The following is a 144,179-nucleotide window of genomic DNA, read 5'->3' as shown; positions in this document are numbered from 1 at the left end:
CAAAGACGGAATTTAGAACATTGGAACTTAATTTCAGCTGTCTGCAAAATTACCTCCCCCTCCCTATAAATCTTCAAAGCAGCAAGTGGGAAGAAAGATCCACCAGTCCTTTGACTTGAAAGAAGATAAAATAAACTGTTCAAAATTTCTGTAGGACATGTCCTTTGTCAGCTGTCCTCTTGCTCTTTATAATATGGGAGGTTGTTTTTAAAATCTCGAATGCATAACAAATTCAATAAACAGTGAAAATTCAAAAATATTCAAGTATCCAGTTTTCTCTTCTTCCTTAGTATACACTGCCATTTAAATTTTTTCCTAGAAAAAAATTTTAAAAACATATTATTGCTATCAAATGACCTTAATTCTGGTCCTTGGCCAAAAACTAAACAAAACAAAAAAGGCTTTGCTAAGTGTATACATTGAAAGAATTATCAATCATAATTTTTTTACTTTCCCTGAATGACTAGTTCTAGCTCCCTAGACATGATATGCACATTGCAGCGAGAAAAATAAAATTGTGTCTCCATTTTAAACAAATTTTCTGCAAAAGTGTTAATTATTATTTCTCTATAGCTGTGTGATTTTTAATCATTATGAGTATTCATCAAGCACCACTTATACATCTTTCTTTGTGCAGTATGATAGTTTCAGTTCCTATCCTCTAGGAGTTTACAATATGATATGTCAGAAATAGAAGCATGCAAGCTAAATTTAAGCTGGGTATGGTAGAGACCTTTTATATAAGCATGTCATTGGAAGTTCTCCTAATACCACCATTACAGGCTACCAGTGTTATAATAAGCTTTTTTCATCATAGTAAAAATGAGAGTCAATAAAGTGAGGTTTATACAACTAAAGTTTAAAGCTACTCAGACCAAGGTTCACATCCCATACTATTATAGAACAGGATATCTTGCTTCTTTGAGATCAGTTCTCATCTACTGTGGGGGTAAAAATAAAAGGCTCCAGTTATTGAATTATAGCAGGAATTAAATAAAATAAGCTTAACATAGTTTACCACAAATAGTAAGTGCTGAATAAGTAATAGCTATTGTTATGTTTAGGTTGATATAATTAAACAAGACAGTAGATACATGTATCTGAAATAGTAAATCATGTTAAAACAAATCAGTTGTATTTTTATCATGTTCAAACATATTTGGGCCTAGATTATGTGGACTTATAACTTTTCATAAATGTGTCAGTAGCCTTATACATATATGTTTAGCATATGTGTTTTTCTATCATTCATCCATCTGCTGTAGTGTGCAGCTATTTTATGCCACTTTAAGGATTGATTCAGCAATAATCTGGCTACCACCATCAAACTCTGTTAGGGAGAATGATTTCTACAAAAATTTTACTTCATAGGCTATCATTTTAAATAGAGGGAGGTGCAGCAAAAAGATGGTTTATCATAAATTTTGTAATAACCCTACATAGTTTTCCCAAGTCAATTTTAATCTGTTTGGGGTGTGTAGTTTATCGGTTATATTTCAGTTTCCATGTCAACAGATGCAATCATTGCATACACATTCTGCAGCTGGGTAGACAGGCAGTCTCCTCTGAGACTTCAACTTGCAAATAAAGCAGTGTGTGAGTAAGAGACAAGCATTCTTCTCCAGGGACTTAGCACTGCACTCTTAGGATACCAGTCTCAGGTGATAGCCAAAGCAAGGCTTCCAAATCCAGCTCTTTCTCCAGGTTTCTCATGGAACAATTGAGACATCTTTAACCAGGGCATAAAGACACTTCCACTTCTGCTTTTAGAATTTGGTACTTAGGTTAAATAAAACACAATGAGAAACCATACACTCAGTACCTGGTTCTCATCCATCTCTTAGGATTTCCTGTGTTTCTGAAGTGGAAATTTACAAAAACACAGTTGAGCTGTTCTGAAAATAAAACTTGGATGATGAAAAATAAAGTCATAGAAATCACCACAAAAAAGTAGGAATCAAAGAAACTTCTGTAACAAAAATTACCTAAGATTCTTTCATGATACTGTGAAACTGAGATTCTGCATTCATTTGAGCCACTTCTAAACACAGTGAAATATTTTATATGTAATTGAAGCAGTTAAAAGAAAAATAATTTAACTTTTTGTTATGGAAAATTTTCAAACATACACAAAATTAAAGAGAATAATGAAATGAGCCTTTATGTACCCACCTCCCAATTCCTCAATTATCAATATTTTGGCACTTGTTTTATCTATATACCCTGCACAAATTTTTTACCAGATTTTATTAAAGTAAATCATGTAATTTCACTCATAAATATCTACATCTCCAACTGATAAAGATATTTTTTAAAAAGTAACAGTTATGCTGTCATCTATAATAGCTAGAAAATGAACAATACCTAAATATTTAAAAATTCTAAGTTAATAATATAAAAGAGATTGATGTTGACAGTTGTATATATTTTAAAATCGTAAATAAATTACTTCCATAAAAATTTGTAAATTATTTATTTTTCCCACGGAGAACAAAATACTTTGTAAACATTGTTTGTTGTCCTGGGTTTTTCTCACTCTTTTTCTGGAGGAGGGATATATAAACTTCTAGTTAGTTCCTGTCATTTTACAATAACAAGGATACTCATTAAAGAAGCTAATCTTTGTTAACTGACATAACATCAGGGATTCTATGATTCTGTCTTCAGTTCCTCTTCAGTCGGCCCAGAAGTAAGTACCAAGAAGTTATCATTTCCATGTCTGTCATTGATTGAAACTAGCTAGTATGAGCAGGACAGTGGCCATGGAAGTCGAAATCCGCTAAGGAGTGTCAAACAACAAACCTGACGAATCAACTAGAAGAGAAAAAGAAAATAAAAAACAAACAAACAAAACAGGCTAGTATGTTCATGAACTCTATCTGTTTCATTAAAGGCCATTGACCAAGCTATTTCTCCATGAACACCTTTCTCTTAGAACGACTCGTGTTCCATTTGTGGAGTACCAGTCTGCCTTTGCCTTTCCACTTACCAACTTTTGTAGGGGGTCTTTCTGATGCTTCCCTTGCCAATCTGTTTGTGGTTTCTCTGCCTCTTTCTCTAGCTTAGGGGATATCTTTATCTGCCTCATTTTTCTTTCTCCCCATTTCATCTTTTGTTTCCTCTCTAATCTCTGCCTCTCCTTCATAGTTGTTAAATTTATTGAATATAAGGTGATATTTCCTATTCTTAATCTTCAGAATAGATGACAGAGGGTAACAGACCTAAATGTAAAATGCAAAACTACCAAACTCCTAGAAAATCAAATCGGAAAAAACTTAGATGACTTGGGGTATGACAATGAGTTTTTAAATACAACACCTAAGGCACAATCCATGAAAGAAATAATTGATAAGACAGATTTCAGTAAAATTCAAAACTTCTGCTCTGTGGAAGACCATGTCAAGAACATGAGAAGACAAGTCACTGAATGGAAGAAAATATTTGTAAAAGATACATCTGATAAAGGACTGTTACCCAAAATGCACAAAGAACTCTTGAAATTCAACAATAAGAAAATAAACAACCTGATTTTAAAATGGACCAAAGACCTTAACAAACACATCATCAAAGAAGCCATACAGATAACAAGTAAGCATATGAAAAGATGCTCCACATTACATGTCATTAGGGAAATGGAAACTTAAGAATGAGGTAACACTACACATCTATTGATATGGCCAAAATCCAGAATACCAATGACACCAAATATTGGCCAGTGGAGGAACAGGAATTCTCATTTATTGCTGGTGGGAATGCAAAATGGTGGAGCCACTTTGGAAGAAAATTTGATGGTTTCTTACTAAGCAAACTTTACCATATGAGCTAATGATCACAATCCTTGGTATTTACCCAAAGGAGTTGAAAAGTTATGCCCACACAAGAATCTTTACACAGATATTTATAGCAGATTTATTCATAATTGCCAAAACACAGAAACAACCAAGATGTCCTTCAGTAGGTGATTAGATAAGTAATCAGTAATCTATGGTACATCCAGACAACAGACTAGTATTCAGCACTGAAAAGAAATGAACTATCAAACCATGAAAAGACTGAAGGAAACTGAAACGCATGTTACTAAGTGAAAGAAGCCAAGCTGAAAAGGTTGCATACTGTATGATTCCAACTACATGACCTTTTGAAAAAGGCAAAACTATGAAGACAGTAAAAAGATCAGTGGTGCCAGAGTTTGGAAGAGGCGGGAGGGATGACTAGGTGGAGCACAGAGTATTTTTAGAGCAGTGAAGATACTCTGTGGGATACTATAACGATGGATACATATCATTAGACATTTTTCCATAGAATGTATGAGAGTGAATCCTGGGACTTTGGGTGATTGTGGTGTGTCAATGTAGGTTCATCAATTGTGACAAATGTGCCAGCCTGGTGTGGGATGATGATAATGTGGGATATGGTGCTTAAGTGGAGGCAGGGAAGTAGGGGAATTTATATAGGAGATCTCTGTATCTTCCTCTTCATTTTGTTGTGAACGTACAACTGCTCTGTAAAAGACTCTTTAAAAATAAGAAATAGATAAAACAAAGTCCTTTAAAAAATTAATTTCATAATAGATGAGATAAACATTTGGGGCTTCTCCAAAAGAAAATAAAATTGTTTTTCACTTAATTTTTTTTCTTCTTTCAGACTGGTAGCTCTCTTACCATGTTTTGTTAGAATACATATTTAAGCATTCTAATAGTTAGCTAGCTATACATTGTATGTTCACTGAAGATTATTTCCAAAGAGCTCTAAGCAGTTTTGTAACTGGGAATTTTACTCATTCTCATGGCATGTGTGCTCATAGGATAAAATATATTGTATGATGCTCTGATATTTGGGAAGGGTAATACAGTTTAGAGAGCTTCAAAACATCACTCAGCAGATGAGTGCAGTCCCCTTGCTAGTGCTCAGTGTTTTACCTAGAAAATTTATGGTTATTCCAATTGGATTATGTCATTAAATACAGATTTTTATCAGCCTTGTTAAAACCCTTACATCTAGAAGACGTCTTAGAGACTAACCTAAAATTCTTTCATTTTATTCATTGGGAAGTTAAGACTAAGGGAGGCCAAGGATTGCCTAATAAGTTAGAAATGGAGTTAGTACTAGAACTTCAGTTTCCTGACTACCAGTCCAGTACTTTCTAGAACTTTCCCTATAATTTTGGGAAATAAGGAATAGGTTGCATGGTGTGAGAGGGCGGTGCTTGCTCTCATCAGTATAACATGCTTTGTGACTTGTTTTCCCAGGGTCCCTGATCCTCCCACACGCTTTAAGTCAATGGGGTCTAGAACAAAGGATTACATTAGGACAGTGGCTGGAGCAAGAGTATGATGGAAGAAGGTTTAGTTGGCTTTTGTTAGCATCATGCTGGAATGCAGCTAAGGGTAATGTGTTAATATGTCAGGATACCCTTTCAAGGCAATTTCAAAATAGAAAAATCTCTCAGTGGAGCAGAAAATATTGAAATAACTTATAAAACAGCATTCAAGTTTACATCTGTGAGAGGGAAAAGATGTCCATTCTTTCCTCCACCTTTAATGATTCACTGTATTTGTTGGCCTAATGCAGTTGTCATTTTTATTCTCTTGCATTAGTAAGTTCCCAAAGAGCATGTCACTAGATTTGATTATATGATGACATATAAATGAGAAAACACACCACATTCTTTTTTGTGTGAATAAAGTGTCTTGCTAATAACAATGGGGAAAATAATAATATGCAGGCCCTAAATACTTGTGGAAGTGTTTTAATACCAGTGCCTTTTGCTGTCCAAAAGCAACCTCAGGACATACGTTTTGGTTTTCAACCCTCAAAATGGATAAGCTCTATTTTAAGGCACTATTAGCATTATTTATTATTAGCTCTTTCTCTCATGTATTTTCAAAATTATTTGCTTTATATTTATGTTTAAAAGAACTCCCTTTAATAATATCATTTCAGAAATAAATAAATAATAGTAAATGGCATCGTTTCATTGAGAGAGTAGTCAACAATTCATTGTGGGTTTTAAATAGGTTAGAATTAGAATTACTGCTGAAAAATCACTGTTCTTCATTCTGTGTTTCCAATGAGAAAAATAAATCAATATTAGAAAATGTCACTTTGGTGAGGTTATTAACAACCTTAAATTACAGGGAGGTTCCTCTAAAGAGGAAAAAAGGATGATAAAACACGTCTACTTGAAATGGCTTCATAGTTTAAGCAAACAGCATAGCCAAAAAATGTCCCACCCAGCAGGAAATGGTAACATCCTTAAAATATTCCAGAGAAATAGACTGTTTCAACAAAAAGGAAAAAAAAATCAACTCACGACATCAATTGAATTTTGACTGAGATTGTCGAAGACTTGGGCTGGAAAAACATAATACTAGGGAATCTAAAACTCTTAAACAACATTGGAAAATGCAGACCCTTGGGGGAAAAAAAATGTAGGATAATGCATAAAAATAAGGTATGGATACTGATCATATGTTGTAATTCAGTGTTTTTCTCCCACATTAAGCTTTGAGTATAAAACTGAACAATGTCACAATATAGCTACTTTATTCAATCTAAGTAAAATACACTCACTAGAAGATATACTTCCAGATCTTTATACTTTACATCTAACTTATGCTGTGAACTACTAAAGTTATCTTTACAAAAATATCCCCTGACACCCTAAAAATTGTTTGTAAATTGTAGTAGCTCCCCCCTCCCATTATAATATCAAATAATCAAGAAATATAAATAGTATGTAGTCACAGAAGTTTATATAATTGAAAGAACTGAGAACTTCAAAGTTGGTTTAAATGTTTATATCCTAGTTACTAGTCCATGGGCTTGGATAAGTTATTTAGTTTCTCTGAGCCTCAGTTTTCCTTATCTATTAGGTGGGATTAAGAATATTTACCCTATTGGGTCTCCTTTACCACTTAAGCAAGATTACAAATATCTTAGTGCATGGTAGATGCTCAGTTAATGTTTGTTTCTTCCATTTTTCTGATTAGGATGCAACTTGAATTAAAACCTAGAAAAAAAAAATTTTTTTTTGGGACGGGGTCTCACTCTGTTGCCCAGGCTGGAGTGCAGTGGCATGATCTTGGCTCACTGTGACCTCTGCCTCCTGAGTTCAAGTGATTCTTCCACCTCAGACTCCCCAGTTGCTGGGACCACAGGCAGTGCCACCACACCTGGCTAATTTTTGTATTTTTTAGTAGAGATGGGATTTCACCATGTTGCCTAGGCTCGTCTGTAACTCCTTAGCTCAAACCATCTGCTGGCCTCAGCCTCCCAAAGTGTTGGGATTACAGATGTGAGCCACCGCACCCAGCCTAAAACTTGGACATCTTAAAAAGGAGACCAGGCTGGGCACGGTGGCTCAGGCCTGTAATCACAGCACTTTGGGAGGCCGAGGCAGGTGGATCACAAGGTCAGGAGTTCAAGACCAGCCTGGCCAATATGGTGAAACACCATCTCTACTAAAAATACAAAAATTAGCCGGGCGTGATGGCAGGCACCTGTAGTCCCAGCTACTCAGGAGCCTGAGGCAGGAGAATCACTTGAACCCAGGAGGCGGAGGTTGCAGTAAGCCGAGATCGCGCCACTGCACTCCAGCCTTGGCGACAGAGGGAGACTCCATTTCAAGAAAAATAACAAAAACAAAAACAAAGCAAAAAAAGAAACAGGCCAGTGCTTTTTCCCCACAGATTACACAGACTGTTGTGATAAGCTGGAGGGCCACCCTGGGAAGAAGCCTGGGGAATAAAGATTTGTCTAAAGAAGAAGCCCTAATAAATTTTAGACTGTTCAGATGGATAGTGTGATAAGCAAGAAGAAGGCTGTGTATGTATTAAGCGTGGAAATGATGTGGTACGCCCTGTCTCTCTGACATCTGGTGTATCATAGGAATCTTGGTGGGTAGACAAGTACTCTAACACACTGGGCTGGGTTGTGTTCTGTATTGCATTTTAATCTTTTCTTGCAAATCTCAATTTTTCTCAATGAAGCCTGGTAAAGCTTTTTTTTTTTTTTTTTTTTTTTTTTTTTTTTTTTTTTGTGGGGTGGGGCTGTCTTTAGCAATTTAATTCTCAATGTATGCTATTGTGATATTTGTTTTACAAAACATACAGGTAACAGTTAAGGGACTAGTTAGCATTTGTATAGAATACCGCCACCTTTTGGTTAGATTTCAATGAGAAAGGCAGATGCTTTAAATGAGCTATCTAAAAATACATTTTTACAAAACTGATCAGGCAAGAGCTATCTCAAATATATTTACTTTTATTTAACAATCCTATTAGTGATTGGGTATACTATTGTCTGGTCAAGATAAGAGTGTTCCCTCTTATTTTCTACATACTCAGTTTCTGAAAGTGCTCTGGGAATGCCATTCTTTCGGCAACAACTGGATAAGCCTAAATTCATAGTTGTTGTCCTATGATATGGAAGGTTAAAGTCACTGCGGATGGCCATTCCTACTTAAGAGATGATGTTTTGAGAAAACTAATATATCTTAATCAGCTAACTGAAGCTTCACCATTCTTACTGCGTGCCATCACTCAGACATTGCCATGTGAGGTTTGTATTTTTTTATTTTTATTTCTGGGCCTATCTTTAAGAACTTGCTTTACTTTTATCACCAGCTTTTTACAGATGGGAAAATTTCAACTTAGGTTAAACACAGGAAAAGTCACAGCTTGAGTGGGGGCAGAGGTGTCCTGGAAACTCTTTTTTTTTTTTTTTAGTAGAGATGGGGTTTCACCGTGTTAGCCTGGATGACAGTGAGAGTCTGATGACTCCAGAAACCATTCTCAGAAGACCCACGTTGTATTCCTGAAAGAGTCATAATTCATTTTCCCTGATGTCAACTCATCTTCTAAAGTAGAAAACAAGAATTGCCATGGCAAATCAGCGGGAGGCTGACCCTGTCTTCCATTCTTTCTTCACCTGCCCACTCTTGGAAATTCTATTTGGTCCAATGACTTCAATCTACCCACTTATTTATCCTGCAACACCTACCTTAGCCTCTCTTTCTCTCTCTCTCTCTTTTTTTTTTTTTTTTTTTTTTGAGACAGAGTCTCTCTCTGTCACCTAGGCTGGAGGGCAGTGGCACCATCTCAGCTCACTGCAACCTCCGCCTCCCGGGTTCACGCCATTCTCCTGCCTCAGCCTCCAGTGTAGCTGGGACTACAGACACCCACCACCACGCCCTGCTAATTTTTTTTTTTTTTTTTTTTTTTTTTTGGAGTTTTAGTAGAGATGGGGTTTCACCGTGTTAGCCAGGATGGTCTCGATCTCCTGACCTCGTGATCCACTCGTCTCGGCCTCCCAAAGTGCTGGGATTACAGGCATGAGCCACTGCGCCTGGCTTCTTTTTTTTTTTTTTTTTGAGACAGACTCTCACTGTCGTCCAGGCTGGAGTGCAATGGCATGATCTCGGCTCACTGCAACCTCTGCCTCCTGAGTTCAAGCGATTCTCATGCTTCAGCTTCTCGAGTAGCACGCCATCATGCCGGCTAATTTTTGTATTTTTAGTAGAGACATGGTTTCACCATGTTGGCCAGGCTGGTCTCAGACTCCCAACCTCAAGTGATCTGCTCGCCTCAGCCTCTCAAAGTGCTGGGATTACAGGCCTGAGCCACCGTGTCCAGCCCCTTAACCTCTCCCTTAAATTCAAATTCCAAACCCACATCGGTAACTTCTGGCTAGAATATTTCACCATTACAGAGATTAAACTTGACTAAAGTGGATGCTCCTTTTTCTGAAATAATTTTCCCTTCCTAACCCTCCCTAAATCACTCCTGATTTTTCCTTCTTCCTCTTCCCCCACATCATGTCAGTTACATAATCCAATTAGTTGGTTAATTGATTTAGTTCTTAAATATTTACTGGATGCTCATTGTGTCCCCAAGCACAGGGCTGGGAGCTAAGAATCTATCAACATAAATCCCTGCCCTTGAATGGATTTCAGATTCTTACTTAATATCTTTCACATTCAATACTTTCTTTCCATTCCCACTGGCAATGTTTTAATCTAACTCATGTCTTGTCAGGCCTGGTCCCTTGCAGGAGTTTCCTAGCTGGTGGTTTATCTGCTTCTATTCTCCCTGCTTGTCCCCAGGCTCACCCCCATCCTTAGATAGTATCTAACCTTTCTATTTGTTACCAACAGGAAACTCTTTCTGAACCCTACTTGGCAATGTTCTTCTTGGCTCATATGCTGTTAATTGTTGTTACTGCTGGCAGAATTATGTTCGAACCTATTACTGTGTTTTAAGGATCTTTACAATCTGCTCCTCCATTTTCAGCCCTACTTCTTACCATAGGAATAGTTATTAAAGCATGGTCTTAGATTCCTTCAATCAGAATCACATAGGTATCTTATTAGAGATACAGATTTCTTGTCTGCCAGTGAATCACTATCTTGCGCTATGTCTGAGAAATTGGAAAGTAGTCTCTGACATCCAGGAGCTGGCTGGGCTTCGTAGTGAGGCCATGATGTACTTCTGTTAAACACAAGTAATTTCACAGAATGCCAACTTTAGACAAGGTTGTTTGGTGATCATGATGACCAATCTGTAATCAAGAAGAAACACAGACAAAAACAAGAACATTGTGCAAACCAGAAGAACAGACAAATATCCCCCATCCTGGCGTGTGTGACTGCCTGTTGCTTCTTTGCCAACTACAGTTTTAGCATTCTTTGGTTTGTCCCACCTTCTAGATAAAAATTATTAAGATACTCAATCATTGAAGTGCCTCTGCTTCGTGACAGCACCTAATCCAGAGCAAAAGCCTGCTTCCTTGGACTCTCCTCAAGTTCACCTAGCACAATTCCAAATCCTTTTTAATACCTTTTTACGGAGACACTCCATGGGTTATCCACGGTGTATAATCTTTCTCTTTGTAATTAATCCTTCAACTACAGATACGTTCCTGGTGGGCTTTGGCTGGAGGGCATTTGACAGATCACATGAATTTTCATTTTACTGAGCTCCTAAAGTAATTCTGAAGTTAAGATTGAGAACCACGGCTACAACCAAGCTGTTGTCTATGTTTTTCTGTAAACAAGTCATATACATTCTTACTTATCTAATCCTTCTAGTCTTCAAAGATAACTTATTTTTTGTTTTGTTTTGTTTTGAGACAGGGTCTCACTCTGTTACCCAGGGTGGAGTGCAGCGGCACAATCATGGCTCACTGCAACCTTTCACGTCCCAGGCTCAAGCCATCCTCTACCTCAGTCTCCCAAGTAGCTGGGACTACAGGTCTGTGCCATCAAAGCTGGCTAAATTTTTAATTTTTTCTTTTTTTGTAGAGACAGGGTTTTCCCATGTTCCCAGGCTAGTCTACAACTCCTGGGCTCAAGCATTCCTCCCACCTCGGCCTCCCAAAATGCTGTGATTAAAGGTCTGAGCCACTGCCCTGTGCCCATGATAACTTATGTCTTCCTTCATCACTGAGGGTCCCTGAGCTGCCATCCCACATCATCTCCCTTCACTGAACTCATACCAGTGACACCCACTTGGAACCAAGTACAGACATTGTATTGCTCCTCACCCTTTAACATTCAGTTCACAGCCTTCCTCTGAAAAACTATGGCTGTTCAACAACAGACCATCAGAGAAAAAGCAATTCCAATCACTGTCAGCAGAAGAATCTTCCTGAACCCTGCTTCACAAGTCACTTTTTGGCTCATACATCTTTTGTGATTGCTATTGCTGGCAGAATAAAGTTCAAACATTTCAGCCTGTTATGAATGAACAAGCTGGGCTTGTTTAATATCAGACTCTTCAGAGCAAAAGATAAGAAAGGGAGTGAGTTCTAGAAATACTGTCTCTCTGCCAGGGTCAAACCTAGAGAGAGTCCCCAAGGAAGGTTCCAGAGGACAAACAGGAGAGGAAAAATCTGGCTTTGATGAATATGAAGGAGAAAGGTAATAAATGAAGAAATGAATGAAAAAGAATGAATGAATGCTTGTGCTCCTAGTGAATTATTTATCATCAGACAAGCTCGAATAGCCCTACGTGCAGATTTCATTTCTTTCAGGTGTTTTATCATTTTAAAGAAATCGTGTATGTAATAACTGGGCTGGTGGTTGTTATAATTGTTTGATAACCCCTTTTTACCTCCATTTACTTACTCCTTCATTCATTCCACAAATATTTTTAGGCGACTTTTCATGTGTGAGGCACTGTGGTAGGAATTGGCAGTACACATTTAATCAAGAAACGTCACTGCTGTCATTGAAAGCCCAGAATTTATTGGTGGAAATAGATAATTAATTATGGCATTACTCTAAATTGTGTATAAAAAACAACTATTCAGCTGCAAGGGAGGGACTGCTGGAAGAAATTACTTTAAATGGACACCTAATGAATTAGAAAGAGTAATTTTACAAAATTGTGGTGAATCATATTTAAGATATGTATTAAGGTCTTTTTAAAATATGCTTTATATATCCACTTGTTCAAATGAAAAATTTTAAAGACCAAAGTTTTAGAAGTTATTTTCTAAGGTCTTACCTCCCTTCAATATACTGTGACAACTGCTATCTGCCTGTTTTTAAGATATTGCATTTCTGTCTCTCCAGCATTTTTGTGCTTTGAATCCTTTTATGTGAGTGCATTTTTCTATTTTGAAAACCGTTCTGTATAAGAAAGTCCTATGGAATCTTCTTTAGTAAGGAATATTACCTACTGCATAGTGTCAGATAAAAAAATAGATCCTCCATCGGGCAATATCATGACACGTCACTGATAGTACCTTCGAACAATCCCGGAAGATGCCACAGCTTAAGCGTACTATTGTTCAATTACCTTTTTTCCTAGAACTGTATAGACTATGTGAGTAGAAAATAACCAGAATGCAGAATCCATGTCTGTCTGTTCCATGGCAGCACGTCTTTCCAACACCTAGTACCATTACTTGCACCACATGGTAATATTCACAGCATTAAGAAAATGACAATACATCTCCACAAGAACTGGAGAGAACATAGCTAATAGTCTAGAGAGGCAGAAGAGGGTAGAAGCAAATAATCCAGACTATCCTGAATCTCACTAGGGATAAGACAGTGGCGACTTGAAATGATTCGTGCATGGTGATCCAAAATTCTTGTGGCTTCAGAGAAGGTATACAGAAATAAGTCCATATAGACTCACATTTCAAATAAGAATAACTTGTGGTTGGAGGAGATTATTGAAGGAGACATGATCCTTTCCTTAAGTAGCCTACAGTCTAGCTAGGAGACAAGACTAAAGAATGAGAAACAACCTGGTAGCAATTAATGGCTAGACATGATGTGTTGAGAGCTCAAACTAAGATGGTGGCAGAGAGAATGATGAGGAAGAAGAGAAACATACTTCTAGAATCTGGAGTTACATCCGTTTATATGCTGGCCTTTGTCAATTTATCCATTTAAAAATATTTCTAGAGGGTGACGATGCATATTTAACTGATTGAATGCTGATAACTGTAACAACTTCCACATTGACTGTCTTATGGAGTCTTCCAATTTGTAAGGTAATTTTAGCTTCTCTCTAGTTTAGTCTCTCTTCTCCATGCAGCCTTTAAGATTAAATACTTAGGTATCTTCTAAAGTGTGCCAATTTTACTGGCTCTCCGATCATGCAGGCTTGACATGCTGCTATTAAGACTGACTTTAAGTGATCTACTTAAACATAGTATGTTTCTATTTAGTCCTCTCACTGAAGTGAATCCCTGGCTCTCCTTTCCAGGATGGGCTGGCATGTTGTGACTCCTGCCCTTTTGTTTTAGTTACCTATTGCTGTACAACAAATTAATCCCCAAATTTAGTGGCTTAAAACAGCAAATATTTTTCTTACACAATTTCCCAGGATCAGAAATCTGGGAACAGCTTAGTTGTGTGGATCTGGTTCAGTCTGTCATGAGTCTATAGTCAAACTGTCAATTGGGACTGCAGTCATCCAAAGGCTTGAATGGGCCTGGAGGATCCACTTCTGAGATCACTCATATGGCTGTTGGGCAAGAGGCCTCAGTTTCTAAATTCATGGGCCTCTGCATAGGATTGCTTATGACCAGGCAGCTGGCTTCCCCCAGAGTAAATGATCTTAGAGACAAAAAGAGAGTGAGAGAAAGAGAGAGAGACAGGGAAGGAGAGAGAGAGAAAGAATATACTTCCTTTTATGACACACACCATTAGTTCTACCTTATTTTATTCATTCAAAGAAAGTAAGTCTAACCCACACTCCATAGAAGGGGATTACACAAGAATGAGAATACCAAGAGTCAGGAACCACTAGGGACTGTTCTGGAGGCTGCATACAAAACACCCCTTTATAAAGTGACTGTTCAATTATTTATTTGAAGTTGTTATCTTCATTTTCACCTGTATTTATTAACTCCCTCATGAAGTTAGTGTGAATGCTAATCTGTCTGCATGTGAAGCTATACGAAGTTAATATTTTATACTTTAACCTCAAAGTGAGAGTTCCTCTTCCTCCTACTGACAGATTTTACCCTTTTGAGAATGAAAATATACTTGTCTTTTCCCCCACTTATTATCTTCCACTGAAAGCTGTAGGTTACCATTTCTTTCTTATTTTGATTTGTAAGGTTGTCAGGATAACAGCACAAAGCATTCCTTATACTCACAATGTCAAAAAGAAAATAGAGAATTCTTTCTCCTCCTTACTGCCAACTGAAAATATTCACATCCAAATCCTTCGCCACTCAGTCAACAAGCCAAACCCTATTCACTGTCGAAGTGAGCAACTGCCAGCAGTTTCTACATTTACTTGTATCAAATAAATAAAAAACTGTACTAACCTGAGCATTGGTTTATTTTTTAAATAATTGAAACAATTTGGTGCTTGAGTCTTCAGTGTGTAAAGGAAGCAAAAATTCACCAACTGAAACATAATATGTTACATATTACCATGGCTTGACTCTGAGCATGATTTTTTTGAAGCCAGAAATAAATTGGATATGGGAAGTCAAGGTCATGGCCTCTGGCACTCAGGAGTTTATAGTCAGGGAACATATTAGAGCTTGGGTCCTGAAACCGTAACTATTGTCAGTAAGAAAGCAACGACTGTTGCTTGATACTTTATTATGAAGAAAAAAAAGCAAGCAAGAAAGCAAAGACTGATCTGATAACACTCTTCATGCCTTTAAGGGAGCTGTGTAGATTTTGTCCTTTCTTAAATGCATGTCTACTTCGACAGCACTGAAATTGTCTGATGAAGAAATAATGCTTTTTAAAATGCCCATTATGGGATTCTCAGACAGATCTCTCCTGCCTTTGTACATTTTAGGAAGATTCAAGTATATGAACAGATTGAAGACAGAACTGTATTCCATTCTCCCTTCCATCACAGATGTGCTAACTTTGGCAACATCTCTGAGCTTACTTTCCTCAAAAGTGAAATAAGAATAATAAATATCTACACTTGCAGATATATTTTGATGATTGAAGTATATTAAAATACTACTAATAGGGCTCTCACATAGTAGATAGTCAAAAAACGTTGCTTCTTCTTCCTTTTGTGTCTTATCAAAATATGCTGGATATAATTTTGCAAGAGTGATTTTCACATAGTTGTTGCTTCATTTTCTGGCTCTGCTGCAGAATATGGGTATGGAGGGGAGCTTTTCTACCTTCTACATGCAGGACATTACATTGTTAACTGTATTCTGAAGTTTAAAAGAGAATTGGGCTGAATATTTAAGTACTCCCCAAAGTCAATGCAAGATATAGGAAATTATGCATATTAGAATGTTATGCTGCAACATGATACATTAAGTCCCAGTGAAGCTGTGGTTCCTAATTCAGACTGTATTAAGTTTCTCTGCTTAAATTTTATTATAGTGTAGATCATCGATATCAAGTGAATCAAGCCAACTATGAAAGCATCGGTAATAAGAGAAAAACATTTTAATGTATTAAGAAACCACTCTATGAAATTTTACACAAAACACACCACTTACTTCAGAGACATTCGCTGGAAAGTTGCTAATGTTGAGTTTTATATTAATTTATGTTTACCAAATGCTTTGCAATCACCTGTATTACTCATCTTCAAAGACTTTTGGTAATGAATCAAACCAAACCACCAACCTGGAGAAGTGACTTTGCTAAAGTAGAAGGCATCATTACCCCACATAACAATTGAAAATTTAGGATAACTTGGTCTGCAATCTTTCGTAGAGCCCTTTTCACTGTCAAAATAACCAAGCATAGTCTTGAACCTTTTCACAAACATTCTATCTCCCTTTAATTGAAAGCCACACTATCTCCTAAACTCCTTCTCTTTGCCCACAGAGCCAGGAAGAAGAGTCAGCACACTCTACGCTTTCTGCTCCTTCCAAGCTATTTGTTGTTCCACTAGAAACTTTCACTATATCCTTTTCCTACCAGAACTTAATGTAACCCTCTTCTTGTCATACCATCTTGGTTTCTTTGTTACAGCCATGCTTGATATATTTTTAAGCAATAACCCCAACTCTGCTCAGTCGTCTTTATCTCACACTACTCAAATTCGCAAAGGACCAGTATATAAACCGTGGTCCAACTTTAAAAATTAACAATAATACATATGACCATAAAGAAAATAATTACACATTGTAAAAATTAGGACATTTAGTCCATGCACACAAATTTATAAGGAAGCCTCAGTAGAATCACAAGGCTGTTTGGTGAACAGGAAGCATAGTAGGTAAAGTTAGTTAGATGATATTTCTAGTTTATGTATTTCAGCTATAATTGTCTGGCACCCCTCTTCACTAAGGGTCATGCTGTTAAATAGACTGGATATTTGACCAGTTTATCAGGAAGTGATGTTTTGTAACTATACTGAAGGTACACAAGCTTCTATAGTACTTTTGCCTCCCTCTTACTAGACCCCATATGCATGATTGAAAACATGGGATATATTCTTTAGCTATACCTTTTCTTTCTCCTTCCTTCCTTCCTTCCTTCCTTCCTTCCTTCCTTCCTTCCTTCCTTCCTTCCTTCCTTCCTTCCTTCCTTTCTTTCTTTCTTTCGACATGTTCTGGCTCGGCCGCCCACACTGGAGTGCAATGGTGCAGTCCAGGTTCACTCCAACCTCCGTTCTTTGAATTTTTACAGTTGAACCATGGTTTATATACTGGTCCTTGCTGAATTTGAGTAGTGTGAGATGAAGAACAGTGAGCAGAGTTGGGGTTATTGCTTAAAACTTGGCTCACTGCAACCTCCGCCTCCCAGGTTCAAGCGATTCTCCTGCCTCAGCCTCCCGAGTAGCTGGGATTACAGGCGCCTGCCACCAGTCCTGGCTAATTTTTGTATTTTTAGTAGAGACAGGATTTTACCATGTTGGCCAGAATGGTCTCAAACCCGTGACCTCAGGTGATTCGCACTTCAGCCCCCCAAAGTGCTGGGATTACAGGGGTGAGCCACCACACCTGGCCAATGTCTATATTATATAATGATTTACTTTCTTAGGCTGGCTACCCAGTAGTAGGATGGCTGGGTTGAATGGTAGTTCTATTTTTAGTTCTTTGAGAAATCTCCACAGTTTTCCATAGAGGTTGAACTAATTTATATTCCCACCAGCAGTGTACAGTATAGCTTGTCTTTTCTTTAATCAATCAACATTTGATTGGAATTAGGCATTCTTACTTACAGTCACCTTGACAAATCTTGCATGGTCCTGTGTCACCTTAACTATTCATTTACAGGTAACTACATCTATTGATGGTTATGCCATATTATTTTTTAAAAATTCGCCATGTGAGGGTGTTGAGACACCTCTTGTGCCCTACCTCACATCCTGTTAATGTACTTCTAGCCCAGCTGTTGCTATGACAACCAGTTGTGCATAGTATGATGTGACAGCACCTTGTCTCCACTGTAGTGAAAATTTCTTGTTTTCTACATCAGGGAATTTTTGTTGTAGTGCCTGTGGGAAACTGTTTAGCTATTTTGACTCACACGCAAACCTGAAAGTGAGAACGAGTTAACACAATGAGGGACAAGAGCCCCCGCTCATCCATCCCTTGAGTGGATAATGCTGAGGCCAGCTGCACAGAACTCCTCAAACTGACCCCATATGATACAACCATATTGGTTGATTGCTATACTTCTTAAGATGAGTGTATTTTTTTCCTCGATTGAAAAATGTAGGATTTACAGATTTCGTTTTGTTTTGTTTTGTTTTTTGAGACAGAGTCTTGCTCTGTCGCCCAGACTGGAGTGCAGCGGCGGGATCTCGGCTCACTGCAAGCTCCGCCTCTCAGGTTCAGGCCATTCTCCTGCCTCAGCCTCCCGAGTAGCTGGGACTACAAGCGCTGGCCACCACGCCTGGATAATTTTTTTGTATTTTTAGTAGAGACGGGGTTTCACCATGTTAGCCAAGATGGTTTGGATCTTGTGACCTTGTGATCCGCCCGCCTCGGCTTCCCAAAGTGCTGGGATTACAGACGTAAACCACCGTGCCTGGCCAAAGATATTTTTATGTCCAATTTCACATTGGCAAGACATGCCATCATGACTTTTAGAAGTGTTGTATCAGTTTTCAAATCAATATGAATATTTTTCAAAATGTTTAGGCCAATATAAAATATTTGGGCAATTTAAAACATAAACACAGCATGAGAAAAATTTTACTGAGAAAAATAAGTGAATTAAATGTTAAATTATCTGCATGATTCTGTTCAATGTTTTCACATAAAAAGTGAAAAACTGGGAGATTTGCCTTAGAAATTAGATATTTTTCTCCTTTTAATTTATAGAAACATGTTATGGAAACTAGTCACAAAATAAAATTACTACATTATAAATATAAAACATATAAAAGCCCTAGTACATGACATGGTCTTTGAATTTGTTTCAAGATGATTTTCTATTTAATACTTTCCCTTAAATATTGATAGAAAATAAAAGGTCAGCCAAACATCTTGGCAATGCTAAGAAATTATATTTTAAATGCAGTATGTAAACCCTCATTTTCATTTTCTAATCTTAATTCAGAGAAGATGGAAAATACAAGTATTTTAGTCCCCAAAGAAATATTAACTCCTCAAACTGGACTGCTTTGGAATAAAAGTCCTGATGTGCACCCTGTGAACTCAGTTAATATCACTATGAGTACTGTAATTTTTGCATTTCCTGATTTGTACTAAAATTGCAAGTATATTAGTTTAATATTTTATAGGGGTTTTGGAAGACTACTCTTGAAATTTTCAAGGTACAGGGTTGTCATTTCTCTGGAAGGAAAATTCCAGCATCTGACAATAATTCTCTGTAATCTTTCACTTGGCCGAAGGCTCTGATTGGTTATAGCCGTGGCTTTTCCTCACACACAAATTGAACAATTTCACCACAGGTTCACTTTTTTCTCTTTTGCTCAAAATAACAAAACTATTTCCCATGCTATGCCTTTGTCTTTGTCCTAGGTTCACTAAACTAATAGGTCTAATCCCAGGCATCTTGATTAGTAACCCAGTCAGCACAGTTACTTTTAAACAGGGAGAGTTTTTATCTGAAGACTGAACTTGGGCTTCATGCTCTGCAACAGTTCCACTGACCTTATTCTTTGGTCTGTATGTTGTGGTTGTTTGTATTTTTATTTCTTTGACTTGGTGGCCCTACACATCCACAGGGCATTCTAGTATTGACTATTGACAAAAGTCTAGTCAAATAATAAACCTTATCATACTTCTGAAGTATTTGTATGGGAGGGGTGGAGGATAACAGGTTTTTATTCAGTTATGAACTGGCTTACATAACCCCTTCCCTCCAGAACAATGTACGTAACTTTATTTTCACATGGTCATAAGAGACAGTAAACTTTCCTGTTTCTTATTTTTCACAGCAACATTCATAGACATTTGAAATTTGAAGCATATTGAAAACATACTTGGAAACTTGATAGAAATAAAAAAAATCAATAAGGTAAGGGGCAGGTAATTTTATAATGATCAAGGTCTGATTTTAAAAGTGGCATAAAATAATCAGAGTAAATAGCATTTACTGAGAACTTCTTGTTAGACACCTGTGACAAAAAAAAAAAGAATCAGATGGCTTTAGTCATTTCCTCTCCACTGGGTTATTTCCATCATAACTCCTGTAATAGCTCCCACCTTAAAAAGGAATCCTTTGTGCCTTTTCCTGTAAGGTACCTTCTTTACCTCTCCATCCTATCTATAGAAAAACATCTTAAAAGCATCCATACTCACCATCTTCACTTTCTTTCCTTCTATTTTAGTCTTTCATCATCTCCACTCCACTGAAAATACATTCTTCAAGGCCATCAATTCTTTTTTTTTTTTTTTTAAATAGAGACAGGGCCTAGCTATGTTGCCCAGGCTAGTCTTGAACTCCTGGGTTCAAACAACCCTCCCTCCTCCTCTGAGAGTGGTGGGATTACAGGCATGAGCACTGTGCCTGGGCATAATTTCTTCAGCTGGAGTTCAGTGGCACAATCATAGCTCACTGCAACCTCCAACTCCTGGGCTCAAGAAATCCTCCTACCTCAGCCTTCCAAGTAGCGGGGACTACGGGTACACACCACCATACTTGGATAATTAATTTTTTTTTTTTTTGTAGAGGTGGGGGTCTCACTGTGTTGGCCAGGCTGGTCTTGAATTCCAGGCCTCAAGTCTTCTTCCTGCCTCAGCTTCCCAAAGTGCTAGGATTATAGATGTGAGCAACTGTACCCAGCCAAGTTAATTAATCCTTATTGAATCTAGTAGTCTATTCTCAGTCCTTAACTTATTGTACCTCTCCTGGAGCAGCATTTGATAATAATTGATCAAATTCTATTTCTTGAAATTTTTTTTCTTTTGGCTTCAGCAACATTACACACTTTTTTTCCCTCCTCATAACTGACCACTTCCTTTTTGGTCTCCTTTTCTAACCTTTTCATCTCTTCTTGGCTGCTAATTGTTTAAATGCCCTAAAGATTGATCTTCACTGAAATGTAAGGTTCCTTTATTATTGTAGCATAGATCTTTGAGTTCTGTGGATCTAGAGATTCTGCTTTCCAAAGGAGAACATTTCCACTGGGGTGCATCAAGAGTCCAGTTGAACCATGAGCCAAAATAAACCACTTTTCTTTATAAATCACCTAGTCTCAGGTATTCTTTTCTAACATCCCAAAAACATACTAACACATATGACATTTCATGTGGTCAACAATCAATCTATATCTATATAAATGTTTGTTTGTTTGTTTGTTTGTTTTTTAAGAGACAGGGTCTCCCTCTGTTGTCTAGGCTGGAGTGCAGTGGTACAATAATTATAGCTCACTGCAGCCTCCAACTCCTGGGCTCAAGGGTTTATCCTACTTCAGCCTCCCAAGTAGCTGGGATTACAGGTGTGAACCACTGCATCTGAATTAATATATGTATTAAAAATGAATGAGTGACACAGAAACAGGCTTCTGATGTCACAGTAAAATATGTATGTGGCATGGATTTGAAAATAGGGATTTTGGAGTTAGACTGTTCTGGAATAGAGACTTATTTCTATTTTTAACAAGAGCTTTATGAGATGATGTTGGGTAACTTTCTTAACCACTCCAAGCTTCGTTTTCTTTAGTTATAAAATGGTAAAGATAATAACACCAACTTCATAAGATTGCTATAATAATTAAAATACTCATAATGGACATGTTATCATTAAATATTGGTCTCATTTGCTGCAACCTACCAGGCAGCAGACAGAATGCTGAAGACTTTTACCTGTAATTCTCATTCAGTCCTCCAAATAAATCTGATAAGTTGATGGCAATTCCATGAAGATTAAACAACAGGAACAACAAACTTAGACTCACAGAATTTATTTAATCCATGTGATGATACAGTGTGTTAGTCTGGATAGGTTATGCCAAGCTGCAGTAACGAACCAACCCTAAAATTTCAGTGGATTAACTTACAAAGGATTGTTTCCAACACACAGAAAGTATGCTGTACGTCCCATAGTTCTTCTGAGTACCTTCAATCCAACTTTTCTTCAGGGATCCAAGGCTGCTGTGTCTTGCATCTAGAACATCTTGAACACATGGTTCTAGTTCACTGCAACAGGGAATGAGTGACCTGGAGAATTGTGTTTGGCTTTTAAGTGCATTAGTCAACTGACACACAGCACTTCTACAACCATAGCACTGGCCAGAACTAGTCATATGGCTCTACCTAATTTTAAGGAAGCTGCAAAATGTGGGGGAACCTAAAACTGTTTAGTGAATAGTAAATACTTCTGTCACATCTGGCTGGTAGACTGGATTCAAAATGGCAGTATATATGCTTCATATCCTCCAAAGCTATGTTTGCCAAGTAAAATACATGATACCCAGTTACATTTTAATTTCAAATAAATGATGAAGAGTTTGAGTATGAGTATATCGCATGCAACATTTGGAGCACACTCAGAGTGAAAAATTAAGTGTTATCAGAAATTCAAACTTTAATTTGCTAAACCTAACAACTTAACCCAAGGGCCGTATGTTTCAGACATGACTAAAACCTGTTGCTAATATGAAGTGAAGAATTATTCCCCCTACCTAAAGGCATTTACAATTGTATTTTTAAATTTTCAGCTAATAGAAGCACATCTGCAGATTGAACTTTGCTAGCCACTTGCCAATTCAGCTCACTATATTATAGGGTTTTTTTTTTTTTAAGCCCTAAAATTAAAAAAAAAAAAAAAAAAAAAAGACTTGGATCTCCCTAACCTCCATCACCAACTGAGAATATAACTAGCCTTCTGTAACTTACTTAGGTTGCCTAAGTTGCCTCTTTCTTTATTTGTAAAATTTGACTTGAAAAACATCAAGTGTAGCTTGTCCCTCATAAAATCTATTTTCCTATGACTCTATTGTGTTACATCATAGTATTGTGTCAGAATATTAATAAAAACATACCACAAATAACACTTCTCAGTATTCTCTCTCTCAAAGTAACCTCCCCAGGGGAGGTTATTCTGATGATAATGTAGCTTAAATTATTTTTAGAAAATGTAGCAGTATATTCTTTTGAGAATCCTCCTCTGGTGGCAAATTATTTTTCCATAAAGGTAGACTTGATTTTTGGAACCAAACAGAAGTTATTCAAAGTCAAGTCAATGAATGATCAAATTGAAAAACAAATGTACATTATAGAATAAAACCGAGATGAATTTATCAAATAAATGAAACTGATTTATTTTTGAGACTTTTTAAAGCTCCATTTAAAAGCAGTTAGTTTTAAAGCAGAAGTTTAAAAATTAGTTATGAGCAATGATCATATTGCTGGAATAAGTGCATTGCTTCCACCTTTAAAGGACTCACACTCATCGGGTAATGAACTCTGTAAGTTGATTACAAAAAGTAACCCTCTATCAAGAAACCAGTGATTGATTGCTGTTCATGATAAAGTATTGAAATACAATTCCACATGATTTATTACCTAAATCCTCTTGAAAATGACTTTTATCCTGGGACAAAGCTCCTTTTTGGTGAACTTTTCAACTATGCTTAAGAAAAGAAATACTCCATAGTGGTGGTTTTCTACCTCCCAACAAAATACATACATACATACGCATGTATAAAGCTTTTCTGATCTTATTCATGAAATGATTTTTTAAAAGTTCAAAAATCCATACATCAAAGATTATGTGACAAATGAAGAAACCTGAATAAAAAGGTTTTTTTCGTGGAAATGTTAATGGGTCAAAATTGAAGATTGACTTTTTATACCAAAAGGCAAAGATTTGAAAAATGAAACATATTTCTAGAGAGAAACAAGACAGACATAAGCAAATAGATCAAAACACAAGTTTGGCCATTTTTCTGGACACAGACCAATAAAGTATGTTTTATTGAAACAGCCACTGATAGTACTTAAGATTATCAGGGACACCTCTGAGTGGTCCCTACCATTGTTTTTCTCATTTCTCCCTAACTCCAACTTTCTCTTTGCTTTCCTTTTTTTTATTTTCTGAGGTGCACCTATGTTATTGCAGGGTATCTATGTATGCACACACAACACACAAATACGTTATTGCATGGTGTCTATGCATGCAGACACAACACACACATATGTTTAAGAACATTAAAAATTCAATTCAAAGTCATTTTGGAGCACGATTCTGAAATATTTATCTCAAGATGTTTAAATTTTACATACCATGAACTAACCATTCTAAGTTTAGGAATTTATCTTCATAAAACTGTAGTGGACTGAATTGTGTTCCCCTAAAAGACATGTCCATGTTCCAACCCCAGGAATTTGTGAATGTTACTTTATAAGGAACAAGAGTCTTTGACGAAGATAAATTAAGGATCTTGGGATGATGAGATCATCTTTGATTATCTGGGTGGGTCCTAAACCCAATGACAAGTGTCCTTATAAGACAGAGGTAGTGGGAGATCACACAGAGAAATGAGGAGGAAGCAATGTGAACAGGGAGGAAATGCATCCACAATCAAGGAATGCCAACAGCCATCAGCAGCTTGAAAATCCAAGGAACATTATCTTTGCTTAAGTCCCTGGATTAGTGTGGCCCTCCTAGATTTCAGACTTTTAGCCTCCAGAGCTGTGAGAAAATAAATTTCTGTTGTTTCTACCCAACAAATTTGTGGTACTTTGTTACAACAGCCTCAGGAAGCTAATACAGAAATTATCCATAAAATTAATAAATATAATCAGTATAATTTTATTTATAATAGCAAAAGTAAAAGTGTCTACAATAGAGAGAACATTAAAAAGTATACTACAGATATGACAGAATATAAATCCTATAGCAAAATAATATAAAATAATATATTCAATATATATAAAATGAAAAAAATAGTTTGCAAAACAGCCTGCAAAGTATAATTCCATTTGTTTAAAAAGATATATTGGAAGGGTTAATGTCCAGAATACATAAAGAACTTCTACAACTCAACAACAACAACAACAACAAAATAGCCTGGTTAAAAAATGCGCAAAGGACTTGGACAGACATTTCTCCAAAGATGATATGCAGTGCTCACTTTGGCAGCACATATACCAAAGATGATATAAAAATGACCAACAAGCATGTGAAAAGATGCTCAATATCACTAATCATCAGAGAAACACCAATTAAAACCACAATAAGACATCACCTCACACCCATTTGGATGTCTACCATCCAAAAAAAAAAAAAACCCAGAAAATAATAAGTGTTGACAAGGATGTGAATAAATTGGAATCTCTGTGCACTGTCTGTAATAATGTAAGATGGTATGGTCACCATGGAAACAATATGGCAGTTCCTCAAAAAATTAAAAATAAAATTACAATATAATCCAATGATTTCATTTTTTGATATATTTCCAAAAGAATTCAAAGCTGGATCTGAAAGAGATAGTTGCACACCCATGTTCATTGCAGCATTATTCGCAACAGCCAAGAGATGTAAGAAACACATTGTTCATTGATAGATGAATGGATAAGCAAATTGTGGTATACACACAATGGAATATTATTCAGCCTTAAAAAAGGGAAGGAGGTTCTGACACATACTGCAACATGGATGAGCTTGGGGACATTCTGCTAAATGAAATAAGCTAGTAACAAAATCACAAATACTCTATGATTCCACTATCTAAAATGGTCAATTCATAGAAACAGAAAGTAAACTGGTGGTTGCCAGAGGCTGAGGGGAGGGAGAAATGGATTGTTACTGTCTAATGTGTAGAGTTTCAGTTCTGCAAGATGAAAAGTTCTGAATATGTATTACACAGCAATATGAATATATTGAAAACTATTGGAATGTACACTTAAAAATAGTTTTTGAAACTTACTAAATTGTATATTTTAAATATGTGCAGTTTATTATATCAATTACACCTCAATAAAGCTGTTTAAAAATATGTTGGTGGCTGGGCACAGTTGCTCATGCCTATAATCCCAGCATTTTAGCATGCCATGGCAGGAGGATTACTTGAGCTCAGGAGTTCAAGATCAGCCTGGGCAACATAGTGGGACCCCATCTCTACAAAAATATTTTTTAAAAACTTAGCCAGGCATGGTGGTGCACACCTGTAGTCCCAGCTTTTTGGGGGGCTGAGGTAGGAGAATGACTCGAGCCCAGGAGGTTGAGGCTGCAGTGAGCCAAAACTGTCACTGTACTCTAGCTTGGGCAACAGAGCGAGACCCTGTCTCAAAAAATATATATGTACACATATATATGTAACTGTAAACCTAGCAATTGATTAAGAATAAAAACTTCAAAGTCAGACTGCCTGGCCTCAAATTCTAGCTCTACCATCTACTAGTGGTATGATCTTGGACACATTATTTAACTTTGTTTCTTGGCTTTCTCCTCTGTAAAAATAGTGTTTATAACAGTAATACCCAGATGAGCTAGTATTCATAAAGCAAGGTCTGGTCATAGTTTGTGATAAATAAATGCAATGACCTATCACTCTCAATCTTGACATATCTCTACAAATACAGATGGTCCCTGACTTACAATGATTCAATTTTTGACTTTACAATGGGTTTATTGGGATATTATTTGCATTTTTGATTTATGATATTTTTGACTTAAGATGGCTTTATCAGAACATACCTCTATTGTAAGTTGGTATTAGTGATTATCTCTAAGTGGCTGTTCCACCAGAGACTTTAATTATGATCTTTTCAGCTTATCTTTTTATTACATGCATGTGTGATTTTTATAATAAAAGCTAAGCAAGCTTTTTATACATACAAAGTAAGTCAGATGATCTATCTAGCACAGAGGTTTGTCTCTCTTGGTGATACTAATGAAATGCTATTTGAGCAAACATGGGCCATTTATTATATTTCAGAAGTCCTTCTAATATTATTGGTACTATTATTGAAAAACAGAAAGATATTACATTTATATGAGGAAAGCAGAGTTTATAAAACCAGCCTGCAACTGTTGTTATGGTTATTAATCTCCTGAAAATTATGGTTGATAATTTCCTGAAATTTTATAATAATGTCATTAACTATTAGTCTCACTAACTATGTGTAAACAATAGATTGGGTGATGGAAGAAGTATTTCATATAGATGCCTTATTGATCCACTATTTTTGTAACACTGGAAAGAGCCATGGTAAATTTGGTGTTGATCCTGTTTTTCCCTCCAGACAGGGCCAGCTCTGGCCTGCTCTATCTCTCATTACTGTGATGACGGCTATATCCAGATGCTAAACACTCCAGGGACACTCCAATGCAGTGTTAAAGACTCTGAACACTTCATCCCCAAAGAATGTAGCATTCCAAGAGAAAACAGGCCTCTTTCTGACGCTAGTAAAACTGTGAAGGTGTGTAATAAATCAGGGATCAAAATGAGAGGACACAAATTCTCTGCCCCTTACAGTGAATCCTGTTCTTCTCTTCTCAATAGAGTAACAGTCATATTTAAAAATAATAATAATAAAGCTTGTACAGACACACTAATGGAAACAACGACAAAATATATTCAAACATAGTGTGTTACAACAGCTAGAGGCTGCTCTAGATGGGAATCAAAGAATAAATAGCTGGAGATGTAACTAAGGATAAAAACATACGAAATGTCTTGGGCTATTTGAGGGGATTAGTTTTGAGAGGGTAGGCTGGAATAGTTTGTCCTTGGAGCAATGGTTGCTTCCATTTGCTTTCCTTTCGTTTTTCCTCATTTTTCTTCCTTCTTTTCTCCCTCCCTTTCTCCTTCCAGCTCCCACCCTTTCTTCCTTCTTTCCTCTCTTCTTTTTACAAAAATTTTCATTTCTTTGCTGCCACAAAACAAAGACAAAGGGTGTTGAAAGTACCATTTACTTGACACATCAACCTCCCAAAGTAATATAAATTTTTAAAAATGTAAAATAATAAATATTATCTATATCCAAGAAAAAAATGGTGGCCAAAAATTTTGGGCTATAAATTAGAATTCTTTTTTCACTAACAAAATCAAGTGTTTTAATCAAAACTATGTACAAGATTGTTTCTAAAATGACCATTGCCCAAGTTTGCTAACAAAAATTCAAAACAATCTGCTTCAGTACAACAGAAACACATAAATTATGGCCACAAATGGTAATTAAAAATTTCAAAACAATAAGTTTACTTGTTTTGTTAAAGTATTATGTAATCCTTAGCATTTTTTGTTTCTTCTTACTTTTTAATGAGGTGTCATTTATATAAAGTACATAACTGTGCATCTTGATAAATCTTTCCATAGTCTACAGCCATGTCACCACCAACCAGATCAAGATAGAGACCCCCTCAAAGACAGTGTTTCCAAGTTTAGGTGTATAAGACTTTCCTGAGGATGTTGTTAAAAATCTATATTCCTGGGTCACAATCCCAGAGGTTCAATATCAGTGGGTCTAGGGTAGGGTCCCTGAGACTGATTATTTAATAAGCACTTCCACTTAGAGAAACTCTGCCCTAGAAAGAAACCTAACTTACCCCAATGGCTCTAGAAGTTCTATTACTCTCTACTTCAAAGACAATTTATTGGGAAACGTAGGTGCTTTCCTACCGGGGAAGAATATATAGGACATTTGCTATCCCTGTGTAATTTTAACTTTTAGCATTGTTTTTTCTTTCTTCGAGCCAGAGTCTCCCAAATGAAGTTTCCACCAGTCCATAGAAAAATGAAAATTAATAAGACCATAGTGAGTTATTCATAAAGTTAGATGTATCTAAAGGATTGTCATTTATTTTCAGATTATGTTCTTCCTACCTTCAGGACTTTCAAACGCTCTTTGCTTTACAAAATAATTCTAACAGTAAAATGGTATGGCCTTTTTTTTTCTTAATAATTCTGAGAAATTAAGAGATAGAAATGCTATATTGTTCAACTTTGAAAAATCTGGGTTATCAAGCCTTCAGGTCTGCTCCTGAAATTTGAACCAATTGCCACCAGGGGAAGTAGAGTACTACAGCCTGTATGATTTCAACTGTAGGGGCACTTTTTTCTGCCAGAGAATGTCAAACTTAACTGCAGATTTTCTACTGTAGTCTTCTGTCACTTAACAATGAGGAGATGAGGATATGTTCTGAGAAATGTGTCCTTAGGCTAGTTCATCACTGTGATAACATCAGCGTGTACTTACACAAACCTAGACAGTATAGCCTACCACACACTTATGCTAGATGGTGTAGCCTATTGCTCCTAGGCTACAAACCCACACAACATGTTACTGTACTGAATACTGCAGGCAGTTGTAACACAATGGTAAGTATCTGTGTATCTAAACATAGAAAAAGTACAGTAAAAATAGGTACTATAATCTTAGGGGACCATGATATAGTATATGTGGGTTTGTCACTGACCAGACTATCATTACGTGGTGTATGACTGTACTCCGAAAAACAACCTTAGCTTCTTTTCTCTCTATATAAGCAACATATGGTCTCTGTAAAAAACTTTCAAAGAATGGGAAAAATTAAATCAAAACCATCAAACTATTGTTAATGTGTTTTTTTTTTCCATTTTAGTCTTTTTCTATGTACAATTTTTTAAACAAGTCAGGAATGAAATGAAGATAGAAAGAGAGATAGATTCATTACCACCTGATATTTTTCTTCAGCAGTTTCCAATGTCATTAAAAATCCTTTCTATGCAGTTTTGTCTGTATAGTGTTTATCTCATGAATGCATCATAATTTATTTATTTATTTTTATTTTTTTTGAGACAGAGTCTCATTCTGGCACCTAGGCTGGAGTACAATGGTGCACTCTTGGGTCACTGCAACCTCTGCCTCCTTGGTTCAAGTGATTCTCATGCCTCACCCTCCTGAGTAGCTGAAATTACAGATGTGCACCACCATGCCCGGCTAATTTTTTTTTTTTTTTTTTTTTTGTATTTTTAGTAGAGACAGGGTTTTGGCATGTTGGCCAGGCTGATCTCAAACTCCTGGCCTCAAGTGATCCATCCACCACCTTGGCCTCCCAAGGTGCTGGTATTACAGGTGTGAGCCACCATGCTCAGCCTCATAATTTATTTTATTAGCAACCTTTTACAATTTTTAAATTTAGAGGTTATTTCTACTTTGAAAAGAGGTCAGGAGTTCCAGACCAACCTGCCAACATGGTGAAACCCCATGTCTACTAAAAATACAAAAATTAGCTGGGCATGGTGGCAGGTGACTGTAATCCCAGCTACTCAAGAGGCTGAGGCAGGAGAATCACTTGAACTCAGGAGGCAGAGGTTGCAGTGAGCCGAGACTGCACCACTGCACTCTGGCCTGGGTGGCAAGAGCAAAACTCTGTGTCAAAAAAAAAAAAAAAAAAGAGAGAGATGTAGGCAGGGTGTGGTGACTCATGCTTGTAGTCCCAGAACTTTGGGAGACCAAGGTGGAAGGATCACTTGAGCCCAAGAGTTTGAGACCAGCCTGGGCAGTAAAGTGAGACCCCATCTCTCTCTCTACATATATATTTTAAAAGTAAATAACACTAGAGGGAATATTTTTGTACTCAGTTAAAAATAACATTTTGAATCTATCTTTAAGATAGATGCTTTTTTAAAGGAAACTGATACAAGGGATACAAGGATTTTTTAAGGCTTTTGATATATTGTGATTCAATGACCTATTGCTGTGTAATAAAATCTCCACAACTCAGTGGCTTTAGAATCACAGTCTTCATGCTGTTCTAAGGGAGTAGTAAAAAATAAAAAAAATAATAAAAGCCATATATTATGTCTCTGCATGATGTTGACTGAGGTCACTCATGCAGCCGCATTCAGCTGAAGGCTCAACTGAGACTGGATGTCTAAGATGACTTCACTCATATATTTGGCACCTTAGCTGGTATATTAGTCAGTTCTTGCACTGCTGTAAAGAAATACCTGAGACTGGGTAATTTATAAAGAAAAGACTTGGCCCACAGTTCTGCAGGCTGTACCGAAAGCATAGCAGCTTTGGCTTCTGAGGAGACCTCAGGAAACGTACAATCATGGCAGAAAGTGAAGAGAAAGCTGGTACTTCACATGGCTGGGAGCAGAAGGAAGGTTGGGGGGAGGTGCTATCTACTTTTAAACAACCAGTTCTCATGAGAACTCACTTACTATTCAGTATCAAGGGGGTAATGGTGCAAAACTGTTCATGAGAACTCTGCCCCCATAATCCAATCACCTCCCACCAGGCCCCACCTCCAACACTGGGGATTACAATTCAACATGATACTTAGGCAGGGACACAGATCCAAACCACATCAACTAGGATGTTTGGAAGAGCTGGAAGATGATTTGGCCTCACTCTGCATAGATTGTCATAATTCAGTAGTCTAGCCTGAACTTATCTATAGGGCAGCTGGATTCCATGAAAATAAACTTAGAAGCTGCCAGGCTTCTCAAGACCCAGACCTAGAAGTCAAAGCAAGTCATGGGGCCAGCCCATATTTAGGGGGAAGAGAAGTAGACTCTACTTTTTAATGGAGAAGCTACAGATTCACATTGCAGAAGGAGACTGAGGTAAGAAGAACTGTTGTGATCATCTTTGGAACTAATCGACCATATATCACCATATTATTATTTTATATATCACCAATTTACAATAAAAAAGTGTATGCAACATATACTTCCATCAGATTGCCATGAATTAAAAAGTGTCAGCAAGGATATGAAGCAACAATAACTCTTATATACTCCTAGAAAGAGTGTAATCTTGAATGCCCACTTTAGAAAGCAGTTTGGTATTAACCGCCAAAGTTCATAGGTATATACCTGAAAAAATGGGTGCACGGGTAGACTAGAAAATATGTACAAGAAGGTTCATAGCATCATCATTCATAACTCAGTATAGCCCAAAACTAGAAACCCTAAACTTCATTGAGTCTAAAATAGATTTTGTGGAAATATGAAATATTATAAAGCAGTGAAAATGAACAAACAATACACTCAGTAACATGAATGAATCCTTTATACATAATGTTGAACATAAAATCCAAGTCACAAAAGGATGGATACAGTGTGTTTTCATTTATGTGAAGTTCACAAACAAGCAAAAGGGAACTATGTTGTTTAGGGATGCAAACAAATGATACAACTATAAAGGAAAAAAGAGAAATTGTTACCATTTCAAAGCTAGAATAGGAGTTTGCCCCAATGAGGATGAAGGAGGATAAAGAGGAGAATCTAGGCGGAGGAAACAGCATAACTGCATGATTGGAGCTATTTAAATTTAAGGAAATTAAAGAAAGCCCATGCACAAAAGGAAGAACAAGAACTTACAGAGCAATTTAAGGATTTTCAGGTTTCATGCTAAGAACAACAAAAAGGCCATTGATTGGTTTTAAGCAGTGGATAATATAATCAGAGTTTCATTTTCAAAAGGTAATTTTGTCTATTGTGTGTAAATTGATTAGAGAAAGTCAAGAGTGGATACAGGGATATAGTTAGGAATCTATTTGCAGTGGCTTCAGGTGAGAGATGATATGGCTTCAACTGGTGCAGTGACTGGAAAAGGTGAGAAAAGAATAAATCTAAGATAAACTTGGAAAGTGGAATTAACAAGAGCTGATGCTTGGCAGTTAAAAAAAAATGAGTTAGAGTGACTTTTATCTTCTGGCATGATCAACAGGGTGCCATTAACCAAGAAAGGGAACACTAGTGGAGGGCTGAACCTTGATTTTGGATTCCCGGGAGACATGAAATTGCAGATGTTACCGAATAAGTTGAATAAATGATCTGGAGTTCAGATGAGGTGCTTGAGTCAGAAAGAGGAATTTGGGATTCATCAGCACTGACAGTGATATACATCTTTTAATATATATATCAATATATCAAGACACTGATATATCTTTTAATATACCATGGCAGTAGATGAAATGGGGCATAGCTGAAATACCAGGAGAGGTAAAATGACTCAGAAAGGACAAGTAGAAGCAAGAAGCAGCGAAGATAATAAAACTCTATGCATAAGGTACTGTGTTTGATGCTGGGGGCACATGGATGAATAAGATATGGACCCTACTTTACTGCCAAGTAGAGGAGATGGACACTTTAGCATATTACATCTATCTTACTTGATAAATGACAGAGTAAAGATAAGTACAAGATGCTGTGGGAACTCAGAGAAGGGCAGTGAAGCCTGGAAAGTCCGGTAAGAATTAGCCAGAAGAAGAAAGGTGGGAAATGCAATCCAGGCAGACATAATAAGACACAGAAGCACTGAGGTCTCAAAGAATATCATGTATGTACACGATTGCAAGCAGACCAGTATTATTAATGTACAGAGTTTGAAGGCTAAGTGACGGGACATCAGAGCAAAGAGGGAGAAAGACCCCAGTCATGGGCACCTTGGATGCCTTGCCAAAGAACTTAGGATTGAATCAGTAGGAATACAAGTGACATGGTCATATTTGCATATTAGAATGATTACTTAAACTGTGAGTGAGGGGTGAGGGTAAACTGAACACAGCTGAACTGGTTAGGAAAACAATAAGTGGCTGAATAGTGGGTGCTGATAGGGACATGGGAGAAATACATTTGATAAATATTTAGGACTGTCCTTTAATTCAAAGGGCCTTTCTGGAAGGTCATAAATGCTCATTTCTAGTTTGTCCCAGTTTTAAAAGCAGTTGACTGGTATTTGGGGGAGATGGCAGTGGCCCAAGTTGTCAATCTCTGAATTCCTACACACCACACACACACACACACGCACACACACACACACAGAGCAACTAGATAGCAAAGCCAAAATGCCTAAGCAACATTTACAATAAAGCTAGGGGACCTCGAAATACAAGCAGGTGGTGGTAACCCCCCAACAGTCACAGATTGTCAGGGTCTGTGCGGGAGGAAGAAGGTAGCCATGAAGCTGAGGACCGAGATCGCTGCCAGCAGGGGAGAGCAGGTGCGGGCAGAAGCCTCAGCAGCCATGGGCTTGAGGGCCACTGCTCAGAGCAGCTGGATAGGAGAGAGCACATTGTCCTCTTGGCCAGGGTGGCGCTCCTGCTGGTGGACTGCAGGCACCGGAGCAGTCCAGCCTGCCTGTAACTCCAAAACCTGTGACTCGCCGCTGCTCCCTCCCATCTGGGACACAGCCCCACACTGAGAAGAATCTGCTGCAAACAATCCAAAGCAGCACTGGGACAAATGGGATAAAGAAAAGTAAAGGTCCAGTGGAGAGGGCTTAGGGCCAGGGAATCCCAGAAAGCAAGCCACTGACGCTTTGACCACTATGCAAAAACAACAGAAGTGGGAGCTTCTTAAAGTCAGAAAAGATCTCCTCCATTCTATCCCATTGTAAAATTTTGGGAAAAATAGAACTGAACACCAGGAGAGTATGGAGGGAAAATCCCATACACAATTATTATTTAAAAAAAAAAAAATAATAAAGAAGCAAATAAACATCTACAGACAAGGAAGGCAGGCCAGGAAGATGTGCCCACAAAACAGCTCAAAATAGTAACTTCACATTTTAATACAAGTCTAAGAACATTAAGAAAATGATTCAAGATTTTGAATAATGGTGTTTTGTGGAATAATGTGTTCACTGGGTAACTCATAAGTTGCAATCAGAAAAGCTCAGCATTGAGGTGACAAAACGACAAAGAATTAGAGATAAAAGGAAAAATATTTCCAACACAAAGAGGAAATGAAAAGGAATACCAGAGAAAAGAAACACAAGAGATAATATGCCTTAAAAGAAATAGGAAGTGGCCAGGCACAGTGGCTCATGCCTAGCACTTTGGGAGGCTGAGACGGGCAGATCACTTGAGGTCAAGAGTTCAAAACCAGCCTGGCCAACATGGAGAAACTTTGTCTCTTCTGGAAAAACATAAATTAGCTGGGCTTCCTGGCACACATCTGTAGTCCCAGCTACTCAGGACGCTAAGGCAGGAGGACTGCTTGAGTCCAGGAGGTGGAGGTTGCAGTGAGCTGAGATTCCCCCACTGCACTGGGTGACACAGCAAGACTCCATCTAAAAAAAAAAAGAAAAGAAAGAAAGGATGTAAAAAAGGAAATTTAAAAGCCATATTTTTTAAAATAAAAAAGAAATGAAGAGATAGAGACTATTAGTGAAGCTAGTAGTCTAGATAAACCTTTTCCAGCAGTTACAGACAGAGCTCTGCTTTGTATCTGCCACTGCCTTAAAACCATCCTCTTAGGCATCTTTGTATCTCTGTGACTTCACTTAATTCTTGTCACATGACAAGAAGGTGATGAGAAACTGGGGGAGCCATTCTACATAGGAAAGTCAGGGAAGACTTCTCTAACCATATTCATAGCCTTACATTATCAGGTTAGTTTGATAATAATGTTAAAATATTCAAGCACCAATGAATCCCAGTTGTTCCCCTGTGAACTAACTACAAGCCTCCTTTCCTTTTTCTTTATTTCTTCCAAAAGGTACATGGGGTATAGTTACAGATACACCTAATTCCAGACCTCGTAGAACTCACAGTTTAGTGGAAGGGACAGATGGGTAAACAGGTAAGTAAACACAACATGACAAAGGGCATACCACAACTTTGAACAGTATTACTGTTCTCGTTGTTAACTCTTCTGCTTTGGGCCTCTGAAGTCCCTGGAAAACCCTGTTTTCCTGTTTGAATTCCAGGCTGAATATCTGCCTGGCTCCCTACATCATCTTAATATTTACTTTCTATTTTTTGGCTAGATCAGTAACTTGACTTGCATGCAATACTAGCTTAATTCCCTCATAGTCAGTTGATTATAGCATTGGCTTGAGATACATGACTTAATGTAACATGACAATTTTATTTTAAAATTACTTTCTTAAAGAACCTGTATTTTTTGCACCAAATATTTTAAATAAATGTTAAATAAGATTTTGGCCAGATAATTTAAACTGGCTATTAGCCAAGAGAATGCATTCACTGGGTAACTGTCATTATTAGAAATCTATGCTGCATTTCAGTATCACTGTATTTCTATCATTAAGCACAATCACCAACCACTTGGTCTAGTAATCAGGCAGGTAGTGTTTATCTGTACTGCAGACATTTTTAAAGACAGATAACACAGACAGAATATTCTATAAGAGACACACAAAATTAGAAGTATTTAAACAAATACATAGGTATTTAAATTATGTTCTGAACTGGCCAGTGGTTTATATTAGCTTGTCAACTATTCTAGCTTTACCACAATTCTTTTAGATTCCTCTGAGATACTCCCAATTACTGGAAATTTCTATCTTCCCCCAAAGAATGGGGTAGCCACATTCCAGGGCCTAGTGTTGGGGACAGATGAGAAAGAACAGTGACGGTGTCTCTTTCCCAATATCCTTCACTTCACATATTACGAGGCCTCAGAACTAGAGTAAAATTGACTGTCAATCCTAGCTTTATATGAGGTGGTAAGTGAAGAAAGAAGGGGATTAAAGTTCTCCAAAGGCATCTTCTCTCCAGGTGATTCTTTAATGAGGATGACAGCAGGATTGAGGCTTCTGGAAATTCTCACAGAAGCATTAGGTGTAATCATAGGAAGTTCCAATAAGGTCCCTCAAGAGCAAGAGAATAAGGTCAGGAAAAAGTCATCTTCTGAAGATACATACTTCAAGAAACAATAATAATTTTACAAAAAGACACAGAAAACACTTAGCTGTAAGATACATATATATTTTAATCTAATTAAACTACTCCATTAATACTTCATAACGCATCTCTATGGTCACACTTACCACACTGCAGCAGAATTCTAAGTTTTTACCTATCTGTCCCTTCTACCTACCTGTGAGTTCCTTTACATAGGAACAGTATTTTAGTCATTTTTGTTTTGTTTCGTTTTACCCTCAGAATCTAGCACTGTGTCTGGCTCAGAAGAGGGATGAAGAAAATGTGTGTTGACTAAATGAGCTGGAAATATAATGAAAGAAGGCAGATATTGAATTGTAATAGGCATCTGCATGTAGTATACAGGAAAGGTTATTTGACTGAAATGTTAACGCTATTTAGAAATATCTGAGATATATGGAATCAGCAGATATGAACAATCTGATTGCTAAAATGTGTGCACCACAGTAGTGGTAGGTATTCACTAGACTATTCCAAAACATAAGCCAATTTCTTTCAAGAACACATAGTTCTAGATATCTAGGTTTCGTGCACATTCATTTCTAGAGCATTTACATTTATTAAATACCTTTTCTTTTCTTTTCTTTTTTTTGAGATGGAGTCTTGTTCTGTCACCCAGGTTGGAGCACAGTGGCACGATCTCGGGTCACTGCAACCTCTGCCTCCCGGGTTCAAGTGATTCTCCTGCCTCAGCCTCCTGAGTAGCTGGGACTACAGGCACATGCCAACACGCCCAGCTAATTTTTGTATTTTCAGTAAAGACAGAGTTTCACCATGTTGGCCAGGCTGGTCTCGAACTCCTGACCTAGTGATCTGCCTGCCTTGGCCTCTCAAATTGCTGGGATTACAGGTGAGAGCCACCGTACCTGGCCTACTGAATACCTTTTATGTGCCAGGTACTGAGATGGGAACTGGAACTATAATAACAGATATTCATAGTCTTTGTTATCAAGATGTTTAGTAGGACGAAACAACAATAACAAAAAAGGTGAATGAAAGTGTCATAGGCTCTGAGGCCAGGTACCATGGCTCGCGCCTGTAGTCCTAGCACTTTTAGACACCGAGGCAGGCAGATCGCTTGAGCCCAGGAGTTTGAGACCAGCCTGGGCAATATGGCAAAACTCCTTCTCTGAAAAAAAAATATAAAAATTAGCTGGGTATGGTGGTGCGCGTCTATAGTCCCAACTACTTGGGAGGCTGGAGTGGGAGGGTCACCTGAGCCCAAGGAGGCCCAGGCTGCAATGAGCTGTGATTGTGCCACTGCACTCCAGCCTGGCAACAGAGTGAAACTCCATCTCAAAAAAAAAAAAAAAAGTAATAATAATGTTATAGGCTCTGAGATAAAAGTTCGTTGCCAGCAGAGAGCGGTAGAAGAAGAGACTGATGACTTAAAGTTTTGCTAAAGGGAAATAGAGAATAAAAAGATGCTTCATCCAAATCTTAAAATATGACAAGGCGATCAACAGGGTGACGACAGAAGAGCATTTTAGACTGAAGAAGCTTATTGAAGAAACAATAAACTTGGTGGCTTACTTGAGCAGAGCTTACTGTGGAAGGAGTGTAGGGTTCTGGAGAGATGAGATTCCAAAGAACTTTATTTCATGGGCTAAGAAGGTTTGACAAAATTACACAAAATTGGAAGTGACAGAGTATATTAAATTGCTAGGGCCACCATAACCAAGTACCACAGACTGGTTTGGTTTAATAACAGAAGTTTATTTTATCACAATTCTGGAGGCTGGAAGTCTAAGATAAAGGTGTTGATAGGGTTGTTTCTTCCAAGGCCTCTCCTTGGCTCATAGATGTCCATTTTCTCCCTGTGTCTTCACATGGTCTTTACTCTGTACATATCTGTGTCCTAATCTCCTCTTCTTATTAGGACATCAGTTATATTGGATTAGGGCCCACCCCAATAATCTCATTTTAACTTAGTCACCTCTTTAAAGATTCTACTTCCAAATACAGCTATATTCTGAGGTACTGGAAGTTGTGACTTCGACATATGAACTTGGAGAGAATATAATTCAGACCATTAACAGGGTTAGATCTAATTTAGATCATCAAGACAGCAGTGTGGACAGATGCAAGACCAGGGCAGGGAGACCCTTTGGAAGACTATTACAGTGTTTACTTTGTATGGGTGATGATCCCAAGGTTGGTTTGGTTGTTGTTTTCTCCCTGTCATGGCTGATAATCTGAATTTGAACAAGAGACACAGAGGGAAGCATGGCAAAAGAAGATGTTAAAAGGGTCAACATGACTACCATATTAAGGATCAGTGGCCTGTAGGATAGAATTCAGACTCCTTGGCACAGTCCATAGGCTTCTGACAATTTCCCTCTGATCCCTCAGTGCAGCAGACTCTTGTCCTGCCACTCGACACAGTGCACGCCCTGCCCTCTAGCCATAAAACCTCACAGTCTCCAATCACACTAGGCTTTTCATCAAGGCCAAGCCAGTGCCTGCTCTGCCCTCTGCCTGAAATATTCTTTCTCCTCTTCTTAGCCAGCCAAACATCTATCTACTCAAGTAGAGGTAGTCAAATGTTGCCCTCTTCATGAAACTCGAATGTTCTCTGGCAGCGAGGAACTTCCTTCCCTAGACGCCTGGGGGCATTCTGCCTAGACACTCTCATTTGGTGCTATGATTAGTTTACATTTTACACACTTGCTAGTCTAAATTGTAAACTCCTTGTGGGCTGGGACTGGCTTCCTTTGTTTCCCCAGAGCTCAACATTGTGATCACCAAATGGGAAACTCTTCAACAAATATTTGATAAATGTGTGAGAATCAAAGTCTACACCTGTTACCACCTAGACACTACCAGGTAAAGCCTTGCCCGTGCTCTCTCTATGATATCTCTTTTTAACTAAAACACTAGGAAGAGATTAAAGAAAGTCAGATTTTCCAAATTTGGAGCTAAATCTCTCTTATAAAAAGAAACAAGATATTTTACAAACCAGCAAGGAAAATTCCAGGGGAAAAGCCAGGGGAATCAGCAGAGTTTCCAATCTGTCACCACTTTAACCCATCTTGTAAATCACTTCCAGTTTAATTTTAAAGGACAAAACACCACTGCCTTCATGTCTTTTTCTATTTAAGAATTTAACAAGTGGCTCCCTTTGCCTTTCTGATCAAATCCAAGTTTCCCCATCTGGTTTTGGAGATCTTCCATGGCCTGGCTCCATTTTATCCATCCAATCTACTGTCTATACAACTGTCAGAATCACCTCTCTGAAACACAGACAGGATTATTCACTATCATACTCAAAGATACTTCAAGGCTCCTTATGACCTAAGATAATTCTCAAATTCCTCACTTTAGTTTTCTACTCTAGTAAGCCCTCATTTAATGTTGTCAGTAGGTTCTTGGAAACTGTAACTTTAATCAAAATTAAGTATAATGACACCAAGTTGTTGGGTTTATTTTCCTCATCAATGTTATAAGGAAGCAACCTTGAATGAAATGACATTACTTGACCTGCTGTACTTTGTTTCACTTAAGGTTGCAGTTTCCAAGAACTATCGACAACATTAAGTGGGGACTTACTGTAGTTGGTCCTGGTCTTTCTTGTCCAGGACATTCTCCCCTATAGACTCCAATCGTCAGCTCACTTCCCGAGTTGTCCTTCACAAATATTTCTTACATTTTCCTGTTTCTGTGTCTCTACAGTGTTCAAGTTGTTCCTGAACCAACTGTACTGTCCTCTTCCATATCTGTAGTATAAATTAGCAGTCTTAATACAAAATACTTCCAATCCACTAACCTTCCCATCTGCTCTACCTCCACTGATAATCAATTCCTGTTTGGGGTCAGTGTTGAACTAACAGCACCATCTGATATAGTTAATTGCTCTTTGCTGCTTGGGCCACTCTCCTCCTTTGACTTCTAGGACACCACTTTCTCTTCTTCCTCCTCTTCTGTCTTCCATGAACTGGCTGATCCTTCTTTAGCTTTTTTATTTGATCTGAGTTGTCCCGACCTCTACAAGTTGAAGTATCTAAGATTTAATCCTGCTCATCTCTTTTCTAAACACACTCATACTTAGATTTCATCCAGTTCCATGGTTTTCAATTTCATCAATAGGTTAAAAAGATCTAATTTTCTATCTCCAGCTCTATCTCCTTTCCCCTGATTCCAGATTCATATGTTCTACTGTCTAATCAATATCTCCACTTGAATGTCAAAAAGGTATCTCAAACATAATATGTCCAAAACTAAACACTTTATTTCCCTCTTCCCTAAAACTTGCATCTGTCATACCCTTCCTCATCTTAGTAAATGACCCTCAGTTCTTCTAGATCTTAGAATCAACTCTGACTCTTCTCTTTCTCATACAATCCATTGGCAAATTTTGCATTGAAAATATGTTCAGAATTGCACTATGTCTACAAGTCTTTCACTGTTACCACTTTGGTCCAAGCCATAGTCATCTCTTTTTTGAATTACTTCAATAGTATCTTTACTGATCTCTCTGTCGCTGTACCCCTAACCCTCAAGGTGGTCTTTCTAGAGCTGATTATGTAAACTCCTCTGCTCAAAACCCTGTTAGTAGCTTCCCATCTCATTTAGAAGATAACCAACGTCATTACCATGGCCTATAAAGCATTATGACATCTGGCCCACCATTGCTTCTGAGTCCATCTGCTACCACAGTTACTCTTAGTCAACTCTAGCATTTCTAGCCTCCTTGCTAATTCTTGCAGGACTCCAAGCACACTTCTGCTTCAGTATCTTTATACTTAATATTCCTTCACCAGGAATGTTCTTCCTCTAGACAGTCACAGGCTCTCTCACTTCCATCAGGTTACCTTTCAAATTCTACCTTATATGTCTGGGTATAGTGGTTCATGCCTGTAACCCCAGCACTCTGGAGAGGCCAAGGCAGGAGGTTTATTTGAGGCCAGGAATTTGAGATCAGCCTGGGCAACACAATGAGACCCTGTCTCTACAAAATTGTTTTTTTAAAAATTAGCCAGGCATGGTGGCACATGCCTGTAGTCCCAGCTACTCAGAAGGCTGAGGTGGGAGGATCACTTGAGTCCTGGTGATTGAGGCTGCAGATCAAGCTGATACCATGCTGCTGCATTCCAGCCTGAGTGACAAAGAGAGACCCTGTCTCCCAAAACAAAACAAAACAAAAAGCAAAACCAAACAAAAAATTCTACCTTATAATTGAGACTTTCTCTAACTACTTTATACAAATTAGCAACCTTCCCCCATCATTCTTTAGCCTTTACCTTGAGTTATTTTTCTTCATATCACTTATTACCACTTAACAAAGTATATATTTGTTAATATGTTTTTATCTACATCCTTCCACTTAAATGTTGTTAGTTTTCTTTAGAGAATGTTGTTTTCTTTCCTTCTGTATTCCCTGGGCCTAGAATAGTGCCTAGCATGTTGTAAGCATTTAGTTTAAATTGAATAAATTAATAATTGTCATCTATAAGACTGAAAGCTCCTGTGGCCACGGACTAACACTTATTGATTATATATTCCCAGTAACACCTAGCTTAGTACCTTGCCTATGGCAAAAGTTCAGAATGTTTGTCTAATAGAATTGCATCTTATTTCTCTCTGCTTCTCACAGATGCTCTCCGTTCCTTTTTGGCAAGTTTTCATACTGCTACCTGTTTCCTTCCTTCCTTTGCTCTGCCTCACTTTTGCCTATTTTCCTGTTTATATTTTATTACAACTTCCTGGAATTTCAGGAAACTTCAAATTACAACTGTTATTTCTCAACTCTTAGAGGCCACACAGACTATGCCCACAATTTAGCAGCTTATACTAGCATGTATTCTCTGCTTCATGGGCATTCTGCCTTGCTTTCCCAACAATACTGTAAATGGCATAATGGTAGAGATCATGTAATACTTCCACATCATTGAAAACATACAAGGTAACATTCATTGTAAGCAATCGATAACTATATCAACTCATCCAGAATAGTATCTCCATTTGCTTACTAGATATGACCACTCGGATATTTAATAGAGATCTCATTTTGCCTGAAACAGAACTCCTTGTTTAAGTACCCACGCATATTCCTTTGCCATTCTACCCCATATGCTGGTCACCAGAAGGGACTCAGTTTCTTAAGCACAAAGTGCAGGAATAAACTTCTTAATTTTGAGATAAAAGATTCACATGCAGTTGTAAGATCAACTTGTAAGCACGGGTAGATCCCATTTGGTCTCTATCCAGTTTACTCTAATGGTAACATCTTGCAAAATTATAATACAGTCTAGCACTTCCTCAAACTATGAAACAGAGATAACCATGTAACCCAGCAATTCCACTCCTATACATATACCTAAGCAAACTGAAAACACATGTCCACAAAAATACTTGTACATGAATGTTTATAGTAGCATTATTATTATTATTATTATTATTATTATTATTATTATTATTTTGAGACAGTCTTGCTGTGTCATCCAGGCTGGAGTGCAGTGGTGCGATCTCAGCTCACTGCAACCTCCGCCTCCCCGGCTCAAGTGATTCTCCTGCCTCAGCCTCCGGAGTAGCTGGGATTACAGGTGCATGCCACCACACCTGGCTAATTTTTGTATTTTTTGTAGAGATGGGGTTTTGCCATGTTGGCCAGGCTGGTCTCGAACTCCTGAATTCAAGTGATCCCCACACCTCAGCCTCCCAAAGTGCTGGGATTACTATAGTAACATTATCTTTAATAGTCAAAAGATGCAAACTATATAAATGTCCATTTACAGATGAATGGGTAAACAATATGCAGTCTGTAAATACAATGGAGTATTATATAAATACAATGACCATAAAAAAGAATGAAGTACTAGTACCTGCTACAATTTGGATGAACCTTGAAATCATCATGTAAAGTGAAAAAAGTGGGACACAAAAGGCCACATGTTATACAATTCCACTCATATAAGTATCTTGAATAGGGAAACCTGTACCGAAAGAAAGTGGTTGTTTAGGGCTGCAGTGAGGGGAATGGAAGGATAGAGGAGTTACCCTTAACTAAAGGGTACAAGGCTTCTTTTTGAAGTGATGAAAATGTTCTAAAATTGACTGTGGTGATGACTGCACTTATCTGTGTATGTCTATGGAACTGTATACTTTAAATGGGTGGACTGTATGGTACATAAATTTTATTTCAATAAAGCTGTTGAAAACAAAACATAAACTGCAGTAAAATAGCACAACCAGGAAAATGACATAGTTGAGATACTGAGCATTCCATTACCACAAAGATCCCTGCTATTGCCTTTTATAGCCACCCTCACTTCCCTCCCACCACTCCCACAGAGTCTCACTCTGTTGCCCAAGCTGGAGTGCAGTGGTGCGATCTCGGCTCACTGCAACCTCCACCTCCCTGGCTCAAGCAATTCCCCTGCCTTAGCCTCCTGAGTAGCTGGGATTACAGATGCACACCACCATGCCTGGCTAATTTTTTTGTATTTTTAGTAGAGACAGGGTTTCACCATGTTGGCCAGACTGGTCTTAAACTCCTGACCTCAGGCAATCCGCCCGTCTTGGCCTCCTAAAGTGCTGGGATTACAAGCGTGAGCCACCGCGCCTGGCTGGGAACTAACTTTTATTCACTCAGCGTAATTCCCTGCAAATTCATTCAGGTTGTTGTGTGTATAGCTAGTCCCCTCCTTTTTATTGCTGAGTAGTATTTCTAGAAATTATTTTGATTTTTACTCTTCCTTATCCATCATATCCAATCCAGGAACAAGTCTTGTTGGTTCTACTACCAAAGTTCATCTTGGTTCTTATCTCTTCTCTCTACTTGTGTGAATTTACTTGTCTATACCACCATTAGCCCTCACCCAGTCTGAGAACATCAAACTGATCCTACTGCCTTCACTCGAGCTCCTTCGCAATTCATTTACCACACAATAGTTAGAATACATTTCCACTAGAAATCTTTGCATCAGGGCAGGCGCAGTGGCTCACGCCTGTAATCCTAGTACTTTGGGAGGCTGATGTCGATGGATCATGAGGTCAGGAGATCGAGACTATCCTGGCCAACATGGTGAAACCCTGTCTGTACTAAAAATACAAAAATTAGCTGGGCACGTGCCTGTAGTCCCAGCTTCTCGGGAGTCTGAGGCAGGAGAATCACGGGAACCTGGCAGGCGGAAGTTGCAGTGACCCGAGATCGCACCACTGCGACAGAGCGAGATTCCGTCTCAAAAAATGAATGAATGAATGAATGAATAAATAAATAAATAAATAAACTCTACATCACTCTCCAAAGGCCTATCTCCTTCTTTCACTCATATACTCATTCAAATATTTATTGAGTACCAACTATGTACTGGGCATTGTTTAGACTTTGGAGAAGTGGTTATTATATTTAAAATAATGACAAAATCCCTGATCTTGTGGAATTAATAGAATAGTCAGGGAAGAGCAAAAGTAAACAAAATAAGTAAAATATTGTAAAACAAAAAAATAAAGCAGGAAAGCAAAATAAGAGGTTCTTGTAGGCAAGTTAGTTACATTTTTAAATAAACTGGTCAAGGAAGGTCTCATTGAGCAGATGACATTTGAGCAAAATATGAAGGAGACAGGAAAAGAGCTATACAGATAACTGGGTGAAGAACATTCCGGGTAGAGGGAATAGCAAATATAACAGGACAACATGAAAGCAGGGTGGGAGTGTCTGAGGAACTGAAGGGAAATCTGTGTGGCTGGAGACAGGTGAGCAAGAGGGGAACATTTAGGAGATGAGGTCAGAGAGGTAATGGGTCCAGATGATCTACTGACTTTTTAGGTCATTTAAAACACCTACTCCATCTTTTACTCTAAATGAGACAGCAAGCCTTGGAGAGCTTTAAGCATAATTTGACTTTTAAAAATTCACTCTGGCTGCTGTATGAAGAATAAAGCACAGGAGGAAGAGGGGGAAGCAAGGTGATTAGTGAAGAAGTGATTCCCAAAGTCAAAGCAAGAGATAGTGGTAGTTTGCACTAGAGCTGTAACTTTGGAGGTGGTGTGAACTGATTGGGTGTGAATGTGCCTTAAAGATTAGAGTTAAAGGGTTTGTCGGTAGATTTCATGCACAGTGTAAAAGAAAAAGTCAATGATGATTCTAAGGTTTTGAGTCTGGGGAACTGTACAGATGGAGTGGCCACTGAGGTGAAGAGTGCAGCTGGAGCAGGTTTGGTAAGCTACATGGGGAAACTTGGTTTGGGACAAGCTCATGTTGAAATGCTGGGTACATTTGAGTCCGGGACTAATAGTCAGTGTTGCGGCTATATTTTGGGAGTTGTCAATGTGCGGACTGCATGTAAAGCCATTAGGCTTGATGTTATCAATATAGGGCATTGGTCTAGATGGAGAAGAGGTCCAAGATCCCTGGGGCTCTTCAAAATGAAAAGGCCTAAAAGAGAAGTAACTAGCAAAGGACACTGCAGAGTACTTAGAAAAAAATCCCATATTCCTTACCATAATCATGACCTGACCCTTGTCAAACTCTTTAACCTTACTCCCCAGTACACACAGGCCACTCAGTTTTTGAAACACACACACTAAGTCCCTTCCTGCCTCATGGTCATTGTCTTTGCTGTACTTTCCAACAAGCAGGTTTTTACCCTGGCTCTGGTTTTAATCACTTCCTTCTCTTACTACAACTTTCAGCTAACTTGTTACTCTATCAGACTTTTCTCTAATTTTCTTAATTCCCATCTGAGTTTTATCTAATCATCCTAATTAAATAGGTCCAACCCATCTCCACCAAATTATGGCTCTTACTATATCTGAAAATCTTTTTCACTTATTTCTGTCTAAAAACCCACCCTCACTTTAACAATCGCTTACAAAATGATTAGCGTATGCCAAATGAAAAAGCCTAGATATTCCTCCCAGTATGCAACTTCCTGGAGATGAGGGCCGTTCTCATCTTTTCCTTTGCCGCATCCCAATGCAGTCACATTGCTTCAGCAATCAATTCTGAGGTTTCAATAGTTACTAACGGAATAGAATGCAAGCCACTGACTGGCAATCGAAGGCCAGCATTAGAAAGAGAATACTGACAAACCTACAATTAGATAGAAGGAACTGTTCCCGTCACTCGCACCCTAACGCAAAGGGGGTGGGACAACCCGCGCGCATGCGTCCTTGCCCTCTGCTCGCCAGGCTAAACCCCGCCCCTTTCCTTAGCCCAGTTTTACCATGGCACATGCGCAGTACGGGATCTGTCTGTTCGTTTGTCGGCGCTACCAATAAAGTTTTAGTGAGCACAGACTCCCTTTTCTTTGGCAACATGGCGGAGTACGACCTGACTACTCGCATCGCGCACTTTTTGGATCGGCATCTAGTCTTTCCGCTCCTTGAGTTTCTCTCTGTAAAAGAGGTGAGGGGGTATTTAGGCGCGAGGAAGGCGTGGGGGCGGGTGAGTTGCCGAGCAAGGCCGAAAGGCGGTGTCTGTAGCCCTAGGCCTGACACGTGCGAGGCGGTCGCGAATTTGGTTCCTGGACGGACAGTAAGGATCTTGTGGTAGTTTAGCGTCTTCTCAGTTAAGAAGCACCGCGGTATTCGGCAGTGAGGAGGAGGGAGGTTACGGAGGGAGAAAAGACGTCTCCTTCACTAACTGAGGTGTCAGTGCCAGAGGGACGTTCGCATCAGTTCTCGGAAGGTGGTGATTCACTGGTTTCTCTAGAGAACGTTAGAGCTTCACAGGCCGGCTTCTAAAAGCAACCTGGAGTGTTGTTAAAGCTTTTGATTTTTCTTTTGGAAACGGTGGGAAGCCTGGGCTTGGCTATGGGTTTTTGTATGTCGAGTCGTTTGGAGTGATTCTCTTACACTTAAAATAAGTATCTAGCGCTTTAATTTCCATCAAGTTGTGAGTTCTTTGCGTTTTCTTGTCTTTGATAAGTAGGACTTTCTAGAACAGCATATTTCGTCAGATGGGGACGGCGCTCCCCTGCCCCCCCCAAAAAATATCCCCACAGTCTTTAAATGTGTTTTCCAGTGTGTATATTGTACTGACTTAAGTGACTTGAATTGGTCGTTAATGTTCAATTATCTACTCAAGATGTTGTGAATAAATGTGTAATTCTGGAACTTCATTTTAAAGCGTATGTCAGTCCTAGAAGTTTTATTGGACTTGAAAGTTTTGGCTAAAAGAAAATTGACATTAGTTATACCGTGAGTTTATTGGGAAATTGATGCATTTTGATAATGCAAAGTATTTTGCAATGATGAAGGAATTTTGGGCAGAAAAATAAGTGAATTCTGTTTCTGGAAGCAGACTACAATGTAAGTCTACTTAGGAAACTCTAGATTTGGGGAGTGGATTTTGTGTAGCAAAAGACAAAAAGCAATAAAACAAAAACGTCCCACAAAACCAGCCGCCAGGTGTTTGTGGCTCGTTAGACAGGTATAATCCTCATATTCCTATGCACCTTTTCTAAACATAGACAACTCTGAAGTTGTTGATGTTAGGTAATGGCTAAGATCATTTTCAGTAAATGTCCAAGAATGTCTTGTCATGTAAAACTTTCTCTTGAAAAGATATATTTTTGCTTTGATTCTTCTTTTTACACCTGTATTTTAGACCTTGAGTAAAACATTCCCATCTGCATTGTTTTCTTTTCTGGAAAAGTGAGGACAGAAGATCTAGTAAAACTGCCATATTTTGAAAGCCTTTTTAGCTGCCACTTGTAGAAGTACTTCTGAACTAGCTGAACTTTATATATTTTTGTGTTCTTTATAATTTCATTTTTTAATGGCAGACAGAAGGAAAGGAGGAATATGTAAATGTAAATTAGATTTTCATAGGGCTAGATGAAAACTATGAACTGCAGGCAGTTGAGAATCAGTGGGAAAAACTTCCCAATACCCACCTCTTTGGAGAAAATGTTGGTAAGATGACTGTAACATACCAAGAGGAAGACAGATGCTGGAGTATTTAATTACCAATTACTAAGTACATTTTATTCTTGGACAATACAGGGGTTGGGAATGCTGAACTCTTGCAGTCAAAAATCTGTTAGAACGTTTGACCCCCAAAACTTAATAATACCCCAATGTTGACAGGAAGGCTTACTGAGAACATGAACAGTCTTGTGTTGTATGTGTTATATACTGTATTCTTACAATAAAGTAAGCTAGAGAAAATGGTCTTAAATTATAAGGAAGAGAAAATACACTTACTTTTTAGCAAGTGGAAGTACATCATCATAAAGGTCTTTATTGTCTTCATATTGAGTAGGCTGAGGAGGAGGAAAAGGAGGGGTTAGTTTTGCTGTTTCAGGGGTAGCAGAGGTGGAAGAAGTAGAGGAAGTGGAAGGGAAGTCAGGAAACGCAAGCACACTTGGTGTAACTTTTATTGAAAAAAAGTGTATACGTGGACCTGTGTGGTTCAAACCCTTGTTGTTCAAGGGTTAATTGTATAGGGCTGTGTAACTGTGAGAAATCCAAGATAAAACCCAGACATCTCACCACTAAAAACTTATCTATCCTTTAGAGTTGAATATTTTTGATATAAGGTAAAAAGTAATAAATGTCCAAGAGGTACTGGTAGGGTGCTATCAAAATTGAGATTCTGTTATCTTCAGTAAGCAAAGAGTACTTTGAGGAGGTGAGGCTTTGAGTTTGAAGGCTAGATGGTTAGGATAGAGTCAGTGATCCTGCTATGTGAGGATACAGCAGCCCCCCCACACCCCCTTAGCAATTTCAGTTTCTACAAGTTCAGTTACGGTCCAAAAATACTAAATGGAAAATTCCAGAAATTAGCAATTCGTGAGTTTTAAATTGTGCGCCCTTCTGAGTAGTAGGATGAAAGCTGTCTCCCTCCCTTGCTTTAGACTGGGACATGAATCATCCTTTTGTCCAGTGTATCCACACTGTATATGCTAACTTAATTGTTATATTTTGTTATTGTTAATCTCTTGTGCGCAGTTTATAAATTAGACTTTATTGTAGGTATGCGTGTATAGGAAAAAAACAGTAAATATAGGATTGGGGCTATCTGCAGTTTCAAGCATCCGCTGGGGGGTCTTGGAACATTTAGCTCGTGGATAAGGGGAGACTATTGTATTGCACCAAGAGAAAAACAATTTCATGTATTTGTAGTACATTGGAGAATATAAGCCTCATGAGAGCAGAAGCTTCCTTGTGCTCTCAGCACGTAATATGGAGTCTGGCATAAAGGCTTTTTATGATTGTTTAATAAATGATTGAATGAATACGTATTTGTTTCTCACTCTTTATTTTCATGTGAAGCAGGCCAGATAGTGAAATATTTAGGACCCTGGGCTCTGAATTGAAACCTTCATGACTTTGTCATTTAATACCTCTGTACAGTCAACAGATTCTTTTACCCTCTTAACCTTTTCTCATGAAAAAATTTTGGAAATTTGATTCTCCTTTTTCATGTGAGTACTTATATAGTATTTTCAATTGTTGCTTCTTGATACAAAGTCTGAAGTATTTGCTTTCTGCTTATGAGGCAGAATTGAGAGGCAGATGTAGATTTCAGAACAGGTCAGTAACACCTGACGGTAGAGGAGCAGGGCTGTTGAATCTATTGTGGAGAGAGACGTGGCAAATTAGAAGTTACTAATAGAGTGGTGAGGAGAGGTTGCATGCTTGGAAAAGAATGTTTTTATTTAAGATTACGGTTTCTATAGCGCAAAGTGATGAGAAGTTAAGGGTTTTTTGGTAAATTTTATCAGATACAACATTCATTCATAAAAGTACACAAATATAAATGTACTGGTCAATGATACAAATTTTTTTCAAAATGAGTAGTGAATACATTTATGTGACCACCACTCAGATTAATAAATAAAACATTACAGACATCTTTAAACCTTCCTCTTGACCCCTGTTAGTCACTACTCACACCCCCTAAAGGTAAGCTGTAGTCTGATGATTCATTTTGCCTGTTTTTAATTTTTACATAGGTGGAGTTAAGCATTTACCACCATGTACTGCTTTGTATGACTGCTTTCACTCAGTATTGTTTGTGAGTCATCATGTTTTTAGGATAGCAGAAGTAGTACATTGATTTTTCAGTGCCGAATGTTAGTGTCTTACGAGTATGCTGTGGTTTGTTTTCTCATTTTAACATTGATAGACTTGGCTATTACAAATAGTGCTCCTGTATACATTTTTGGAAGTGCACTTTGACTGTATGCACCCATTTGTTTTGGATGCCTCAAAACAGAATTGCTGGATCAAAAAGTATATTTGGCTTTGGGAGATAAAAATCCTACAAAGTGGTTTTATTCCTGCCAGAAGAGTATACGTTCCGGTTAGTCTACATCCACAGCAACACTGGTACTGTCAGGATTTTTAAAATTTTTATTGTAATTTTTAATATGCATTTACTTATGATTAATGAATTTGAGAACCTTTTCATGTGTTTTTTGGCCATTTCGTTGTCTTCTTTTGTGAAGTGCCTATCTTTTAGCCATTTCATTTGCATGGTCTGTCTTGTCTTACTCATTTATAGGAGTTCTGCATGTAATTTGGAAGGTTCGGTTTCGATCTTATGGCTAAATACCATTTGACCACCTTCATCTTTACTTCTTGCGGGCAGTGAAATACTGTGGCATTTGCCTGGATTTTTCTTTGCTTGCAAGATTAAGTTCAGTACAGAAATCTCTTCTTTCGCTGAAGCATTTATGTCCCTGAATATTTTGTAGAATCTTTACATATTACTCAGTACACTTCATGTTGATGTGAGTTTGTATACGTATCTATTTGCTCCCTGTACTATAGGTTAAATTATGTTTTTTGGACCCTTTGCAAAGCAAAAGCCTGTTCTGACATGGTTGACTTAAAAAATCGGTGCAGTTTTTGTTTCAGCAGTGTGGATGGAGAAGCATGTTAGAGTTTATTACTAATTACCTGGATATGAAGAGGTGACAGCTATTTCTGCTTTACAGAAAAGATGGTGTGGATTTTGTTTATTTATCCACAGCCTTGCCTAGAAAAGATAAGAGATGGTTTGTAGGGACACATAAAAAATAAGATCATATAAATCAGAAGGAGGTTGGAATGTCCATAGTAATTCTCTTCATTTTAAAAATTTTAGGCAAGTAAAATACTTTTATGTCTGTAGGTTGTTTGCTTGCCATATTGCTTGCCATTATTACAAGAGGGGGAAGTTAATAGTTTATCATATTTTATAAAGTATTTCTTGAAATATATTTCCAGGTAAATTAGTCTTAGTATTAATCAATTTATTTGGGGGACTTAAATATATTCATTAGAAAGTTATCTTCTTTTGCAGATATATAATGAAAAGGAATTATTACAAGGTAAATTGGACCTTCTTAGTGATACCAACATGGTAGACTTTGCTATGGATGTATACAAAAACCTTTATTCTGATGATATTCCTCATGGTAAGTTTTGTCATTAGAATTGAAGCTTGTCTTGTGACTTGAGGATGTGTGTATTAAAGTTTTATGATTTATAAGAGAGCTTTAGCCAAAAGACTTAATTATTATTTGAATGTTAATGTTCTTTGGGTGAGAGGTTATATAAAGGTTTCATGTCTTCTGAAGTGTATTGTTTTCTCCCTGTGAAAGATGTGGAACTACTTTAAAATATACATACATAGTATGTATCATCAAAGTTGTGCTTATGATTCACATTCCTTAGAATTATCTGCTAATGTTGCAGTTCTTGGGTTGCTACCTTTTTTAGTTACTGCATTGTGTGCCTTAGAGATTTTTTTTTTTAATTTTAATTTTGAGGCATCTAGTGTAGACATTGTTCTCCAAATATGGTCCCCAGGACCACCGTCATCAGTTTACCTGGGAGAGCTTGTTAGAAATGCAGGTTTTTGGCCACACACCAGACTTACTTAATCAAAACTGTTAAGTGAGGCCTAGCACTCAAGTTGGAGAACTACTGTGATACAGTGTTTTCCAAACCCTTGCTTTCTGTGGTAACGTTACTTAAAAAAAAAGGGGGGGGGGTTCTCTAAGTTTGGGAAATACTTCTGTGTCATTTCTTCAACGCACATGACATTTTTAAAGATTCCAAGAATTCTGGCAGTAGAGAAATACAGTATACTCTGTTTAAATTGGCATTTCTCAAAATTTGATCATAGATCTTCTCCTGTGTTTGAGAAAGACTGCTCTAGAATATACTTTCTAATATGTAATGCAGAAATTATTACATTAAACATAATCCACCTGTTTGACTTGTAGTTCCCTGCAACAACAGTAGCTCTTCTTTAGTTTGTCATATATAAACAAAAAGGAAACTGTTTCTTAGTTTCTTTTTTCTTTTTTTTTTTTTTTGAGACAGAGTCTCTCACCCTCAGACAGGTTGGAGTGCAGTGGCGTGATCTTGGCTCACTGCAGCCTCCACTTCCCAGGTTCAGGTGATTCTTCTGCCTCAGCCTCCTATGTAGCTCGGACTACAGGCACGCGCCACCATGCCTGGCTAATTTTTGTATTTTTAGTAGAGACGGGGTTTCAGCATTTTGGCCAGGCTGGTCTCGAACTCCTGACCTCGTGATCAGCCCGCCTTGGCCTCCCAAGTTCCTGGGATTACAGGCATGGCGCCACCGCCCCCGGCCTATTTCTTAGTTTCTTTTTTTTTTTGAGACGGAGTCTGGCTCTGTCGCCCAGGCTGGAGTGTGGTGGCCGGATCTCAGCTCACTGCAAGCTCCGCCTCCCAGGTTCACGCCATTCTCCTGCCTCCGCCTCCCAAGTAGCTGGGACTACAGGTGCCCGCCTCGTCGCCTGGCTAGTTTTTTGTATTCTTTAGTAGAGACGGGGTTTCACCGTATTAGCCAGGATGGTCTCGATCTCCTGACCTTGTGATCCGCCCGTCTCGGCCTCCCAAAGTGCTGGGATTACAGGCTTGAGCCACCGCGCCCGGCCTATTTCTTAGTTTCTTAATGAAACATTAAGGTGTTACCAGAGTTGGTTATGTGCAAGTTTTCTCCACCTTTTCATAGTTTAGTAAAAGGAGCAATAGAATTTGGTTTGAGAGGTTATAGAGCTGGATTTATAGTTAAAAGAGATTATTTAATGGATTTAAATTCCATTCAACCTTGTGGATAGCCTGTAATAGTAATATGTAAGCCCCTCTGAGTTTTTGTTCAAAAACTCCTGGATAATATTCACCTAAGAAAATTAAATGGTAACAAATATAAAAACACTTGGAATGAAGTTTCTGCAATGGAGACTTAAATGATAGATAATCGGGTCCTACCCTTTTTTTCTTTCACCTCTGTCACCCGAAGGCTGTATATTCTCCAGTTTCCCTTAAGAGTAGGAAGAGGATTCTCTTTTCCTTTTTGTGGCTTTGTATTACTAGAAAAAAGAAATTAGGGATCGGGGGACATTTCTGAGTGAGTAGCCCCTGGAATATGAATATATTAGGGATAAATAAATGTATGTATAGTTTAAATACTCTGAAACATTTCCAGACATTCTCATGATGAGTAGCACACTTTAACACGCCTTGACATTGTAGTACTCTTCTGCACTTTTACTTAGCTTTGAGAGAGAAAAGAACCACAGTGGTTGCACAACTGAAACAGCTTCAGGCAGAAACAGAACCAATTGTGAAGATGTTTGAAGATCCAGAAACTACGAGGCAAATGCAGTCAACCAGGTAAACTCTTCTTAATTTTGAATTCGAAAAATTCTCGTTTCTGGATTAATACAAATGTTAATTCAAACTTTATCCAGTATCCCATAGTAAAAGTTCATGGGTTTAAATGAGTGCTTTATGCATTTTTAAATGTTCATTTATCCTTATTTTGTAGGGGCCAGTATAATTAATAAATGTTAATATTAATACTTTTTTTTTTTTTTAAACTTCTTTAGTACTTATCTGTACTGATTATGCTACAGAATTTCCATCTCCTATTTCCCCCTTCCTGGGGACATTTGGCAATGTCTGGAGATACTTTTGGCTGTCATAACTGGAGGGGTGCTATTGGCACCTAGTGAGTAGAGACCAGTTATGCTGTTAAGCATCCTACAGTGCATAGGACAGCATCCCTCCCGCTACTCCCCAACAAAGAATTACCTAACTCAAAATGTCCATTAAGAAATGCTGTGCCACTGTGTGGTGGCTCACGCCTGTAATCTCAGCACTTGGGGAGGTGGAGGCAAGCGAATCGCTTGAGCCTCGGAGTTCGAGACCAGCCTGGGCAACATGGCGAAACCCTCTATCTACCAAAAAAAAAAAGCAACAAAAAATTAGCCAGACGTGATGGTGTACGCTTGTAGTCTCAGCTACTTGTTACTTGGGAGGCTGAGGTCAGAGGATGGCTTGAGCCCAGGAGGTGGAGGTTGCAATGAGTCAGTGTCATATCACTACATTCCAAAGTAGGTGATGTAATGAGACATCATCTCGGGAAAAAATAAAAAAGAAACCCTGTGCCTGAGCAATACCTAGCGCCTTAGAGCACAGGTGTATCTCGTTATAAGAGAAACCTGAGCTCACTTTATTACTGGCTACATTCTTTCATACCCTTCCAAGCTCCATGCCAGCCCAAGGAGGGTAGTTTTGAGCTGATAAGATTATTTTATTACTAACTTCCCTTTACCTGGAAATAGATTTACTGTTTCGTAAGCATGTTGCCTCACTCTGACTTAGTACATGTCACGGGTAGAAGTCGTTTGGGTTATTAGAAACATTTAAAAATAAAATCTCTTACTAAAATTGAATATTGTCATTTGAGATAAATCCTAGCTACCAATGAATTCACTTGAGGAATTGCTGGATATTTTGCCATGCTATACTTTTAATTTCTATGTGTTTAAACCAAATTTTTAGAGATTGGCTCTTAAGTTTTCCTTTGTGATTTGTGAAGATGTTACCAGATATTTTTAGAAAAGCAACAAATACACAATTACTGTGCCATACTATAGCATACTATACTATACTATACTATACTATACTATACTATACTATACTATACTATGACATATACTACACATAAATACAGTCAACTCTCTGTTCTGCATCTGTGGATTCAACCAACTACAGACTGAAAATGTTCAGGAGAAGAACCTAAAAAATAACAATACTGCAATAAAAAATACAAATAAAACTACAGTATAACAACAACTATATGATATTTACATTGCGTTAGGTATAAGTAATCTAGAGATGATTTAAAGTATATGGGAGGATGTGTATAGTTTACATGCAAATACTGTGCTATTTTACATAAGGGACTTAAGCACCTGCAGATTTTGGTATTTGAGGGAGCTGGTGAGTAGGGGGTAGGCGAGGTCTTGGAACTAATGCTCTGGGGATACCAAGGGATGACTATATGCGGGAAAACACGCACACAGAGATATATATATACACACATTACATGCATAGGCGGAGCTATATATTATACTAAACTACTTGTATGCTTTTAGAATAAGTAGTTTTAGATCTTCAGGTCACATGTAGGTGATTACAAAGGGACACCTGAAATAATCCAGTTGTTAGACTGCAACAGAAAATTTAGAATGTTGTAGTTCAGTCACTCTAAGACTGGGAAGTTATGGGATCAAAGTATGAATAAGGTGAATGTAGATATGTTCACCAGTTAGTAAAAGAGGATCCTTGTAGCTTAATAGGTACTGAATTTGAGATAAATGAAAGGATCATGTGTTAAAAACTTGTAATCTTATTATACTTACAAACTACCTATTTTCAATGTGAAAACCTTTTTCTGACAATTCCCCCTTTTTAAATTTCATTGAACATATAGTATCATACTTAACACTTTCCCGGAAATAATCAGCCAGAGGACAGTAATTATATACGTGAGTGGTGTAAGTAGTGCAATACAAAGTTATTCACTGTGATCCACTGCAAATGTTCAGTTTTTGTGGAAGTTCTTCTGTGTTGGAATTTCATGTACATTTCATACTCAGTATTATAATACACCTATATTAATTTTTATGGGGACATATCTCGCCCCATTAAATCTTCAAGCAAAATTGTGCTCCCCAAGATACATTATGGCATATTTCTTCTCGTGAGAAGGATAAGAAAATGTTTTCGTTTTGGAAAATGCAGTCAGGTGCAGTGGCTCACACCTGTAATCCCAGCGCTTTGGGAGGCCAAGGTGGGCAGATCACTTGAGGTCAGGAGTTTGAGACCAGCCTGGCCAGCATGGTGAAACTTCATCTCTACTAAAAATACAAAAATTAGCTGGGCATGGTGGTGTATGCTTGTAATCCCAGCTACTTGGGAGGCTGAGGTAGGAGGATTACATGAACCCGGGAGGCGGAGGTGGCAGTGAGCCGAGATCACGCCAGTGAACTCCACCCTGGGCGACAGAGTGAGACTCCGTCTCAAAAAACAATAACAACGAAAATGCTCATAAGGTGGGCAACTACCCTTATATCCCCTGTCCCTTGATGTCTTTATTATCAGTTTGTCTTTTACCAGTCTGTCAGCATCTCAAGATAATGCAAAGCTAATTTAAGAAAAATTAAATATGGCACTTGGTTATACCTAATGATTATGTAGGGTATGTAGCATAGCTGTCATGTACATGAGACATGATTTTTTTATTTTTATTAATTTTTTTGAGACAGTCTCACTCTGTTGCCCAGGCTGGAGTGCAGTGGTGCCATCTCTGTTCACTGCAACCTCCAGCTCGCAGGTTCAAGCAATTCTCCTGCCTCAGCCTCCCAAGTAGCTGGGATTACAGGCACCCGCCACCATGCCTGGCTAATTTTTGTATTTTTAGTAGAGATTGGGTCTCACCATGTTGGCCAGGCTGGTCTTAAACTCCTGATCTTAGGTGATCACCTGCCTCAGCCTCCCAAAGCCTTCCAAAGTGCTGGGACTACAGGCATCAGCCACTGTGGCCAGCCAGGCATGATTTATTAATCTTGTAAATTTGTCAGAATCATCCTTTTGAAAAATATTAACAGATTGGAAGAGGGGACAAAATTTGTATATAGGATTAGTTTCTTGTAGTTTGTACATGGTACATTTATATCAGTCTCTATAATTAGACTATATTATCTGTTAGAAATCTGACCACAGAGAGCAAAAACCATTCTCAATAGATTACCACTAAGTAGACTACTGACCTTACTAGAAATAGTCAGAATCTTCTGGTTGTATTACCTGACAGACTTCTAAAGGCCTTACCTTAGTTGTGGTGAAACAACACTAATTTTCAATTAGAACTAAAGACATCTGAAAGTGAATTTTAAAGTTTGTAGCTCTCCTTGTATACTTACTCTTTATATTCAAAACATGTAATGTCCTGCTTATTTTATTCTGGAAGTCTTATAACATTTACATATTTATTTAAGGTGACTTTGCATAGGTAATAATTTAGAAGTTGGATATGCTTATTTTGTTTTCTGTGGCCTTTAAAATACTGTAATTTTTGTTTTTTATTATTTAGGGATGGTAGGATGCTCTTTGACTACCTGGCAGACAAGCATGGTGTAAGTGTTTTAAAAATATTTTAAAGTTGTCATGTTTTAATAATGCTGACTAAAGGCTGGTTTGTACAGATAGACTCATGACTTGGCCTAGGAATATAATTTCCAGATTAATTTATTAATTATAAAATCTGGTTCTATTTTTAAAACTTCAGTTTTTATAAATTGTTGCTGATAGGAAAATTTGTGCTTACAGCTCACCTTTAGGTAACAGAAATTCTCTAAGCTTTTATTTATTCCAGAGTTGTAATATCTGGCAATAGTTGTTGGCATTTTATATTAGTGCCAACAGCAAGCTAAGTATTATATATTATAGGGCATAGTATGCCTTTTCTTATGGATTAACAAGTAAGGCAAATAGAATTAAATTTGAATTAGAAATGTTTTGAGCAATAGAATTAGGTAATACTTTGGCCGCCTTGTGGAACACAATAGCCTTTGAAGTTATCAAAGTCTTTGTAAGTCCCCAGATTCACAAATAAAGAAATGTTATAAGCTTTCCTAACCATCGCTCAATCTCATTTCCCTTGTGTTAACTCAAAGCATGAGGCTTTGCATATAATTCATTATTTAAGGGGTCCCCAACCCCCAGGTCATGGACCAGTACCAGGGGGCCACAGAGCAGGTGATTAGAAGGTGAGCAAGCATTACCATCTGAGCTCTGCATCCTGTCAGATCAGTGGAGGCATTAGATTTTCGTAGGAGCACGAACCCTATTGTGAACTGCGCAAGCAAGGGATCTAGGTTGCACGCTCCATATGAGAATTCAACTAATGCCCTGATGATCTGAGGTGGAACAGTTTCATCCTGAAACCACCTCCCCCAGCACAACCCCCGTTAGTTTACTTCTTTAAATAGCTCCAGAGGTCAGTTCTTTGAAAGTCTCCCAAAAGCTGCCGCCAAAAATAAATACCATAATCAGAGATAGATTTTAAAATATACATTAGAAGTTCGTGAATTAAACGTTCATAGTTTTGACCTCAAAGACTTATGAATTACAATGAGGTTTTAAAACTCTGAATTAAAGAAAACTTAATCTTTTTTCTTTTTTCTTTTTAGTTTAGGCAGGAATATTTAGATACACTCTACAGATATGCAAAATTCCAGTACGAATGTGGGAATTACTCAGGAGCTGCAGAGTATCTTTATTTTTTTAGAGTGTTGGTAAGTATAGGTACCTGATTTTTTTTTTTTGTCTTTTGTAGGATTCCCTTGGTTCTTCAAAATGTGTATATAGATTTGGGTCTGTTCATTAAGTTTTCAACAGTTATTTGCCAAAGAGAAAAAAGTAAAGAAAACCACTGAAAAACAGAAACCTTGTTTCAGGGCCTCAAAATTTGGAGGGTGATTTAACTTGTCCTTGAAATCCAAAAGTAGGAACAATTTTATGATTTTTAGCATAAACAGAATCATATCATGTAATGGATTTATTATTACAATATTACACAGCACAGTGAGTAGCACATTGTAGGTGCTTAATATTGTTGAGTAAATCCATTATTCCTGATTTAATACTTTATGGTATGTATATTCCTTGAACTTGTTCTAAACAACTGTGGAATCATAAGGATATGTGAAATATTTTATGCCTTAGTAGTAACTTTTCCAGTTACCTGTGCCTTCAGCTATTAAAATATAAAGATCAATGGTTTCTTCATTACGTGGGGTGTAGATGAGTTTAAATGGTACTATTAACCATGAAGTATCCTGTTACCTTATATTTGACAGGCTTCTAGATTTAGTGCTTCTGTTAGAGAAGGAGAGTTGTGTGAAGCCAAATTAAAAATCAGGCCTTGGCCAGGTGCAGTGGCTCAAGCCTGTAATCGCAGCACTTTGGGAGGCTGAGGCGGGCTGATGACCTGAGGTCTGGAGTTTGAGACCAGCCTGGCCAACATGTTGAAACTCTGTCTGTATTAAAATACAAAAATTAGCTGGGTGTAATGGCACATGCCTGTAATCCCAGCTACTTGGAAGACTGAGGCAGGAGAATTGCTCGAACTGGGAGGTGGAGGTTGCAGTGAGCCGAGATGGTGCCACTGTACTCCAGCCTGGGTGACAACAAGACTCCATCTCAAAAAACATAAACGAAGTAAATAAAAATCAGGCCTTCAAGTTGATGTACTTTGTTTTCACTCTGTCTTCTGTTTAGGAAAGTGTATTAAGTGCCTTCTACAGTTATCAAAACATCCTTGTTTTAACTAGCCTCTCATTTGAGAAATTATAATTTGTTACTCACCTTGGATTAGTAAGTAGGTACTTAAAGTCTAAGATTTCTTTTTTTCTTTTTTTTTTGAGACAGGATCTTGCTCTCACCCAAGTTAGAGTGCAGTGGTGCCATCATAGCTCACTGCAGCCTTGAACTCTTGTGTTCAAGAGATTCTCTTGCCTCCTGAGTAGCTGGGACTACAAGTATGCATCACCACTCATGGCTAATTTTTAATTTTTTTTTTTCCAAAATGGAGTTTTGCTATTTTGCCCAGGCTGATCTCAAACTCTTGGCCTGAAGTGATCCTCCCTCCTCAGCCTTTCAATGCTTTGGGATTTACAGGCATGAGTCCCTGCACCCTGCCTGTCTAAGATTTTCTAGTTAATCCTAGAAGTTGGGAAAAGACCTTAAAACAGAGACCTTTTGTCTTCCAGCCTTGGAAGAGTTTCTTTTTGCCTTTATTTTCTGTTGCTTTTTTCTTCACTTTTAGCTCCACATGTCGCAAAATAAAGTCTCTTGGCTGCTGTCTGTGGTTATTTTCTAGGAAATTAAATTTTCATTTTGTGGGGAGGGAGAGATTAGTATTACTGATTCAGGTAATTTCGACACTTAAATTGCATAGACAACTTCACTTTTTGAAACTCCACCATCCTTTAAATAAAAAGACTTTCTGTTTATTTCCAACTTTGCTTAAGAAAAACAACTTTTTTTCTTGCTCCCATTTGTAGATGAATTCTTAATTTACAGATTAGCTGTGGTTCACTTGCAAGTGCATTGAAGGTAATCAGTGATGCTAAACTTGTAGTAACTTATCAAAAAATTCCATCAGTTTTACTTTGAATATTACGAGGGATTTAGGAGAGCAAAAGTTGAATACTTTGGAAATGTAAACAGCTTAAACCAGGATTGTAAACTCAGAAGCCTGGTATGATTACAGGTACATGAAAAGAGTTGGTTATTTATATCATTTGTTAATGCTGGGAGTGAATTTTGAGAATGAAGATTTAGTGTCATGTTAGAGTTCCAGCACAGTAAATTTATTGTTGCTGGTCAGTGAGTGAATGTGCCATTTTGCTAAGACACGGAAACTTAAGGTAACTGCTGGAAATCCAGATATTGAAACTCTTCTAGCATATCAACCCTTGAAAGCGGGTTGGTATGAAGAGCCAACTGTAATGACATGGAGTTTAGCCAGAATAGTACACATGAACCTTTTGAGGATTAAAAAACTTGCTACACTGCTACAAAAAGCTTTTATTCTAACACATATAACACATTCTAGTGTTAATAGTATCATTATATTTATGTAGTATGGTTTTATATTAGTCTGAAAATTTCTACAAGTGACAGGTTTGTACTTGTAGATTTGGTGAATTTTTGTGTTTACTTTTTAAAAATATGAAGATACAAGTTAATTCCCTGTCTTTAAAAAATTGGGGGGTTAGTTTTAAACTTTTGCATTGCCCCTAACATATCTTGTGCTGGAACTCAAATGATACTTTGATTAAGTGATTGAATACAGTGATATAAACACTAAATTAATATGTTTTACATCAAGAACTGTCAACATAGAGTTACTGGAAATTCTGAGAAGTTACGTTCAATTCATTTTTAAATTTTTGTCCTGTCTTGTGCCACAAAACATTTGTGTTAGGTGAGAGTTTGTTGCTTCCTATTGGCATATTGGCAGGCTAACAGTGCCAAGCTTAAAAGAATAGATATCTTTTTCTTTTGATTTAGATAGCCACTACCATAAGATCTGTGTATTTGTTTGAGGTTTTGTTAATAGCAAATCTAAAAATCTTGTTTGGATTTGGGATGAAAAATGTCAGTATTTTACTTTAATTAATTTTATTTTTTGCAGTGGCCTTTTTTTATTTCTAAATACTTTTCTGGTGGTTGATTATTTTAAATCTATGGTTAGGGAAACATAAGCTATGAAAGAACCATTGTAACTATGATCTGAGATTAGAATTTGACTCTCCAAATGACCTATTGTAGGTCAGTGTTGTATAAATTAAAGCTGTGTGACCCTAGAATCTGCCCTTTAAAAAAAAAAAGAAAATGACTTGTGGATTTTAGAATACATTGAGGATTGTTCAGGTACACTGTTTGGTTGTGAAACTTCTTTGGTTGTGAAAAAGACTTGTGGATTTTAGAATACACTGAGGATTGTTCAGGTACACTCTGTTCTTTGTGAAACTTCTGTTTGGTTGTGAAAATGACGAAACTGGTTTGGTGGGAATTTTTGAAAACGTTTGCTTTAAAAGTTATTAGCACTATTGATTATTTTATTAAAATTTTCCTTCATTGTGGCCTTTGCTCTGGCTCCATAATATATCCCATTCCCTTAATCAGCAGCTCTTTGAAATAAAAGTGATTTTAGTTCCTAGGACTATTTGTTATATTTTTGGAGCTATATCTTTCCCTCCCTCAGGATGTGAAATGTATTTCCTGTTTGTATATACCACTTCATTTAAAAATATTTTTCCTTGAGGCTTAAGATAGTATGAGTAATGATAATTTTTGGTGACTGAAAATTTCCCTCTGATGTACCCTGTTGTGATGTCACTGTAAGAATTGTGCATTTAATACTGATTTTCAAGCATAGTTTTTCATATTTTAGCATCTGAAATCAGAAAGTGTCTTTACTGGGTTTTTCGTTTTGGAAACATAAAATAAAAATGTATGTTAAAATTGATAGCATCTTTGACTTGATGATATATTTTAATATTCAGATGTCCTTTATAAGAATTAAACATTTTATCCTTTGTAATTAGAACAATTATTTTATGGATTTTGATAAACCAGTTTTTAAATTTGCAATGAATTTTGAAACATTTGTGTACTTGTGTGGCTACCATTAAATCAGGATAAAGAATATTTCTGTCACCTCAGAAAGACCCTTTTTCTGATCATACTCCACCCATGGTCCTGGGCATCCACTGAACTGCTTTCTGTCCCTGTAGATTAGTTTTGCCTGTTCTAGAATTTTACGTATGTAAGTGGAATGATGTACTATGTATGTGTTAGGCTTATTTTTACCAGCAAGTTTTTGAGATTTATTCATGTTATCATGTGTATCAGAAGTTAGATTTTATTTATTGCTCAGTGGTATTTCATTCTGTGAATTTACCATGGTCTCTTTAATGTATTCATCTGTTGATGAACATTTAGATTACTTTTAGTTTTTGTCTATTAAAAATAAAGGTGTTATGAATATACATGTACAAGTTGTATTGTGGATATACTTTGTGATAATAACTAGAACCAGAAGTGTCATGGATATATTTCAAAATGTGATTTACAAATCTAGTCCCAGTGTTATTTGCCTGCTCTTAAGAGTGTGCCAAATGTTATTTAGTACATTTGAAAGGAAGAATCTCAATATAGACTGAGTTTGTATTGTGGTCCCCAATGTTTAGATTATATATCTGTAAATATGTATATAGATAAATGTAAATTTACATATGTAAATATATGTAAATCTGTATACCTATCTCTGCAATGATTTTCATCATGATTTTAATAACTCATATTTACCAAGTTCTTAATCTGTATCAGGTGATAATTGTAATCTCTGTATGTCTCATGTCACTTAAACTATGCAACTGAGGTGGGTTTTATCCCCATGTTGCAGTGAGGAAGCTAAAATACAAACTAGCTGTTAAGTGGTAGAGACAGAATTCTTGATCGGATTTCTGATCCTGCACGTAGAATTTAACTTGTAATTATGGTATCTACTTGATATTTATACTATTACGTAAAAGTGCTTCTGTAAAAAATTAAAATTGAAATTTTATCTTGAGGTGTAGAAATGTTCCCCCTCTACTACCCTTAGTTGTTTCTACTGCTTTAGCACATCTGATTGGTTCAGAGTCAGTTTACCTACTTCTACTGCTTTGTTTTGAGGGAATCCAGCTTTGCTCATTGTTGTTAGCCTGATCATCATGAATGTTTTGAGTTTGTGACTGTTCTACCTACCAGTGGATAGAAGAGGTAGGGATGGCCCTTAGTCCCTTCTTTTTTTGGGTTAAGACTGTGGTGTAAAATTTATAGGTTTCATGATTAGAAGTGTAATTTGGGGCAAGTTACACTCTATGTATTAGTTCACGTCTTGAAAATGGGAATAAAAAATAGAGGGTTTTTGTTAGGATTACAGGAGAACACCAACTTGTATTGCTCAGTACATAATCCTTCAGTAACTATTAATTGTTAATCAGTGGGCCTGTTTTTTTTTTCCCTGTCTCCCTCTCTCCATACTGACTTCATTTGTGTCATAATTTGGAAATATTTTTTGGTTCTGTACATAATTTCTCATTACATTGTAAATGAGACTCATACGAGTCTTGATTTTCCACATCTTCATTCTAACGACAAATTACATGTGAATCTAACTTGGTTTCTGAAGTTTTAGGTGCCTGAAATTTGATTAGTTGTGTATAAATTATCTAAAGTGGGTTATAGTAAGATGATGCTGCAGTTTCCTAGTTACAAAAGTTATTTTTTATTTTCTTATCTAGACTGAATATTGAAGACCTGAGTATTTTTAGCAAAGATTTTTTGAAACAAACCAGTGTGATCCAATAAGGACTTAGATAACTACAGTTTTGTGTAGAGAGCTATAGGTCTTTTAGTAGGCTAGAGGGATACATGGTTATAGAACATACATTAAGTTTATTCTTCAAGAATATTCACAATATAATTAATTATGATTTCTTAAACAGGTTCCAGCAACAGATAGAAATGCTTTAAGTTCACTCTGGGGAAAGCTGGCCTCTGAAATCTTAATGCAGAATTGGGATGCAGCCATGGAAGACCTTACACGGTTAAAAGAGACCATAGATAATAATGTGAGTTTGACTTTTTCACAGTTATTCTCTGAAATATCTGTGTATCCTTCACCCTTTCTGATGAGGAAAAACACTATGCATTTTGGGAATAAAAAAAAATTTCAAATTAGCTTTTGTTGACCTTACAAAAATCATAGTGGCTTAACTAGTTTGACTGTCCTTGAACGAAATTGTCAAACTTCTTTTGGCTCTTAGAGAAAAAAACGTAGCCTTCATTTCTGTTACACAGTTACTGTGTCCTTTTTTTCTATGCCAGTCAAAATGACACTATGCTGTTAGTGCCAGCTATTATTGAAAGTCCTATGCAGAAGACAGTTTTCATCTACAATTATCTAATTAAACCACTTACTATGAAATGTTCAGTTTAATTCTTGCTTTTAAAATGTTTTCTGAAATGATTATAATTTATAACTTCTGTTAGAGTTTATAAATTAGAATGTCTTCAGTGGACATTACTGAATCTGTCTTTATAAACAGGGTAATAATTTGGAATATCAAGGATCATGCAGAGAGAAGGCATAGGGGATCAGACATTGATCATAATGACCCTCGTGCATGCCTTAGAAAGGGCTCATTTTTAATTACAGTTTTGAAGTTAGTGATGTTTGTCCTGCCTGTTTCTTATATATTAATATTTTTTATGTGTACATTTTTAAATCCTTTAGTCTGTGAGTTCTCCACTTCAGTCTCTTCAACAGAGAACATGGCTCATTCACTGGTCTCTGTTTGTTTTCTTCAATCACCCCAAAGGTCGCGATAATATTATTGATCTCTTCCTTTATCAGCCACAGTAAGTTATTTCACTGTGTAATTTTGGCTCTGTTTAGATAAAATTATATGGAATTGTTTAAAATATACGTTTCTCTGTCATTTGAATTTGTTGTCACCTGTTTTTTTGTTTTTTGTTTTTTTTCCTTCATGTAATAGATGTGCTTGTTATTGAAAAGCATGCGACTCTTAAGTAAATTGTTTGACAAAGTGCACCCTGAGCCTTTTAAAGTGCTATTTAAAGTGTGGTCACTGGGCCAGCAGCATAGGCATCATGTAGAATCTCAGGACTCACCCTAGAACTAAAGTTAGAATTTGCATTTTAATAAGATCCCAGGTAACTCATGTAAACATCCAAGTTTTAGAAATAAGGCTCTAGGCCATACTACTTGAATATGTGCATCCTGCAAATCTTTTTATATCATCTTTGCTCTGTCAACCCGCTTTTGTTTAATCTTTTGGTAATGAGAAATTCACTGCTTATGAACTAGACCATTCTTTTGTTAGCTAGAAATTATTTGTAAACTTTACTCTTCAGTGGAACTCAAATACCTTCTGCCCGTTATTTCTTGTTAGTTTGGAATGACAGAAAACAAGACTGCTTCATGGAAACTCTTTAGATGTTTTAAGATAATTTTTTACTCCTCTCTGCTTCCTTCAGGCTAAATATCTCTAGTTTTATTAAGTAACATAGTTTTTCAGACCCTTTAGTATTTTGATTGCCTTTTTAGATAATTTCTATTCATATTCTTACAATCTAGATCTTCATAATTGAAATTTTATTCTAGGATTGTCATCTAAACTTTATAGATTACAGTGGCAATATTAGCTCCTATTACTTGTACATACGCTTTTACTAATATAGCCTAAGATTGCAATAGCAATTTTAGCAGTCGCTTCATGGTATGAGTTATATTGTATTGACTGTATTATTGGGCAAATTTTGCAATACTTTTTTTTTTTTTTTCTCTGAGATAATGTCTGGCTCTGTTGCCCAGACTGGAGTGTAGTGGCACTATCTCAGCTGACTGCAACCTCTACCTCCTGGGCTCAAGCCATTCTCCTGCGTCAGCCTCCCAAATAGGTGGGACTACAGGCACATGCCACCATGCCTGGCTAATCTTTCTCTATTTTGTAAAAACAGGGTTTTGCTGTGTTGCCCAGGCTGGTCTCAAACTCCGGAGCTCAACCAGTTCACCTGCCTCAGCCTCCCAAAGTGCTGAGATTGTAGGCATAAGCCACTGGGCCCAGCCCTACATTAACACTCTTAGTTCATATTGTTGTTATTTGTTCATCTAAATGAAGATTTTATAGTTTCATTACGTTTTATCTTGTAGAAATGAAAGTGGCTTCATATAACAAATGAAATAATAAAAATTCTAAATCAAACGAAATACTATACACTTGGCTGATGTCTTCCAAAATCTGAAATACCATATGTGGCATTATCAGATCGGTTAACTGAGGGAGGCATCCTAGGGGGTTTTGCTTTGTTTTTACATGGTTCCATTAAAAGGATTCTGGGTCCTGATGAGTGTATTGGTCAGTATTTAAAAAGTGTGTGCATATGGGAATATATCCTCACTCTGTGGGGCAAAAATCCCCTATTTGAACATCCAGTAAAGCCTTCCTCCTTAAACATTCTAATTAGATATACACTGAAAAGCCACTGGATATTTGGAAGGAAGAGAAAAATGACATTAAAATTATATTTGGAGTATTTTTACCAGCCAATGGTTCTTAAACATTTTGCTCTTGGAACCCATTTACACTATTAAGAATTATTGAATGTAGTCTAGGTGCAGTGGCTCATGCCTGTAATTTCAGCACTTTGGAAGGCCGAGGCGGGTGGATCACCTGAGATCAGGAGTTCGAGACCAGTCATGGTCAACATGGTGAAATCCCATCTCTACTGAAAGTACAAAAATTAGCCCCACGTGGTGGCGGGCACCTGTAATTCCAGCTACTCAGGAGCCCGAAGCAGAATTGCTTGAGCCTGGGAGGCAGATGTTGCACTGAGCCTAGATCACGCCATTGCACCCCAGCCTGGACAACAAGAGCAAAGCTCTATCTCAAAAAAAAAAAAAAAGAATTATTGAATGTAATTTTCTTTGCATTAGTTTTATCTCTTGGTATATACAGTAAGTCCTCAATATTGTCTCTAGGTTCTTGGAAAATGCAACTGTAAGCAAAACAATGAATAATGAAATCATTTGTTTTTCTCATCAGCTTCATAATGAAAGAGTGTTATTTGGTTTTAAAGTTGCAGCTTCCAAGAACATACCGATTATGTTAAGTAAGGACTTAACTGTATTAAAAATCAAAACAAATAAAAAATTTTCTCATTAATGAATGGTAAATTGATTAGATTTAACACATAATAGAATTTTAACGAAAGTAACTTTAAAAATAAAATTATTGAGAAGAGTGACATTGCTTTACATTTTTGCAGACTTTCAGTTGCTGGGTTAATTGAAAACTGAGTTTTCATGCCTGCTTTCTTGCAGTCTGTTGTGATGTGTTTTAACTGTAAGATGAAAAACCTAGCTTCATGCATGTAATTGGAAAAGAAAGATGTGTTTTACTAATAATATCCTTTTCCGATAATTGTGAATATTCTTTTTTGAAGATACAGTAAAACTCAATAAGAAGTACAGATACAATAAAACTCAACAAAAAGTAGTTTTTAAAAGGTTGTTTGTAATGTAGAATCTGAAACCATGTCATTAAACTTTTTGGGATCCTAAGCTATACTGGTATTCTACTTGGAATGGATCTTTCACCCATGCATGATTTTATAGTATCATTCATTGATTGTTTGGGAAATACTTACTGGTCCAGTAAGTTATGCAGGTATTCCAGTGTGTTGACATTATACAACACCAGAAAAACCACATTCATTAACATCACTATCAAACCCATAGAAATGGTTAAGTATTGGAAAACTTTCAAGCTCCCAGTGGCTGATACAAATTTTCCAAAATTCTAGTTTTTCTTGAAAGCTCTAATTTTTATCATTTGTTTTTCTTGAAGGACAGGCTCATTTCATTTTCTAGAAAATGTCTGCACCAAATTCCCAAGTCTGAATGTCTGAATAGCTTTGGTTTGTCTGCCATTCTTTCAAGTAAAAATAGCGTTCTGTTAGAAAAGCAGCTGGTTCATCTTGTTTCTCAGTTGCACAAGTGCTTTTCCTTAAGGACAACCAAGACAGTGAAGTGCATACACAGCAGAAGCACTTTATGAATACTTGCCATTTAGTCATACAGAAGACTGGAAAGATTAGTACTTAAGGGTTGAAATTTTTAAAAATTAATTTGTGCTACCTGATTCAAGGACATAGTTGAAACTTTTTGTGTGTTTTTTAAAACTGCAAAAGTGTGGTAGTGAAAAATATAGGGATTACTAATATAGTTGGATGCCACTGCTTTGATTTACTCTAAAGTCCAAGAAGAGTTTGTTTATAGTTTAGTAATTTTTAGTAACTTAACTGAGTGATAACAACCATCACAAGCCAGTTTTAGAACATTTTTATTGCCCCAGCAAGAACCATCATGCCTATGGAACTATTTTCTTTGAACAGAGACAGCCTGTGGAAAAGAAAACTACTCAGTAGTATGATGACGTTTAGTTGTTTACAAAAGTACTGTGTTTACTGTTTCACTTGCTATAGGGTCAGATTGCTGTCTTATTTTCTGTCTTGTTAAGTCTTCTTGTCTGATTTTGATTTTTGCTTGATTCTGACTTTTTTCCTAATGGAAGTATACCCAGTTGACTTGACAAATCATTGTGTCATCCATTTTCCGGACTTCATATTCTTGAAATGGGAGAGCTACTTACTGTTGAGATTGTGTGTAATTTCCATTTGTATGTCTATAATCAGTATATGTTTTTCAGTTGTCTCTGTTAAAGATTTATGAAAAAAGTAGTTTTAATTTTTTACAGCACAGTAGGTGGTTGGTTGATTGCATGTTCAATGGATATTATATGTAGATTGTAAATCGCATACCTTTTTTTTAAATTTAATTTAATTTTATTTTTGAGACAGAGTCTCCCTGTCACCCAGGCTGAAGTGCAGTGGTATAATCTCTGCTCACTGTAAGCTCTTCCTCCCAGGTTCAGGCCGTTCTTCTGCCTAAGCCTTCCGAGTTGCTGGGACTACAGGCGCCCGCCACCGCGACCAGCTAATTTTTTTTTGTATTTTTAGTAGAGACAGGGTTTCACTATGTTAGCCAGGATGGTCTCGATCTCCTGACCTCATGATCCGCCCGCCTCGGCCTCCCAAAGTGCTGGGATTACAGGCGTGAGCCACTGCACTCGGCCATACTTTTTATTTTTAATATAAAAGTACTTTAGAGATCATGTATATGTTTGTCCTTAAAATTAAAGTTTAGATACCAGTGCAGGTTAAAGTCTCTTACGTCACATGTATTACCATTTCTGCCATAATTTATTCTGACTCTAAAATGGAGATGATTTACACATTTGAAAAGTGTTGAATTTTTAAATGTAACATAATATATAAGATAAAGTAGCAGGTGTAAGATAGAGCTGTGTTCACAGGCTATCGGAGATGAGGCTTTGCCACTAAATGTAGATGCTGTTAGGAAAAAGAATCCATTTGTAATACAATGCCCTGTTACTCTCCACTTGTAGAAAGAAAGATGCAGTGTTTCGTTTTCTAAATAAAAATAATAAAAATTTTCTAAGAAATTTCAAGTTTTACTATTAACCAATCCACTATATGATGTGTAGAATTTGTACTGTCAGACTTTTCCTGCTGTTATTTTCCTTATATTTTCTAATTAGTTCCTAGTAAGAAAACTCTTTCATGCAAGTATTTTACCTGCTTTAGCTCACTCAAGATGACCTCTAGGGTCCTCATCTGGAAATCTTCTGAAGGTCTACTTAGTGTCCTACCTGTGTTTTTGTTTTTCTCTTTTTAAAGCCTCGCCTTCATGAAATGCACTTCCCTTTTTGTTCTTTCTTGTCCAAAGCCTATCTGTTTTTGAGATCCAGCTCAGATTTACTTCCTTTGTGAAGTCATTTCAGTGTATTTTGTTTAGCTTGTACTTGATGTTTAATTACTTAAAGCTGTTAAAATAAACAAAACTTATAATAGCTTCATCTCCCCAACTTGTAAGCATACTTACCGACAGTTGTCATTTTTCTTGTTCTTGTAACATACAGTAGATACTTAAATATTAAAATTTGGTGGTATATTTTTTGTTTTGATTATTAAATTTTCTGACTTCCAATTATGAAACACTGTAGGAAAACTCCCATAAAGCTGTACAGTTGGGGAAGAATTGTGCTAGAATGAAAAAATAAACTAAAACATTTTACTTACCTAGCTTGAAATATCACTTCACAACATAAATACTGAGTCTATTATTTAAAAGAAAAAAAAGTCTAATAAAATTTGATTTCAAAACTATGAGAAGTATAGGCTGCTCTTACACAGCTTAAAATTCATACTAGTAACATAATAAGTAGTACAAGAGCATGTCTAATGAGTACATACAGTGGTATTGTACATGCCAAATACTGGAGAAGTTAGAAGCATCTAGTCCTTGAAGATAAAAATTGATCTGTCTTAAATGTGGTTGGACAGAGAGGAGAGATAAGCCAGGGAAGTAAAACAAAAGAACACACTGGTCATTGGTAGACTAACTGTTAACGTATATACCTGTAGTTTTGCTTATGTTTGAAACAAATTTATAATTGCTAATCCTTCAAGAATGTGAATTGAGATAACAAAATAATCATCTCTAATCTCCACTCCTATTCTTTCCTCTCCTTATCTATATATAGATGTATACACACCTAGATGTATATACACAGGATGGATCACTTTTGCCCTATAAAGTAGGGAGTCTGCCATGTTTTGAAGTCTGGCTGGGCATGGTAGCTCCTCCCTATAATCCCAGCTACTTGGAAGGCTGGGACAGGAAGGTCACTTGAAGCCAGGAGTTTGAAGCCTGCCTGGGTAACATAGTGAGACCTATCTCTAGAACTTTTTTTTAGAAATTAATTGGGCATTGTGGTTCACTCCTGTGGTCCCAACTACTTGGGAGGTTGGGGCAGGAGGATGGTTTGAGTCCAGGAGTTAAAGACTATAGTGAACTATGACTGTAACACTGCACTGTAGCCTAGGAGACAGAGTCAGATTCCATCTCTAAAAAGTAAAAACACCTGGAGCCTGATACCGTATACCAAGGATCTGCAAACTATGGACCATGGGCTAAAATCTGGCCTGTAACCTGTTTTTATGTCTGGCAGTCTAGAATGGCTTTTATATTTTAATTGGCTAAAAAAAATGTGAAAAGAATAATAATATCTTGTGATGTAAAAATGACATGAAATTTCAGTTTTAGTGTTCGTAACTTTTTATTGGAAAACAGTCTCTCTCTCTCTCTCTCTCTCTCTCTCTCTCTCTCTCTCTCTCTCTCTCTCTCTCTCTCTCTCGTCTGGCTGCTTTTGAACTCTAATGGTAGACTTGAGTAGTTGAGACAGAGATTATATGTTGCACTTTTGCCACTTCAAACTCTTCTCAGTTTACTACAAATCCAAGTGATGCCAGTTATACCTGGACAGTGTTTCTCATGCCCCATATTCACACTGCAACATTTTATTTATATGTTATCTTATTACCAGTGCATATTTACCCTGTCAAAACAGAGAAGTGAACTTCAAATGTGATTATAAAGCACAGTGGAGTGGAGATTTTTATTGTAGGAATTACAAAGCAAAGTACTAAACACTGTAGGTAAGCTAATAATATACATCCACATTACTGGACTATAATCACTTATCACAACTGTCACATGTTCTCAAACTGACAGGAAAGCAACTGTCAGAAAAATTATAAGTTTTAAAAATGGAATATTAGATCCCAGCAGAATTTTTTCATAAAACTTAATGAAAGTGAGGCTTCAAAGGTAAGTTTCTAGCCCAGAGCAGTGCCTCATGCCCATAGCCCCATCACTTAGGCTAAGGCAGGAGGATCACTTGAGCCTGGGAGACTGAGTGATGATCATGTCACTGCACTTCAGCCTGGGTGACAGAATGAGACCCTGCTCTAAAATTTTTTTTAAAGTTTCTGAGTGGTTCTTTCCTTTCTTTCCTTTCCTTCCTTTTCCTTTCCCTTTTCTTTTCCTATTATTTTTCTTTTTCTTTTCATCCTTTCTTGTCCTGTCCTGTCCTGTCCTGTCTGTCCATGTCTTGCTCTGTCACCCAGTCTGGAGTGCAGTGGTGGAATCTTGGTTTACTGCAGCCTCAGCTCACTCGCTCCCTGGGCTCAGATGATCCTTCCTCCCAACTCAGCCTCCTGAGTAGCTGGGACTATAGGCTCACACCACTATGCCCAGGCAGGAGTAGTACTTTTATTAGCCAAGTAAGGAAAGTCATTTACCAGTGGTGATCCAGTTAAAACATGTTTTGATTTTAGCAGCCAGAGAAATCTGTCCAGTGAAATAAACTTGTTTAAAACTATTAACCTTTCAGCGAGAACAGTTGCTCCGAGTTGAGAATATTGAGAGCATGTTGCTCCAGGGAGAGATGTGAAACTGCCCCCAACCTGTTATCAAACACTGAATGGCTCTGGAGGTTAACTTTTGCAGCAGACCTGATAATGTTTCTTAGTCTGTTCCACCTAAAATTACAAAAGTGTTCATATGTAGAATTTATATTGCAGTAAAGTCATTTCAGTGACAACATGGTATGAATTATAAGTAATAAAAAGCCACTGCTTTACACATTTTGTGTTCTGTCAGAAGTTAAAACACAAAGGGAGACTTTCATTCCTAAATAGGATTGTAGCAGATACATTTCCAAGCTCAAATTAGAGTTGCAGAAAGTTTTAGACCTTATTGCAAGCACAAAGGAAATTTCTGTATTTCAAAATTTGAACTGAAAGTGATTAATTTGCAATGTAATGACACGCTATGAGATAACACCAATATAATAGAATTGTACATGCCTTTCTAAATGTGCTCAATTGAAATAATATACTTGTCAGTTGGTGTTTGATGTCAGCATTTACTAGTGCCTGTGCATGTTTTTACTTTTTCTTTTTCTTTTTTTTTTTTGGAGATGGAGTCGTGCTCTGTCGTCCAGGCTGGAGTGCAGTGGCGCCATCTCAGCTCACTGCAACCTCCGCCTCCCGGGTTCAAGTAATTATCTTGCCTCAGCCTCCCGAGTAGCAGGGATTACATACAGGTGCCTGCCTCCACACGTGGGTAATTTTTGTATTTTTAGTAGTGATGGGGTTTCACCATGTTGGCCAGGCTGATGTCAAACTCCTGACCTCAAGTGATCCACCCACCTTGGCCTCCCAAAGCCCTGGGATTACAGGCATGAGCCACCATGCCCCGCCTACATTTTCTTTTTTCTTTTCTCTCTTTCTTTCTTTCTTTCTTTCTTTCTTTTTTTTTTTTTTTTTTTTTTTTTGAGGCGGGGACTTGCTGTGTCACCCAGGTGGGAAGTGCAGTGGTGCAGTTAACAGCTTATTGCAGCCTCGACCTCCTGAGCTCAGGTGATCCTCCACCTCAATTTTTTTGTTTTTATTTTTTTGTAGAGACAGGGTTTCACTATGTTGCCCAGGCTGGTCTTGAACTCCTAGGCTCAAGCAGTCCTCTCACCTTGGCCTCCCAGAGTGTTGGGATTATAGGCATGAGTCATGGTACCTGGCTGTTTTTACATTTTCAAGGACTAAATATGGAAAATCTCATTACAGATTACATTATCAGAAAAACATATGCAATACTTTTTAATGATATGAACCTCTAAATTTGAAGTTAATTGAGCAAAATTATTCCCAGTGAAAGAATTCCGTTGGTCTCATTAGTATACCTATATTTTGGAAATTTGTTTCCTCTCTTTTTATAGAAATATCTAGCATACTATTCTGAATTTTGCCTCTTGCCCACAAAGCCAAAAGTGTTTACTATCTAGTTCTTTACAAAAATTTTGCTGGCTTCTGAAATACACTCACATAAACAAAGAATAGATTTCCCAAATAAGGAATCCTCCAGTAAAAATAATTAAGATGTATATGGTGCGCAATAGTATAAACTTAGGATAAGTAAAAATAACATGCTATACAACAAACTGTGTATAAGAACAATATGTGTATAAATTGATTTTAGATAAATTTATGATTAGTCTCATTAATGCACACCAAAATGACCTACTTCGTCTTGGCGCAGTGGCTCAAGCCTGTAATCCCAGCACTTAGGACTCAGCAGTTCGAGACAAGCCTGGCCAATATCGTGAAAAGTTAGCCAGGTGTGGTGGTGTGCACCTGCAGTTGCAGCTACTCGGGAGGCTGAGGCAAGAGAATCTCTTGAATCTGGGAAGCGGAGGTTTCAGTGAACTGAGATGGTGCCACTGCACTCCAGCCTGGGAGACAGAGTGAGACTTCGTCTCAAAAAAATAAATAAATAAAATAAAAAAATAAAATTACCTACTTTAAAACTGATAGTAAGACAAAACAATCATGCTTTCCTGTGTTTGTACATGAGCTCTCTGGCAAGAGAAGTAATTGTTATAAATGAGCATTGCAATTAAAAAATTTTCATTTGAAACTCGAGCTTAATTTTTCAGATGATGTCATTCAACCAGTTTGTTTTTGGTGTCTTTTCCTAGAACTTATTTATTCTTGAGTGGATATTCTTTTTATACTTTGCCTCATTTAGAGGGCATTCAGGGTGGCTGAGTGGGACTAGATAGTATTGATTCTAGGGTCCTCTAAAGAGTTTAAACAACATTTTGTGGGAATCTGTAATATAATAAAATACAGATGTATTCATCATTGCCTGGGGGAACTTAGAAGATAAGGTATTGAAGCTGGACCTTGAAGGATGGCTAAGATTTAGGCTTTCAAGGGTATGCATTTGGGAGACCAATCTGTATGGAGTGATCTTGAAGAAAGAGGAAGCTGTCAATGGTAGTGTGATGGGAGATGGAGCTGGATGAGTGATTTGGGGCTTGAATATTCACCTAAGAGAAATGGACTTTATTGACAGATAATTCTGAGATAGGTATAGTGTCTGGCACTCAGAGGTGCTAAATTAATATTTATTGGGTAAATAAATAGGGAGCTTTTTGAGGAAATTAAGCAGGAGAAACAAGGGTAAACACCTAATTACAGGGCATTGTCCCATGTTGATCATCACAACAGCAAGATTTGCTAAATATTAGCCAAGACCCTGTTAATGTTTACCTAACATCTATTCCTTCCTAATTCCTACTGCTACCACTTCAACCAATGCCTTGTAATATTGTAATATTCCTTCTCCCTATTGCTTCCAGTCTTTCATCCCCTGAATTATTGAAGTGCCTGATTTTCTGATTAGTATGAGTGCTTTGCACATAGATTTTCACACGTTTTTTTCTAATAGGTGAATGAAAGTCGTCGCTCAGTGCCTTTTGGAACAGACTGACAGCATGTCAATGAGCCTTCCAAAATCCTGTTACTCAAAAATAGTAATAGGATAATTAGCCTCTTGATTGAGTCTTCCATCTCACCCCATATTAAAGAAATAGTGGCTGGCATTCTCCTCTTTTGGATTCCTGAAACTGGATTCTGTTTTTAAATTTCCTTGGAGGAGATTTTCTTATAATACTCATTATTAAGTGTTTGCAGTCTTAGGCTAGTGAAATAGTACAATCTAATGACCTGCTTTGAGAGTTTTCTTTAACTCACCCTGGGTAAGTTATTAAATAACTTTCATATTTTTTTCTTAGATATCTTAATGCAATTCAGACAATGTGTCCACACATTCTTCGCTATTTGACTACAGCAGTCATAACAAACAAGGATGTTCGGAAACGTCGGCAGGTTCTAAAAGACCTAGTTAAAGTTATTCAACAGGTAAAACTGAAATATATATATATTTTTTAAAAGTACCTAAGCTTTAGGTCTAACCTCTTTTTCTAAAGCAAGACTTAGTTCTTAAGGTAAAAATGTTTTTAAAAATAGGTGAGGAATACATGAAGTTTAGAAAAGAAGGGCCTCAAATGCGCTTTTGTTTTCCTTAAGTCCAAGATACACAAGTTGGATGTGGTGGGAATGATTATTACTGTCTGCTAGATGAACACTTAATATACATTATGTATATGTGTTTCTCTTACTGCAAAGAGTGAAGAAAATCTAGAACCTGGAGTTAGGGGGTCATTACCTGTATAATTCTAGATGGGTGAACTTTATATACAATACAGTTTCAGTAGATCCCAAGTTGGGGAAAAGGTTCAGGCAGCCATGCTGATTGATACTTAGTGAGCTTGTCAGCAAAACCCATAGTTTAGAAAAATAACTTAAATATTTATTTAAGAGTGAATTAAATACAAAGAAGTTATTGTCATTCAGTAGGGAATGAATATCCTTATGCCTGGCAAGTTTATAACTGTTTATTGACTAAGGGAGACTTGGTAGTAGGGGAATTTGAAAGCTTTCAGAATGTTTCTAGGATGAGACTTTAGAGAACTTGGTTTGAAAGACATTATAAGCTTAAGGTGTGGTCTGGAATCAGGATAGGAACAATTGCTTCGAGAAGATGCTAGGTAATTTGGCTAGAAATTAATGGTAAGGAAGGAGAAAACAAGAAGATTGGGATATTCTGGGGCAATCTGCTAAACGGTGTTGAATCAGACTTACCTTGATCATTGACTTATTTTTACAGGAGTCTTACACATATAAAGACCCAATTACAGAATTTGTTGAATGTTTATATGTTAACTTTGACTTCGATGGGGCTCAGAAAAAGCTGAGGGAATGTGAATCAGTAAGTATGAATTTTTACTTACAAACTAACACTGTTCTTAAATTTTTGGATATTGTAAAGTTAATCTTGCAGTGTCTTCCTTAAAATAATGAAGTAATTATAACAGAAATATGTTTATTAATCTTAAAGAGGCTTAAATGGCTCATGTTTATTAACCTTAAAATGGCTTAAATGGCTTATGTTTATTAATCTTAAAATGGGAATGTGCTAAAGTGATGACTTTTTTAATGTTGTTGCCATGTGTTTATCTCTTTTGTGAGGGGAGTTTGTTGAAACATTGGGGGTAAATTCAGAGATATATCCATAATTTCATGTCTTATCTCGAATGAATAAATATTTTTAATATTTCATATGTACAGGCAAGGTCACTTTGAATTGCAGGTAACAACTGTGTTTTTAATTTTGGTTCATAGGTGGGCTTATCTTTAGAATATTTCCCATGGTTGTATTTAACATTTGTGATAAACCAGGCAATTCATTGTACTTATGAATTTTATAACGGCAGTGTCTCTTGTTGTTTAGTAGAAATTAAAGTACCTTTAGAACAACTGTGGAAGAGTTAGATTATAGTTGTTTTGAATAATTAGTTACAAGTTTTAAGAAACCAAACTAAGAATTCTAACTGCTAAATGTAGTCGCATTTACCAGATTCACAAGTTACTAGTCATCAGTTTCATCATTGGAACTAGAATTTTGGCACAAAATGGGCAATTTGTTGACAAAGGTCTTATTTCTCTAAGGAAAAAAATGATCATGTAAATATCCATTCCCTGATGATTTTCTTTCTTTTTTATTTTTTTTTTGAGATGGAGTCTCGCTCTGTCACTCAGGCTGGAGTGCAGTGGCGCGATCTCGGCTCACTGCAAGCTCCGCCTCCCAGGTTCACGACATTCTCCTGCCTCAGCCTCCCAAGTAGCTGGGACTACAGGCGCCCGCCACCTCGCCTGGCTAATTTTTTGCATTTTTAGTAGAGACGGGGTTTCACCGTGTTAGCCAGGATGGTCTCGATCTCCTCATCTCGTGATTCTCCCGCCTGGGCCTCCCAAAGTGCTGGGATTACAGGCGTCAGCCACCATGCCCGGCCTCCCTGATGATTTTCAAACATTAGATGGAATAGAAAATTAGAATCCAATATGTTAATATGTTATTATCCATATATGTTAATTGGTGTTTTTTTTGTAGTCATACTTTGCATTATTAAGGTAAATATTGGTGTATATTCATTATGCTAAGTGTTTAGGTTTTGCTATTAAGAGACCTAGAGGGCACTTGGTTGCTGCTTTTGAAATTAAAATATTATCTTTTAATTACACCATCTGTGGAATAGTAGCCACCTTTTGCATTCTTTTCCTTTCTAATTTCTAAGTCTACTTAATATTACAGAAATACTCAGGGCTTTAGTCCATTTATAACTATTTTAAATAGTTGGAAGAGGTATATTATCTGCAGAGCATTTATGTGGAATAATGGATAGTACCAAACTTTGTTGTCTGAAGACTACTTTATTACTTAAAGTTATCAGAAACATTGTAGTTTTTAGGTCTTTATCTTGTAGTAGTCTTTTACTACTTATTTAAATCATTAAAGATTTGAACACAGTGTTCTAGAAAGTGCTGTGGTATAAAACTCATGATATTAGAATGGAAAAATAAAGCAGACAAAGTATTTGATTCACATTTCATCATTAATTTTTGTTGTATTTGTACATATAGGTGCTTGTGAATGACTTCTTCTTGGTGGCTTGTCTTGAGGATTTCATTGAAAATGCCCGTCTCTTCATATTTGAGACTTTCTGTCGCATCCACCAGTGTATCAGCATCAAGTAATAACACTGATTTGATTTGGGTTTTCTACTTTAAAATTCCTGGAAATTTCCATTTATTGTGAATGTATACTTAATAGAATTCCAGTTAATTGGATTTTTATTTCCCTTTGCTTTCAGAAGAACAATGAAACAATTTGATGAAATTTCTTAAAAACCTAACTTTTGCTACAGGCTCAAATCGTTTTAGCTTGAGTGGCATAATTTTTCAAAATACTAATTTGAAGGCAATATATGATTGTCAGTTGCCTTATTGAAGAGTAAATACTGTTGTACCTTTACATAAGGAGAAAAGTGAAGTAAACATTTCTAAAATGGTTTTCAGCAGCAGTACAAAGAAGGAGATACCCATTAACTTGGAAATTCTGTTGGAAGACCACTATATTTGGTAATCCTTTCCGTTTAGTTTGTATGATTTAATTACATATTTGGCTTCTCCTATAGTAAACTCCTATGACATCTTAAAATGTTGAAAGATGGAAAAATTGAGGGAAATTTATAGCACTAAATGCCCACAAGAGAAAGCTTTAAAAAAAAAAAAAAAGAAAGAAAGATGGAAAAATTATGGTGAATTTTAGTTGTAATTTCCTCTGTTTTGTGAGAAAATTTTTGGGTAAAAATTGTGAAATGTACATAACCTATTAGAAATAAATTGTACACATTAGAGTTTGAAAAATGACTAGTGCCCTTTGGGCACAGAAGAAGTCAAACATAAATGTTTAAAAACCTACTACTTTAGTGTTTGCTTCTGAGCAATTGTGCATAAAACAAATTCTTTTTCTTTAATGCCATTTGTTTTGCTTATCCGTACTTGTTTTGCCTAATTTTAGTGGGCTGTCCATTGAAGTGGTTGTCCAGAATTAGAAGTATAGTATAATCATGGGATTTTTTCCTATGGGAATTGAATCCTTGCCTTCACAGTTTTATTAGCACTTTACTATAGCTTGTAGACAGAATTTTTTAAACCTGATTCTCTTACAAATTACATGAAAATTCCTAATAATGTAATTGGTTGTGAAATAAAGAGGTAGGTATATCATATGTGGGGCTCCGGTGGACAGTAGTAACCGAATTCTTGCATTGTTCTTTATTTTTAAGGTTTGTAAGTAGGGCTTGTGAAAGAGGGATGTTAGTATTTTGGTTTCCCTTATAGAATTTTCTCCATTTCTCGTTAGAATGTGGTCATTTGGGTGTTTCTTGGTCCAGGACTGATGTAACTACTATCCCTGTTGTGGGCCTTTTGAAAGCTGACCCTTTTTTTTGCATCTTTAGCACCTAGCATACTAACTTTGTAGCACCTAATATGCTTTGTACAGTATAGTGTGAGTACACAATATAAATATTTGTTAAATAAATTTCTTCTGTTCTTTGTATTAGTGAACTTGGCATTTCTGTCAGTGATAATGCTTGTCTGCTTTGATGTTTGCTTCCAAGGTACTATTAATAAGATTTGTTCTAGCTCTTTTTCTTTAACTCTGCAACCATAGATTCATTATTTTCTTTCTTGGGATTTGGTTTGTTATATTTTAACAGGAACATAGATTAAGTGTGTGTCCTCCTTACTGAAGAGAGATGTGCAGCTCAAAGAAGTTAATAGAGTGGGAATGTTTCTATATACCTTTATGTGACATTACCTAAGAATTTTTCAAACTTTTCTCCGTGTAGATTTTTATTATTTTCTTAATCTCTGTAGTTTTATGCTAGACAAAAATCTACAAAACATTTTCAGACTAAAGTCCTAGTGGCTTTCCAGAGTTCAAAAATATTTTTTTTTCTAGTAGTAGCATTTTCTTTCACTTCAGCTCTTTAGTTTTTTTTTTTTTCAATGTTTTACTAAGATGATTAAGAGTACATGGATCAATAATGTGTGTTTTTCTTTTCTTTTTTTTTTTTTTGGAGACACAGTCCTGCACTGTTGAGTACAGTGGTACGATCTCTGCTCACTGCAACATCTGCCTCCTGGGTTCAAGAGATTCTCATGCCTCAGCCTCCCAAGTAGCTGAGATTACAGGCATGTGCCACCATGCCCAGCTAATTTTTGTACTTTTAGTAGAGATGGGGTTTCACCATGTTGGCCAGGCTTGTGTTGAACTCCTGGCCTCAAGTGATCTGCCTGCCTTGGCCTCCCAGAGTGCTGAGATTACAGGCATGAGCCACTTGCACCCAGTGTTTTTTCAAATACTATGTTAGAATTTTCAATCTGAAAGCAATCTTAGGGATCTTATAATCCAACAACAGTTACTTTTCAGGGGAAGGACTTTTCAGTAGAATTTTCTGTGGTGATGGAAATGTTTTATATCTGAAAATGTGTTTGTATGTGTTCAGTATGGTATACTTCAAAGATGGCTCACATTTCAAGATCTTGAAGCATGGCTTTTAAATCTCTATGTGTGTGACAGTGGGACTTACTTTCAAATGCAGTTATCATATATATGAATATATGTATTTATATATGTATATAAGCAGATCAAAGCAGAGCCCATTCACCTTGCCTGTCTTACAGCTCTGTTCACCTTCTCTCCTGACTCCTAAGACACCTCTTTGGAACACAATTTTACAAAACACTGACTCAGAACAACTGCATTGTTTTGTAGCCAGGAAATTTAAGGCTTAAGGACATTAAACTAGGTCTTCATAGAGCCTACACTAAAGGTGTCTGACATTCATTATACTGTACCTCACTGTAAATTCTTTTATATTGTGAACAACTTATATTTTTAGAAATGTCAGGTTTAGATTAATTTGTCATTTAGGGTATCAGTTGAGCCAGAGGATAAAGTTGAAAACCCTAAGTCAGTTTAACTCTGTGTTTCAGAATCTTTGTAGAGTTTGTTTTATAAACTCCCTGTAGCCACCCTAAACCTTTGAATCAGATTTATTGAGTAGGCTGTGCTATGATTTGCAGCAGGGCTGCTGTGCTGTATCTTGAGGGTGGTTATTCCGAAGCACAGCCAGAATCCAAAACCACTGCATTAGGTCACCAATTTTTTAGGCGTGTAATTACAGCCTGCTAAAGTAATGGAGTGAAAAAATCAATAATTCAATACCTTTATTGTATAATGAATTAAAAAGATAAGCTTCTTCGTGTTTTTAAGGATGCTGTAATGGGTTAGAAAGACAGTGGCTGGACAAAAGAAACTACCATCAGAGTGAACAGGCAGCCTACAGAATGGGAGAAAATTTGTACAATCTACCCATCTGATGAAGGGCTAATATCCAGAATCTGCAAAGAACTTAAACAGATTTACAAGAAAAAATCAAACAAACAACCCCATCAAAAAGTGGGCAAAAGATATGAACAGACAATTCTCAAAAGAAGACATTTATGCAGCCAACAGACACATGAAAAAATGCTCATCATCACTGGCCATCAGAGAAATGCAAATCAAAACCACAATGAGATACCATCTCACACCAGTTAGAATGACGATCATTAAAAAGTCAGGAAACAACAGGTGCTGGAGAGGATGTGGAGAAATAGGAACACTTTTACACTGTTGGTGGAGCTGTAAACTAGTTCAACCGTTGTGGAGGACAGTGTGTTGATACCAGAATTACCATTTGACCCAGCCATCCCATTACTGGGCATATCCCCAAGGATTATAAATCATGCTGCTATAAAGACACATGCACACATATGCTTATTGTGGCACTGTTCACAATAGCAAAGACTTGGAATCAACCCAAATGTCCATCAATGATAGACTGCATTAAGAAAATGTGTCACATATACACCGTGGAATACTATGCAGCCATAAAAAGGGATGAGTTCATGTCCTTTGTAGGGATGTGGATTAATCTAGAAACCATTACTCTGAGCAAACTGTCACAAAGACAGAAAACCAAACACCACATGTTCTCACTCATAGGAGGGAATTGAACAATGAGAACACTTGGACACAGGGTGGGGAATGTCACACACCGGGGCCTGTCGGGGGGTTGGGGGAGGAGGAAGGGATGGCATTAGGAGATACGCCTAATGTAAACGACGAGTTAACAGGTGCAGCACATCAACATGGCACATGTATACATATGTAACAGACCTGCACATTGTACACATGTACCTTAGAACTTAAAGTATAATAAAAAAAAAAAAAAGAAAAGAAAAGAAAGACAGTGGCTGGAAATAATAAGTATTTATGTTGGGATTTTATAAATACAGCAAACATTTTAATTTGGACTTCAAGGATTTGTAATCCGTGATAATGACCAACAGAGCTAAAAACTACCTTTAAACAAGATACAGGAAAAAGAATACTTTAATCTAGAGGTTTTAAACCTAGTTGTACATTGAAATCATCTGGAGAAGTAAAACAACAAGAATTTAAGCTTAAAAATAATAGATTTCCTGCTTTTATCCCAGACCTTCTGAATCAAAATCTCTGTGATGTAGGCATTGAGAATCTGGGATTAAAGCTTCTCAGTTGATTCTTTTGCAGTCGGCCTTGGGGAATCATTGCTGTAAATTAGCGATTTTATAGTACTGACAGCACATTAGAATCAAATGGGAAACTCTAAAGTAATAAACAGAAATACTAGATGACTGAGCCTAACCATTAAAATCATTTTCTGGAGGCAGACCCCAGAGACTGTGTTTTAGAAAAGGTCCTCTAAGTGACTTTGATGCAAGATCTGGCTTAAAAAAAATTTTAAAAATTAAAAAAAAAAAAGGTTTAACTGTTTATTTCGAGATGATTATATATCACTTGTACGAAATGATAAAAAGACACCCTGTGTCCTTTACTCAGTTTCTCCCATTAGTAACATCTTGCAAAACCGCAGTAAAATATAGCAGCCAAGATGTTGATGTTGATACATTCAAAATATAGAATATTTCTATCACAAGGATCCTTCAAACTGCTCTTTTATAGTGGTACCCTCTTCCCTGCCACCCTCTCCTTAATTTCTGGCAACTACTCATTTGTTCTCCATTCCTGTATTTTTATTACTTTGAGAATAAGCAAAACTTTTCTAAAAGTTAGTGTTCAGCTTCCTAAACAACAAATATGCTATGTATCATGATTAAGGTATAATTAATTAATAGCGACCTACCTAGTAGTACAGCTCTCCAAAGAAAACATTATAGATGTTAATGAGTGCCTCTTTTGGCCAAACACAGGGTAGAAAGTAGTGAGTACTTTTTCAAAGAGCTTAAAATCCAGAGGAAGAAGCAGATATTAAATAAGTGGACAAGTATAAAATTACAAATTATTGAAAATATTTGTAATTTTGGGAAATTTCAAATTTCATACATGAAATTACACATTATTAAAAGTATGTCCATATCAGTCTCTCTAGTCACTCTGCATTGGAGAACAATGGGAAGAAAATTAGATAGGGTCAGTGAATCCTGATAACTCTCTACATGGAATATCTTTAAGGCCCAAACTAGACTTTTTTCCACTGAATGCTAACTATGGTAAATTATTCCATTCACTAGTTTATGCTGGCTTGTTTTTGCCTTTAATTAGTTTAAAGTTATTTGATGTTCTGTCTTTTGAGGGAGGGGAAAGGATATGTCTCAGCTTCTTTTTCTTCCACCAAAGGACACGTTTCAAATGCTGAAAATAGTATTATAAAACCCATAATTGTTTATTAAATAACTCTTTCCATGTGTAATTTGGAACATTCTCTGTTAATAGATTTCCTGACTAAATGCCTGTAAGCACATGTGATAGCTTTATAAAAATGTATATTAAAAATGTTTTATATGTTTTTATACAACCTTATTGATCTGTAGGATAAGTTACAAATCTGTTTACCATAAAGTGTGCAACATCTGTCAAAAAAGATTACTGTGTTGGGGTTTAATTTAGTATAGCTGAATCGTTTTATCAGCTATGGTATGTGTCTGAAATTTAAAAGCTGTTCTAAAATAATTCTTGGACCAGTTTTCAATTGTAGATAAAAACAAAGTATGGAAGTAATATTTTGAATGTGTATGATAAACATGTTGGAGCGTACATGAATATAATTTCCCAATGGGGGTTACTTTAAGTTTTGAAGTTATTCTATGCTTATTTTATTAAGTTATATTTTAGGTCTTAATATTTTTCTTAAAGTTCTTATAACCATATAACAATTTACATTTAGAATGTAAATGTATGGAGATAGTTTCAAAGGCCATTATCATTGCATTTCTGCATTATCAATAAGGTTCAGTTATTTATAAGATTATAAAGAGAGATTGGAAAGTTCAGTGAGAATTTTCAGTTTTCACATAAGGATTTAGCACTTCTCAATTTTCTCCTGTTTTCTTTGTCCTATTTCCTCCCAATCATACAGTTAAACATAGTTTACACTTAACACTGACTCTTTAATTAGTTGTCTTAAACTAATTAGAGAAGACTTGGAGTACTTTTCTTTGGATATTCTGAATAGTTGGCCAACAGTCTTCAGTGAAAGCTAGACCAGAGGTTTCTATATTCGAATGGTTAAATCAACAGTATTTTGAAATAAATTGTGCCTATCAGATAAAATTTGGAAAGCCAGGTTATTCAAAGAGGTAATTAATAAGACAGGTGAAATATAGGACCTCCAGGTCCTTACTTTTCCAAGTCTTTGTTAAGATGAGAGGGTGGGGGAAGATGGTGGCTATGGGAGAGTTCAGAAAAGGAAGACCATTTAAAAGATTAGGCACTGAAAACCTGACAGAAAATCTAGAGTTGATACAACCCTAATCGGTTCCCTAAATTAAGACTTATATATCTTGTGTCCTTAAGTGGGGTCTCTGGTATTTTTTTACTTTCTGGAAACAAGGTATTATATTTTGTGCTAGAAGCATGAACATGTTTAATTAAATTGAACTGAGGATGAAAGATTTTTTTTTTGCTTTCTCTTTTGAAATAGCACTTAAGAATTCTGTACCTATCTTATTTAACATATTCAATACTGTGTTTTGTGTGTGTGCCGGTGGAGCAACAGAGCTAGTTAGGTTAAAGATATTTATAAGGGATTTACAGAACATATTTAAATATCTACCTTAAGCTGCCTACAGACAAGATTGAGATTTTTAGTGTAATCTAAATAATCTAGAAATTTGAGTGTTTAAAATCTAGATTGGACTAGATATTTTTCTCAGAAATTCTGCATTTTGATGGATTTTGTCTTTTAGTTTATTGATAAATTGAATTATTTTCAGTAACATGAGGTAGCATATTCTGGGATAAGGTAAGCCAACTTTTTGTCTTTTTAAAAATGGTTTTATTTCTCCGTAGCCACTATACCACCAGGGACAGCTTTTTATCTTCTGAGCTTTGATAGGAGATTACACTTTTATTTTAAAATCTGTACTATTCTGCATAAAATTGCTAGATTGGAAAAGAATTGTAGACCTTGATGATTTCTATTAGTCCTTTTTTTGCTTTTTTTTTTTTTTCCTTTGCTTTTTGTAGAGACAGGGTCTTGCTATGTTGCCCAGGCTGGTCTCAAATTCCCGGGTTCAAGCAGTCCTCCTTCCTTGGCCTCCCAAAGTGCTGGGATTACAGTCTTGTTAATCATTTGGTTTCTTTTACTGTGTGCATTTTCATGTTACTTAAAACAAACTAGATTATTTCCACATTCTTTAATTCAGTCACAGTGGTAATCGGTAGCTTAGATAAACTGAGATGCCATGAATAATTTACTAGTATTCCTTGGGCCTTATTTCAGGTTTTTCTTTGACTTGATTCACCTCGAAAAGTAAAGATCAACAAATAAAAGATCAACAAGCACAGTGCAAACAAAAATCCACAAAGTAACATATGGCTTAGAGCATGCAGGCATTTATGGATCTTGATGCTTGATGCAAAATTAACACCAGCTATGTTGGAATGAGACTTAGAATATGGATGTAAAGAAAGAGGGAGGGATAGAGAATTCTAGTTAGTTATTATTACATAAGATGGAATTTTTTTTTTATAGAAGCACAGGATCTTGTTCTGTCACCAAAGCTGAAGTACAGTGGTGTAATCATAGCTTACTGCAGTCTCAAACTGCTGGGCTCAAATGATACTCAGACCTTAGCCTCTCGAGTATCTGGGACTAGAGGTGCAGGCTACCATGCCTTTGTGTGTGTGTGTCCTGCTATGTGTGTGTGTGCACACGTGTGCACAGAATCTCTCTTCGTTGTTCAGACTGATCTCAAACTTCTGGCCTCAGCCTCCCAAAGTGTTGTGATTATAGGTATGAGCCACCACATCCAGCCTACAATGGAATTTTCATTCTATGGTCTTAAAAATCTAAGATTAAATATCATTTCCTTAGGTAAGTTATTCCTAAAATCTCCAGATTAGAACTGGTAGACCTTTTTGGATTTCACATACATAGCTCCTTCCACTTTTTCTTTTTTCTTTCTTTTTCTTTTTCTTTCTTTCTTTCTTTTCATTTTTTGACACGGAGGTCTCACTTTGTTGCCCATGCTGGAGTGCAGTGATGCCATCTCAGCTCACTGTAACCTCTGCCTCCCAAGATCAAGAGATGTTCAAGTCAAGACCCCCTTGACTTAAACTCTGTAAAGGTTGGCAACAGAGGATGTTTTGCCAACAGTATCTAACACGGTTTATATTTTGTTGAGTGAATGTCAATGAAGGTAAAGGATTGGTTTGGTTTGGCTGGCATGTTATATTTATGAAGGAGAATAATGGGAACTTGGAAAGTTAAAAGTGTTGAAAGGAATATGGAAATAAATTGGGTATGGTAGTCTCCCTTTATCCAAGGGGATACGTTCCAAGACCCCCAGAGGATGCTTGAAACTGCAGGTAGTACCAAACCCAATACATACTAGGTTTTTCCCTGTGCACATGTGACTATGATAAAGTTTAATTTATAAGTTGAGCACAGTAAAAGATTAACAACAATAATAATAAATTTATAACAATATGCTAGCATCACTACTCTTGTACTTCGGGGCCATTACTAGGTAAAATAATGGTTCCTTGAACATAAGCACTGTGATATCAGGGCGCTTGATCTGATAGCTGGGATAGCTACTATGTAACCGATGGGCGGGTGGCGTATACAGTGTTGATATGCAGGACAAAGGGATGATTCAAGTCCTGGGTGAGGCATTAGGACAATACAGGATATCATCATGCCAGCCAGAGCAGTGTACAATATAAAGCTTATCAGTTGCTTATTTCTGGAGTTTTCTATTTAATATTTTCAGACTGGAATTGACTGCTGATAACAGAAACCACGGAAAGTGGAACTACAGATAAGTGGGAACTACTGTAGTTGGGTTGTAGAACTAACCTGGTAGCTATGTAAGATAGATGGAAGAGACTCAAGAGGTAAAGTAGTTAGAAAACTAAGAAATAGCAATGGAGCCTGAACTAGGGTAGTGATTAGAATGGGAATCAATCAGACAGTAAATTTTTATTGTGTCCTGTGTATGAGGCATTGTGCTGCTAATTGGTAGACATAATGGCAATGAACGAGGAGGATACGGTGCTTGCACTTTGGTTACACGTATACAGTCTACCTTGGAGACAGATATTCAGTAAAACAACTATAGCAAAAATAGGTGCTATGAAAGCACCCAACTGATGTATCACAGATGAGAGAGGTGTCTTAGAAGGCTTATGAGGGTCTTATTTTAGCTGAGACCTGATAGCTTCCATGAAGATAAAAGACAGTGTATAAACACACATATATACATGCATGTATACTACATACTCTTAAATATTTTACATGCATATGTAGGTACTCTTCCATCAGCTGAACTGACTTAACCTACTTACTAAGACTGGTGTGTTTTTAATTCTGATAAATTAAGCACCGCAGTGGCCCTCTTCAACCTGATCATAAAATTGGAAAAATACAAAATGCAGATTGATTGATATCAAATAGTATTTTAGATCAAGATCTTCATGGTCTGGTGCACTCCCTCCGTCTCTTTTATCTGAAATTCAGTGTCTATATATATATAGACATATACACACACACACTATATATAGTATATAGCTCCAGGGAGTGCTCCCACAGTTTATAGCACAAACATACACAATGCCCCTCAGTTTTATTTATGTTTTTCCTGAGATTATACTTATTACTGATGCTCCTTATAGTAGGTTTACTTTTTTAAAAATTTTATTTCAGTAGCTTTTGGGGTACACTTTTTTTTTTTGTGGTTGCATGGATGAATAATATAGGGGTGAATTCTGAGATTTTAGCTCATAGCTTAGCTCCCACTTAAAAATGAGAACATAAGATTTTTGGTTTTCCACTCCTGCATTATTTCACTTAGAATAATGGCTTCCAGTTTCATCCAAGTTGCTGCAAAAGACATTATTTTCTTCCTTTTAATGGCTGAGTGGTATTCCATGGTTTGTATATACCAGATTTACTTTATCCACTCATTAGTTGATGGGCACTTAGGTTGGTTCCTAAGTGAATTCTGAATTGTGCTGCTGTAAATATATCTGTGCAAGTGTCTTTTTCATATGTCTTCTTTATACAAGGAAACCTTTATACAAAGGTTTCCTTTGTATAACCATTATATAGTTGTCCCTTGGTATCCTTGGGAGACTGGTTCTAGGACCCTCCTGGATGCCAAAATTCAGATTCTCAAGTGTCTTAATTGAAATGGGGTGATATTTTCATATAACCTATGCATATTATCCCATATACTTTCAGTCATCTCTGGGTTACTGTTAAAAATGTAAATGCTATGTAAATAGGTGTTATACTGTGTTGGTTTTTCATTTGTATTATTTTTGTATCCTTTTTTATTGTTTGTTTTTTCCTAAATATTTTCTATCCATGGTTTGCTGAATCTGAGGATGTGGGACCTGTGGATATGGAGGGCTGACTTTTAATATATCCTCATATAGAGGGAACATCATAAAACCTTTTTCTCCCTTAGATCATTACTTGTTGAGCACCTGGTAAATGTAAAGTACTGTTCTAGAAGCTGAAGGATTTCCATAAATGCAGAATGTTACCCTACCCTCAAGGATTTTACAGTCCAGTTGGTGAATGGAATAGGTCGTGCGTAGTACAAGTCAGTAGGCACAAGCACATGAACAAGTCAGACAGTAGGGGTCATGGTATATAAGAGAAAGGTGATCCAGAAATACCAAAAAGTCTCTGTGCAGAGTATGAGTCAACACTGTGTACGTAAAACTAAGTTTTTAGGCCCAGTTAATTAACATTGCTGTTTTTACTTTTTCATTAGCATGTTGGCAGATAAATTGAACATGACTCCAGAAGAAGCTGAAAGGTGGATTGTAAATTTGATTAGAAATGCAAGACTGGATGCCAAGATTGATTCTAAATTAGTGAGTATTACGTTAGCTATGCTACATACTATAAGTTCTTGATTATACTTTTGGGAATTCTTAACTAGGACATTTTATTACCTCCTTTAATAATTTATTTTGTTTTAATGTAGAACAATTTCTTTGAAGGCAACAAAAGCCTCCTTTTTTTTTCTTACTTGGTAAATATTGTCATCTCTATATAGTGCCTTAAAATATGTGCAAAGATTATGTCATGCTTATTACTCACCTGAGAAACTCTGTCATTTACATTATAGGATCAATTTCCCTGTGTTTCCTTTTAGGGTCATGTGGTTATGGGTAACAATGCAGTCTCACCCTATCAGCAAGTGATTGAAAAGACCAAAAGCCTTTCTTTTAGAAGCCAGATGTTGGCCATGAATATTGAGAAGAAACTTAATCAGAATAGCAGGTCAGAGGTAAGAACCACACATTTTTTATTCTGTCTGAGATTTAGCAACCGTGCAATTGTTACATGAGGTTTGAAAGTGTATTGATAAGAGTTGTAGCTGATTTTGTTTTTCTCTTTAAAGATATGAACATTTTAAGAAATTACTAAACAAATGAATTTTTTCTTAGATGCATTATTGTGTTCCTAGTTTATTATAACTATTTTTCTTTTGCTTTGACTCTTCAAAAAGGAATTGTGTTCCTAGTTTATTATAACTATTTTTCTTTTGCTTTGACTCTTCCTGTGTGACTTCATTAACTCATTTCCTTAGGGTTTTCAACACATCATTTTGATACTGGCAGATGATAACTTACATGTGTAGCCCTCTTTCAAGTGTTCGAAATATGTATTCCTTCTAAATCTAAAGAAATAGTTCTGTAAAAATGTTGATCTTATTATATGTATTAGTGCTGATCTTATACAAATGTCATTATCTTTCATCTGATATTCACATCAAAAATTAATCTCCCATTTTGGGAGATTAATTCTGCATGTTAGAGATTGAAGCAACTTGAATGGCCTTATAATTTTGGAATCCTAAACTATATTGTTTACACATTATGATTATGTGTAACTGGAGGGTAGGAAGTCATTAGGAAACAGTTGTGGGATATGCAGAAACCCTATTTGATTGAAATTTTAAGAACAAATTTGTGTCCGTGGAATAGTCCTTTAGTTCAAAAGAGAAGGATGCATTAGAATTTGAATTGCATATTTTAACCAAGTTTAGAATAACTGAGCCTAGAAAATAACTTTCATATGATGTTTTTTTCTGTGTGCTTCAGGATTAATTTGTGGTGTTTATTGTTCCAGTATTAATGATACCGTTATTGCTGTACATTTTAATTGGCCAAATACTATACCAGATAATAATTTTGATGTTTGTTTTGTCCTAAGTGGGACATCTGACATCTAGTACTTGCAGGAGTTAAGATCTTAGAATGGTTTGGCAAGAGTAGTGCTAAAGTAAATGCTGTATGTTAGTTTTTTTCCGAAAGTATTTTCTTTTCACTCTGTTGATTTCTTTTTGCGTATTTTAGGCTCCTAACTGGGCAACTCAAGATTCTGGCTTCTACTGAAGAACCATAAAGAAAAGATGAAAAAAAAGAAAGAAAAGAAAGTTGAAATAATAAAACTATTATATAAAGGTTGACTTACATTTTGGAAACAACATATTGAGTATACATTTTGAAGAATTGGAATAAAATTGACTGATTCATTTTATCTTGCTGTCAATTTTCTTGAATGTGCAAGTTTGTGTTTTTTTAACTTTCTTTTTTGGAATAATTATATTCAGAAGAAGTTGCAAAATTAGTACGGAGAAGTCCATGTAGGCTGAACCCTATTTCCGTCAATGTTTTCACTTTATGTTACTGTGGTACAGTATCAAAACCAGGATGTTGACATTGGTACGGTATGTGCGTGAATAGCTCCCTATCATTTTATCATGTGTAGATTTGTGTAACCATCACTGCAACCAAGATAGAGAACTATCATCATGATCTCCCTCATGCTATGTTTTTGTAAGCCATACCTACTCCCAACCAGCTCTAACCCTAGGAACCACTGATCTGTTCCTCATCACTATATTTTATCATTATGAGAATGTTATATAAATGGAATTACAGAATACACAACCTTTGAGATAAGCTTTTTTCATTCATCACAATGCTCTTGAGAGCCATTCAAAGAACATGGAGACCTCCCAATACTAAACTTAGTGTGGGGGTCTACAAACTTTTTTTGTGAAAGGCCAGATATTAAATCTTAGGCTTTGCAGACCATATGTTCTCTGTTTTAGCTATTCAACTCTGTCATGTAGCACAAAAGCAGCCTTCGTATGTAAATGAATGCTTATGGCCGTGTTCCAGTAAAACTATTTACAAAAACAGGCCAAGGGCCAGATTTGTTTCACCTGCTGTGGTTTCCAACCCTTGGCTTGGGGTATTGGTACTTCTAAGCTTTAGTCTAAGGGTGCTGAAACTAGGAAGATTATTGGTTAGGATAAACCAAGTGCTATTTTTTTCATTCATCTATAACCAGTATTGTGAAGATGCCAAGCATAGGGCAGGAAAAAATACATATAGAAATATAAAGAATTCTTGGTAGTACAAAATGGTCAAGGATCATGGAGAAAATACCAAAGTGTTGCATCAGTAACAAGGTAGAACAGTAACAAGATAGACCCTTTATATATGTAGCAGCTAATTCCATGAATTAAAAGTTTTTTATCAAATAGAGCTGTAGTTATTATACAGAACTATATAAAATGGCATATATTACTCAGGCTATGTAGAATTGAGAAAGATGTTCTCAGTTGAGAAGGAAGGAAACAAGACTTCCGTGTTTCCTTCTTTACCAGTAACCAAAGGGCCAAAAGTTCCTACATGGAGACATCATTAATCACCGTTTAAGACTGTAGCTCAGCTAAGCCACATTAATAGCTAACAAAGATTTCTGGATGCTTACATAGCTCAGCAGCTATAAACAATTATTAAATACGCCCGTGGACTAGTAAAAGCCCCAGGTAGGAAAAATAGGAAGCCAATAATAAGTATTTACCATGTGTCATAGGAAGCCAGTAGTAAGTATTTACCATGTGTCAGGCATTTTCATGTCCTCTGTTTTCTCTAAGTAAACTAACCTAAGGAGAAGGAAGGGAATCTTAGCATTTGAATGCCTTGCTTAAGCCTGGAAATACTAAAATTTAGGTGGTATTATTTATATGTTATTGATGAGGAAGCATACTCAGATGGTTGCCTGAAGCTGGAGTCCCCAGCCCCTGGGCTATGGACTGCTACCAGTCTGTGGCAGCATTCGATTCTCAGCGTGAACCCTAGTGTGAACTGAGAGCATGAGAGGGATCTAGGTTGCGCACTCCTTATGAGAATCTAATGTGGCCTACCCCCGATTTGTGGAAAAATTGTTTTCCATGAAACCGGTGCCTGGTGCCAAAATGGTTGGGGACTGTTGGCTTAAGGTAATACCTAGTGCAAGTTAAAGTAAGGAAAAGACTCTTCAGTTATGTCACATTAACCTTCCTTACATCATTCATTGTTGCTTTATAATTAGAAATTGCAAAGAGTTAAGGGATACATATTTAGTAGGTTGTGTGAACAGGTCTTGATCCACCAAACGCTAGCTGTCTCAGCACCATTATCTTCCAATAAGAGCAAAGGGTACTCTTTTTCTACGGGTATAATCATTGGATACTAGTGGCCCCTTACACGCAAAACCTACTGGAACATAGAAAGCTCTGAAGAACATCTCTTTGATTTTTCTTTTTTCTATTTATACTCTGCTCCCTCAAGACTATCTATTATATGAATAATTAATGCTCACTTCTACCACTTTTTTTCTTTTCACATATTGCCACCTTTTGAACTTGAAAGATGATGCCACTATGGATTACTAGTATCAATTAGAAAAAAACTATATACAACTAATGGCCATTTTTGCACATTACCAATACTTGCTCATCGTGAAACCCCATTTTTGAAGTTTGCATAATAAAAGTTACTTGATTTGGGGCTTAACCTTAAGTTTTGATAACAGATAGGCTATTCCAGTAAAGTATTGAGCACCAAATAAGTACTCATTTTCTTGTGCTCTTTTTTTTCCTTTTCTTGCCATTCAGTAGATAGTACATCCTCCTATGTGTTAGCAGCTTTTATAAACACATCAAAGAACACCATGAAACTGATGTTTAAAAAAAAGTTGCTTTGAGTCCTTTAAAATTTTTTCTATGCATTCATAAACGTGTTTATGCTTTAATATGAACTATACAAGAGTATTTGTAAATGTCCAGTTTACAGGAAAAAAAAAAAAAAAAAAAAAAAAACCATGCATTTATCCAGTACCAGTGCTTCCTACCTGCTACTGAGCTTAAGAAATAGAATGGTCCTAGTAATTGGTGCTGTGGGCCCCTCAGTAATTGTATTTTCTTCTTTGCCCCTAAAAAGTGAACACTACCATAACTTTTGTATTAATTTCCTTGTTTTTATTGTTTTATCACACACACAACATACACACATATAGACCATATATACACACAGTTGACCCTTCAACAACATGGGTTAAGGACACCTATTCACCAATAACCCAAAAGTCAAAAATTATTACATGGCCGGGCGCGGTGGCTCAAGCCTGTAATCCCAGCACTTTGGGAGGCCGAGACGGGCGGATCACGAGGTCAGGAGATCGAGACCATCCTGGCTAATGCGGTGAAACCCCGTCTCTACTAAAAATACAAAAAACTAGCCGGGCGAGGTGGCGGGCGCCTGTAGTCCCAGCTACTCGGGTGGCTGAGGCAGGAGAATGGCGTGAACCCGGGAGGCGGAGCTTGCAGTGAGCTGAGATCCGGCCACCGCACTCCAGCCTGGATGACAGAGCAAGACTCCGTCTCAAAAAAAAAAAAAAAAAAAATTATTACATGGAGACACATAGAGTCAAAAGTCCATGTATAACTTACAACTTCCCCAAAACTACTAATAGCTTACTGATAAACAGTTGATTAACAAATATTTAGTATATTATATACTGTATTTTTACAATAAAGTAAGCTATAGAAAAGAGTGTTATGAGGATATAAGGAAGAGAAAATATACTCAACATTGATTAGGTAGAAATGGGTCGTCATTATAAAGGTCTTCATCCTTGTCTTCACATTGAGTAGGCTGAGGAGGGGGTTGGTCTTGCAGTCTCATGGGTAGCAGGGCAGGAAGTGGAGGAGGTGGAAGGGGAGGCATGAGGCAGGCACACCTGCAAATTTAAGGAAACTAATTCGACGTTTTTGCTTTTTCATTTTTCTCAAAATATTTGTATATGATACTCATCCTTTTTTCACCATTTGTGTAGTTTTTAGTGCTTGTATCAGAAGGGTCTATGCCATGAAAGAAATCAAAAGCAATCTTGAATAATCAACCCTTCTGTCAGATATCTAACGTAGATTTGTGTTCTCGCACTGTTGCTTCTGCATTGTCTTATCATCTGGCACTGGTTCAGAAACACATCTCCATCAAGTCGTGTTTTGTTAATTCCTGTAGTATGGTGTCTGTTAGCTCTTGAATTTCTCCAAGATCTGTATCTCGAAACCCTCCATCCCCCACTTTTTTTGCCATATGCATAACCTCTTTCATGATTTCCTTGATTGGTTCTGTTGTCAATCCTGTGAAGTTTTGCACTACATCTGGACACAGTTTTCTGCAGCAGGAATTTATTGATTTATTGTTTTGGGCATGATGACTTTCATGGCTTTTGTTGTTGTTGTTGTTGTTGTTGTTAGAACAATGTATCTTCAGTGGTATAATCCTTCCAGACTTTCGTGATGTTCTCTCCATCTGGGTTGGCTTCCACAGCATTGACAATTCTTTCCATAGAGCACCATGTGCATTGAGACTTAAAGGTCCTTATTACCCCCTGTTTGAGAGGCTCAAATAGATATAATGTGTTTGGGGGCAAGTAGACCACTTGAACACCTTTAGTTTTGAACTTACAGACTTCTGGTTGGCCAGGGGATTGTCCAATATTAAAAAAACCTGAAAGGCAGTCTCTTACTGGCAAGGTACTTCCTGAATTCAGGGAAAAAGCACTAATGGAACCAATCCAGAAAAAGGGTTAAAGTTGTCCATTCTTGTACAACCAAAAGACTGGCAACTGTTGTTTATCTTTTCCCTTCAAGCTCAGGGGTTAGCAGGTATATTGAAAAGGGCAGTCCTGATCATGACTGCTTGTGCATAAGGCAGTAGAGTTAGCCTATTTCTTACCGCCTTAAATCCTAGTGCTCACTTCTCTTTCTTATAAATAAGTGTACTTTTTCCCAGAATAGGGCAGTTGTGTCTGCAATTAAAAACTTGTTCATGGCCTGGCGCGGTGGCTCAAGCCTGTAATCCCAGCACTTTGGGAGGCCGAGACAGGTGGATCACGAGGTCAGGAGATCGAGACCATCCTGGCTAACACGGTGAAACCCCGGCTCTACTGAAAAATACAAAAAACTAGCCGGGTGAGGTGGCGGGCGCCTGTAGTCCCAGCTACTTGGGAGGCTGAGGCAGGAGAATGGCGTAAACCCGGGAAGCGGAGCTTGCAGTGAGCTGAGATCCAGCCACTGCACTCCAGCCTGGGCAACTGAGCGAGATTCCATCTCAAAAAACAACAACAACAACAACAAAAAAAAACTTGTTCATGCAGATATCCATTCTCTTCAGTGATTTTCTTAGTGTCTGGGAACTCATCTGCTACCTCTTACAGCAGAAGCTGCTTCTCCTATCTTGACACTTTTTAAGCCCATCCTCTTTAAAATTATCAAACCATCCTTTGCTGGCATTAAATTCTCCAGCTTTAGACCTTCACCTTCCTTTGACTTTTAGTTGTCATATAATGACCACTATGTCTTGAACCATATTAGAGTCTGTAGCTTTGCCTTTCTTATAACAATCCTGCACCCACATAAAAACTGCATTTTCAATATGAGATAAAAACATTGCATAAAAAGTATAAGGTTTTTGTACCTGATGACATAGCTGCAGCAACTGCTTTACGCATTTCCTTTTCTTTTTTTAACAATAGTTCCTAGGCTGGATTCATTTATCTTGAAATGACAGGCAATCCAGATGAACACCTCAATTTACAGTACCTATCAAGCAATTCAGCTTTTTCTTGTAACGTCATGACTTCTCTCTGCTTCTTAGGACTACTTCCAGGACCACTAGTGGCATTTTGTATGGGCTCCATGGTGTTACAGTATTGTACTAAACGAAAAATACATGAGAACCATGAAAGATCACTTTTTACTGCAATATGCAATTTACTGGAGAGATGAACTGCTCACACAGAGATGGTTAGCATCACATGGCATTTTAAGTAGATACTCACCAGAACTCACTGCAATAGCACTAAGAGATGGCTATGAAATTATTACAGTGATACAGTATGAACTACAGTTAATTTTATGCCTGAGTGGTTTAATACTGCGTCTTTACATTTGTTTACATTTCTCTTGACTGGGAATGGGACCATGTCTGTAAGTGTTTGTGTAAGTTTTGAAAATTTTTAACTTTTTATAATAGAATGTGTGTATTTTATGGTAGTAAATGATAAAATAGACTAGTAGCTACATATTTTTATACATTCATGACAACTTTTTCTTAATTTTGTCAATATTTCTTGACTACATTGTTTGTGAGTTTTTTCAAATTGTGATGTGTTCATGGGTCAATTGTAGTTGGTCAATGCCTGTCCTAGACTGTCATGTTCATTTATTTATGTATGATATCTATCTGGTTCACTAATGAATCCCTAATGTCTGGCTCTTATTAGGCCCTCAATAAATTATTGAATGAATGCATCAATGAATGTTCAGAATGGCATAATGGAAAAAAAATTGAACTTGAAGGTAAAAGGTTAAAAAATGTATCTTTCGGAAAACTTTAATTTTCCTTTATTATCAGGTGATCATGACCAAAATCATGTATTTCTTATTCTCTAATTTCATAATCTGTCAAATGGCAATATTGACTGCTTTGTGTGCCTGGCTATTTGGGATTAAGTACCAATAAATAAATTTTAAAAACCACAAAACCCAAAAACGTCACAGCCCTTCTCTATATGAGTTCACAGTTTACGTCTGGGACAGACACATGAACGTAAGATAAAATGATAAGTACTACTGTATGTGAAAACACTTAAGACTTATGAAGTGCTTCTGTAAGATACATTTTTTAAAATGGTTAAAGTCAGTTGACGACCTGTTAAAATCATCAAGATATTGCAATGTATGAAAAGTTTTATAAAAGTTATCTTTTTCTTGGTCTTGACTCCGTCTTGGTAATGGTGGAAGTAAAAATGGAGAGAGGCAGATACACTATCTCAGATGTTTTTCTTCCTCTCAACTTCCCCAGTTGTCAAACAAAAAGCTGGACAGCATACAAAACTATTGGACTTATACACTCACAATACTCTGATCTCTGTTGTTTGCCAGCCTATGATTGATCACCACATATGACCACCGTTTTGCTTTCTAGCTGGTGGCTTTGTGAAAAAGCATAGCGGTACAGATATCCTCAAATACCCTCACGTACCTTGAAGAGGTCACTTGGGTAGTAAACCCTTTTGGTTCCCGTGCCATTAACACAGGAGTCAATTGAGAGCCTAAACTGGGTTTGCCTCAGCAATAGAGGCCAGTAGTAAAAATTTAGCCATAAAAACTAGCAGTAAGAAAAGTAGTCAAGGTCAGCGGCAAACTGTCTGCTGGAGTTAAATGTTTAAAGCTTCCAACGAGGCTTTAATTAGACTCAAAAAACATCCCACTGTTAAACTGTTTTGTGTTTCCCGTGCATAATTTACTTCCATGCATTTTAATTCTCAGTGATCAAACATCCTCTGGAAAAGCGCTAACTTCCTGGAGAGGTAGCACAAACACTGTTATGTTTTGTTAATTTTTCATCTCATGTATTTAATAAACAGTTTGACTGTTAGACTCTGCAAGAAATAACATTAATCTAAGGCATCTCCTATTTTGGTTCTAAAACTGTGACTCTTGTGCTGACTTCCATTTAGTGTGATGAGATTGGGAGAACAATGCCAGATTGATTCATTTTGTTTTTAATTGTTGTAAAGACCATTGAGAGCGGAGGAGAATGTTGTTTGAATTTGACATTTTGAACTGGGAAACAGCTTGGAAATGTAGGCACAATTCCAGGTAAATAAGCTAAGTATACTTATGTGTGTATGTATATGTAAGTCTAATTGCTTAAAGGTATACCTCTAAGATTTCAAATTGATTGATGCTAGAAGGCAGCTGTTTGAGGACCAGAGACATGGCTTATATGCAAAATGATATGGAAAAAAAAATTGGATCACAGAAAGACAGTGTTATTTAATCAGAATTTGAAATCTGGCAGCTCTCCTAGGAGAATAAAATACTATTGGATTGCATTTATTTGTGGACATTTTTTTTATCTTGCCTCTACATTGCCCCTTAGGCGCTGTTAACTCCCTAAACAGAAGGCATTATAATAGATACTTGGTAGACACCCACTTGTTCACTGTCCATTCATGCATGCAGGTAGACAGATAATGTTTGTGAGGTATCACAGCTGCAGTCTGGCAGAAAGAACATGACTGATTCCCTCTACTTTCCTCTACTGAGGGAGTATGCAGCTTTTCATTTCATTTTAGAGACAAATGGTCTGCACAGGAAGGAAGCACATGGGTAACTATGTCTTTGTTCATTTGGCTAACGAGGCCAGAGCTGTGGGTCCATCTCTGCATAAGCTGGTTGGTGTTTCTCTACTCCTAACCACAGATTTGCACTTGAACCTTTGCCAGCTGTTTCCCAAGTGCATGCCATTGGATGTGCGGGAGACCTGAAATGAGTGCAGATAGATCAGCTTAAAATCATCAAAACGTTTTCAAACAAAACAAAGCATAAAGCTTGCAGCCCTTAATGGCAGATCAGAAGTTTTATCTTTGTGTATTCAAAGGTCAAAACATTTGTACCACATGTGCTGCTGTCAGAATAAATGCTATATGATAGGAATAAAACTTAAGAAGCTGTGACCAACTTGAATATTGAAACTTTTGTTATCATTTTTATCTAAAAAAATTAAATTTTTGGTGGCAAGTTAGTGTAGCCAGTCCTAGAAAACAGTGGTTGGAATGAGGATGATCTCCTTGATTCAGAAATTGTCAAGAGGTCTACAAAACCAGTATGCCTCCTGTTTTAATAGAAGACATAATTAGAGAATATTCTTAGTTGTCTAGCTCCCTTGCCCTGGGATTTGTGCCTAGTTCTTTGGGCATTTGTAGGACTCAGATTTCTCTAACAATCAATAATCCTTTTTTATTTTCTTTATATTTTCACTTTTAGTAAACATCCATCTATAATCATTTTAAGTGAGTTTAAGTGATTTTAAGTGAGTTTGAGAACAACCTTGTAATGTAAATCAGGTATTAGTCTTGAAGTTCACCTGGTTGGTCATTTGGCAACCTTTTTTATCTGACCATTAGTGACTTAAACAACTCTGAGAAGAATAATTGACAATAAAGTGAAAAAAAAAGCATAGACCTATACTAACAAAATTAATTCTAAGACACTACATTCTCTTATTAGAAAACAATGTGAAAGTTTAGATATTGTTCATCAAAGTTTTTTTTTTTTTTTTTTTTAAGTTATAAACTTTTTTTTCCCTTTTAGAGTATCTGAGGAAAAAAAGTAAAAGAACTCTCTTTGGGATCTCTAGACAGTTGAATAGACAAGGAAGAACTGTAGTCTTTTTTTTTTTTTTCTTTTTTTTCAGCTAAATTATCCTAAGAACACTCTGCTCCAACATAGGAATGCCATGGAACAAGAGATGGTAACACAAGATACATCAGGAGACTAGAGGTTTTGTGTGTTTGAAACTTATATTCTACTATAATTAGACTAAATTGCAGAGAAGCAAAACTAATGTGTGTGTTGTTTTTTTAAAATTTACCCAATGTTTTTTTGGTTCTGTCTTATAGGAGTGAACAAACTCCTTTTGTTTTTTGTTTGCTTGTTGTTAAATGTTCACTCTTAAATTTTATAAAACAATAAAATTTTAAAGTTACACTTTATTAAAACTTAAAATATTTTTTATTATATGTATTTGTTCAAAATAGAAATACCAAAGACATACAAAGGTACAAAGTGGTATGCAGTGCTTTTGTGTCCTACATAACTGATTTAAATTGGTAAGACTATTTTTATCTTTCAACTTTTAATTTTCTTATAAAAGTCGAGTAAATACAATGATTATTATTAGCTGAATAGCAGATAAGATCTCAGTATTTAAAAGAACAGATTTCTTCTTATAAACTTGCTTTTGATTTTAATTCAAGAATAATTATGCTGGGTTCTTATGTATGACTGGACAAAAAAACATGTGGTTGTGTGTTTTGGCATGTGTTCTTCCAGATTTTTCAGTGATGCTTGTGATAACCAACAAGGGAAATTTAGATTATAAGGCCTTTTTCTATACCAGATTCTAATCATTGCTCTAAGAAAAATTTCAGCACCTGTTGGTTACTTTTGCTTGAAGACTTTATGTGTAAAATGATGACTTTTAGTGGTGGGGAATAGGGATGTGAAATTCAGAAGAATAAACTTTTGGAACACAATCAAATAATACCTGCATGATACTGTGCTTCTTTCTAGCTCTGCTGCTGTTGCTTGAAAAAGATTTGGGTAAGTAATTATAAACTGATTAAAAGTATAACTTTTTTATCAGACTTTTTTCCCCATCATTCATGTTTATAGCTCTCTCCTGAGAGCATTTTTAAAATGATAAAACATGGTTTTCAAATATATCACTACTATAAAGGATAGGAATGGGTGTTCATGAGTATGTACCCCCTCCCAACACTTGTTAAAATGTCTAGATTTTAGTATCAAACAGAGATGTGGGTGTTGTGCAATCAACAAAGCACTGTTGTGCAATAATTAAAGAATTTTTAAACTGAAGATTAAATTGGAATGTTGTTATAAACATAAAGGAAATGGCCAACATTTTTCTTTGTATCAAAAGAAAACTCATTTCTAAAAATAAGCACCCTCTTAGTGATGACCCTTTCAAATAGTTTTAAGTGATTCTATCCACAGATGAGCTTTGGACTCTGCAGCACTTTGCCATAAGTGGTTTGCTCTTTGATCCTGTAGCCTTTCATCAGGTGTGTATCTGAAAAAGCATTGGCATGGTGGTATCGCCAGCCAGACTTGGAGTCCCTCTGGAAGTGAACATGGCATGACTGAAACATGCTGCTGGGTCCTGAAAGGTCTCCTTTGGTGGATGAATTGAAGGAAATGATGCTTAATTTCCTACTTCTAAATTTTATTTTATCAAATTGAGACAAACGTGGACCTTTCTAAAGTTACTAAATATAAAATATCTCCATGGTGAAGAAAAGAGGAAAAAAAAAGGCATGTGTTTTTGGTATCTTTTGTTTTTCACTTCACTTTCCCAGAAATCAGAATTAGGTGAAAGCAAGGATTGAGAATGTTACCTAGTCTGTTAAATGGTTGTTATTGACCTGTGGCATTCAATTCCTTTGTAATGAGAAATTGGTTTAGTGTAACCTAAATGTTCCAATTTTATTTTACGTTGAATGTTAAGAATAATGTCTTTTTTTTTTAACCCCAGATATCATCTTAAGAAGTACAAACATCAAAGAATTATTCCTTTACTCTTTTTACTCCACCTGCCACCCCAATTCGATCCCTATTTCTTATCACTGCTGGTTCTGTCCTCTATAAAGATGCCTGGCCTTGCTCTTTTCTTCCCTGTCCTTTTGCTCCCCCTATCTAAACAGTCATAAGCACTGTCTTGGGATTTTTTCCACCCAGCAGTAACTTGGTGATTAAGGACTGGGCTCGAATCCTTCTTTGCCACTTAGAAATTGGCTTTGGAGAAGTTACTTAACCTTCTTAAAGAATATTTCCAGTACCTACTTTGCAGGGCTGTGGGATTAAACAAAAAAAAATTCACGTAAAATTAACACAGTGCCTGCCTTCCTCCTCCTTTTACAGTGAATGCTTGACACAGGGTAAGCACTCAGTAAAGTGGTAGTTTTCATTGTTGTTATAAAACTACCACCTTCACTCCACTAATCAAGTCCTCGTAATTTCTCCCCTAGAATATCCAAGTTAGCTAATTGTGTCACATGCCCTATGTCCTTCACAGTAAAGATCTGTATCCACTGACTTGAATTAGTAAAAGTACAGTTTGTGTATCAACTCATGTATTTAGGATTGGGAAATGAAATACTGCAAAAAACTACTGTTGGTAACTATTATCCTTTTACTTGCAGATGTAGTTGCTATCATCTACTATATCTAGGTGCAGTCATCATAAATAGATTTATTTTGAAAGAGATTTGTAAATAACTTTGAGAATGTATATAAATGTTTTCACTTAAGAGTATCAAGACTTTACTGTGTGTCAGGCACTGTGACTTAAATGCTTTCCATACATTATCCTATTTAATTCTCAATAATGTCTGAGATAGTTACAGTTATCACTACCCAGTTTATTGAGAAGGAAGCAGGCACAGTGAATCAGCTCAATGTCATAAAGCTAGTGAACAGTAGAAAAGGATTTGAATCCAAATAGTCTCATTCCAGAGTCCATGCCCTTTAATACTAATCTATATTGTCCCCACACTTCCAGGAATAAAATAATTTAGTGAAGTTTATCCCTAAACTAGAATTTTCTGGATATTGGAAGAACAGTTCTTAGAGATTCACTTTTCAGAATGAGTAAGACCTACTATTTGATAGCACAACAGGATGACTATAGTCAATAATAACTTAATTGTACAATTTAAAATAACTGAAAGAGTGTAATTGGATTGTTTATAACAGAAAGGATAAATGCTTGAGAGGATGGATACCCCATTCTCCATGATGTGATTATTACTCATTGTATGCCTGTAACAAAACATCTCATGTATCCCATAAATATATACACCTACTATGTACCCACAAAAACTAAAAATTATTTTTTTAATTCACCTTTCAATATGAAAAAAAACCACACCCAACTCTTTTCTAACAAATAGTGCTGAGTCTGAGAATAAATGTTATCATTGGCTTTTCTTCTTTTTTTTTTTGATAATCAATAAGGTTTTCTCATTCACTGATTCTTTGAAAAAAGAGTGTGTCTGAAAGATGGCATCTGAGTTGAAGAGACTCAAAATCATGACCTATGAGAAATAGTTGAAAAATCTGGAGATATGTAGCCTTGAGACACCCTTACGGAAATAAAAACTTTTCAAATAGTTAAAGCATTTAGATGTGAAAGAAGGATTAAGTATGCTCTATGTGGCCCAAAAGGACAGCATTAGAAACATTTGTTAGAAGCAATTAGATGAAAACTTTCTAACAATTGAGGCTATAACACCATGGAAGATCCTGTTCTCATAAATAATGGCAAGACCTTACTAATCAGGGTTGAAACTATTTCCACTGATCTTCCAGCTCAGAGATCTCACATTTTCAGAGAAAGGAAAGGTAGCTAGCTCATTTTTTTTGTGAGAATGTTGGAGATTAAGTGTATTCACTTTGTCTGAGATGATATAATGTGAAAAGTACAATTTTTATAAAAAAAAAAAAATTGGGATTCCGTAAAACTGGAAACCTGCCTCTAATCCAGTGACAAATATTTGGTATATTAATAGCATCTATTTCTTATGATTAAAAAATTAATATTATAGAACACTTATGGAAATTTATAAAGAAAAACAAACAAAAAATTAAGACCCAAGTAAAAAAAAATCCTTAATTCCCTACATTATTATCATATATTTTAAGGCATTTTTTCTTACAGCCCTTTATTTTATTATCTTAATATTTAATTTATAAATTTTTTTATTATACTTTAAGTTCTAGGGTACATGTGCACAACGTGCAGGTTTGTTATATATGTATACATGTGCCATGTTGGTATGCTTCACCCATTAACTCATCATTTACATTAGGTATATCTCCTAATGCTATCCCTCTCCAATTCCCCCTCCCCACAACAGGCCCCGGTGTGTTATGTTCCCCTTCCTGTGTCCAAGTGATCTCCTTGTTCAGTTCCCACCTATGAGTGAGAACATGCGGTGTTTGGTTTTCTGTTCTTGCGATAATTTGCTGAGAATGATGGTTTCCAGCTGCATCCATGTCCCTACAAAGGACACAAACTCATCCTTTTTTATGGCTGCATAGTATTCCATGGTGTATATGTGCCACATTTTCTTAATCCAGTCTGTCACTGGTGGACATTTGGGTTGATTCCAAGTCTTTGCTATCGTGAATAGTGCTGCAATAAACATACGTGTGCATGTGTCTTTATAGCAGCATGATTTATAATCCTTTGGGTATATACCCACTAATGGGATGACTGGGTCAAATGGTATTTCTAGATCTAGATCTTTGAGGAATTGCCACACTGTTTTCAACAATGGTTAAACTGGTTTACAGTCCCACTGACAGTGTAAAAGCGTTCCTTTTTCTCCACATCCCCTCTGGCACCTGTTGTTTCCTGGCTTTTTAATGATCGCCATTCTAACTGGTGTGAGATAGTATCTCATTGTGGTTTTGTTTTGTATTTCCATAAATGTTTTCTTTTTAAAAGTGTCTGTTCATATCCTTTCCCCAATTTTTGACGGGGTTGTTTGTTTTTTTCTTGTAAATTTGTTTGAGTTCTTTGTAGATTCTGGATATTAGCCCTTTGTCAGATGAGTAGATTGCAAAAAATTTTCTCCCATTCTTTACGTTGCCTGTTCACTCTGATGGTAGTTTCTTTTGCTGTGCAGAAGCTCTTTACTTTAATTAGATCCCATCTGTCAATTTTGGCTTTTGTTGCCGTTGCTTTTGGTGTTTTAAACATGAAGTCCTTGCCCATGCCTGTGTCCTGAATGGTATTACCTAGGTTTTCTTCTAGGGTTTTTATGGTTTTAGGTATAACATTTAAGTCTCTAATCCGTCTTGAAGTAATTTTCGTATAAGGAGTAAGGAAAGGATCCAGATTCAGCTTTCTACTTATGGCTAGCCAATTTTCCCAGCACCATTTATTAAATAGGGAATCCTTTCCCCATTTCTTGTTTTTCTCAGGTTTGTCAAAGATCAGATGGCTGTAGATGTGTGGTATTATTTCTGTGGGCTCTGTTCTGTTTCATTGGTCTATACGTCTGTTTTGGTACCAGTACCATGCTGTTTTGGTTACTGTAGCCTTGTAGTATAGTTTGAAGTCAGGTAGCATGATGCCTCCAGCTTTGTTCTTTTGACTTAGGATTGTCTTGGCAATGCAGGGTGTTTTTTGGTTCCATATGAAGTTTAAAGCAGTTTTCCAATTCTGTGAAGAAAGTCATTGGTAGCTTAATGGGGATGGCATTGAATCTATAAATTACCTTGGGCAGTATGGCCATTTTCACGATATTGATTCTTCCTATCCATCAGCATAGTATGTTCTTCCATTTGTTTGTGTCCTCTTTTATTTCATTGAGCAGTGGTTTGTAGTTCTCCTTGAAGAGGTCCTTTACATCCCTTGTAAGTTGGATTCCTGTGTATTTTATTCTCTTTGAAGCAATTGTGAATGGGAATTCATTCATGATTTGGCTCTCTGTCTGTTATTGGTGCATAAGAATGTCCGTGATTTTTGCACATTGATTTTGTATCCTGAGACTTTGCTGAAGTTGCTTACCAGCTTAAGGAGATTTTGGGCTGAGACGATGGGGTTTTCTAAATATATAATCATGTCATATGCAAACAGGGACAATTTGACTTCTTTTCCTAATTGAATACCCTTGATTTCTTTCTCTTGCCTGATTGCCCTAGCCAGAACTTCCAACACTATGTTGAACAGGAGTGGGGAGAGATGGCATCCCTGTCTTGTGCCAGTTTTCAAAGGGAATGCTTCCAGTTTTTCCCCATTCAGTCTGATATTGGCTGTGGGTTTGTCATAAATAGCTCTTATTATTTTGAGATGCGTTCCATCAATACCAAATTTATTGAGCGTTTTTAGCATGAAGGGCTGTTGAATTTTGTCAAAGGCCTTTTCTGCATCTATTGAGATAATCATGTGGTTTTTGTCTTTGGTTCTGTTTGTATGCTGGATTACGTTTATTGATTTGCATATGTTGAACCAGCCTTGCATCCCAGGGATGAAGCCCACTTGATCATGGTGGATAAACTTTTTGATGTGCTGCTGGATTCGGTTTGCCAGTATTTTATTGAGGATTCTTCCATCGATGTTCATCAGGGATATTGGTCTAAAATTCTCTTTTTTTGTTGTGTCTCTGCCAGGCTTTGGTATCAGGATGATGTTGGCCTCATAAAATGAGTTAGGGAGGATTCCCTCTTTTTCTATCGATTGGAATAGTTTCAGAAGGAATGGTACCAGCTCCTCTTTGTACCTTTGGTAGAATTCGGCTGGAAATCCATCTGGTCCTGGACTTTTTTTGGTTGGTAGGCTATTAATTATTGCCTCAGTTTCAGAGCCTGCTATTGGTCTATTTCAGGGATTCAACTTTTTCCTGGTTTGGTCTTGGGAGAGTGTATGTGTCCAGGAATTTATCCATTTCTTCTAGGTTTTCTAGTTGATTTGTGTAGAGGTGTTTATAGTATTCTCTGATGGTAGTTTGTATTTCTGTAGGTCAGTGGTGATATCCCCTTTATCATTTTTTATTGCGTCTATTTGATTCTTCTCTCTTTTCTTCTTTATTAGTCTTGCTAGCAGTCTATCAATTTTGTTGATCTTTTCAAAAAACCAGCTCCTGGATTCATTGATTTTTTGAAGGGATTTTGTGTCTCTATCTCCTTCAGTTCTGCTCTGATCTTAGTTATTTCTTGCCTTCTGCTAGGTTTTGAAGGTGTCTGCTCTTGCTTCTCTAGTTCTTTTAATTGTGATGTTAGAGTGTCAATTTTAGATCTTTCCTGCTTTCTCTTGTGGGCATTTAGTGCTATAAATTTCCCGTTACACACTACTTTAAATGTGTCCCAGAGATTCTGGTATGTTGTATCTTTGTTCTCATTGGTTTCAATGAACATCTTTATTTCTGCCTTCATTTCATTATGTACCCAGTAATCATTCAGGAGCAGGTTGTTCAGTTTCCATGTAGTTGAGTGGTTTTGATTGAGTTTCTTAGTCCTGAGTTCTAGTTTGATTGCACTGTGGTCTGAGAGACAGTTTGTTATAATTTCTGTTCTTTTACATTTGCTGAGGAGTGCTTTACTTCCAACTATGTGGTCAATTTTGGAATAAGTGCAATGTGGTGCTGAGAAGTATGTATATTCTGTTGATTTGGGGTGGTGAGTTCTGTAGATGTCTATTAGGTCCGCTTGGTGCAGAGATGAGTTCAATTCCTGGATATCCTTGTTAACTTTCCGTCTCGTTGATCTATCTAATGTTGACAGTGGGGTGTTGAAATCTCCCATTATTATTGTATGGGAGTCTAAGTCCCTTTGTAAGTCTCTAAGGACTTGCTTTATGAATTTGGGTGCTCCTGTTTTGGGTGCATATATATTTAGGATAGTTAGCTCTTCTTGCCCTTTACCATCATGTAATGGCCTTGTCTCTTTTGATCTTTGATGGTTTAAAGTCTGTTTTATCAGAGACTAGGATTGCAACCTCTGCTTTTTTTTGGTTTCCATTTGCTTGGTAGACCTTCCTCCATCCCTTTATTTTGAGCCTATGTGTGTCTCTGCATGTGAGGTGGGTCTCCTAAATACAGCAAACTGATGGTTCTTGACTCGTTATCAAATTTGCCAGTCTTTGTCTTTTAATTGGACCATTTAGTCCATTTTCATTTAAGTTTAATATTGTTATGTGTGAACTTGATCCTATCATTATGATATTAGCTGGTTATTTTGCTTATTAGTTGATGCAGTTTCTTCCTAGCCTTGATGGTCTTTACATTTTGGCATGTTTTTGCAATGGCTGGTACCGGTTGTTCCTTTCCATGTTTAGTGGTTCCTTCAGGATCTCTTGTAGGGCAGGCCTGGTGGTGACAAAATCTCTAAGCATTTGCTTTTCTGTAAAGGAGTTTATTTCTCCTTCACTTATGAAACTTAGTTTGGCTGGATATGAAATTCTGGGTTGAAAATTCTTTTCTTTAAGAATGTTGGATATTGGCCCCCACTCTCTTCTGGCTTAGAGAGTTTCTGCCGAGAGATCTGCTGTTAGTCTGATGGACTTACCTTTGCGGGTAACCCAACCTTTCTCTCTGGCTGCCCTTAAGATTTTTTCCTTCATTTCAACTTTAGTGAATCTGGCAATTATGTGTCTTGGAGTTGCTCTTCTCAAGGAGTATCTTTGTGGCATTTGCTGTATTTCCTGAATTTCAATGTTGACCTGCCTTGCTAGGTTGGGGAAGTCCTCCTGGATAATATCCTGCAGAGTGTTTTCCAGCTTGGTTCCATTCTCCCTGTCACTTTCAGGTGCCCCAATCAGACGTAGATTTGGTCTTTTCACATAATCCCGTATTTCTTGGAGGCTTTGTTCATTTCTTTTTACTCTTTTTTTCTCTAGACTTCTCTTCTTGCTTCATTTCATTCATTTGCTCTTCAATCACTGATACTCTTTATTCCAGTTGATTGAGTCGGTTACTGAAGCTTGTGCATTTGTCACGTAGTTCTTGTTTCATGGTTTTCATCTCTATCAGTTTGTTTATGGACTTCTCTGCATTGGTTATTCTAGTTATCCCTTCTTCCATTCTTTTTTCGAGGTTTTTAGTTTCTTTACGCTGGGTATGTAGTTCCTCCTTTAGCTCTGAGAAGTTTGATTGACTGAAGCCTTCTTCTCCCAATTCGTCAAAGTCATTCTCCGTCCAGCTTTGTTCCATTGCTGGCAATGAGCTGCATTCCTTTGGAGGGGGAGATGCGCTCTGATTTTTTGAATTTCCAGCTTTTCTGCCCTGCTTTTTCCCCATCTTTGTGGTTTTATCTGCCTTTGGTCTTTGATGATGGTGACGTACTGATGGGGTTTTGGTGTGGGTTTCCTTTCTCTTTGTTAGTTTTCCTTCAAACAATCAGGACTCTCAGCTGCAGGTCTGTTGGAGTTTGCTTGAGGTCCACTCCAGACCCTGTTTGCCTGGGTATCAGCAGTGGAGGCTGCAGAAGACAGAATATTGCTGAACAGCAAGTGTTGCTGTCTGATTCTTGCTCTGGAAGCTTTGTCTCAGAAGTGTACCCAGCCGTGTGAGGTGTGAGGTGTGAGGTGTCAATCTGCGCCTAGGGGGATGTCTCCCAGTTAGGCTACTCAGGGCTCAGGCACCCACTTGAGCAGGCAGTCTGTCCGTTGTCAGATCTCAGCCTCCGTGCTGGGAGAACCACTGCTCTCTTCAAAGCTGTCAGACAGGGACATTTATATCTGCAGAGGTTTCTGCTGCTTTTTGTTTAGGTATGCCCTTTCCCCAGAGGTGCAGTCTATAGAGACAGGCAGGCCTCCTTGAGCTGTGATGGACTCCACCAAGTTTGAGCTTCCTGGTGAGTTTGTTTACCTACTTAAGCCTCAGCAATGGCGGGCGCCCCTCTCCCAGCCTTGCTGCTGCCTTGCAGTTAGATCTCAGACTGCTGTGCTAGCAATAAGGGAGGCTCCGTGGGCGTGGGACCCTCCAGGCCAGGTGTGGGATATAATCTCCTGGTGTGCCGTTTGCTAAAACCCTTGGTAAAGCGCAGTATTAGGCTGGGAGTTACCCGATTTTCCAGGTGTTGTGTGTCTCAGTTTCCCTAGGCTAGGAAAAGGAATTCCCTTCCCCCTTGTGCTTCCCAGGTGAGGGGATGCCTCACCCTGCTTCAGCTCTCACTGGTTGGGCTGCACCCACTGACCAGCACCAACTTTCTGACACGCCCCAGTGAGATGAACCTGGTACCTCAGTTGAAAATGCAGAAATCACCCATCTTCTGTGTCACTCACACTGGGAGCTGGAGGCTGGAGCTGTTCCTATTCAGCCATCTTGGGTGCCCCCTTAATTTATAATTTTTAATGAAATGTACTTTACATAGTTTTACAGGTCATTCTTTTGACATAGCATTATATTATGGACATTACCTCGTTAATATTTCAGATATATACATTTTTATGGAGACATGACTATTTTATGAATGTTTCTGGATATATTTAATCAATTTCTTATTCACAATTCATTATGTATACAATGGTTTATTAGCATAGGTACTACTGCATTGAATCTCTTTGCATATTATTAATTATCCAAATGCTAATTGTGTTCCTAGATTAGATTTCTAGAAGTGGAATTCATAATTCCCCCCAAAGTTCTTGGTTTGTGTGGCCAAATTGACCTCTGAAAACCACGTATTAATTTACTTTCTCACTATCACTATATGAGCTTAGATCTTGTTTTTTTTTTACCAGTTTGGTAAATTAAAGTTGGTAGATTATGTAGGTAATTTCAATTTTTAATTTGTTTTTCTTTAAATAAAATTAGATTTCATATTGATTTAATATGTTGAATGGCTAATTACAATTTTTCTGTAATGTACCTATTTACATTTTCTCCCAATTTTTTAAATCTGTATTGTTATTTTTAAATAATTTATTCATAAGAATACAGGAGTTCTTTATATATTAAGGATGTTATACTTTTATCTATCACACATGTTAAGAATTTTTGGTTTTGCTTTTTGCCTTTCCGTGATGTATTAATGTATTTTGAACATTCAGAAATTTTAATTAGTATGTAGTCATATGTCTCAGTTTTTGTGATTTCTTCCATTGCTATTATTTCTTTTAACAAATCCTTCATACCAGTTCTTTCTCAGTTAGACACCTTGTATCAGACATGGTTCAATCAGAGAAGCAGAATTAGTAGGAGACACAGAAAAAACACACACACTCACATTTGATCTTATGCCATTGTGGGAGCTGGTTCAGCAATCTCTGTATGGCCACTGCCTTTGTGTCTGATGCTGGAGCTTGCAGTCCGGAAGTCAGGTGGTCAGAAGGGAAGATGGAAATAAAGTGGGAAGACCAAAGACCAGGTGAAATCACAGCTGGAGCCCCTCAGGGACAGAAGGAAACCCAGGCTGGTTCTTGTTGCCTCTGTCCTTCGGGGTGTGGTGTGAGTGTCTGCTTTTGGTCATTAGGTTAAAGACACACATTGGGCCAGGAGTCAGAGCAGAAGAAAGACGATCCAGGGGAAAGCGAAGCTTTGTAGGCCTGGCCACTGCCTCACACCATAACATGAGTCGGCAGACCAATGACTGTAAAAGCTACAATATGGCTGTAGTTTCACTTCCGCTCTCCAAATCCCCCATCAGAATCTCTCTAGTTCATTCTAACAAAAAACAAAGAAAAGTTGACATATTCCAAAGCATCCACACATCTATATTTTTTCTAGTTTTATTACATTAATTTGGGAAAAAAATGATACCTTTCATAATTAGTCTGTCTATTCAGGAGCATGGTATATTTCTGCATTCAAATCTGATTTTATAAAAGAAAAATACTGTAATTTTATATGAACCTTATATAATTTCTATTAGGATTATTTCATTTTTTCTTGTTTCTAAAGCAAATGAAATCATTCCTCCCTATTTTTTTAGCCAATTGAAAGGAAAGCTATTAATTTTAGCATATTTATCTAGATTTTGCTACTTTGCTGAAACCCTGTTAATTTTAGAACTTTGTAAAGTTGATTTGCATTCATTTTCTAAGCATATCATTTTATTATTCACAAACAACATTTAATTCTTCTAACTCTATTTTTATTCACTTTTATTGTTCTGCAATCTCTGATTGATACAATGTTAACCAATAGTGAGGCTAGTGGGCATCCTTTGAATTTCCTTATTTTACCATTATGTATTTTTTATCTTGAAAAGCTATTTCTATTTCTTTTTCTTTTTTTTTTTTTTTTTTGAAAATTAGGAATCTTGTATAGAATGTTATTTGACATCTACTGACATATGGGGTGGAATATGTTAATAAATTTCCCAAAATTGAACTATCTTTATTTCTGGAATAAATCCTGAATTTTGCTATTAAAAGATTTATTTTTTAAATGTACTGTTGAAATGTATTGCTAATAATTTACTATGTAAAAATTTTAATTTCTAAGTGAAATTGGTCCAGTTCTTTATCTGTCTCAGTTTCAGAGTTATGCTAATTTCATAAAATGAATTTAATAGGTTTACTTACAAACCCTGTGGCAGTTTGTATAGCCTGAGAAATATCTACTCTTCGAAAATATGAAAGACCTTACCAGTAAAATTAGTGCCGAGATTTTTGTGGTAGGTTTTTTTTTTTTTTTTTTTTTTGAGACAGAGTCTCACTCTGTCGCTATCTCAGCTCACTGCAACCTCTGCCTCCTGGGTTCAGGCAATTCTCCTACCTCAGCCTCCCGAGTAGCTGGGATTACAGGCAGGCGCCACCACACCTGGCTAGTTTTTGTATTTTTGGCAGAGACGGGGTTTTGCCATGTTGGCCAGACTGGTCTCGAACTCCTGACCTTAAGTGACCTGCTCACCTCCTTTGTGGTAGTTCTTAAAAATTTACTTTCTATTTGAGGGAAAACATACACGTGGTAAAGTGTGTAAACCTAACATATATATAAATAACACCATGAAATTGTATACATTTACACACACATACAGAAACACACATTTGTGTAACAACAACCCAAATCAAAGTGTAGATAAGTTACAACAGGGGTCCGCAACCCCTGGGCTGAGGACCACTACCAGTTGGTGGCCTGTTAGGAAATGGGCTGCATAGCAGGAGGTGAGCCGAGGGTGAGGGAGCATTACCGCTTAAGCTCTGTCTGCCTCCTCCTGAGTGCATTAGAGGCGGCATTAGATTCTCATAGGAGCGCGAACCCTATTGTGAATTGTGCATGCTAGAGATCTAGGTTGTATGCTCCTTATGAAAATCTAACTAATGCTTGATCATCTGAAGTAGAACAGTTTCATCCTGAAACTATACCATCCCCACCCGCTATCTGTGAAACAGTCCCTGGTACCAAAAAGGTTGGGGACCGCTGATTTACAACATCCCAGCCAAATCTCTCCAGAGGTGATCACTATTCAGATTTATCTATTTGATAAGGTATTTGATTTGATTAAAATTATTTGACTAATAATTTTTATAATATTACCTTTTATTTTTCTCTAGTGAGTAGTTTCAGTGAACACTTATCCTTTTAGGATGCTGCATTAGTTTGCTAGGGCTGCCATAACAAAATGCCACTGATTGGGTGGCTTAAATGACAGAAATTTGTTTTTTCACAATTGAACAACATTAAGGTGTCGGTAGATTTGGTTCCTTCTGAGGTCTCTCTCCTTGGCTTACAGATGGCCACCTTTGTGCTGTGTCCCCAACATGGCTTTTTACCCTGTGCACACACATCCCTGGTGTCTTCTCATATGTACACATTTCTTCTTCTTGTAGGGACACACAGGCAGATTGGAATACAGCCCACCCTAACAGCCTTATTTTTACTCAGTCACCTCTTTAAAGGCCCTATCTTCAAATACAGTTACATTCTGAGGTACTGAGGTTTAGGGCTTTGACATAGAAATTTTGGAGGGACACGATTCAGCCCTTAACAGCCACCCAACAATTTTGAACACCTTTCTTGTATTTTGGGGAGTTTCCCACTTCAGGAGTGTGTACCTTGAGATGGTAGAATCCAGAAACTGACATTTTGAGTATATGCCAGGACCCTGCAAACTCCTGTTTGTTCTGCACAATTTCAGAAGATGACTTGCACATAAACCACAATGAGAAGGACTCCTTGCAGGGTTTTGCTGTGTTCAGCTTGTCCAGCGTATGACATAGACCCATTGTTTTCCATCGTTTTGAAACTACTGTCACAAAGCAGATATTGCAACTGGGTTCACTGGCCAGTGGACATGGTCACTCAAGTCTCTGTCTCTGGAAGCTGCACAGTCCTGCTCCCAACAGCATTGACTTGAATTTCTGCTTTGTGACAGTAGTTTCAAATGGATTAGTAGATTTAAATGTTATCTCACTGTGATTTTAATTTGCATTCCCTGATTTGTCAGTTAGATTGAACATCTTTTGTTATATGTGTATTTTGTTTCTGCTCCGGTGAAATTCATTTTTGTCTATTTTCTTATTAGGTTGTCTTTTGAAAACTGAATCACAATATTCTTTTTAATACGATTTCAACTTTTATTTAGGTTTGGGGGCACATTGTATAGGTTTGTTACATAGGTATATTATGGGACACTGAGGTTTGGGGTATGAATGATCCCATCACCCAGGTAGGGAGCATAATAACTAATAGGTAGTTTTACAGCCTTACCCCTCTTTTCTCTCTCTCCCCTTTAGCAGTTCCCAGTGTCTATTGTTCCCATCTTCATATCCGTATGTACCTAGTGTTTAGCTTTCACTTATAAGTAGAAACATGCAGCATTTGGTTTTCTGTTCCTGTTTTGATTTGCTTAGGGCAATGGCTTACAGCTGCATCCATGTTGGTGCAAAGGACATGATTTTATTCCTTATTATGGCTGTGTAGTATTACATGGTGTACATATATACACCACATTTTCCTTATCCAATTCACTGTTAATAGGCATCTAGGTTGATTCCATGTCTTTAATATTGTGAATAGTGCTGTGATGAACATAAAAGTTAATGTGTCTTTTTGGTAGAGCAATTTATTTTCCTTTGGGTACATACCCAATGATAGGATTACTCGATCAAATGGTAGTTCCATAATGTTTTTTATACATTATTGATTCTTCATTGGTCATATATTTTGCTAATGTCTGTCTTTCACTTTCTTTACGGAGACTTTTGATAAATACAAGTTCTTAATTTTAGCAGTCATATTTATTAATCTGTTCCTTTGATATTTACTGTCTGTATTTTATTTAAGAAATCTTTTCCTGCATGAGGCCATAAAAATATTCTCCTATCTTGATTTCTAAAGGTTTTACAGTTTGCCTTTCATATGTGGCTGTGAAATACACCTGGAATTGACTTTGCATATAAAGTGAGGTAGGTGTGCTTTGCCACCCTATCTCTGTCATATAACAAATGACCATAGAAAGATATCTGTTTCTAGGTTCTTTATTTCCTTATTATCTTCATATTGATTTTTGACTTCATTACATTGTAGCCAGATAATAAGGTCTCTGATTCCAATCTTTTTAAGTTGGTTGAGAATTACTGTATGTGTGTGGTCAGTTTTGATAAATGCTTCATATCTGTCTGATTAAAAAAGTATATTCCGTGGTTTGTAGGTGCACTTTCTAGACTAACATTAGAAAAACTTTATGAATTGTGTTATTCAAATGGCCTGTATCTTCGTTATTTTTTTCCTGCTAAATCTGCCAATTGTGGAGAGAATTCTATTAAAATATTCCACTATTGTGGCAGATTTATCTGTCTCTCCTAAAACTCAATTAATTGTTGTTTTACATGTTGTGAGGCCATGTTATTAAGGGTATGCAAGTCTAGGACTGTTAACTTCCAGTTCATTAGTATGTAGTGAGCCTTTATATTTTAATGCTTTTTGTCATAAACTCTATTATGTACAATATTAATATAGTGTCTTCAGTTTTCTTTTAGTTAGTATTTCCTGGTATTTTTTCTAACATATATTTTGAATGTAGATTTTTGTTTCTTAAATGTGTTCTGATTATCTTTTCCTTTTAATGGGAGCTTTTAGTTCATTAAGATTTAATTACTACATGGTATATAGATATAATTACTATTAATATATGTGTATAAATACATGATATATAAATACATAAATATATTTTAAATATTAATGTTTGCTTATACAATATATTTATTACTATACACCATATTTGGATATTTTTTCTAACATTTATTTTTTACTTCCTCTTTGTTTTATCTTTTTTTTTTGTATTCTCTGAAATTTTATTAAATTCTTTTTTTTTAAATTTTTTTTATTATTATACTTTAAGTTCTAGGGTACATGTGCATAACGTGCAGGTTTGTTACAGGTATACTTGTGCCATGTTGGTGTGCTGCACCCATCAACTCATCAGCACCCATCAATTCGTCATTTATATGAGGTATAACTCCCAATGCAATCCCTCCCCCCACCCCCCTCCCCATGATAGGCCCCGATGTGTGATGTTCCCCTTCCTGAGTCCAAGTGATTTCATTGTTCAGTTCCCACGTATGAGTGAGAACATGCGGTGTTTGGTTTTCTGTTCTTGTGACAGTTTGCTAAGAATGATGGTTTCCAGCTGCATCCATGTCCCTACAAAGGATGCAAACTCGTCCTTTTTTATGGCTGCATAATATTCCCTGGTGTATATGTGCCACATTTTCTTAATCCAGTCTGTCACAGATGGACATTTGGGTTGATTCCAAGTCTTTGATATTGTGAATAGTGCCGCAATAAACATACGTGTGCGTGTGTCTTTATAGCAGCATGATTTATAATCCTTTGGGTATATACCCAGTAGTGGGATGGCTGGGTCATATGGTACATCTAGTTCTAGATCCTTGAGGAATCGCCATACTGTTTTCCATAATGGTTGAACTAGTTTACAATCCCACCAACAGTGTAAAAGTGTTCCTATTTCTCCACATCCTCTCCAACACCTGTTGTTTCCTGACTTTTTAATGATTGCCATTCTAACTGGTGTGAGATGGTATCTCATTGTGGTTTTGATTTGCATTTCTCTGATGGCGAGTGATGATGAGCATTTTTTCATGTGTCTGTTGGCTGTATGAATGTCTTCTTTTGAGAAATGTCTGTTCATATCCTTTGCCCACTTTTTGATGGGGTTGTTTGTTTTTTTCTTGTATATTTGTTTGAGTTCTTTGTAGATTCTGGATATTAGCCCTTTGTCAGATGAGTAGATTGCAAAAATTTTCTCCCATTCTGTAGGTTGCCTGTTCACTCTGATGGTAGTTTCTTTTGCTGTGCAGAAGCTCTTTAGTTTAAATAGATCCCATTTGTCAATTTTGGCTTTTGCTGCCGTTGCTTTTGGTGTTTTAGACATGAAGTCCTTGCCCATGCCTATGTCCTGAATGGTACTACCTAGGTTTTCTTCTAGGGTTTTTATGGTATTAGGGCTAACATTTAAGTCTCTAATCCATCTTTAATTAATCTTCATATAAGGAGTAAGGAAAGGATCCAGATTCAGCTTTCTACTTATGGCTAGCCAATTTTCCCAGCACCATTTATTGAATAGGGAGTCCTTTCCCCATTTCTTCTTTCTCTCAGGTTTGTCAAAGATCAGAGGGCTGTAGATGTATGGTATTATTTCTGAGGACTCTGTTCTGTTCCATTGGTCTATATCTCTGTTTTGGTAGCAGTACCATGCTGTTTTGGTTACTGTAGCCTTGTAGTATAGTTTGAAGTCAGGTAGCGTGATGCCTCCAGCTTTGTCCTTTTGACTTAGGATTGTCTTGGCAATACGGGCTCTTTCTTGGTTCCATATGAACTTTAAAGCAGTTTTTTCCAGTTCTGTGAAGAAACTCATTGGTATCTTGATGGGGATGGCATTGAATCTATAAATAACCTTGGGCAATATGGCCATTTTCACGATATTGATTCTTCCTATCCGTGAGCATGGTATGTTCTTCCATTTGTTAGTGTCCTCTTTTATTTCACTGAGCAGTGGTTTGTAGTTCTCCTTGAAGAGGTCCTTGACATCCCTTGTAAGTTGGATTCCTAGGTATTTTATTCTCTTTGAAGCAATTGTGAATGGAAGTTCATTCATGATTTGGCTCTCTGTTTGTCTGTTACTGGTGTATAAGAATGCTTGTGATTTTTGCACATTGATTTTGTATCCTGAGACTTTGCTGAAGTTGCTTATCAGCTTAAGGAGATTTTAGGCTGAGACAATGGGGTTTTCTAAGTATACAATCATGTCATCTGCAAACAGGGACAATTTGACTTCTTCTTTTCCTAACTGGATACCCTTGATTTCTTTCTCTTGCCTGATTGCCCTAGCCAGAACTTCCAACACTATGTTGAATAGGAGTGGTAAGAGAGGGCCTCCCTGTCTTGTGCCAGTTTTCAAAGGGAATTTTTCCAGTTTTTGCCCATTCAGTATGATATTGGCTGTGGGTTTGTCATAAATAGCTCTTATTATTTTGAGGTACATTCCATCAATACCGAATTTATTGAGCGTTTTTAGCATGAAGGGCTGTTGAATTTTGTTAAAAGCCTTTTCTGCATCTATTGAGATAATCGTGTGGTTCTTGTCTTTGGTTCTGTTTATATGCTGGATTACGTTTATTGATTTGCGAATGTTGAACCAGCCTTGCATCCCAGGGATGAAGCCCACTTGATCATGGTGGATAAGCTTTTTGATGTGCTGCTGAATCCGGTTTGCCAGTATTTTATTGAGGATTTTTGCATCGATGTTCATCAGGGATATTGGTCTAAAATTCTCTTTTTTTGTTGTGTCTCTGCCAGGCTTTGGTATCAGGATGATGTTGGCCTCATAAAATGAGTTAGGGAGGATTCCCTCTTTTTCTATTGATTGGAATAGTTTCAGAAGGAATGGTACCAGCTCCTCCTTGTACCTCTGGTAGAATTCAGCTGTGAATCCATCAGGTCCTGGACTTTTTTTGGTTGGTAGGCTATTAATTATTGCCTCAATTTCAGAGCCTGCTATTGGTCTATTCAGGGATTCAACTTCTTCCTGGTTTAGTCTTGGAAGAGTGTAAGTGTCCAGGAAATTATCCATTTCTTCTGGATTTTCTAGTTGATTTGCATAGAGGTGTTTATAGTATTCTCTGATGGTAGTTTTTATTTCTGTTGGGTCTGTGGTGATATACCCTTTATCATTTTTTATTGTGTCTATTTGATTCCTCTCTCTTTTCTTCTTTATTAGTCTTGCTAGCGGTCTGTCAATTTTGTTCCCCTGTCTTTTTAGCATGACTTGTAATTTTTTGTTGAAAGCTGTACATGAGCTGTCTCAGAATAGGAACTGAGGTAGATAGGCCTTTAGTTTGAGGTTTTATGTTTATCTCGCTAGAAGTTGGGTTGTATCTACTGTTTGCTGTAGTTGTACATGTCAGAGGCTTCAATATTTTACAATGATTTTATTTTATCTCCCTTGTTATCTTTGAATTTCCCTAGAAACTCTTTCTTAAGTAAAGACTGAGTCTTGCAAATCTTTTGGCAGTAATTTAGTGTTGTTATACAGGAGTCTGGTTGATTTGATGATAAGTGCAGAGAGAGTGCAAACATTCTGTAAACCATGAAGTCTCAGTTTTTTAGTGGGCCTGTGTCCTTGGGCTGTGACTTTCACAAATGCTTCTCAACCTTTCTCCCCATTATGTGAGATAGGAAGGCTAGAGGGGGCTGGAGTTGAATAATTTCCCTTTCCTCAAGTGAGGTTCATCTCTGAGGAAGTGTTTTCCATTGCTCGATATAACTTTTTGGTGGAGAATGCTCTGAGCCTATTTCAAATGGTTATTTTCCCCCCAAACCTGGGATGAACACAAGTGGCTTTTATCTCCCATCTTTACCTGATGGGACTCTTGGAAGTACAACCTACCGAAGTGTAAAGGTGCCCCCATGGACTGGGCCCCCAGGAGTTTTTAACGCTCAAGCTAGTCAACAGTAAGCCTTTAGTCATTTATCAAAATTACCATTTAAGTGTTCCTACCAGTTCCCGTCTCCAGTGACATCTGCTTTGAGTAAGCTGATCTGTATTTCATATATTTTCTTGTCTCTCCAGTTTTTTAGGATGGTGGCTTGTCCTATGACTTCAATTCTTTGAGGGATCGAAGAAAAGTCATTGATTTTCAGTTTGTTCAGCTCTTTTCTTGTGAAGATAGGTGAGATGACCTCCAATGTCAGGGAAGAAACTGAAAGTCTCAACTTTGCCTTTTGACCTTTTGTTTGAAATTTTCATTATATCTTTTATTTTTGCTTTAAATTTGAAGTGCTTTTTTCATATTTTTTCTTTATCATTTTAATAGCATACTCTATTTAATAACTGCAGTAGCTTTTCTTATCCTTTTCCCTCTGAGAAAGTTGTTTGTAGGTTCTTTGTTTGTTTAAGTTTTCTTCTGTTTTTTGCCTTCTCTCTTTTGGGGGGACGGTTTCCAGTCTTCTGTTTTGTTGTTTTTGTTGTCTGTTTGTTTTTGCTTTTTTAAAAAAAAATTATTTCACTTGCCAAATAAATGGTAAGCGAAATTGGAAGGATGAATGGATGAAATTGCCTAGCAACAGTCAGAGAAAAGAGTCTAGTCCTGAGAAACATTTAATAGTTTGATAGTGAAGGAAACAGCTTATTTTCATGGCTTCTAGAATTGAATATTAGTTCATTTACTTGTGTTCATCTTTTAAAAAATAATAAAGATTATGAATTTGTCCCTTTGACTGACTATATTCCATAAACTTTGATCTAATAGGAGAAGCACTCTTAATTTTGAAGCTGTTGAAGTTTTCTGTTTACATTTCTATTATTAATTTGTAAATTCATTGCTTTCAATTTAGAAATTATCCTGATATATCTTACTTTTGTGGAATATATTTAAATTTTCTTTTTGGTCTGCTAGAGGTCAGAATATCAGTTTTGCTTAGATGCTTTAAAAAATGCTATGAAGCCTTTACAATGTGGATAGATGCTTTAATTTTTTTTTTTTGAGTTTTTTCTTTGAGGCATAATTGATGAAAACATATACATTTACAAATATATATATACACACATGTTTATATATTATATATAACACATGTTTATATATATTGTATATATACACACACATTGTGAGATGATTACAATCAAGCTAATTAACATATCTATCACCTAATATAGTTTTTAAATTTGTGTTGAGAACATTTATCTATCATCATCATGTACTATAGATTCTATAACATATCATGTCTAACTGAAACTTTGTATACTTTGACCAATACTCTTTCATATCCCCCACATCCCCAGCCCCTGGTAATCACCATTCTGCTCTCTTTTATGAATTTGACTCTTTTAGATTACACATATAAGTGAGATCATATGGGAAATTTAATTATTAATTATTCACATTTCTATGTTATTTGCTTTTTCTATTTGATATGATACAGAATTTATAGTGGCATGTCAAAATTTTCTATATGAAATTTATTCCTATGTACTCTTCATATATTTTAATAATCTTTACTTTCTATATTTTGGTGCTGTGTAATTTGATACACAGACCTTTATAATTTTTATTACTTTTTATAATGTGTTATGCCCCCCACTCACACATATGTGTGTGTGTGTATCTCTTTTTCCCATTTAGTGCTTTCTTCCTTGAGTTCTCTTTTTTGTTAATGTCTTGACATTTATTTTATTTGTTTGCCTAATATTTTTCAAACCATCTGTTAACTTTAAACTAGTATGTTATTTTTTATTTGCTCCTCTTACCTGAAGAATTAGTTTTTTATTTTTATCTAATCTGAAAATCTGATTTTTAAAAAGGTGAGAAAGTTTCCGTGCTGTTTCTACATAGGTTACTGTTTTAAAAATTTTATTTTTTTGTTTTTTTTTTACATAGGTTTTTATATAGTTGAATGACTACTATTTAATTTTTATTCCATGCTTCCAGTTTTGCAATGTAACAAAACAGTTTTCCTTGTAAAAACTTCTCATAATTATAGTAAATGACATTGAGGTACTATAATTTTACTGTAATTTTTCTATTGTTAGACATTAGGTTATTCCTTTTATTGTAATTGTTTCAAGAAATTCAATTAATTTCTCTGGATTTTGATTTAGAATAGATTCTCAGAAGTAGAATTAATGAGTCAATCTATAAAAACATTTATAATAAGGCTTTTGATATATAATTCCATTTTTTATTAAATTTAGTCTTCTGCCATCAGTGACTGAAACTGAATTTAAACAAATATACTAGAGTTTATGTATCCCAAAGTACATCCTCCTTGAAGTGTTCTTTCTGCACAGATAATTATTTATATAACATGCTCCAAATACTGAAAATCTCCTTTATGAGTTGCCTTCAAAGCCTAAAACATGACCTGTAGCTATTTTCATTGGTGGTAATCTTAACTTTTTAGGATAGATTTGATTTTCAGAAATAGAAGTCTTTTGAATTCATGTCTTATGACTTAGAAGTTAGAATAAACTGGATAAATTGCCTTTGATGAAAGTCTTAGTACATATCTACCTGGATGAAGCAGGATTTTGACCCACATCTGTCTGACTTCCAAGACCATGTACTTAACCACTAGGCTTACAGTCAGCAGGCAAATATTTATGTAGTACCTACTATATTCTAAGCACTGTGGTAGGTACCAAGTATAGAGTGAAGGCCAAAACAGGCATGCTTTTGGTTCTTATACCTCTAAGAGACTAGCTTGTAAGAAACTTTCTTCTTTCAGTTATGCTCTTTCAAGTAATGCAACTTAAAAAAGTTTCATCTTGTTAGTTTATAGTATTTATATACATTATCTTGTGGTAGTGTTCTTTTCTTTTCTTTTCTTTTCTTTTCTTTTTTTTTTTTTTTTTTTTTTGAGACGGAGTCTCGCCCTGTTGCCTAGGCTGGAGTGCAGTGGCCGGATCTGGGCTCACTGCAAGCTCTGCCTCCCGGGTTCATGCCATTCTCCTGCCTCAGCCTCCCGAGTAGCTGGCACTACAGGCGCCCGCCACCTCGCCCGGCTAGTTTTTTGTATTTTTAGTAGAGACGGGGTTTCACCGTGTTAGCCAGGATGGTCTTGATCTCCTGACTTTATGATCCACCCGTCTCGGCCTCCCAAAGTGCTGGGATTACAGGCTTGAGCCACCGCGCCCGGCCGTGTTATTTTCTTAAAAGCGGAAAGCATTAATTCTTTTTATCTCTCAACTGCTATGCATTTAGTTTTGCTTAGTTAGTACTTGTTCTAATGAATGTTTGATTTTATATTGATTGCTTTGATTCAAACTCATTTTAAACCTAGTGGCATTATAAGTTACCATCTAAGCTGGAATATGTAATTGCCCTAACCTTAGGTGGTATTATCAGAGAAGGAGTTTTGACAGAGCAGTATACAGGTACTCTGAGGATATTTAAATGGTAATAAGAGGATAGAAAAATTCATTTGATTTTAGAGGACCTGAAGGTAAATTTTTTTTTTGTGGAAAAAAAAAACTTCATTAAAATAAAAGTGAAAGTTTAATAAATATTTCTTAGGACTTCTTTTATTCCACCACATCAGAATTGGATACTATAGCCGTGCCTTAAAATACAGATCAATCTTTTTTGAATCCCGTACAATAGTAACATTGCTTTAAACATTATGGAAACAGCAGGAATTTGTCCTAGACTTACAGAAATAACTTATCATAAATTTGGAAGCTCCAGAAAGAGGATGGGCACTGGGCATTTTCCAACTCATTTCTCTTGGCATTTAACATACTAGGGTCAATAGACAATTTAATTTTAATAGCTTAGATGCTTGAATCATTTTTTGAGCTCTATTTTATTTTTCTTAAGTCAATGTGAGTGTATGAATCAATCACTAATTTTAAAGGACATCTAGAAAACATTTGATACCATCTCCTGAGATTTCCATAATTTTATTTATTTATTTTTAAATATTATTTTGCCTTTGAGTGAAGTTGTGTCTGGGCCATAATTTTATTTTGAATTCAGGATCACAAGAATCATAGTAACTTCTTGTGATTAAAGAAAATTAATAATTAAGATATTTACAATATATTACTCTGAAAAATGTTTGCAACTATTTGAAATGTAAACAAAGATTTAGAAAGGTATATTTGGAGAAGATGAAAACCCACCATTTACTCATTTGAAGAGGCTACTGAGTTTCCCAAACAGCCAAAGTGTTTTCGAATGCTTAAATGACTTTTTTTATTGTATTTTTTTGAGACAGAGTCTCGCTCTGTTGCTCAGACTGGAGTGCAGCGGCACAATGTCAGCTCACTGTAACCTCTGCGTCCTGGGTTCAAGTGATTCTCCTGGCTCTGCCTCCTGAGTAACTGGGAACCTGTCACCATGCCCAGCTAATTTTTGTATTTATAGTAGAGACGGGGTTTCACCATGTTGGCCTGGCTGGTCTTGAAATCTTGACCTCGAGTGATCCACCCATCTCAGTCTCCCAAAGTGCTGGGATTACCGGCATGAGCCACTGCACCCAGCCTGATTTTTAAGTAACCATATTAAAATGATATGATAGGTGATGAAACAGGTTTGAGTTAGGCAAATTATAAGAGCCTTATTCAAACCTAATGTTATTTTGGATTTGCTGTCTCCTACTGATGGTTAGTGCCTTGTATGTTATATGTTGGGGTCTCCTAAAGATCCACTTGGAGCTATCAATATAAGAATTTTGGGGGATTCTTTTTTAAAATGCATTGAGAACATTATTCTGATTGATAAATCTTTAGCAAGACTAAGAAAAAAGAGAAAATCTGAAGTGCTAATACCAGAAATTAAAGGAGGATATTTCTACAGGCCCTAAATAAATTAAAAGAATAGTAATACTGTAAACATCTCTACATTTATAAATTCTGCAACTTAAATTGACAGTTTCCTTGAGAGACACGAATTACCAAAACTCATTCAGAAAAAAAAATAGACAACATGAATTGCCCTATATGTGCTAAAGATACTGAATCTATAGTCAAAAGCCTTCCAAAAGAGAAAACTATGGTTCTGTTGCCAAATTACAAAACATTTAAGGAAAAAGTAACATTAATTTTATACAAACGGGCCCAGAAAATAAAAGAAAAAGATGCACTTTCCAAACTCTTTTTACGAGGTCAGCATTATTTTGATACCAAAGTCAGACAAAAACATTACAAGAGAACACAACAGACCAGTATTTCTTACTGCCCTTATCTCAAAAATCCTCAGCAGTATATTAACAAATCCAGCAACATACAGAAAGATAATATATGACCAAGTAGGGTTTATTCCAGGAATGTAAGGCCAGTTCAGCATGCAGTAATCAATCAATATAATTCAGAGTAAAAAAGGAAAACCATATGATCTTCTTGGTAGTTATACAGAGAGCACTTACAATATTCAATAACCAGTCATGATAAAAATTCACAACAAACTAGAAATAGAAGGAAACTTCCTTAACTTGACAAATGGCTTCTACTAAAACTACAGCTAACATAATAATGGCAAACAACTGAATGCTTTTCCTCTAAGATTGGGAACAAATAACAATGTCTGCTGTCATAAATCATATTCAAGATTTTTCTGGAATTTTTGTCAATGCAATAAGACAAGAAAAAGAAATAAAATGTATACAGGCTGGAAAGGAAGAAACCTAACTATTTATTTAAATGAGTTTATCAAGGTTTCAAGATACAAAGTCAACACATAAAAATCCATTTTACTTCTATATACTAGCAATGAAAGATTGGAAATTAAAAAAATTTAAATGTGTTATTTACAATAACACTGAAAACAAAACAAAAAATGCGTGGGTATAAGCCTAGCAAAATATATGTAGCATCTCTATGCTGAAAATCATGAATTATTTGTGAAAGAATTCAAAGAAGGCCAAAATAAATAAAGATATATATTATGTTTATGGATTAACAAATTTAATATTATTAAGATGTTGATGTTTTCCAAACTGATTTATAGATTCAATGCAATTTCAGTCTAAATTCTATCAGGATATTTTGCAGATCTTGACAAACTGATTTTAAAAATATATATGGAAAGGCAAAAGATCTAGAATAGACAATTTTTAAAAAAGAACTTTGGAGGACTAACACTACCTGATTTCAAAGCTTACTTTAAAGCTGCAGTGATCAAGACAGTGTGGTATTTGTGAAAGAATGTGTAAATATATCAATGGAACTGAAGAGAGTCTAAAAATAGACCCATACATATATGGTAAAATGATTTTTGCCAAAGATGTGAAGGCAAAAAAAAATCTTTTTTTTTCCTTGAGCTGGATGAGGTCGAAAAATAATCTTTTCAGCAAGTCTGTTCTAACACTTGAACATCTGTATGCAAAAATAATTCACCTTGACCTATATCTGATGCTTGATACCAATTTTACCTTAAATTGTAACATAGACATAAATGTAAAAGGTAAAATTATTAACATTTTGGGAGAAAACATAGGAGAAAATTCTTGTGACCTAATTTTAAATTAGGGCGAAAATTCCAGATACAGTACAAAAAAATATCAATTCAAAAAGAAAATTGACGGCCGGGCGCGGTGGCTCAAGCCTGTAATCCCAGCACTTTGGGAGGCCGAGACGGGTGGATCACGAGGTCAGGAGATCGAGACCATCCCGGCTAACACGGTGAAACCCTGTCTCTACTAAAAATACAAAAACTAGCCGGGCGAGGTGGCGGGCGCCTGTAGTCCCAGCTACTCGGGTACTCGGGAGGCTGAGGCAGGAGAATGGCGTAAACTCGGGAGGCGGAGCTTGCAGTGAGCTGAGATCCGGCCACTGCACTCCAGTCCGGGCGACAGAGCGAGACTCCGCCTCAAAAAAAAAAAAAAAAAGAAAAAAAAAAAAGAAAATTGACAAATTGAACTTCACCATTATTAAATATTATTTTAGTGTAAATGACACTGTTAAGAAAATGAAAACACAAGCCATAGACATGGAGAAATTATTTGAAAATCTCATATCTGACAAAGACTTTGGATCTAGAATATATGTGAACTCTTAAAACTCAAAAATGAGAAAACGAAGAATCTAATTTTAAAATGGACAAAAGATTTGAACAGACAGTTCATCTAAGAAGGTATACAGATGACAAATAAACACATGAAAATATGTTCAACATCATTGATCATTAGGACTGTGAAAATTAAAACTGCAATATGGCATCACTACTCATAGATCAGAATGGCTGAAATCAAAGACTAGCCATTCCATGTGCACAGGAAGGTGTGGAGCAACTGGACCTCTTATACATGGCTGTGAGAATGCAAACTAGGACCCTGGGAAAACAGTTTAGCAGTTATTTATAAAATTAAACGTACATTTGTAAATTATAATCTGTCATCCCACTCAGACATTTAACTAAGTGACATAAGCACCTATGTTTACATAAAAAGCTGTATGTGAATATTTTAGCAACTTTACGCCTACTCACTAAAAACTGCAAATAGTGCAAATGTCCCTCACCTGGAAAATGGATAAACAAGCTATGGTAGATCCCGTACAATGTACCATATACCAATTTTACTCATCAATAAAGATTAACTACTGATACACACATCAACATGAATTAATCTCAAATTCATCATGTTGAGGTGATATTCAAAACATGATATTTCATGCAATTCCATCTATATGATATTCTGGAAAAGCGAAATTACAGACCAGTGGCAGCCAGGAGCCAGAAGTGTAACTCAAGGGATTTGGGGTGAGGGTGGGGATGATGAAACCATTTTGTATATTGTTCATGCTGGTGGTGAAACAGCTCCATGCTTTTGTCAAAACCCATAGAATTGTGCACCAAAAAGATTAATTTTTACTGTTTAGAAATTAAATAGAAAAAAAATCCATCTACATCTCTGGAGTTTTAAACTTGTACCATCCTCTGGTCATTTCTGTGTAGACTTTTTTTTTTTCATACTAACTTTTAAATTTTTCCACAGATGACTCATAAAGGAGCTTGTCAAATGGCACCTCTATTCTCTCAGTTTACAAATTATTTTGCAGTAATATAAGCAACAAAACAAAAGCCAAGTGCCATCTGGGGGGCTAAGATTGAGCTACATTTGATAATTCTTACTGAAAGTATAAGGTTTTAATTATTATTTAATTATATTATAAACTATAAAATAATATTGACTTGTGATTGTAATTGTACTTACCACACAATGGTTCCAAAAGTATTGTTTCACTTTCACTACTTAGAGCAATGGATGTAGGAGATTGAACAGAGATCTAATTGGTAACTTCTACTCTCAGGAAACAAGGAAGAAGTGAGTCATCTGAACGACTGATGGGAGAAGAGAATGTCTTGATATTTGCCAGCAAGTTTTTCTGAACAGGGCTGTTAGCCACGTTCTATTTTTCTTCCTGTACTACATCCAGTCACTTATGGTGACACAGCGAGCAGAACAGTATGGATAAAAATTCCCATGTCACATCCAGCACTGTCACTTCAACCAGTGATGACCTTTCTTTTCTGAACATCATTGCAAGTTGGAAAATCGAACTTCTTTACTTTTGTTTCCCATCACATCCTGTAATGAAAAGTAATAAAGAAAAGAAAAGAAATTAGGATTTAACAGGGAAAAGTGTCAACATCACAGGGCTGGTGAAATCTACAGAGAGGCAGCATGGTATTACAGCAGGGCACAGATGTTAGGATCAGAGATACAGTATTTAGGTTCAAATCCCAGCCTGTCACTTACCAGCTATTTAGGCAAGTTTCTCAACCCCAATGAGCCTCATTTTTCCTCACTTTTAAATTGGAAAAATAACACCCATCTTAATAAATTGTGGTGAGAATTAAGAAGATCACATAATAGACTCAATTCAGTATTTGGCCTAGTGAGAATACAGAACAAGAAATAGTTGTTAGTATTGGCTGTTATTATTTATAATTATACCTTTCTAAATCACTGTGGAATAATGAAGTTGACCATATTTAAGTTTCTATCATCCCTTCCATTTTAACATTTACTAGCTATATGACTTTGAGCATAGTATATAATTTCTCTGGCCTTAGTTTTCTTATCTGTAAACTGAGAATAAGTCTAGTAGTACCTATTTCATAATATCTTTGTGAGGATTAAATAAATTAATATTTCTAAAGCTCTAGATAGACAGCACTTGGAATGTAGCTAAGTAGTCAATAAGTGTTAGCTATTACTGCTACTATTATTATTATCATTATTGTAATTATTATTATTCTCAACCAAAGATTAACAAGTACTAATTGAGCACTATTATACTGACAGTGTTGGTAAAAGAAAAGATTTGTGAGCTATACTGAATATTAAACTATGTAGTACTGAGTCTAAATTTGTAGCACTAAATACTCAAAGTATTTGATTAATCAATGTATGCATTAGTAATTCAGAAAATGGACTGTGAACTAGTCAGGAATAATCAGTAAGAACAATAGCTAATATTTTGGGAGAACTGAATACATGGGGGAAAGAAAGGAAAGTTTCCTAGACTGGGACAAGTGGAGCAAAGTGCATATGGAGAAAAACGTGTTCACCAGCAGTAAGATAGACACAAGAAATTGCAAGATTGTAAAGTAATACAATGGATTACTATGTAGCAGAGAAAATTAACTAATTATACCACATATCAATGTGAAAAATCTCATAAAGAGAATATGGAGTGAAATGCACAAATCACAAGAGAAAACTGATATTCCATTTCTATAAAATTCTAAGGCAAAACTAAAGTACATTGTTAAGGAATAACATATGTAAATGATAAAACTATTAATAATGATGATCGCAAAAGTTAGGACAGTGGTTACATCTGGGGAAGAGAAGAGAAGGGCAAAGAATGAGTTTCTAAAATATTAACAATGTTCTGTCATTTCATTGTGTGTGTGTGTGTGCGCGCGCGCAGGCGCCTGTGTGTGAACTTGAGCATTTGCTTTACAACCGTTATTTTAACAAGTAAAAAATCACTTAAAAGTAAGTGTGAATGAGGTCCGGGAAGTCAGCAAACCCAACCAGAGGGTACAGTATATTGTGAATAGCAGGCATTAAAACAAATAAGGTGATCCTCAATCCATTTCTTTGTTAGTACTGAGCAGCATCCAATTGGTTGTTCCTTCCACCACCCCCACTAAGCTTAAAAATCTCACCTTCCTCAAAATCCAGAGATAAATAATGAAAGTCATCAAACAGAGCCAAGGGGTCAAAGGTACTGAATCCTCCGAGAGGAATGTTACCTCTGACACCTAGCTAGCCTGGCGGGTGTATCCGGCACAGGGCAAGAGTGAAGCATTGATAGCCAGAGGTTGTCTATCGATATGAAGGGCTTCCCCCTTACAATTGAGGCCCTTATTCCAGTTGACAAATGACACCTCACTGAAAAGGACGATGGAATTCATTTCGCTATCGAGGCTATGGCTGAAGTAGAGTCTGATCAGTCCTCAGCGGGGAAATGGAAGAAGAGATCGAGTGAGGATAAACCAAAGGAATGTACTTTTACTATGAAGATCAGAACGAGACCACAGGCTGATATATGTGCAAATTTAGACAGTTGGAGTTTATCTCCTGTGTCCAAAAATCTGCCCCAGACATTCCATTTCTCATTCCTGTCTTTCTTTTAAACTTGTTGTCAAGGAAATAAGATGTAAGCTGAGCAGGTGGGAACTAGAAGCAAAAAGTTTAATATTGTATGTGAATGCTTTTGCAATCTAATGAGCAACAAAAAGATTCATTCTGAGCTCTTTAAATGTTTTAATGGCCAACCAGGTAAAAGCTGGATATTTGAAAATATTTTTGTGTTATTTGGGTTCAATTAAAACCTGTCTCTCTCTCATAATTATTCTGGGAATAAGGTAAATATCCAAGACTAAATAAAAGGAACACTAGAATACCATAGCAGATAAGTCTTGCCTTGTTGTGATACTTATTTTGTTGTTGTTGTTGTAGTATGTAAAGTGCTAGATACTTAGATACTTTACATAACCCCTCAACCACCTTTCAAAATTGTTGGTTTTTAAATAAGAAAGTGGAGACTTTGTGAGGTTAAATAACTTGACCAAGAACATATAGTGAAGCTAGGAGGCCAACTCAGTTCTGTCTGAACTAAAAGCAAAAACAAGAAGTGATAGCTACTTTCTTAAGAAGAGAAAGGAGAGGACTTTACAGGGAGCTTTATTTAAGCTGGTCAGAGAGGTGGAAGGCCAGTTCCCAGAGGGATTGCTCTGTTTAGGGAAAGTCTTTCTTAACTAGTGAAAGACTGGAAGGTGAGGCTGTTCACTGGGAAGAACAAAGCTGTGACTGCTTCCTAAGGGAAAAAAAGATGCAGCCCTTGAAAGAACTGGAAGAAAGTAATAGTGGATCCCCACACTGGAAAGACTTAACACAGTATATTTGGATATAGTCATCTGAGACATTGATTATGGTCCCATATTTGCCACTAATTGTTATTGAACTTTGTGCAGTCACTTCACCAACTTGACAAATGTAAACCGCAACATATCATATTGTACTGAAGTTGAAGAAGTGAGTAAGGATACCTAGATCCATGTCAGCCTGGCACATAGAAGAAGTAAAGATATCACATCAATCTAAATATGAAATGCTTATAAATCTTAATTTATTTCTTTTTATAAGATAAAAATAAACATAAAAAGAAGTGCTAACATTTTCTTCCTGCACTTCATTGAATTGTTTTACCACCCATGGCTTTCAGGGACATGGGCTGAATGAAATATAGGATATGGCACTTCCAACTGGAGGCCTTTACCTTAGCAAAAGATCAGCCAGGTCAATTATGTTGAGAAAAGTATTTGACTTTAGCAATACTATGAGAGGGGTGGTTAGGAGACAGAGATGCCACATGGGTTCTGAACTATAGCTCTTCTGCAAAAATGCCCTGTAATTTTAAAATGTGGAGACTTTTGTTTTGGCCAGGCATGGTGGCTGACACCTGTAATCTGGGCACTTTGGAAGGCTGAGTTGGGAGGATCACTTGAGCCCAAGGAGTTCGAGACCAGCCTGGGCAATATACTGAGACCCCAACTCTACCAAAAAAAAAAAAAAAAAAAATGGCATATGTGGTGGTTCACATGTGGTCCCACCTACTTAGGAGGCTGAGGTGAGAGGATCGCTTCAGCCCTGGAGGCTGAGGCTTCAGTGAGCTGTGTCAGCACCATTGCACTCCAGCCTGGGCAACGGAGAGAGACCTGTCTCAAAAAAAAAAAAAAATATATATATATATATATACGTGTGTGTATATATATATACATATATATATATGGGGGGGAGAGAGAGAGAGAGAGAGAGTAGCTATGATGGACATTACAAACTCAAATTCCTAAAGTGACCTCAATGAGTAAAACGAGTTGAATGAAAATGGCCACCCAGTCCTCTTGTTTTCTCATTCTGGTAGAAAGTATGTTTCTACTGTAAATCACAGCATGCATGCATGAAGACATGTGGCTTGTAACACTCAGTCTCAGTGCAGGACAAGAGTTGGGAGTGATGTGGATGATGTGAACTAGAAAATGGGGCAGCAGCTACTCATGTCTTGTTGATAGTTGTAATCCAGTTGTAATCCACTGGATGTTGATCCAGTCTTGCTACATTTCTTATTTTTCTAAAGACGCCAGAAATCCAACTATTAGGTAAAAATATCTTGATAAAAAAAAGACTACCTTGGAACTAAGTTTTTATAAAACATTGTAGGGACCACAAAAAGCAGGCCGTCAGCCTGATCTGCTCTGTAGTCAACTGGTTTGCAGCCCCTGACTTACTCCAGTGCCAGAAACCTGGGCGTGCAAGTGGTTTTCATTTTATCCTCCAGGGGATTGACTAGCTGTGACTTCCTCAGGGAAGACTTCCCTGGCCAGATCGGCTACCGCACTTGTATTTTCTCTAGTCTTCTGTATATCCCCATCCTTCCTTTCTATACACTTGTTTTTTGGAAATTATATGTTTGATGCTTTTTACTTCTACTAGACTGTAAGTTAATTGAAGAAGGAAACTATTTCTGTGTTGGTCATTGTCATTAGGTTTCCTGGAATCAGACTGCAGTGGACTGTTAATTGTGTGAAGGAGGTTTAGTGGGAACACTAGGTGGGTGAGGGAAATGGATTGGGCTGGGAGAGAAATGGTGTGAAAAATATTTTAGAGATACAACCTGGGACACAGCCATAAATAATATAGAACAAATAATTTGTGTTATAACTTCAACATAAAAATATTTAAAATGGGCATATCTTTGAAATTGTATTAAATTCTGGATTATTTACTTTTCTGTTATATAAATACTATCATTTAAGCCAAAACAACATAAATAGTTAACAATGGCAATTAGTAGTAATTAATAGTAGGACTAATTTAAAAAATCATGTGTGAGGAAGACTTAACAATATTTTGATAATATTTGTTTCCTCTGAAAAAATGATTTGTTTTAACTCTTGTCATCTCTTTATTTGATAGTAATTGATTTCAGGCTATGTTGGTGTATATTTTATGATCCATAATTAAACAGATATTATCTATATTTAATAAAAAAATGAGATGTTTCTTTCTGTATCATGATACAGGAGGATATTTTTTACTCTTTCAATTCCTTTTTCAATAATACTGAGAACTGCCTACAACCTTTACTTTGGGGCAAGCTTTTATTCTTTTATGTGGTGATAAGAGTGAATAACAGTCAAATGCAAAATTCACTTTGCCTTGCACCTCTGCTCTTATCAAGTCCACATTACACTGATTTGTGGTATCAAGCTACTGTGATGACATTGATCTAAATATCTTCTCAACAAAATAATTTTAGCATTGAATATCTTGGGATTTCACTGACTACCAATGATGGGTTTTTAGACTTTTCTGTTTTGTCTATTCATTTTGTGTCTACAGACTTGTTTTGGTAGAACAGTTGCTTATCAGTCAGGTTTTTTGCATCTAGAAGTTAATTATATAGGTTATCCATGTCTAAATTGTCCGTCATTTTTAAATATTCTTAAGCACATTGGATATCATCATAAGTTAAACCTCTCTTTATCAGGAAAAAATGATTTTAAAGAATAGGGGTAATTTTAACTTGTGAAATTGAAGCTGGATTCCAAATAAGGTATAGTTTTAGTAAAGAAATGAGAAAGCTCTGTTTAACTTGGCTGCCGTTTTCTAAGTTCTAAAGAAATCTTATTTTTGAAAAATTGAGTCACTTTTATTTTCACTGTATGAAAAAATATATGGTGTTGTTGTAATCTCAACAACATAGAGCAATAATGGCAGTCAGTTCATCCTTTGCTATCACCTCTTCGAAGGTCATTAGTTTTGAAGAGACAACATATAAGTTTCTGTTTCAATGTAAATCTTTTTCTCCATCCTCACCCTCAATGCATTTTCAAATTAGAGAAGGACATTCTTCTTGTCCCACACTTTGAAAATATAATTTATGGCAGGCTAATGTTATAACATCCTTTTATGGCTGTCAACAATGACATACATCTTGTAGGGACCTGTCTAAAAAGGCAACCTCCCTTTCCTTTCTCCAAAATAAAAAATCTTATCAGATGTTTCTGCACATTTTGAGGAAATTGAAAAGCATCAAGGTTTTTATGATGAAAGCCTCAGTATTACAGGTAAGTATGCCATTCCTCCTCCCCCTTTTCAATAATGTTGTGTACACGGTATGTAGACATTTAGCAGGTGGGACCTTCTTGTTTTCTTTGATAATAAATTTAGACAGTGTAATTTTCCAAAACTTACGTTTGCATAGTGCTGAATTTGCAAATAGATGAGCAAAACCGGGTTTTATTCGGACAAGATAACAATCTTTTGCATTTTCTGTAGTCTCATTGATATGAAATCTTCATAGAAATCAAGACAATTATTTAAAACTCCATTTTTCAAATCAAAGTTCCTAAGAGCGAGAGGAAACATTTCTTGCCATTATTCAACTAATCACATATACTATAGAAAGCATGATCATTAGTAAGATCTGACAGAATCAGCTCTACTAAGGAGCCAACACATCTGTTATCAAAATTCCCCCTTTTGTTTGCCCACAGAACATTTCAGCTGGAACCTGTGAATCAGGTCATGTAACTTGACTCAACTTCATAGAGCAATTAAGGGAATGACATAATATGTGTGTTTATGAAGTATGTCCAAGCTAACTCAATGCCACTGTTTTATTTTTTTTTAATCGAATTAACTTGAATTTTAAGTTCCAGGGAACATGTGCAGGATGTGCAGGTTTTTACACAGGTAAATGTGTGCCATGGTGGTTAACTGCACCTGTCAACCCATCACCTAGATAATAAGCCCTGAATGCATTAGCTATTTATCCTGAAACTCTCCCTCCTACTGCCCGCCTCACCCAACAAGCCCCACTGTGTGTTGTTCCCCTTTCTGTGTCCATGTGTTCTCATTGTTCAGCTCCCACTTATAAGTAAGAACACGCAGTGTTTGATTTTCTGTTCCTGTACTAGTTTGCTGAGGATAATGGCCTCCAGCTCCATCCATATCCCTGCAAAGGACATGATCTGATTCCTTTTTATGACTGCATAGTATTCCATGGTATATATGTACCACATTTTCTTTATCCAGTCTATCACTGATGGGCATTTAGGTTGATTCCACATCTTTGCTATTGTGACTAGTGCTGCAATGAACATACACGTGCATGTGTCTGTAAATAAAATGATTTATATTCCTTATATACCCAGTAATGGGACTGCTGGGGTAATTGGTATTTCTGGTTCTAGGTCTTTGAGGAATCACCACACTGTCTTCCACAATGGTTGAATTAATTTACATTCCCACCAACAGTGTAAAAGTGTTCCCATTTCTCCATATCCTTGCCAGCATCTGTTGTTTCTTGACTTTTTAGTAACAGCTATTCTTACTTGTGTGAGGTGGTATCTCATTGTGGTTTTGATTTGCATTTCTCTAATGGTCAGTGATGTTGAACTTTTTTCATATGTTTGTTGGCCACATAAATGTCTTCTTTTGAGAAATGTCTGTTTATATCCTTTGTCCACTTTTCAATGGGGTTGTTTGTTTTTTTTCTTATAAATTTGTTTAAGTTCCTTGTAGATTCTGGATATTAGACCTTTGTCAGATGGATAGATTGTAAAAATTTTCTCCCATTCTGTCTGTTCACTCTGATGATAGTTTCTTGGTGCAATCTTGGCTCACTGCAATCTCTGCCTCCCAGGTTCGGGTGATTCTCCTGCCTCAGCCTCCCGAGTAGCTGGGATTACAGGCACCCGCCACCATGCCCAGCTAATTTCTGTAGTTTTAGTAGAGACAGGGTTTCACCATGTTGACCAGGCTGGTCTCAAACTCCTTACCTCAGGTGATCCACCCTCCTCGGCCTCCCAAAGTGCTGGGATTACAGGTGTGAGCCACTGCACCCAGCCATTGATAGCTTCTTCTGCTGAGCAGAAGCTCTTTTGTTTAATTAGATCAGACTTGTCAATTTTTGCTTTCACTGCAATTGCTTTTGACATTTTCATCATGAAATCTTTGCCTGTGTCTATGTCCTAAATGGTATTGCCTGTATTTTCCTCTAGGGTTTTTATAGTTTTGGGTTTGATATTTAAGTCTTTAAAATCCACTTTGAGTTAATTTTTGTATAAGGTATAAGGAAGGGGTCCAGATTCAATTTTCTGCATATGACTAGACAGTTTTCCCAACACCATTTATTAAATAGGGAGTCCTTTCCCCATTACTTGTTTCTGTCAGGTTTGTGAAAGATCAGACAAGTGTAGATGTGAAGTCTTATTTCTGAGATCTCTATTCTTTCCATTGGTCTGTGTGTCTGTTTTTGTACTAGTACCATGCTGTTTTGCTTACTACAGCCTTGTAGTGTAATTTGAAGTTGGGTAACGTGATGCCTCCAGGTTTGTTCTATTTGCTTAGGATTGTCTTAGCTATATGGGGTGTTTTTTGGTTCCATATGAATTTTAAAGTCGTTTTTATTTTCTAATTCTGTGAAGAATGTCAATGGTAGTTTAATGGAAATAGCATTGAATCTATAAATTACTTTGGGCAGTATGCCCATTTTTCTGATATTGCGTTGTCCCACCCATGAGCATGGAATGTTTTTCCATTTGTTTGTGTCCTCTCTTATTTCCTTGAACAGTAGTTTGTAGTTCTCCTTGAAGAGGTCCTTCACATCCCTGTAATTTGTATTCCTAGGTATTTTATTCTCTTTGTAGCAATTGTAATGGGAGTTCATTCATGATTTGACTGTCTGCTTGTTAGTGTATAGGAATGCTTGTGATTTTTGAATGTTGACTTTTGTTTCCTGAGACTTTGCTGAAGTTGCTTATCAGCTTAAGAAGCTTTTGGGCTGAGACAATGAGGTTTTCTAGATATAAGATCATGTCATCTGCAAACAGAGACAGTCTAACTTCCTCTCTTTCTATTTGAATACCATTTATTTCTTTCTCTTGGCTGATTTCCCTGGCCAGAACTTCTAACACTATGTTGAATAGGAGTGGTGAGAGAGGGCATCCTTGTCTTGTGCTGATTTTCAAGGGAAATGCTTCCAGCTTTTGCCCATTCAGTATGATATTGGCTGTGGGTTTATCATAAATGGCTCTTATTATTTTGAGGTATGTTCCATCAATACCTAGTTTATTGAGAGTTTTTAATATGAAGTGATGTTGAATTTTATCAAAGGTCTTTTCTGTGTCTATTGAGATAACCATGTGCTTTTTGTATGTAATTCTGTTTATGTGATGAATTACATTTATTGATTTGTATATGTGGAACCAGCCTTGCATCCCGGGGATGAAGCTGACTTAATTGTAGTGGATAAACTTTTTGATGTGCTGCTGGATTTGGTTTGCCAATATTTTAATAAGGACTTTTGCATCAGTATTCATCAGTGATATTGGCCTGAAATTTTTTTTGTTGTTGTATGTCTGCTTGGTTTTGGTATCAGGATGATGCTGATGAGGGAGAAAATGAGTTAGGGAGAAGTTTCTTCTTTTCAATTGCTTGGAATGGTTTCAGAGAAAATGGTACCAACTCCTCTTTGTACCTCTGGCAGAATTCAGATGTAAATCTGTCTGGTCCTAGGCTTTTTTTGGTTGGTCTGATATTTATTGCTGCCTTAATTTCAGAACTTGTTATTGGTCTACTCAGGGATTCAACTTCTTCCTGGTTCAGTCTTGGGAGGGTGTATTTGTCCAGGAATTTATCCATTTCTTCTAGATTTTTTTTGTTTATTTGCAGAGAGGTGTTTATCATATTCTCTGGTGGTGGTTTGTATTTCTGTGGGGTCAGTGGTGATATCTTCTTTATCATTTTTATCAAATCATTTATCTATTTGATTCTTGCCTCTTTTCTTTTTTATTAGTCTAACTAGTTGTGTATTTTATTATTTTTCTTTCCAAAAAACAGCTCCTGGATTCATTGATTTTTTTTGAAGGGGTTTTCATGTCTCTATCTCATTCAGTTGCACTCTGATATTTGTTATTTCTTGTCTTCTGCTAGCTTTGAGGTTTGTTTGCTCTTGGTGCCCTAGTTGTGATGTTAGGGTGTTTATTTGAGATCTTTCTAGCTTTTTGATGTGAGCATTTAGTACTATAAATTTCTCTCTTAACACTGCTTTAGCTGTGTCCCAGATTCTGGTACATTGTGTCTTTGTTCTCATTGGTTTCAAAGAACTAATTGATTTCTTTCTTAATTTTATTATTTACCCAGGCATCATTCAGGAGCAAGTTGTTCAATTTCCATATAGTGGTGTGGTTTTGAGTGAGTTTCTTACTCTTAAGTTCTAATTTGATTGCACTGTGGTCTGAGAGACTGTTTGTTATGCTTTCTGTTCTTTTGCATTTGCTGAGGAGTGTTTTACATTCAATTATGTGATTGATTTTAGAGTAAGTGCCATGCAGCACCAAGAAGAATGTATATTCTGTTGTTTTTGGGTGGAGAGTTCTGTAGATATCTATCAGGTCCACTTGATCCAGAGCTGAGTTCAAGTCCTGGATATCCTTGTTAATTTTCTGTCTAATACTGACACTAGGCTCTTAAAGTCTCCCACTATTATTGTGTGGGAGTCTAAGTTTCTTTGTAGGTCTCTAAGAATTTGTTTTATGAATCTGGGTGCTCCTGTATTGGGTACATATATATTTAGGATAGTTAGCTCTTGTTGAATTGATCCCTTTACCATTGTGTAATGCCCTTCTTCGTGTTTTTTGACCTTTGTTGGTTTAAAGTCTGTTTCATTGGAAACTAGGATTGTTACCCTGCTTTTTTCTTTTTATTTGCTTGGTAAATTTTCCTCCATCCCTTTATTTTGAGCCTACGTATCTTTGTACATGAGGTGGGTCTCTTGAATACAGCACACCGATGGGCCTTGACTCTTTATCCATCTTGCCATTCTGTGTCTTTTAATTGGGACATTTAGCCCATTTACATTTAAGGTTAAGTTATGTGTGAATTTGTTCCTGTCATCATGGTGCTGGCTGGTTATTTTGCAGACTTTTTGATGTAGTTGCTTCATGGTGTCATTGTTCTTTATACTTCAGTGTGTTTTTGCAGTGGCTGGTAATGGTTTTTCCTTTCCATAGTTAGTGCTTCCTTCAGGAGCTCTTGCAAGGCAGGACTGGTGGTGACAAATTCCCTCAGCATTTGTTTGTCTGAAAAGGATTTTGTTTCTCCTTCGCTTATGAAACTTAGTTTGGCCAGATATGAAATTCTGGGTTGGAAATTCTTTTCTTTAAGAATGTTGAATATTGACCCTCAGTCTGTTCTGGCTTGTAGAGTTTCATCTGAGAGGTCTGCTGTTAGTCTGATGGGCTTCCCTTTGTAGGTGACCTGGCCGTTCTTTCTGGCTGCCCTTAACATTTTTTCCTTCATTTCAACCTTGGAGAATCTGATAATTATGTCTTTGGGTTGATCTTCTCATGGAGTATCTTACTAGGGTTCTCTAGATTTCCTGAATTTGAATGTTGGCCTGTCTTGTTAGGTTGAGGAAGGTCTCCTGGATGATATCCTGAAGTTTTTCAACTTGGTTCTGTTCTCCCCATCTCTTTCTGGTACCCCAATCAGTTGTAGGTTCAGTCTTTTTACATAATCTCATAGTTCTTGGAGCTTTTGTTCATTCCTTTTCATTCTCTTTCCTCTAATCTTGTCTGCCTGTCTTATTTCAGCAAGATAGTCTTCAAGCTCCGAAATTCTTTCCTCCACTTGGTCTCTTTGGTTACTGATACTTGTGGTTGCATTGTGAAGTTCTTGTGTTCTGTTTTTCAGCTCCATCAGGTCATTTATATTCCTCTCGAAACTGGTTATTCTGGTTAACAGCTCCTGTAATGTTTTATCGTGGTTCTTAGCTTCTTTGGATTGGGTTAGAACATGATCCTTTAGCTCAACAAAGTTTGTTATTACCCACCTTCTGAAGCCTACTTCTGTCAATTCATCAGTTTTGGCCTCCACCTAGTTCTTTGCCCTTGCTGGAAAGATGTTGAAACCATTTAGAGGAGATGAGGCACTCTTGCTTTTTGAGTTTTCAGTGTTTTTTTTGCTGATTCTTTCTCATTTTTTTGAGTTTATCTAGCTTTGATCTTTGAGGCTGTTGACCTTTGGATGGGTTTTTTCGTGGGGACTTTTTTGTTGATGTTGTTGTTGTTGCGTTCTGTTTGTTTGTTTTTCTTTTAACAGTCAGGCCCCTCTTCTGTAGGAATGCTGTGGTTTTCTGGGAGTCCACTCCAAACCCTATTCACCTGGGTCCCTCCTACACCTGGAAGTTTCACCAGTGGAGGCTGCAGAACAGCAAACAGGGCTGCCTGCTCCTTCCTCTAGGAGCTTTGTCCCTGAGGAGCACTGACCTGATGCCAGCGGGAATGCTCCTGCATAAGGTGTCTGGCAACCCCTGTTAGGGGGTCTCACCCAGTCAGGAGGCATGGGATCTGGGACCTGCTTAATGAAATACTGGCTGCCCTTAGTGGAGGGGGTGCACTGTGCTGGGGGGAATCCCACTCATTTGGACTACCCAAATTCCTCAGAGCCAGCAAGGGGAAAGACTAAGTCTGCTGATCTAAAGAGACCTTGACTGCTCCTCCCCCCAGGGGCTCAGCACCAATAGTCACTGTTTTCCACTGAGTATTGGTGTCTTTGGGGAGATGAAAAAACTTTTAATTAATTTAGAGGTACTTGGTTGTTTCTTTCTGGACTTGTGAGAGTTAGCCTCCATATGCGTTTTCACTTCTCTTTCTCTACCATGTCCAGTCTCAAATCCTTTTCTGCATATTATACTGATACTATACCAACATTATGCTGTTTTGGTTATTTACCTCCCGAAACCACTGGCCTGTATGCTTTCATCTGTCATTTAAATAGCATAGTCACTTAGCCTTATTTTTTCAGTGATGTCTGGATTATGTTGGAGATAATGTAATCAATCTCATTTCCAGTATCTGACCTCTTGTTACAGTAGGTAGTGAGTCAGGCATGAGCGGGGCAGGAGAGGTCTCCCCACACCCCACTGGGAAGGTCAGATAACCATCAGCTGATAATCAGGCAGTTGTTAACTGTCTCTCTACAATAGTAATAGGTTACAGCCAGCACCAGGGAAAGGCAGTTTCCCAGTAGGTACAAACACCTGAAACTGATAATCAGCAGCTTCCCAAGAAGATCTCAGGAACTGGGTGAGTGGGCTTGAGCATGCACATTAAGAGGCAAAATGGTGAGGTTTAACTTGTATATGACCTTCTGATGGGGTTTAACTGGTATATGACCTTCTAAGGGTATTCCACCAGGACAGGGAAGTACACCTCAGGTGAGCATACGTACAACTCCAGTAACACTGCACATGCTAACCTCCCAAGTGCTAGCAGGCCACTGTGCATGCAGGCGGCTCACCCTAAGGGAATAATCAAGGGAAACTGGATGCAAGATGCTGGAAGTAGGCCCACATATAAAACCCTAAGTCTAAGGTCAAATGGACCTTGAACAAGATATCCACTTGTTCCTCTCCCAAGTGTACTTTACTTTCTTTGCCTTCCTGCTCTAAAGCTTTTTAATAAACTTTCACTCCTGCTCTAAAACTTGCCTCGGTCTCGTCTGCTGCCTTATGAGCTTCAGTCGAATTCTTTCTTGTGAGGAAACAAGAATTGAGGTTGCTGCAACACTCTTAGAAAATATAGTCACAGTATTCACAATGTTAAAAATTAAATTAGCACTATCTTGATACAAAGCACAACAGTTAATCCACAAAGTTGAAGAAAGAGTGTTATCACTCGTGATTACAACACACTTAGGTCCCATACTTAAGTAGCACCTCTTGGAGTGATATGGCTATAGATTATCTGAAAACCTTAAATTATGATTGCCAACATCAGTGGTTGGGGAAGAGAACAGTGACAGTGATTAAGGAAGATAAATAATCTCTGCTGTCTGCATTTGGCACTAAAAGCAGTGTTGCTTTCAGACCCTAGTGTTTGGGCTGCTGAATGAATTTTGTACTTTCCTCTCAACCATCTGGCTCCGTTGTCACTGATGTACTCTAGGAGACTTCAGTAAGATGGTTTTCCAGGTTGTATTTCTCCCCATGAAGGCTTAGGCCCTTGTGCTGAAACTGTGTTTCTCACTGCCCACCAGAAGTACTCCATTTGTGACCCTTAGTCAGAGACACCCAGGACCAGGACTTCCAATTTTCCTATCTTTGTATCTTTGGTGCCAATGTTGGCATGTTGGATTCTTCCCTCCCAGAAAGTTTCTGGGCTCCTTGTGAGCATTGGTGTTTGCTAGTTAGCAAGGAGCTCTGCCTCTTAATGGACAATGTAAAGAATCTCTACCTTGGCGACCACAGTACTCTCCATTGCCCTTAGATGAGGGCAATGGCTTCTTCCCAGATCTATACTTTTATAATTAAGTAATTATACCCAAATGATTCTTCAGTTTAAAAAAAAATCTGGGGCCAGGCAGTGGTGCATGCCTGTAATCCCAGCACTTTGGGAGGCCAAGGTGGGTGGATCACTTGAGGCCAGGAGTTTGAGACCAGCATGGCCAACATGGAAAACCTCAAGTCTCTAAATACAAAAATTAACTGGGCATGGTGGTGCATGCCTGTAGTCCCAGCTACTCAGGAGGCTGAGGCGTGAGAATCACTTGAACCTGGG

General features: G+C 36.9%; 1 protein-coding gene across 3 annotated transcripts; it reads left to right on the top strand.

Annotated features, from left to right (window-relative positions):
* Positions 1-46,630: 46,630 nt before the first annotated feature.
* Positions 46,631-92,226, top strand: EIF3E (eukaryotic translation initiation factor 3 subunit E). Of its 3 annotated transcripts, none has more exons than XM_030937473.1 (14): positions 46,631-46,814; positions 51,705-51,819; positions 53,935-54,052; positions 57,822-57,864; positions 58,921-59,025; positions 64,795-64,920; positions 65,586-65,710; positions 76,435-76,561; positions 77,370-77,471; positions 79,184-79,293; positions 79,622-79,681; positions 90,449-90,551; positions 90,836-90,970; positions 92,043-92,226. In XM_030937473.1, the coding sequence occupies exons 1-14, from the start codon at positions 46,641-46,643 to the stop codon at positions 92,079-92,081; spliced, it is 1,482 nt and encodes a 493-aa protein (XP_030793333.1). In that variant the 5' UTR covers positions 46,631-46,640; the 3' UTR covers positions 92,082-92,226. The 3 variants fall into 3 exon arrangements, with proteins under 3 accessions (XP_030793333.1, XP_030793332.1, XP_010369113.1); XM_030937472.1 differs by having other exon boundaries at positions 79,619-79,681; XM_010370811.1 differs by lacking the exon at positions 79,622-79,681.
* The last annotated feature ends 51,953 nt before the right edge of the window (positions 92,227-144,179 follow it).

This window comes from Rhinopithecus roxellana, chromosome 9 (assembly GCF_007565055.1).
Source record: "Rhinopithecus roxellana isolate Shanxi Qingling chromosome 9, ASM756505v1, whole genome shotgun sequence".
In the NCBI taxonomy this organism is placed as follows: domain Eukaryota; kingdom Metazoa; phylum Chordata; class Mammalia; order Primates; family Cercopithecidae; genus Rhinopithecus; species Rhinopithecus roxellana.
This window is presented reverse-complemented; position numbering and strand designations above follow the sequence as displayed.

Coding starts and splice junctions, on each gene's coding strand:
- EIF3E (XM_030937472.1), top strand. CDS start 46,641: ATGCGCAGTACGGGATCTGTCTGTTCGTTTGTCGGCGCTACCAATAAA. Junction 59,026..64,794: donor TTTATTTTTTTAGAGTGTTG/GTAAGTATAGGT, acceptor TTTCTTAAACAG/GTTCCAGCAACAGATAGAAA. Junction 90,552..90,835: donor CCAAGATTGATTCTAAATTA/GTGAGTATTACG, acceptor GTTTCCTTTTAG/GGTCATGTGGTTATGGGTAA.